At 42.5% G+C, this 128,586-nt stretch overlaps 3 protein-coding genes across 7 annotated transcripts; 1 reads left to right on the plus strand and 2 right to left on the minus strand.

The window, feature by feature from the left end:
• Positions 1–2,735: 2,735 nt before the first annotated feature.
• Positions 2,736–5,982, minus strand: ntpcr (nucleoside-triphosphatase, cancer-related). Its single transcript, XM_075483809.1, has 5 exons — positions 5,892–5,982; positions 5,418–5,580; positions 5,225–5,327; positions 4,028–4,237; positions 2,736–3,515 (listed from the first exon to the last, which is right to left on the minus strand). The coding sequence occupies exons 1-5, from the start codon at positions 5,923–5,925 to the stop codon at positions 3,438–3,440; spliced, it is 588 nt and encodes a 195-aa protein (XP_075339924.1). The 5' UTR covers positions 5,926–5,982; the 3' UTR covers positions 2,736–3,437.
• Positions 5,983–7,037: 1,055 nt separating this feature from the next.
• map10 (microtubule associated protein 10) lies at positions 7,038–9,578 on the minus strand. The gene has a single exon (XM_075483822.1). The coding sequence runs from the start codon at positions 9,513–9,515 to the stop codon at positions 7,089–7,091; it is 2,427 nt and encodes an 808-aa protein (XP_075339937.1). The 5' UTR covers positions 9,516–9,578; the 3' UTR covers positions 7,038–7,088.
• A 1,370-nt stretch (positions 9,579–10,948) lies between these two features.
• LOC142390629 (signal-induced proliferation-associated 1-like protein 2) lies at positions 10,949–87,303 on the plus strand. Of its 5 annotated transcripts, none has more exons than XM_075476219.1 (22): positions 10,950–11,241; positions 39,363–41,164; positions 44,246–44,379; positions 45,455–45,643; positions 49,809–49,983; positions 50,226–50,329; positions 51,714–51,871; positions 52,442–53,018; positions 57,844–58,118; positions 63,430–63,684; positions 68,546–68,692; positions 70,024–70,127; positions 70,291–70,379; positions 71,631–71,998; positions 74,022–74,279; positions 75,843–75,896; positions 76,973–77,111; positions 80,988–81,207; positions 82,644–82,775; positions 84,856–84,973; positions 86,104–86,182; positions 86,611–87,303. In XM_075476219.1, exons 2-22 carry the CDS (start codon positions 39,631–39,633, stop codon positions 86,755–86,757), a joined length of 5,256 nt encoding a protein of 1,751 aa, XP_075332334.1. In that variant the 5' UTR covers positions 10,950–11,241; positions 39,363–39,630; the 3' UTR covers positions 86,758–87,303. The 5 variants fall into 5 exon arrangements, with proteins under 5 accessions (XP_075332360.1, XP_075332334.1, XP_075332369.1 ...); XM_075476228.1 differs by lacking the exon at positions 10,950–11,241 and adding an exon at positions 28,939–29,030; XM_075476245.1 differs by lacking the exon at positions 82,644–82,775 and having other exon boundaries at positions 10,949–11,241.
• The last annotated feature ends 41,283 nt before the right edge of the window (positions 87,304–128,586 follow it).

Below are 128,586 nucleotides of genomic sequence, written 5' to 3' on the forward strand. Positions count from 1 at the left end.
TAGTTTCCGCAGTCTTCGGATCCCATCTGACATTAACTGCCCACCTGTCAACATAATCAGAACCACTACAGCTATTCTCATTAGCTCAGTCAGCTGTAGACTGGCGAAGAATATTTTTTCACTCCTTTGGGATGTTTGGATCCAGACGTTGGATTTACCAAACTTTAGTGAAGTCTAAGGCATCGGGTATCGGTGGCACAGTCTTATCCATCTGCTGAAGGCAATGCTGAGTGTGGAGGTGCATGTGACAAACAGTGGCTGGAATTTCACACTGTGGAATCAAGATTTCTGGCAGTTGCCATGCGATAACTTGGTTTGTTAATGAGCCGAATACAATTCTACAGCAAGGTAGCAATTTAAGCTCAATATTAGCTTTCCAGTGAGTACATTTGAGCCTGCAGTGACCGGCTGTCATACTCAGGGGGGCATGCAAAGCCTAGTGGGAAAGAATGTGAGAACTCACAAACCCCATCCACACTGAGATGTGACCTCGATTTTAGGGAAAATTGCTAAGTACTTACCACGTGCAGGCTCTGGCATTGAGAATTCTGACATCACAGATGCTAAGAAGCTTATTTAACTCCACATTTTACAAATAATCCGACGGTCATCTTAGGAATCAGACAATGAATTTGAGGTGTGGCTTTTTTCGGAAGGCTGAAGCAGGCCGTTGTGTAACAATATGTACGATTTTTATCTGCTGCGTTTGGTCTTTTTGTTGAGTGTTTCCCAGACAATATATCATAGCACCCCCTCCTCTCCACAGTTGTCAATGTGCCTCCTGGGCAGGTAGCACAAAGTGCAAAAACAGGAGATAAATTTCCTTATCCGAGCACCAGCTCCACACCTAACCCCGCCCCTCCCTCAAACCAGCAAAAGTCCTTTTGTCCTGGATATTTGGTAAGCTCCTTGCCTTTCTGTGTCCTCCATATGAGGAGGACTAAAAGGCACAGAGTCACACAGACATCTGGCCGACAAATTCCGTGCAAATGCATCTCTCGGATATGGAAATTGATTACCTTCATATTCACTCAAACTATTCTGCATGACCTTTCATGCCACACTACTCTTGCTTAGGACACATCAATACAATCAAGTCCCCAAACAACATCCCAGTTGTTCCAGCAGCACGGGGGCCGTGCATGTTCAAACTCTGCAACGCAAAGGCATCGAGCCTGATCATCACAGGTCCGGAAAGCATTAGCGTTGAATAAAGCATACGGACTTCTTTGCTGCTGGATCATATCTTGTCTTTTAATACTCATCGTGACGCGTAAAATAAGTGATTTTCAGTCTTTTTTTTTGGTCCACACACATGCAGTCCAATCAAATGAACCCTCCAAACCATTTTCTCAATAATATTTCAGTCCCTACTTATTTGACTCTATCATTTCATTTGGATTTCACCTTACATCAACTGCTGTTTTATTGTGTTTGCTTCTTGCTATTGGTTTCAACCGTGTATCCATTACCTTTAGCTGGTAAAGCAGTAGGAGCGGCTCTTCTTGCTTGCCGGTTATTGAGCTCTCTGGTGTTGCAGCTGACCTAAGTTGAGTTTCTGTACGTGTTCTGCTGCATCCGTGGAACATGTCACTGGCTGAGGACTCTTCTCTGCTGTGAATGATATGCACTTAACATGACAATATGGGCAGTATTGATGCTAATCACATCATAACACATTGGATGCATCCGTTCAGACACCCTTCACTTGGTAGAATTGGCAAGGTCTTGCTCCCCGTTACATAACCCATCTGCTACCCTGCTGCAGGGCGCTGACGATCGCCTTCCGATTCAGAGAGCCAGCTCCCTCAGCAGGACCACTTGGCTTGCCCTACCCCAGCCATCGAACCAAACCATCAATTCTAAATGTCCATTAAGTCTGTGCCTACAACAACCATCAAAGACAAAGACGTCATACTTCCATGTTAGTTCGAAAACACTCCCATTGCAATATTGACTGAGGCCATTTTACAGAGGATGCTGGTGCCAGTTGATCCAGCGGTACGTCAGCGCTGGCCACGGAACAGATGCTGGCGCAGCAGCGGGTCTGACGCAGATCGCAGCTGGCAGCTCTTTCTGCAGCCAGCCTGACAGGTCACATCAGTTACACAAGAAGGACTGAAAAACAAGCCAGAAAAGCCCTCAGTGTTTTTTCACTTTGAAATGACCTGAAGATGCTGCAAAAAAAAAACAAAAAAACAAAAAAAAACTCATCTTAGCCAGAGGGTGGTAATTAAAAACCGCAACACAACTGCCAGACCTTGGAGCTCAAGCAGAGTCTGTGAGATTGCATGTGTATCAATTCTATAATGCGTCAAATCCAAACTGTCAACAAACTCCCGAGCCTTGAATGGACCTGAGCTACTCTGGGCTCCAAACACCTACTTCTAATAGAAGTAAAAATAATGTACAAAAGCATGAATGTGCTGCCAACCAGAGCTTAACTTTTCAGTATTTGCCAACATGCCATTAATAGGTTTAAACCCTTCAGTCATCTCTGCTATCAGAATAAATCCGGAAATCGTAAAAATCCTTCATGCATTGACTCTATTTATCCTTTACGCTAATCTGACTAACATGCACATAAATGCCATTACCTCATAGGAGGGGACATGAAATCCCTGAAACTGAACTTAAGCTTCTCATGTGAGAACAACAATGATGTTGGTTATCAGAGAGAAAACAATTACGGCTTTTAAACACTAGAAACGAAAATCAAGAAGAAATGGTCACTCTTGAGTGAAAAGAACTTTAATTTTTTTTTCTTGTTCGTGCCAGAGGATGAATAAACCATGAAAGAATTGCACATTGTTGCACTATTAAATATTGATTGATTCCCAGTGAGCGAAGCCTCGGGTTTAACAAGACAAACATGTGGAAGGCTGCCGCTGCAGAGAATTACTTTTGTTTTATTTTTTTTTTAAAGAAAAAAAATCCACAGGGTCAATGCTCAGCCTACACCTTTATTTAAAAATGGCGCCATTATTCCCTGGTGAAACAAGAATAAAATCATGCACTAATAATGAGGAATGAAAGCTGGTCTCCCTCGAAGACACAGAAAAAAACCCAACGTCCTCTTTGACTTGGATACCACGGCTTATTTACACACTAGCTGAAAAATTTCCCATCTGTGTTCCATCTCACTATCAATTATTCAGCACGCAAATCCTTTTTCAGGATGTATAAGAAAGAAAAAGAAAAGGGATTGTATACATAAATACATGCATGTGGCACACTAACTCTTTTCCAGCAAGCTTTGGATGGCCCTCAGCGTACTGCACTGTAGGTCACAACCTTTTTGTTCACCATGCACAGATCCATTAAACAGTCTGTTTGTGTGAGCTGTATATGTGCTGACACATATGAAACTTGCTGTCAGCAAAAACACTCTCAGACTGCAGGGAGGTTTTCCCTCGAATGGCTCCCGAGTCCTCACGCTAGGCCGGGTGCTTTAAACATTCTTGTAGCGTTGTTAAAATGTCTTGCAGAATAGTGTTTCTGTTCTCCTTAGACACCTAAGTGGAAAGAAATGAGTGAAAAAAAAAAGAAATCAATACGGCATGTCGGTGCTGTAGTCTGAGCAAAATGTGCGTTTATGGAGATAATCGTCCAGCAGGACCTAAGCCACTGAGAACATAGTGTCCACCTCAGGATTATAAAACTCCGTGCTGTTAACACTTAGTCTTATCGTTGCTACATATTTTCCAAACACCGTTCATGCCGTCTCATAACCTTCTCTGTCCCCTGCATCGTGAGTATTTTGCATGACAATGACCATAACCGAGCCTTCTGCTGTACATTATTTTGACATTTGAGACACCCCTTTGTTGTTGAATCAGTCACGCATGATTTACAGTTAATCCTGCCATAGTTGAAGGATAAAGCAGGGTATGTCTCCCGCCCCACACCCCACCCCTTAGACCAAGTGGATAGAGTGTCCTATAGCTATTGTGGGACTTAACAGTTCCCAAAGTGACCTAAATATCTCCCTTTTTTCCCCAGTGACTGGACCAGTATTTTTACTCACAGTGAAAACCTGGACGTCTCTCCTGCTCCGCACCTCCTCAACCAGACCCAGCGGTTTACCTTTGGGGGTGGGGATGGTGCCCAGAATAGCGCAGGAAGGGCTATCCAAAGTCTTTCTCACTGCTCTGACGAATGACTGGCTGAAGAGCTCCATTTTCCCAATCTCGTCGATGACAAACACCTTCAGGCTGCCCCCGTCTGCCGAACCCACCTGGAAACCCCGAGACAAGATCGCTGCATGAATAAACATAGGTCATAATTCAGGGCTTAAAGGCACCCTCGGGGGCTTGGATTAATCGCCTTTTGGTCGTCAATCAATTGTTAATCCTCTGATTAATGACTTTGTCGATAGATTCTCAGAAAACAAAGACAAATATTCATTAAGAGTTTCGCAGAGCTAAGGGTTGTGTTTACTAATGGTTTGGGTTGTTTTTAACCAACACACAGAGGACAAGACGTTCCTAAGACATTCATTCTCAGTGATGGAAGATTCAAGATTCCATTTGTTTATCTACAGCCAACGTAGGGTTCATTAATGGCATCACGGATGCTGTCCCTCAAGTCACTGAGACAAAAATGTTGAAACAAAAAGAAAGAAAAAGCCACAAATTCTTAAATCTTTCTCACTGTTTTTACTTCAGTGACTAAACATTACTTGTGTCTGACTGCTACCCGATTCGACCGTTTGACATTTCATTTCGGTTTAATTAAAAACCACTTTGGATGTTTAGGTGCCGAAAAATGGATATGAAAGGAAACCCTTGAACAGGTGGACACGCGGTAAAAGCTCATCATGTTCATGTCTCAGGCATTTAAATCTCACTGACGATGACTGTCATTGGTTGTTAACAGTCAGTGGGGGATCTGCAGTGATTGCACACATTGAGAAGTGAGATGAAAGTGAAATATGTGCCGCCGAGGCGCAGACACCTTCCTTCACAGCGCATGTGTAGGCGTCTCTCCAGGCTCACTTTACATGCGGGATTAATCATGGTCAGTGACAGCCAGACGGCACCACGAATACTAAAAATGTCACTGTGGAATTTATGTGTTCGCAAGCTTCCAATTATTCCATCAATTCTGGGAAAATCAAACGTTTGATGATTTGTTAGTGGGGAGGATAAGGAGTCTTTTTTTTCTCTCTTGCTCACTGTGATCTATCGATGAGGGTGAGTTTAAAAGGCATGTGCGGTCTTACGTTTTGGAAGAGGGGGAGAGCCAGACTTTCAAATGAAGGCAAGTCAACCACATACTGTCCCACAGTGTACTCCCGTCTGCCATGAGACACACCAGCTCCGTCTCTGCAAGTTGAAATGAAGTGTGGGATGTCAAAAACAAAGCGATGAAAGGGAGCAGGTAGTTTGATTTAGATGGGATGGCAAGCCCTCAACCTGATTCTGGACAGGTGGTCTCTCTTTCCTGCGAGTGTGACGACATCAAAGCCGACCCTTCTGCCTCCCTCCCTGACCTCCTCTGTGTAAAACCCCTCAACTCCAACTCCTGATGACACGAGAGCTTCACAGGCTTTCTGGACCAGGGTGGTTTTACCCACGCCTGAAAGCAAAAAAACAATAAAACACTGTCAGAAAACTGCAAAACAGCATCTGTATGGAGCAAATTAGTATGGGGGGGTAATAACTTAAAAATAGAATAACTTAAAAATAAGACTAGAATGATCTAAACAGCATTAATATACTGTTACCAAGCAATGATGCGAGTTAAATTCAGTATTCGGACAAGAATTAACCTGCTAAAACAAGCTAATTTTACAACAGACAAAACATTAAGGGCAGCTGACTGGTTTTTATATATCTATAGTTACTGTCCCTTCTACAACACCGGGCACATTCGTTGTTTAAAGTTACCTGGAGGTCCTGTTAGGAAAACGTGCTTGGACATTGTAGTTTACACCCTCCAACGCGCTGCTGCAGTTCTTCCGTACACATTGAGTTGACGCATGCGCAAAGGACGGGGCATTTAAAACGTCGTCTTACAACCGAGGGCATATTTAAAGCTTTTTTTTCTTTCTTTTTTTTTAAGAATTTAATGAGTCTGCAGGAAAAAATACGAGATATTTTGAAACTGTAAAACGTTTAAATCAAACCTTTCCAACATTTCGTCAAAAAAGGTCCACATTGTGTTTTATTAACAAACTAACAGCCTGCAAAATGTGTTTCAGAGGTTAGAGACGTCGTGTTGAATTGATCCTGTGGCTGTTTTAAGTATTTTACCGGACCAACATTTACAGAGTAGATGATACAAGTGTATAGGTTAAACTTAAAGCAAGCTACAAGCAGTCAGTCCAGTCCTAACTACATATTCCTGTGTACACAATGTCAGCGCCACGCAATGCTTTAGATGAGGTTTAATGTCTAAAGAGGAGCAGCTTACTGAAGCTGGTGAATAAGCTTAGAGGTAGAATTAAACTGAGATACTGAAAATGTGTGTGCTGAAAATAAAAAACATGAAAAGCATGAGGAATTTAAAGGGAATATCCAAAAACCAGGACTTGCTTCTGACAGATCTTCTGGAGATTTTCCAGAAATCACAGCGTATGTGTTGAATTATTTACACACACAGTGAATTGATTGATTATTTTTTATCCTTTTAAAGGCTACCAACAAGAGTTATGGTTTAACACTTGGACTTAGATAGATAGATAGATAGATAGATAGATAGATAGATACTTTATTAATCCCAATTTGGGAAATTGTTTTGTTGCCGCAGCATACAGTAAAGATATGAAAACAATTAAAGTAGTAAAAACAAGCAAATAGAATAGAATAAAATAAAATAAATATAAAATAAAATAAATAAAAATAGTGGATAAACATTCGCTATGTACAATTCACAGTATTTATTTATTTTTTATTTGTAGTCCAATGAAGCCTATTAACAACTAAGTCATAAGGTTAAAAAGCGGTCATAAAATATATATATATATATATTTAAAAAGTCTTTATTCAGAAACATTGCCAGACATTTGATACAAAAATCTCCATCTGTGTCATTTGATTAAAGGAAACAGCAAAACCTTGAAGTTTGGATTCATGTATATTTCTTTACATAGTGTACCCAGGGAGTTTGTTGGCTACAAGTTCAGAGATATGCTGGTACTCCTTTCTGAAATCCAGAGATCCAAGCTCATCCTTCAGTTCCTCTCCCTCCTGAGCTTCAAATGAGGATACGGATTCTACAGATAATCCTTGAACAGCGTTGCTGTCCTCAGTGGACGCACTCCTTTGACCCCTTGATGGTGCAGAGCTCTCAGCCCGAGAGCTTTGCTCCCCTTTCTTACTTGAAGTCGTCTGTTTTCTGGAGCAGGCGGTTTGTGCGGAAGTCGGCCCGTCCTCGTCGTCATCGGAGGAAAAGCTGACGGCGACTGGTCGGATGATGTGCGTCCCCATCAGAGCCCTGAGTGGAGAGCCGGGGGCTTTGACAGGCACAGGGAGGGGGGCCGCTCTCCTCTGAATAACTTCAGATCTCGGGTTGAGGTTGTCGTAGAGGTCGGGGCGAACCGAAGACTTCCAAGTCTCGGCTCTAGAGAGCTCAGGGCTGCACGGAGGGTCAGGAGAGCAAGCGCCGCTGGACTCAAGACTGTCGAAATCGTCGGCGTAGTCCGCCTCTGCGTCTCTTCCAGCGCTGGACTCAGAAAACGAAGACTTTGAGCTGCTGCGCCTGCCGCTTTGTGAAGATTCGATTTTGTGTCCGCGCCCATCAGATTCAGACTCCGATTGATCCGATTTGCTGTGATGCTCGTTCGTGTCTTTGCTGCGGGGAACGATGTCACCATCCGCTCTGGGGATGTGAATACATTTCAAGTGCCTTTGAGAAACTTTTCCCGGACCTTCGTGTGTGCGTCTGTCTGGAGTTTTTTGTTTCAGTGTGAGTGCTCCTTGTGGCGCCGCGTCCACTGTGACGCTTTGTACAACTGTCTCGATATTTTCACTGAAGTCGGGGCTCTGATTTAACGCCGATTTTCTTTTGCCGGACTTCACAGCTTTGCGACTCGACTTCGTCTTTCCTTTACTCGCCCTCGGCTGCGTTTCATTCTGCATCGTCTCCATGCATTCCCGCCGTTTCACTCTGAGAGGAGAAATTTGCTTCAGCCTTAGGTTGAATGTTTTAGTTGTTCCATATACAAGCTTCCTCCTCTGAGATTTACTGTGGCTTTTGTTCCCATTTAAAGTCCCTTCTTGGTTGTCTTTCATTTTTACTGATGCAGGGTTAAATATGGGTGTAGAACAGTTTCTTGGGGGTTGTAAATACTTGCAATCGGCACCGGCTTGCGGTCTAGTTTTGCGCAGGGTGTGGGCTTGTGCCTGTCGTGTTGCGTTTCCTGTCGCTGCAGGTTCTGTGGAAGCAGCCCCGTTAACCCAGGCCTGAGTGGGACCAACACTCAGGGACTGGTGAGCGCCGTGGCCGCTCAACTGTGACAGTTCAGTGACAAGAGCATTTAAGAGAGGCAGCTGTCTTAAAGCTTCCCTGAGGACGTCTGAGGTCACCCCACTGGTCTCTTGCCCGCTTGACATTTTTGGAGCGTGTGCCACTTTCTGATGCACCCCTGGGGAACTTGAACCGTTACCTTCCTTTTTATCCTCCTCATCCCCAGAGCATGAATCCTCAAATGCAAAAGCTCCTGAGTTTAGATCCTCCTCTACGCTTGAGCTCCTCTCCTGTGCAGTATTGCAGTAGTAAAGATGAGGGGGACAGAATACGGTTGAGTCCTCTTCAGAATTATTTGCAGTTTGACTCTCAACATCACCCCGCTTGTTGTCATTTAACAAGATTTTGGACTCTGCTCGTCCATCGGTTTGGATGTCAAAGTCTGACTTGTCCACCGTGGGAGAATGGCCAGGAGGCAGAGACTCTGTAGATTTGTTTTTCTCCTTGACATGTTGTTGTTGTTGTTGTTGTTGTTGTTGTTGTCCTCCTGTCACACTTTCAGAGCCTCTCTTCTCTGTGATATGTGGCAGTAAACTTGCTCCCAGACACACCAGCTTATAGCTCAGGGATAATGTTCCGATTCTCTCCCCTGCGAGGTTGGATATACCAACAAGCCCCCTTTCTCTGTGAGAAGAGGGACTAGAGAATCCACGCTGGGTCACATCGTGCCTGATTCTGTCCATTGCTTTAGACATAGATATCAGAGACGAGCCAACTAATCTGGGGGTCTCCTCTGACACATCCAGCACCATGGCATAGAGAGGGGTGTTGCACAGGTCAGCATGCAGTGAGCTCAGGTCCATTTTGAAGAAACAAGACTTGCCTCTGTTAAAGGCGCATTCTCCCAGTTTGTCGTTTTCTCTCTGTTCGGGAGGGTTAACGCTGCCGCTGCTCTTCTGAGGCTGGTAAATTAGCAGCGTTGGAAAGTCTAGCAGGCGCACTCCAAGAGCCAGCTCGGTGGAAACTTGACAGCGTCTCTCGAGCCGGATATATTCCACCAAAAGCTCAAACGAAAACAAAGTCTCGGGATTATGTCCAGACATCCTAAAAGCTATCTGTCGACAAAATAGAAATAAAAAAAAAAGACTAAGCGGCTAACAAACAAGTTGACTAATCCGCAGGCTCGCTCTAAACAGCTTCACACGACTCCATGGAAACATACAGCTGTCGCGAGCGTTTTACGTCATACAACGCTTCGGGATATCTGGGAAATGTTGTCTCAGTAAGGAAGTATCTTTTAAATTAATTCATAAATGTTATCCAACTAAGCACTTTCTTCAGAAATATAAAGCTGATATTGATATTTCCTGTTCTTTTTTTAAGCTTTACCCAGAAACATCTGTTCATTATGCTCGAAGAAGTTCTGGAAAGACATTGTTGCTCTGATGTCCAACTATATCCAACCAGATTTCCTTCTTTTCTTTGAAGATTTTTTTGTTTGGTATCACAGATTTCAAGGCGAAAGATTCCTCTCCCACATACCTTATCAATCTAAAATTGTTGCTTGCTAAATTTCATATTCATAAAAGTAAAATAATTCACAGGAAACCACTTTTTGACCTCTTCGTAATAGATGTCAAATTGTATCCTGACTCAATCTCGAATTCGATTAACAAAAAGGCTATAAAAACAATAAGTATTTGGAAAGACTATAACTTATTTTTGTAACTCGCATTTACTTGCGTAATTTTTTTTCTTTCTTTCTTTTTCCTTTTTTTTCTCTCTTCTGTTCTAACAGTTTTCTATCGTTTTGTTTTTTAACTATGTTCTTTTTTCATTTTATGTCCTTTATTTCTTTCATGACTACTGTTACTGTGATTTTGTGAAGATTAATAAAGTTTATTAAAAAAAGAAAAAGAAAAAGAAAAAGAAATGTTGTCTCAGTTATTTTCAGCCATTGGCGCCGATTCAAAATCCGTTAGCCTATTGACCGTTTTCTTTATCTCTTTTTTGGAAAAAAAATGATAATATCATTCACAATTTTAAAACACAACTAATTGTACGAATCTGTTACCGGCTTAAATTGAGGGAAATGAAAACAACACTAAGCGTCTTATTAAACGAGCAAATTACACCAGCGCAACTTGGAGCAAAGTGAGGATGACAGTTCTTCTTCATACAAATACTTTGTACATATTTATTTATTTATTTTTTACATTTATTACTTTATTCTATTATTATTATATTGTTTGTTCTTATGGCACCAAACAGACCAGGCCAAATTCCTCGTGATGTAAAAATTACTTGGCAGTAAAACCCTTTCTGATTCTGATTCTGATTCTGATTCTGATTCTGATTCTTACAGTTAATTTAGGTGGTTTTAGAATATAGAATTTTCTGCATTTCACCAGTTGGTGCCACTGTAGGCCCGAGACTAAAAGAGTCTCGTGGTGACGGAAGGCATTAAAGCCGCCTTGCTTTGTTTGCATGGCAGTGTCTTCATTCGCCTTAGTCTGGAGTAAACATTAGTCTTCATTCTAATCACCCAGGAAAAGGGTAAAAAAAAAAAAAAAACTATTATGTCAGAGCAGCGGTAACTGGAGTGAGTTTTTCCAAGCGTGGGGTGGGCGGAGTCTTTCTCCTTGCGTGTTGTCATCACGGAGATAGGTGCTGGATGGATATCGCTATGGTCCGCGTTGCCTCAGTTTGGAGGCTGCGACTGAGAGAGGGGGATGTAGGAGCGACCACCGCACAGACCGCGCCGCTTTTACATCTTCAGGATAAGTAACATCGCGAACAGTCTGGGCAGGACACCGCGCGCACTTTGAGGTGAGCCCCGATTGTGTTGTTCTCGCGCTGAACCGTGAACAAAAAGAAAAGAAAAAAAGAGTAAAAAGTAAGGACGTGTAGTTGAAAGTGAGTACAGCGAAACGGGCACATCGCTGGCAACAGTGAACACAAAGGATAAAGTTGCTCCCCGGCACCGAATAGAATGTCATTTTAGCGAGAGACGTAAAGTAACAGGAGGATATAACGTTTCAGCTGTTGTCTATCTATAGCTCGTATTTATGTCTATTCATAAAGTGTGCATGAGGTATGTGTGCGTCACTTAAACTTGACTCCTGTTTGTAAAGGTCCACGACAAAGGGTGACGTTCCAATGATATTCCTACAGAATATATTATTTCTGCATATTTGAAATGTTGACTTTTAGAGATAGATGCAGAGGTGGCGGCTGGAGTGTGTGTGTGTGTGTGTGTGTGTGTGTGTGTGTGTGTGAGTGAGCTGGAGAAGTAGTCGGGCTCGAACCTTTTTTGAATGAATTCTTTTAGTGGAGTGTTTCCTTGGAAACAGAGGGGGGCGCTAAAGTCGTCACACATGTCGACTGAAAGCGAAGCCCACAGCTCAGTTCTCACAGGCCATGTTTAATTTTGCTGGGAGGCCCAGAGTGGGATGTGTTTAATTATGTAAGCAACTTTCTGTCGTGTTCGGTGTTTACTTGGATATTTTTTGTAATGATAAGAGCGTGCATGTCTGCTAAGACAAAGAGCACTTTCCCCCAACGTCATAGTTGTTTGGATTCAACCATAAATAATATCTGGCAGCCTGCTTGTACACAGCATATACAATCATGCTTCACCGCTGGCTGCTTCTGGGGCCCATTCAGCTCACACTGACTTGTGCTGTATACTCCACTGGGGGATTAAGTCAAATATTGTTTGTCTTCCAGCACCATATCCTTTGCTGTCTTCCTGTAGGAAGTTTAGCCTCCACTGTGACAAAATTCCTAATAAAAGGAAATAAAGAGGCCGTAGACACAACTAGGCGTTGCTGAGCATTAATGTAAATTTCCATTGCTTGGTTTTTTGCTGCTGCTTGGCTTTATTTCCTTTTTGGTTTCACAGCTCTCGTCTGAGCAGATCAAGCGTATGGAGTTTTCTGCTCCTGGAGCGTTAAGATCAATAAGACACCTTTATTTTTTCACAGGGTTTTATGTCTGGGAAAGATTAGTTTTTCAGTGGGGCTGCGCCGAAGAAAGTAGGCACTGGAGTGTTTTAATATGGCTGAAGCATGTCCAGGGCCTGCTATAACATTTAACTTTTTTTTTTTTTTTCCTTTTGATATTTGAAATGCTTGGCTAAACTCCAGTTACCATTGGTTTGCACATCAGAGAGCTGACCACTAACCTGAATGGGCACAAAAAGCTTAGTGATGTGTGAAGAATTTGTTATTACAGTGCAAAAAAGCGAAAAACAAGCCAATTAATCTGCTCTCTTTCCCACTTTTGAATAAATATATCTATCTGTTTTGGATGGCTTTTATTCATTAAGCTTTATGTGAAGTATTTGACCTATATGATCTCTGATTTTAAGTGTAATAGATTCCTGATTTGTTGAATCTCTGTATGAAAGTCTGGGCTTTAGTTGCAATGCAAAAGGGAATTCAGATTGAGTTAAAAATGGATGGAAGGTGGAATAAAGACAAGACTGTCCCCACTGTGGATAAAAATGATTCTGCCTCGGTACCGCGTCTCACCCGCTGCCGGCAGCAAGCTCCTAAAGGGAGACTTACTCAGCAGCCATCATAGTGATGGTGTCAAGCTAAGGCTTTCAATCTTAGCTTGAATAGAGATCTGTTGTATCGTGCCATCAGCCGGGTGCAGAGAGGGCAATGAAGAAGAAATATGTCCTCGTGTATTTCTAACAGCGTCTTCTGCATGACTTACCAGACAATGGGTAATTGAGCCGGATAGACATGTCTTTCAAAATAAAGTTATGTGCACAAAGTGTGCTCAGCCGAACAATAAGGGCACCTGTCAGGTTTGGAGGGGAAACGGCTTCCTGTGACATGTCCGCAGGCCATATCCAGTTGTTATCATTGCAGGGCTGGTTTTGGATATCTTCCTGAGTCGCAGCCCCCGTCTTTGGCTGGTGACCAAAAGAAATAAAAAAAAATAGCTGTAAATATGTTTCTGCTGCATACTAATGGCTTATAAAAGTAGTGGCTGATTTCAGTGTTTTTGTTGCACCACTTACATCATGGCACCCAGCATTGGCTGGCAGTGTGATCCTCCCCCATGTGTGTTTCTGTTCTCACGGTGCTTTTCTGCTGCTGTGCTGACTCGCCATGGTTTTTGAGAAAAACTAGAGGGAGAAAAGCTGCTCAAGGGCTTTGGTTCAAACCACAGTTTAAAAAAAAAAAAATAAACAAAATTTTTCAGGGGTGATGAATTTCTCCTTGTCGTATCACAAAGCCATGCCATGCCATGTGGCACGCCCATTTCTAACAGATCCCACATCCCACGCATGTGATGAGGATCAGGCGAACCTGGTCTGATGTGCGCCAGCTGACCGGCTGAGTGTCTGACTGGCCAAGATTCACAATAGGCCTCCCCGACCAAATCCTGTTGCTCCAAAACCAACTAACCAGCAGACAGGGGATCACATGCTGCCTGCTCCTGTTATGAGAGTCAGTGTTTCTCCTCGTCCTTTTGTCAGCCTTTGTTTTGATTGCAGTCTGGATTTATGAAAGGGTTTAAGCCCACTCATCCCTGTTAGGGAAAGCATAGATGAAGTCATTAGGGTGATGTGTTTTATGGACTTACCCCTCGTTGCACAAGGGGACTGTTTGTGATAGTTGTGTGCGCATTGCTGAAGAATGTTCATAACATGCAGAGTGTAGACAAACACTTGAAATAAGCTTCCCTATTAATTTGAGAAATAAAATTAGTGGCAGTGAGGATCTTGTAAAAGCCTCGGAACTATTTGCTTACTCAGTGCCAACAATACATCTTACCGATGGAGGGTGAAAGCAACTGTATTAGCTTTCTGAATTCTGATCCTTTGAAGAATGTCGAAACAATGTTGTGTGTCTCGGGATTATTTGTGGATTTAAACCCATGTGTGCCACTTTGCTTGTTTATTTATTAGATCTCTGCTTGCTTACCTTGAATATTTTAAATGTATTCAAGTGGATACAGTGGATTACACTGTACATTATACAGTGGAGGATGTATTTGATTGTAAAGTGTTTCCTAAGAGAAAAGTTTGCCATACTTCACATGGATTTTGGCATCTTCATGGAGTTTTCCTTTCAGAAGAGATTCTGTTGACACTATGTTAGCCAAATTAGCTAGAACAGGTGCTTCACCATCTTGTTGAACGTCTTATATCTTCTTTATTTTTTCTTCTTCTTTTTGCATCCCCTATGCTGCTCATCAAGAGTCTTGCTGTCACGTCAGGCATATGTGAGGAGGGGGGGTGTCTGTGTTATGGCTTGAGCGAGAACTGCTTGACTGCAGCATTACTTGTGTAAACACTGTCAACGTCTGATGACACAGAACCAAACTTCTGAAATGCTGTTGAGGAGGATGGATATGGGGGCCAAATGTTTTAGCCTTCTGAGGACTGAATTTGCCATCTTTGCCTGCTCAGGCACACATAGACTGTTAGAGCTGTTGAACATGCATCAGCAGCCACTCTGTTTTCTTTGTCCACTTTGGGATTAAGTCCCTAAGAAAAGCACATCTCAGCTTAAGCTATCTTTCAACCATTCGACCTACAGTAAGCATAGCATCGTCACCCAGGACTAAACACGATTAGGTTTTTTTGGAGGACTGCATCTAAGTCAGTGGTTTTGAAAACCCGAAATCCTTCTCTCTGCATGGGGTGAGATTGACCTCGATGGATATCCACATGTCACCATAATCAAGACCTCAGTCGAACCGAATGGGCAGCTGATGACGTTAGTCAGAACAGTGCTTCTCTGTATTCCTTTGGAAGGTGTTTTGAAGCCCTTTTGTTGAAGTGTACACTTTGAGTAAACAGTGACACTGAATTTTACGACGCTCCAGGCGTCACTGCTGTGTTTCTGGTCATGAAAACAAGACAGCCAGCTCAAACCAGCTTGTAAACCTCTTGTTAACCTATTGACTTGACATCATTTTCTGGGTTAAGCTCTATGCTACACACACGACATATGGAGCTCTATGTGATCTTTACTGTATGGCAGTGGTTTACAGATGTGATCCAAACAGATCAAATCAGATTTTATAGACTAAGATCTTCATATTCCAGATGCTAGACCTCATAATTATAGCCATTAGAGAAATAAACAAAATGAATAAGATACATACCATCATTTTATTTGTCGCCCTTTCACTTCCAGCTGTAGAGCAGTGTATTTACCACTTGTAAAAAGAGTGAATAGAGCAGCATCATTCTTTATCACCACGCCAATCTTTGAACAATATCCCCATAAAAATATTCGCAGAAGTGAAGCATATAGGAAAATGTGTCATGCTAAGATGAATTATGTCTGCACCCACCGTTCCCCTAGGAACTCATTAGTGTCCCTATCAGGAATGTTGGAGAAAAGGCCACCAAAAGTTGCTCACCCTCCCCACATGTTTTGTCTACTTGTCTGTCACTGGACCACAATGAAGAAAATGGGCGCTGGTCAGTCATTAACCCCGTGGCCACAGAGTCCAAGGACCAGCAGTGACCTATGGGGTTAACTCCATCTGTGTTCGCCACAGCAGGCCCACACAATTGGTATAACTGACTTCTGAGGTCGTGGCCAGCCTCCAATGGGAGATAAGAAGGGATTTGATTTAATGACGTTGTGCATACCTCCTTCCTACTGTAGCGAAAAAGAAAGGGCCCGTTTGAATAGATGGCCATGACTGAGTGTGGATAATGCAGCCAAAGTCCAGGCTGCATGCCATTACGCGTCAAACACAGGACGATAAGGGCTGATAAGAATAATGGAAGTTATTTGCATATCATCAATGCACAGATCAATGGAGATATTTCACAATTCATTGGTTTGTTTATATTTTTCTTGTCATTTTCATGGGCTTTTTGCTTCAGATACATTTCGGTGATGTTTGCCTTGAAGGCAACAATAAAGTATTTGCACGATATTCACGTCAAATAATGTGGAAGCTAAGATAGCACAAAACTCAAGCATCTGCACCCTTGACTGAGGGTAAGCCAAGGAGCAAATATCCACCGGATGAGTTACTTCAGAGCGTAAAACTACACTGACTTGTTTCTGATGGAGGATAATTGTAATTAACAACTCAAATGGAGCAGAGCCGTGACAGATGCTCATCTTTAATGTGTTTGCGTGTTTGTGTGAGTGTGAACCACTGAGGCATGGCTGCAGAGGCCTGTATCCTTCACTTAACCTCACTGGCACACTGCAGTACACTGTTGTTGAGCAGGAGGTTGTGTCAAAAATCCAGCTTAATCTAAATTAGCAGAATAAAGTGGTGGTTGGTTTCTTCTCTTTTGTAAGATGCACCGAAATAAAATACTGAAAGTATGGTGTGAGCCGGCGCTGTATTGTGAATTAAAAGGAATCGAAACGCCATCGCTTCAGGGGATGTTACACTGTAGGGTTAAAGCTGCAGTCTGCAACTCTTTTTCAAGCATAATGCCTGGAACTGTCCGGGGATTCTGAAAGTAGTACATTAAATACCCCAATACAAAAAAAAATGAGTTCTCTAGGTCCCCTATATGTCCCGCTAGGTCCCTCCAAAGCCAGCAGGTTTGTTTACAAAATTGCAGACCGGACCGGTAAAAGGTAACCAATCAGGTTTACGAGCTGGGCTCTGCTGCCTGTCAATCACCGATTGTGCACGCGCGACACAAGGGAGGCTCGTCCCCACGCTTATTTATCTAGACTATTGAACTTCATTACGGGCTTGTCTACTTACTGTGTCTTCCATGATCGCAAATGACAGGTGAGTTGATGAATGAGGAGTCGTGTACGCGCATCTGGCGTGCACGTAGACGTGCACGAGTTCTCATGTGTTTTGAAGGGGCGGGACAGGAAGTTGAATAAGGCTGCGGCTACACGAAAACGTTTTTCACTGTAAACGATACTTTTTCTTATCGTTTCGCTGTCGCGGCCACACGGAGCCGGCGTTCCCACTACCCCAAAACGATAGTTTTTGAAAACGGGTTCCAGAGTGGGAAAGTTTGAAAACGGCCTCGTTTCGTTTCCATTGTTACAGCTAAAACGTTTTTGCGTCAGTCACACGTTGACGCTGGGAGCCAATTTTAACACTTCTCTATTGTCTCACAGCGTGGCGTGACACAGTGGCGTGTGTACTGCATCGTTTCATCGTTTTCATCCGTTTTCGTCTGGACAGCAGCGCGTTTCCGTGTGGTCGCAAGAATTTTCGTACCCGTTTTCAAAAAAAACCTCGTTTCGTTTTCGTGTAGCCGCAGCCTAACTTTTTATTTTTTGGTTAAAAAATAAGCATTTCTTGCATTTTGCGACTACGGAGGTCACCGTTTTCAACTTCAAGCGTTCTGATAGATCATGTAAACTCTTAAAATGCCAAAAAGTAGGACTTTACGTATGACAACAACAAATCTTGCAGACTGCAGCTTTAAGCGGCAACAGTAGTTGTTTTGTGTGTGGTTCTAGTTTGTTCCGAGAGTGGAATTTGCAGGATTTCTCGGTGTCAACCTTTCTCACAGGAAGGAACTTTCCCCCTGAACAGCCCTTTATCAGTTGTGAGAAAGTGTCTGTTTTTGTTGGTTCCTTTCACGTTGCCAGCTCACTGACATGAGACAAATGAGAAGGTCTAGTCATGGTCTGTAGTCTGTCATTGTGTTTTTTTTTGTTTTTTTTTAAAGCACTGCTGTTATTCTTGTTTGTGTTCCCACCGGTCCATAAATCAGATGATAATGAATTTAGTTGTCCTGGGAATCTCCAGACTAGAACAAAGTTGGACAGAAACTTTTTGGTGGCGGTGTGATGATGCAATGTGTTACCCTGGTTGAGTTATGCTATGATGTTATTCTATGGGAAAAGCTTTCACAATGATTTAAATCTTGGCAAGAGTAGTTAATTTGCCCCTTTGACATCATTTACATTGACTGAGGTTTATTTTGCAGCCAATTTGAGCAAAGAAATACTGACACCTCCCTAGTGGGGCAGCCTTTGTCTTTGTGGCCATTGTAGCTGGGTTTTCATTGTGATTCTTGATTTGCATTTTGCAGATGTGAATAGGATAAGGCGAAGGAAAAGAGTGCATACTGAAAAAAACTTATTCACACTAATGTGTAAAAAGTTAATTCACTCGTTTGAGGGGGATTTTACCTTAAAATGACACAACACGGGCTATTTCTGGTCTAATCTGGCAAACAATAAACTCAGATGACTGGCCATCACTATCCAAGATGGTATGCCCCAGCTGTTCCCCAAAAAAGAGCTCTCTCCATTTTCCTTTTGTAGGTTTCCACTGCAGTTGTTGTTTTTCTTTTACTTCCTTGAGTATTGTTTATGGTAAGGTAAACAACTTCTTCTACTAAATTACCCCTACTAGCAAAGCAACCTATATTGCCACCATCTGGCAACACTTAGCAGCCTTGTTTAACTGCTTCAAACCAGTCTATGGAAACATGTATGATTTAGTTTTTTGTTTTTTTTTACTGCTTTTTGATAAGCTGTGCTCGTTCTCACAAAAACAATGGTGTCAAGGAATTATTTATTTATTTAGGTTAATGGGTTAATGAGCCAAAACAAGGAAAAGTATTAGAAAAGCCGCAACATATATTATCCATCGGCTACCCTACTCTCTCATTTACAATGGACCAACAAAAACCCCACTAACATCTGGCTTTTGTCAGCAGTAATTGGCTTTATTTATCAGCTCCAATCTGCAGTTATGCAGACATAATACTTGGGCGGACATGCTCATTTCTGCTAAGTGGACTGTGGTCTGGGCAACAAGAGTGGGCACAGCTCAATTGTTCTTTTAACACCCAGTTACACAGTTTCACACGATGACTTAGAAACCATACGTAACGCAAGAGGCACAGCCGGCCTTGTCAATCCCTCTGTGCAGCGCTGCCTTATTAAACTATTTTGTCTGAAAAATGGGGTCCTATACAGCCTGCAAGTTGTAGTTAATACCATCCCTTCCTTACAGGGATTTCACCTCGAAGTGAAATAAAAGTTAAAAGGCATAATTCCACTTCTGTGAGCACATTCACAGCGCACTCAACCACCCTGCTCCTGGCAATGGAAAAGGTGGCCATCACCACCTTGTGTGAGTGGGTTTATCCATGTCAAGAAGCACACCAGTTTTTGGTGTAAAAAGAGTAGAAATAATCAATATTTGCCACTGAAAAATCCTTATCTGTTGACTCCTTGCTCAAGGCCAGAGCCCTTTGATCTTGCGGAGCTTTACGGATTAGAAGAACTTGATACTGTGTTCGGTATCCTGAATATATACAAGTTTACCCGTGTTGTTTGGTTCAGGGAGTATCTTTGAATGACGCCAGGAGACATTATTATGTAGCTTTTTTTGCCACTCACTGAGGCACAAAAATGCCTGCACACAATTTTGCCCGTGGTCTACTGTTGTAGCAAAGATACGGGAGTCTGTGAATATTTTAGACAAGCCTGAGATACTGCAGTCGGTGTGTATGTGAAAACCCTTTTACACGAAGTAGAAGCGAAGGCTGCAGCAGAAAGGAGCTGAACTGTTCGTGGCTGGCAGTCGGCTTGGCCTTTCCCTATACTCGGGGCTGCAGCAGCAGTATGATGTGTTTAAGGAGCACTGGCCCAGCCAAGCAGAACTAATTCAAAGAGTAGTATATTCCATTTCACTTTCACATTTTTCGCCCTTTTTCTTTGCAATATGATTTCGACTAGCTATTCTTTTATGCATTGTGTAAAGGCTTTTGACTGAGTATAATGATCAGCAGTGACAGTGACCTGATTTTTTTTATTTCCCTTTCTCTTGCTTCTGTAACCTCACTGTCTGCCAGTGTGTAGGAGATCAGCTGCTCCCATCCTCCCATTCGGCAAAGTGTATTGAAAGCTGCTGTGGATGTTTGGAGGTTAGCAACGGGGGGGGGGGGACGGGGGGACGTGGGATCCAGGGCTTAAGGGGCGGTGCTGAATGCCAGCCTGTATGTGAGCTTATTGCCTTAAAAGACGAAGGACTAAAGAAAAGGAGATGACATAACGCAATCAAGCAAACAGAATCCCAACGACATATCTTTGTGTGTGTAATTCTCGCAACGCCCAGCAGCTATATTCTATGTTCATTCCGTGCTTACCTTTCCGGGGCCATATTTACTGGAAGCCTTTGAAATGTAAACAGAACTGTGGGGCCACATACAGTTCAGCATGGAGCTGCATGGGTCCAGGCCAGAACACATTGAACACACAAGTGCAGGCTACACAGCCAGGTGCTGTGTATCTGACCACAAGAGCAGCTGTATAATTACACTGCTGTCATCTCACTCACGGTAATTCAGTGTTTAGGAGAAACACCAAGGGTCAGAGGTCAAAGTAAACTGTCAACACGTTGATGAATATATTACATTGTGATGTAGGCTAGCTCTTCTTCCTCTCGAAATTTCACTCCAGTCTCTTTTTTTTTTTAAAACAATCTCCAAACATCCCAGCTTTCACCAGATTAGCATGCCTCATGCCTCATGCTTCACACGGATAGTTTGCAAACTGATCCGGCCAGTAAATCATTGCACTATTCACAACCCCATTGCTGTTTATATTAGCAGATAACATGCTCGTTTTTACTTCATCACAAATCAATCCCTCAGGTTACCTCCAGATTTTTCTGTCCCGGCTATTGCGCTAATGTTGCAAGCTGTCCTGATATTTCCAGTTGTCGTAAGGTTTTTTTTCGTCTTCTCATATTTCTCCACAAGTGCGGCTTCAAAGTACGCATCCAAAAACCGTTGGAGGGTGGGGGGGGTGTGTGTACCAGTCGAAAGCCTCCCTTTCACAATGGCGCCACCTTTGCTCCACTCTGCTTGTTATTAGGGTCACACACGAAGGTCCAATCCCTCAGGTGGTGACATTTGACATTTTCTAGGGTTGCTTAATTGTTTCCTGTTATTTAGTTTAATTTTCACTAAAAGGTCATCTGAGTCAGGGGGTCCCTGAAAAGACACCTTCCATTTTCCTCAAAGCTCTAACGGAGCGGGTTCCCTGGTTGGTCCCCACTGCTTTGTTTGTTTACCTCGGGAATGGCTGCTAAACTATTGATTGGTCCCTGTGGTATTTTTGTGATTGCTCTGCGATATCAACAAAATGTCTGTGGGTAGGTAGTTCAGAATATTGACCTTTCCAACGCTTTTCTTGTTATAAAGGCAAAAAAAAGAAGAAAAATACCTAGCCATGCGTCTGTTCCTGCCCTGGGAGTCTCATCGAGGATTGTGCTTCTCATTGATTTAGTATTGAATCATGTTCCTGGGGTTTCTTAAGGATGATGGCAATGATAGGAATTCACATATCTCGTGGCTAGACACAAACATTGTAAAGTAGACTCCAACAAAGTGTTGAAAGATTTTTTTTTTTAACTGTTATTAACGAGGCAAGTCAACTTAAGTTTCTGTTTATAGCAACAGCCTGTGGGAGTCATACATCTTGTTAAACTTTGTTGGAATTAATGTAAGCAATCGAAACAAAATCAAAGCGCGTCTTCCCTCCTCTCCACTGGGTTGATGCTGGATATTCCGCTGCCAGTTCCTGGTGTGTTTCTCCAAGTGCTGCCATCTTTGTGACATTCTGCAGAGCATGCTGCATTGTAGAGATAAGGAAATCTGTGCTTATTTGGGATGCTGTTTTAAAACCTGGCCAACGCCGTGGCAAAGGACAGACACTTTCCTGTGCCCGTTCTTCCTCTTGTGCCTGATTTCTGCTCTCTCTGCTCGGCTGAAGACTTAAGTACATTAAATAATCCAACTCCAGTGCTTTGTGAGGCATTCTGAAACGCATAAATATTGATGTCAAAGGACTTTCACTGGCGGAGGAAAAGCTGCTGTGTCTTGAATTTGAGACATACTTTTCTATGAGTGTTGCGATGTTTGCATTTCACCCCCCTCCTCTCCTCTCCCCCATTGCTTCGCCCACACCCCTCTTCCCTTCATAAGAACGTCTCATCAGATCGTTGGCCTCGATCGGTTCTAAAGGTCAAAGGGCCCTCAAATCAGGTCGGATCGGTGCACTTGGCTCTTGGTGAAAGAAATGAATTCATCTTTCCCTTTCTCCCTGGACACTTTCCTTCATTAGGCATTCATGAAGGGGGATGGTAAGATTGTGGTATAACAAGGAAAGGGCGAGAATGGGGACATGCAGAAGCAAGAATGAGCAGAAGAATTCCTACATTTTATGGTTGTTTTGTTATGCATGTGTTGGAGTGTCTTTCCTTTGTTTATGGCAGCTGACTCTTCTCTGAATCGTAAAGATCAAGGATGTGCTGGTGAGTGACAGTAGAGAGGGAGGCACATGTTAAAGCACAATACTCCCCCTGATGCTTTGGTATGTTATCAACGTTATTAAGCTGTCCAGGGAGACAAAAGCACAAAACGCTTGATTGTAACATCATGTGCGTGTGTGTGTATGTGTGTTTATGCAAAGGTGTGCGTGTGTGGGTGGGACTCAGTAGGAGGTTAGTCTTTGACACCCCTTTAGCTGCCACGCCTCCCTTAACACACCCACCACATGCCATGCCAGCTGCAGCTGTTGGGCCTCAATGCCAGAGATGTAGAAAATTCTTCACTCTGCAATTAGAGCTGCAGATTGCTGAATAGCATACATTGCGATGTCCTAAAATTGCACTTGGTCCCCTTTTCTACTCCTGAGAACACTGAGTAAATGGAAACTGATGAGCGGGAATCGTGCATAAAGTGTCCCCGTGTGCTTCTGAGTTGGCGGATTTGGTTTTGTGCAAGCAGCTCCTTGTGATGTGCCGTTACCCCGGCTAAAGAAAGTAGAGGGTGGAAAAAGGCCTCATTGATGGGGTGGTTTTTCTCATGCCTGACTGGGAATGTTCGCCTTCCATCGAGTCAAGTGGTGCATTGTGATCTCAACCAAAGAAATGCAAATATGTAGAACAGATGTACTACTTTTCTTTTTTTCCCCCCGTTTGTCGGCAGGCATAATCCCTCACTCCGGTGGAGATTGTGTTGGGTGCACTCAGGGTGCCAGACTGAAGTGTTAACAAGGGAAAAGCCATGTCACCCTGGCACATTTGATTGCAGTCCGCCTTGCAGGGCCTTTTCTCAATAAGGCTAGATGCTCAGGATAGATAAATGGAGGCTTTTGTGGCCTTTGCCAGAGGGAGAAGCACACAATGAAGGACACACACGGAGCAGGGTCTTTTCTGGGGAAAACAGCTAAAAGCAGCATTTCTGCTTCTACTTTCTCTCCTTTAGTCACCGCCTCACATAATCCTGTCTCCCAATCTTACTCACTCACTCACCAAATCTTTTCCTCCTCCGTGAGAACTGAACCTTACTGCCATAATGTTTCCATAAACGGGCTGAGGGAATGGAAACAACTCAGACCATTTGCTATTGCCTCTCTCTATCCACTCTCCCCACAATAGATGTCCCTTTAAAGGGCTGTGGATGGTCCTCTAACACACTCCCCTTAATGATGCTCAGTGTTTTTACACTGTTCTCAGCACTGCGATAGTGCATCCCAGAAAACTGGACACAGCAGCCTTAATATAGTGCTGCTGCTGCTACTTTGTCAGACATTACCAGGCCCCTTCATGAACAGGACTCCTTTGAACATGATGGAGGTCAAATTGGTCTGAGATTCAGTGTAACTGCACATCTTTCAATATGTCCAGGAGACACAGCCTCAGAATGACTTGTTATTATGCTCCTGTTCCACAGTAACTTCATGTTATTTAATGTTTGCTTGTTTTTTATTTACATTTTAGATTCTTCTTCAGGGTATTTTTAACCTTCAGTGTAGTCGTAATTTCTCAGTGCCTCTGTCTCCCCTCTATTTCTCCTTTCCTCTCCTTGTATGCTGTGTGTTTTGGTAGTTTGTTATCTTAACTGTCACATTGTGGCTGTCTGGAGCTTTACATGCGTATTTGTATGTCGGTTGTTACCTATGTCTGCAGGCCATCCTGCCAGCACTGGGCAATCTCTAGTGTGGGTGGCTGCCCCGGGAACAGATGTTTTTGATGCCACTTGTAAGGGAAAAGCTTTGAAAGTGACTCCATAAAACAGATGCCAGCTGCAGTGCAAACCAGGGCCGCCTAGTTCTCAGGAATTCTATCAGTGCGGTTCCTCTCTGAGCTCCGAAAACATGGCCTGTAGAGAATAAGAGAAGTTTTCACTTAATCAGACTGCTCCCTTGTGAGAACTAAATTAATTACAGAAAGAAGTTGGTCGAGTGGAACATACGCTCCAGATGGCCATGGCCTCCACTTTGAAAAAAAGAAATAAAATCATCTTACTTGCTGTTGTTTTTTTCTTAGGCATTTAGGTTATCGTACATGCTTCAGGCTTGTAGCTGTGGTTCACTTTCATTGCAAATACCTCTGGCGTGCGAACAGGTTGATGCATTTTTAAGGATTTAACTCGTGTTAAACTGCTTGTTTTGTAATGATGCTTCCCACTTCTCTAGCCGGCTGTGGTGCAAACATCTGGCATCCGATATGATCATCTAACGACACTGGCAACTTTACCCATTCTAGTGTTAACTATATGGTTTCCAGTGTCCGCTTTCCTTTGCGAACATCAGCAGTGCAGCACCCCTGAACTGGCAAGAGCACACTTTCTGCCAGACTTCCAATGAAAAGCAGCTCTCCAGCCAGTGATTATTCACATTCTATTTACAGGTCCTGCAATTGTCAGAACCCATAATATTCCCCCTACTGATAAAACACATAATATGTGCTGCATACAAAATAGAGCTACTGGTTTCTGACAGGTTTTTTTGTTTTTTTCTGCCAAGGGATATGACTGTCGTTTGTAGGTTGCGGTTGGGAATCCTGTCACTCTGCCTGAGGAAGTTTCTTACACACCCTAATCACATGTTTATAGGTAATGACAGACTATCAGCAAAAATGAAAAGTATGAAGAGATCAGATATCTTCAACCTGCCCGTGGCAATGCTGCAGCGAGATCTGCAGTGTGATTACAGTTACATGAATCAGGTTAGCCTCACTCGCTTGGAAAATGTGATTGCTTAATAAAAACGAGAAAATACTTTGAATATATAGATTTATGAAGATTATGCCATATTATTGTCACCTGTTGCTGTGTGATTAAGGCAAAATCATCTAGAAAAAAAAAGTCTTCTTCTTCTAATAATAATCATCATTAAAGAAACCTGCTCAGATTGCTCTAACAAGTATGAGCTCTCTGTATTTTTGTCATCATCATATGTCTCTGGTGTGCTCTTGCTTTCATCTTTATAGGCCGGGGATTTTTCTCTCCAGTATTTTGTGTGTAAGTTAGTATGCATCAAACTACCAGAAACAACAAAGTGTCTTTCTCTGAATTCACCAGATCACCACTCATTTCTCTGCTCCTCTCTCCTCTCCTTCCTTCAACTTTCCATCTTTGTTCAGAGGGGAGGTCAGCTGTCACTCAAGGCTGTCGTACGCAGAATAAGTTGCCTAGCAACCACAGAGAGGGATGCGCACAAAGCCACTGTTTACTCTCCATCCTCCTCACCTCATGTGCCCACAACCCCCTTCTCTTTCCCTCTCCTCCTCTTGTAGAGATGGAGCAGCATGGATGGTTCGGAGGCAGCACAGACTCCCGCTTGCTGGTGAATTTTAACAACGGGTTCAGAATGGACTGAGAGGAGAGGAGTGGAGGTTGGTAGGAGAGGTGACATTCAGAGATGCTGTTGTTGCCTGTTGCTTGCCAGCTGCCTTTCCTGCTTTCCTCTCTGCAGGAGGAACAGGCCAGTTGCCTTAACACACCCATTCCTTTCCACACAACTAAGAAAAACTTGTCTTACCAAAGCATGCTGTTATCAGCAGGACTAAAAATACTGGACAGCAAATGTATCACATGCCTGGCTATGGTCACACCCTCATGAAAACGAGCTCAATCTAAGTGGATACCTAAGTGGATTCTTTAGTAGCTGAGGTACTGATTGGCCCCAATTGTTGTTTTTTTGTGGTTGAGTAAAAACGATAAGATTCAGGCTACACTGTGGCGCTGTGAGGTCGTGGTTGGTACTGGACAAAACTCCAGTTCTGTGTTTGTTGTAGGCCTCGGCGAGCGGAGGCAAAACACGCTGCTTCTGGCATTGGGAAAAGATTTAACGAGCATAACATAAAGAGGAAAAAAACAAAAATCTGTTTCGTCATGCTACTTTTGATGTAAAAACAGCACGCCCTTATGTTTCAAACCGAAGCTACTGTTAGCTTAGCATGAAAATCTAGTCTGGTTCTCATGTGGTCGATGTGGTTTCTGAAAAAAAGAAAACTATAACTATTCCTTGAGACATGCAGTATATGAACGGCTAATATGCACAACACAAATCAAGCAGAAGGCTAATCTGTAAAATAAGGAAATTGTCGTTCCAGCCGGAAACTCGAATCAGTCAGTTACTGCATAGTCACAACATAACTATGCAACGAGTTTAAATTTTCTGTGTGAAATTGAGTGTTAAAATGCAGCAGTTACATCTTTTATAAGTTGCAACAGAAAGGGTCTCCTATTATAAGTCCATTGTTTCCGTTTTATTGTTCTCATATTGGTTCACACATTTCTTTTATGGCCAGGCTAAATTGCTAAAGTGGAAAAGAAAGAAAGTAGATTTCTCTCAGTCGGTCAGAAGTCTCACTGTGGCACTGGAAACACGAGCTGTGAAAGATGTTGTTTTAGCATTTGTAAATGCAGGTCGTTTTGCATGTGTATCCGTTTGCGTAATGACTAGCCTTGGTATGTAAATTACCCATCAGACCCGGTCGTCCATGTGCAAAAGAGCACCGTTTGTGGGAATGTGTGTTTCTCCGCAGGCCCTGCAGCACACATGTGTAGGCTGATGAATAGTTTGTCTGTTTGCTGGGATGCAGTGACAAGAACTCTAAGTGTTACCTCCTGGGGCTTCCCACTCTTCAAATAAAACTCTTTGCTTCCCCTCAACTCAAATCAAAGCTGAGAACCTGCCTCCAGAGGCTGGATCAAAGCCGACTGTGGCACAAAGGCCTGTGCACACCGCCATTCATTTAGCTTGATTAAAGTCTGTCATTTCCTGCTATTAACACGTTCCTGCCTCCGACCTGAAGCAGACAGAGCAAAGCAGTCATCAGGAAGTGGCTAGAATGACACTGTTTTTATGTTTTTCCAATTAAGATGCCTGAAACTTCATTATGCAAGTTTTACAAGGGGGGAAATGTTTGGTCAAATCATTAGTTGCCACACAAAGCTGCTTTTTATTTAGGCTATCGTCTGTCCAAGAATTGCCTGACTTCCTCCAGAAGTGACTGGCTTCACATAGATAAAATCACACATAGTTTATGTAACACACCCATGCATTTTATTTATTTATTTAGTTTCTTCTCTGTGGTAAAGGTAGCTTGCTCAGAGGAGCCCCAGAAGTTGCCCCAGCACTTGCATCTCATCTGCTCCTCCAAAGATTTTCATCTGTAAACACAGTCACACGCTGACAGATGGCAGCCCCCATCAACAAACAGCAACTGATCAAACTGTTGACTGACATTTTGTGTTAAAAGCTGTCAGCTTTCGTCTTCTCAAGGCTTTACTTGTAGCTTTTATCAAGAGGATGTGAGACAAGACGTCATTCATCCGAGGCTCCATGTCTTCAGCCCGGTAGTTGGACATAGACACTAAAACCCACATCTGTTTGCAGCTAATGTGGGAAGATGTGGCTTGCAGAGTTGTCAATGCATTCTTTTTCTTCCTTGCTCTTAGGACTGTCACATTTTCCTTCCATGCCTCCCTCCTTTTTTGTTCGATCTTCCGCGGAAGGTAAAATGTGTGCGTTGCGTGGCATTTGACGTACGGATAAAGGGATTATCAGATCTGGAAATAGGATGGTTCCCCTCTGTGGTCGGGTCTTTCTCTCCCTTATCTCGGTGTGTTTACGGTGGACGTGGTTGCGTGGTCCGTTTGTCAGACAGACATTTGTACCAGCCTGTAGCTCACAGGACAGGGAGGGGATAAGTGGATTCCTCTGTGTCCCGCTGCTCCAAATGTCAGGTATCGCAAGAAACTTGGAAGGTCACAGGCTTGACCTGGGTATCTTTTCCCAGGAACAATAGATTTTCCCCCCTCGTTTTTTTTCTTCTTGTCCTTCCTGTCAGCCAGAGAAGCCTTGAATGTCACGGTCTACACCCCCCCCGCGCACCAACACCAACACTCAGCATTCCCTCCTACCGCTGCAGGACAGCCACCTACTTTCCCTTACATATGCTAATGTTGCCGGCTCATTCAGCTGTTGGTGGCTTTGTCACAGGGGGAGGGTTGTGAGATTTAAGGGGCAGCTGTATGCATTTCACTAAATTGACTCTCGAATGGTTTCCAAACCTTACTTTTTTACTTATCTTATATTTCTTATATATTTCTGACCAAATGTGTTATTGCATTAAGAAAGCAGAGGAGGATTTGTGGTGCTGCTTCAGACTTCAGAGGCTTTCTGCCGCGAAATATGTTGGATTTCTCTTTCATGTGTGTGCGTTTTTGGGAGGCTTGTGCTCAACAAGTGGCGGGTGGATTTAATGCGCTGGAAGAGCATCTCTGCAGTGGGCTCATTGCCACAGCGGCTCGCAGGACTTTGTGTCTTTTGCTTTCAGCTTTTATGACTTTGATGAAAAAGGACTCTCTTAATCAGGTAAGCAGCTGCTGGTGTTGTTTTTGGCATTGGTTTTACTTGCATGGGCGTGCAAAACAAGGTTTATTGGACATAAAAACCAAAAAAAGAGGCAAAATTCACGATTTAGTCGGTGTGTTTTTAGGGGTCTTTGCTGTGTATCGCAGGAAGAATTTATGAGCGAGCATCTCGAGACAGCTCTTGTGAGATGATCATCTACATCTGTGTTTACTCCTGTCTTCCCTACAGTTAACATCCCTTTATATCCTCTGACTGACTAAAACCTTATTCTGTGTCAGCTGCGGGGCTTGCAGCTGCTGCCTACAGGTCAGAATTATCTCGCAAATGCCACATTTCTGTCAGCAACAACACAAGTGTCGAGTGTAACATACAAACTTTGCGAATGAAAAGAGGACTGCTGAACAGTGAGTGATGGTCCGTGGGACTGACGGATGCTGAGATCACTCTGCCGGTCAAAATGCATTGCTGCGGTTCCCCACGAGTGTGTGTGTGTGTGTGTGAATGTGTTTGCGTCCGTGTGTTTATTCCCAACCTTTTAAGTGTTGCACGGCTTACCTACTTCCCTGTCTTGCTGCACTGTTTCTTGCTGATAATGTGGCGACATGGACTTTTCGATCCAAACACCTCACAACTCTTCTAACAGCTTTCATTTTGCAAGATGAGCGTGCTCTTCTCACCATTTTTCTCCCCCTCTCCCTGAGAGAGAGAGAGAGAGAGAGAGAGAGAGCTCCGCCGACAGGCTGTCATTCGTTTGGAAGTAGCTGGGAAAGCAGTGGGCTGCTGGGAAGTGGCAGAGGGAGGGATGTGTGCTGATGGAAATAGGTGGTGCTTTATTCTGGAGGCCTGCTGGGCCACATCAACCCTGCACGTCCCTTTCTGTCCCACCAGCAGTGAGGGCCGTCGTGGCTCGGCCCAGTTTGGGGGGCGGGACAGATGGTCCCTTTTGGAGAAGGGCCACAGCACAGTGCTCTCTGTTCGTGGGGCTCCGCTGGAGCAGCCAAGAACAAACACGGTCTCCTTCTGTTGGGAACATTCAGGATCTTCGGTCTGAGAGATCTGAATAGGTGTGAGGGAGTGACATCTAAAACTATGCATGGTTTTTTTTTTGGCTGTGATATTCATGCTATTTGTTGCATACCATTAACTGACCCTTGTTATAGCACACAGCACAAACTGTTCGCAAGCTAATAGCATATTAACATGGTTTTAGTCCTATTAGTCAGCATTCATTAATGTAGTAACAGAAAAGAGACTCTATTTTTCTTAGCTAGTTCTCAACCTCACTTAAATCTGTATAATTCATTGCTTTGTGCCCTTACTTTTATTGCGGCTCTAGTTTTTTGTCCCCATGTGAATAAACAGGGAGAATCAGTTGTCCTGTCTATTTTGATTCTCAGATCACCCTGAAACAACTAAAGGACAATGGCAGTGTGCTGCCTGGCAGGCGCTGGGCAGATGGCCAGCTGGCAGGGCAACAGGGAAGGAGACTCCCATTTTCAGTTGAACCCAGTTGAGGTCTGCTCTCCCCTGCGCTGCACAGAGCAAGGACTAATACTGCTGTGCTGTTTCATATGAGCTTTATTCCAACCAAAGGAGAGGGACACTTTCCTTCCGGGAAATTTAGACGCATACTGTGTCCACGTGTGTACTTGACACCGCCATCAGTACTGTGGCTGTGGTTAAGCTCCCACTTGATGGATCGCTGGTCATAATTATGTTAATCTTGACATGTAAAGGTCATCCTTTCAGAGCTGCAATGCTAATTTTATTCTGTTGATGGCTGTCATCCTCATGCATTATCTGGCGCTGGAATTCGGAGACACTGGAGTCGATACACAAAGTGCAATCTATGTTTGTGCTATAAATATCGTTACTATTCACTTGAATGACTTGATGAATAAAATGTCAGCTTAGGCGCATCCAAGCGTCACATCTTTACAGAGATCTGCTGTTTAATGAGCATAGAGTATTTAAAAACACCACTTGGGGATAGTTTCAGCAGTAGAAATGTTGTGTTTGAACCCTTAACATGCATAGGTTTTGAGCATGAGTTAGTATTTCACATGCAGTCAGTTACTTTGAAAGACAGATGTGATGTTTCCAGAGGAACAGATGAAAAATACCCCCTCTCCTTTTTCTCCTCTGCACAGTCACAGTCTTTTTTTTCAGTGTCTTTAACACCATATGGTAGATGTTATGAGATCTGAATGTGTGCAAGAAATGAAAGGAATTTACCATTTTGCACTTTCTGTCGGGTAAATGCTTACTGTTCCCTGAACCAAGCGAAATGGACTCGGATTATGGACGACGCTTGTGCTTCACACTCAGCTGTGTAGCCAGCACATTCCAGATGGAGCTACAGCCAGCACAATGCAGAGCAGACTGAGGGGTGCAGGGGTGCAGGAAATCACGTTCGTGTGAGCACCTTCCATGATAAGACTACAGCTCGAAATAACCACCAGTCCAAACCGCAAAAGTCAACAGCAAAGCAAACAGCTATCTTTTGTTTAATTTTTACGCATGAGAGCATGGTTGTTGACAGATGAGGTGTGGCGAGATGATGGCTGGAGGGCTGTGACCTCAGGTTAGTGCTGCAGATATCGGGCCGTTCAACAGTTCAGAAAATATCTTTATGCCCTCTTTCACTCCAGCTGTTGTCTGCCTTGGGTTATATGGAAAACTGTTAGTTGTTTCTAAGCTACTATTGAAGAATAGACGTCTTTTTCTGTATAAAGTAACTTCCTTTTATACAAAGATGCCTCTCTTTCGTCTTCAGATGTGAAGTGTGTGTGTGTGTGTGTGTGTGTGTGTGTGTGTGTGTGTGTGTGTGGGGGGGTTCCCCTGTGTAGTTTTGCACACATCAAAATGCAGACATATCATAAAGAGACTTCTTTTGAATCTACGCTTATGCCAAAGATTAGAATTCTGCACATACTGTTGTGTTTTGTGTTTTTTTTTTTCCTCTTTTTTTTTTCTTTGATAGCAGTTTTTGGTCTTCAATTCTTTGCACCTCGGGCACCGACTGGGCATTTCTGGCAGTGCATTGTAAAGGCACGGTGCCCGGGGAATGATGAAGCTGCGAGGGTTTGTGTTTACTCTGGATGACCTCCTTTTTTTTCTTTACTTTTTTTTATCTCCACTCCTGATTGTCTCTCTGTTGTTGGGTCAACTCCAGTCTGTGTGCGATGAGATGTAAACAAAGAGCCCCTGATCATCCCTCGCTCTGAATGCACAGACCTCTCTTATCTGTTTTCAGTAATATAACTCGGCGACATCCCATGCTGCTCTTAATCTCATGGCTGCTTTGAGCTCACTACACATGTTTGTGTAAGGCTGTGCGATTGTGGAAGCTTTAGGTAAATTAGATTGTGGCAGAACAGACAATGGTGGTGACGTGGTGCTCTCCTTCCTCTGGAAAATGTTTGCTTGCAGGGACAGCACACTTACGCAGACTGCAAAGTGAGAGATGAGACAGCAGATGAGTGATTAAAAAAAAAATGGAGGCACTTTGATGGATGGTATATTTAGGAGCAGAAAGGTTATGCTCTCAGAGGCCACACAGGAGGTTTGCGACAAACAAAGAGCCCCGGTTTTAGGCTTTGATTCCCACAGTGTGCACGTGAAAAGAGTGTTGGAAGTGTTTTGCAAAGTCTTGTTCTCAGCAGTCCTAGTAAAATTGTGTTAATTGTGTGTTTTAGATTATTATTATTTTTATTTGGGGTTAATCTGTGATTTTATTAGCACCGTGATTCCTTTATAATGGCAGGCTGACTGTTGCCTTTTACAGTGTTACAAATTGCCTTTATAACAATATTGAATCGAAGCCGCTTTTTGATGAACAAGGGTCACCATTTTTTGGCACATCATGAAAATAGCTGGCACACATTCTGCTGCTGATAAAGTATTTCCTCTCCCGGAGTCTCTCCATTTTGTCACCTTGCTCAGTTTAGAGAGGCACTGCACCATCTTCTCGTCTACTTTTGTTGTTGTCCTTGTTGTAAAGCAGTTCCAGGAGCAGTTAAAAAAAAGTCCTCCCCTTCCTGTAGCTGTATCTTTTACTGCAGCTGGAGATGGTGCAGCCATTCATTTTGAATTTCAATGTCAGGATTTCTGGCCTTTGGTTTCCTCTTCTTTCAATTTCTGCTCTCCTGCATGGATGGGCCCCGACCTCCAGTTACACCCAGAGCTTTAGAGGACACACCAAATTTTCAAATTGAGTATACCAGAGCCGGGAATTACGAATGGATAATCAGCAGAAGGAAAATGTGGAATACAAGAGGGGAGCAGTGGGTGAATTTCACTCTTTGGTTCGTGACATGCGCATTCCTTTATCCTCTCTAATGGATGATGTTGTCACCAGCGAAGTATTATTTTTTAATTCTGCTGCTAATGCAACCCTGCTTAACCCAAATAAATATTTAGAATCGGTGGTTTTAAACTCTCATCCTTGTGAATAATTTCTGAGGATAACAAGGCTGGATGTATTTTGCAGTTTCCACTTATCAGGCGTGATAAGCCTGCTGGCCGGAACTCAGTTTATTGGTTTCCTTACCACCTACGGAGGGTGTGACCCTGCTTTCACACTGGCCATTAAAATCTCAGCACTGCTCCCTGCAGGCAATATCGGCACATGGGGGTATTCCTTTGGTAGTCTAAGCACAATCAGAAAGGGTGGAGTTAGATGATTGGATTCTTACCGGCTCACATACAGAGAGTTATCGCTGTGCGCAGGAAGGGGAGGGTTTGCTCTTTAATGGCGGGGCTTTAGCATCAGTGCTAATTTTAGTGTCAGCTGGTGGGAGATTCTTCCCTGTTGTGAGGCTCAATTGTGGGAGCTGCAGATGAAAGAGGAGGACGTTGAATGGCAAATTTGGTTTTCTTTGGTCTATACTTTCCTCGCCTCGGTCAGCGTGAGCAGTGGTGTTGACACACACACACTCACAAACACCCCTTTTTACAAATGTTCTTTCTGGTTATGGAGGCACTTAGGGAAGATGGAATGCCTGGTTTCCCAGGCCCCAGTAATGAACTCTGAAGGATAACATTGCCCAATTAATTGCTTCTGGGGTTTAATTGAGCAAAACTCTTTTAGCAAGGTTTGGCAAAACTCCCATATGGCATTTTTCTTCCTGCTCCACCACCCTTCTCTCCTCCTCTTCACCTCACATTCTCCTTTGCAGTAACCCAGTTAAGGTGAAGAATCGCTCCACTGAAGCAGAAACACAAGTGTTTTCATCAAACTGGAGTTGCCTGTGTCTGGTTGTAGACATGACCCCGTCCTCCTCTTGCTGCAAGTGTGATGAATTTAATATCTACTCTGCCCAAAACCACCACACAAACCCCTCCCTGTTCCCACTGCAAGGTTAGAAAAGCTGCTCACGACGGAGGATTGAAATAAGCTCCCATTGTTTTAAATCAAGTCCTTGGAGGGCTGACGCTGTGTGCAGTGCAGATCCTACTTGAGAGTGGAGTGACATGGAATGTGATTCATAGTTTTCATTGTGAGTTTATTGAGGAATCAAACGACGGGCAGTGAGGCGTAACAAGTGTGCCTTCAGGTTCGATTGCTTTCCGCTTGGATTTTTTTCCTTCCTCTCTTTTAATGATGAATACAGTGTGACACATCCAAATGTCTGACTGGCTGCAATTTCGCTACATAAAAACAGCAGAAGGCAGGTAATAAGGAACCGAAATTAATGGACTAATGAACGGAATGGGAAGGACTTGTAAATTTGCCTCACAATGGACTGCTGCCTGACTCAGTGTGTGACGATGTCCATGAGCTGGAAATGTTCTGTAATCAACTTGGCCTCTGATCCACGTTGGACCGCCATTTGGCTGCAGGAGGACAGGATGACGGCATCATGGCTTGGCCTTGGATCCCAAGGTCAAGGCATTTTGGGGATGAGGCCAGCGATGACTTCCTTACCGCAAAGAACAGAGGCGAATTAATATGACTCAATTACACAAGGCCTCATTGAAGATAATTGGCTGTAATCACAAGCCCGTGTTCACCCCAGGGCTCAGAGTGGCCCAGCAGCTTTGTCACGGCTAAACAAACACGTTTGACTTTGACATGGTGGGCAATGGGCTGGACACTGAGGAATTTCACGTTTTAGAGGAATTTGTAAGCTGCGGTTTAAAGGTAATCGTCTCATAGCTGCCCATGTGCCTCCCTGCCCCACAGGCACGCTGTGGCTTCACCTTTGATACTATAGCAAATTTCTTAAGCATGTGATGTTGTAATACTGTGTAATCATTCACAGTGATTGCACTGACAGAAACACGGAGCAAAATTGTGCCTGTGATGACTGCACATATGCAAATTTTGATATTTTCACACAAACAACCTTGACTTCTTGGTGACTCCCTGCATTTGTAACGTCCAATTAACTAAACCTACGCAGGCTCAGCTTCACCTGGTCTTGCAGCAAACGATGTTTTTGAAAGGTAACTTCAGGCCTCAGACTTGTCACTGCTACCTGAAACAGGCCTTGTTTCCAACAAATTACCCATGCAAAGGATTTGACATACCTCACAAGACTATTTTTAATAGGGCCAAGGACATGGGAGTCTGACAGTCTGTCCCTAATTTCCACAAGTGTTGTCAGCTTTGAGGCGTCTTAGCAATAGACAAAAAAGTGTTGAAGACCACATCAATGTTAAAGTATGCGCTGTTTTTTTAAAAAATTTTTTAGAACATCTTTGCATTATTACTTAGTTTCCGCACATATATATATATATGTAATCTGTATACGTTTCCAGTTTGGTTAGAAAAATGACTTCCTCTCCACAACTACAGGGTCAGTGTGCACGAGTTGTGCAAGTTACTCTGAAAGTAAGTCTTCTAATGTCAGGATTGGTGGACATCATACCTTGTGTCCTGCTGTGCAGAGATCCGCTATAACTGAAGGAAGGATATTAATCTCAGGATGGTGGACCGAATGTGCTCACTTTTCTGACAGCGTATTAATATCTGTGGGGCCTTTAATCAGGCCACAAAGTCAGGGGATTATTTTAAGACCTGGCAGAACCGCTGGGCCACTCCTCTCTGGATGAACCAAGATGAAAGACAGACTATCTGGCATCAGAGACAGAAAATGAGTTCATTACTGTAATTAGGCCTGTATGTCTCTTCCATCTCGCCTTCCCCATCTCTTCCCCCTGTACACCAGGCCATGTGTCTTAAACACCCATAATGGCATTGCATTGCTCCAGTTAGCAAAGGGCTGTTAGCAGAGCGGACCGCCCACCCTCCATCTGTTGCCTCCCTTGTGCAGACGGCCACAAAAGAAAGGACAGAAAACAGCCTCCTCCTTCAGGTCAGGCAGAAGCAGAGATTCTGCTGACCAAGTAGCTCGTGGCGCTCCCCATTGGTTGAAGGAACTGGGGGTTGGATGTGCAGTGAGACATGGCACAACTGTGTTCATTAATCATTGTCAAGGAGGAAAGTAGCTAATAGAGGAAAGGAAAATGAAACAAAGACCACCATGTTCACTGGCTTATCCTGCCCTGTCTGTGACATGATATAAAGGTCAGGTAACCCTGTTGTGACCCCATGCAGCAGCAGAAACACTGACAGACTGGACTTTATTTACATAAACAGTCCAGTCTCCTGTTTCTTTTTTTTCTTTCTTTATCTAAAAAGTTGTCCAGTGGGACTGAAACCTGAGGCAAAACTCAAATTGTACAACATATGTTTTGGAGGGACAGACTATCTGCTCTGACCATGCACTTCATTCTTTCATTGCAGATTTTCTGACAGTAAAGTGATGACATGTTGTTTCCTCCAAATGATAACGTTCGATATCAGGCTTTGATTCTTCTCGGGTTTGTCTCTGCTGATAGCCTTTACACCCCTCTATCTTTGCCAGAGGCTTGTTTTCAGACAGCTGTGAGAGGTCACACACACTGTTTTGTTGTCATGCAGTGAGATTACGGTATGTCACTTTCTTTGTTCTTTCAGTTCTCAGCCATCCGTAAAAGCCTCTGTTGGAGTGTCACCATTGACAAAGCTGCTTGTGCAGGTGGCACATTTTGTTGTCACTCGCTCAATTTGTGAACTTGGAAAGGCAGTCGAAGGTTGACATTTGGGTCAGCAGACTGCTGCAGTCTCTGCTGCTCCTTGTCATGTCTGGAGAGGAAACCTGAACTGGATCTTGGCTGACCAGAGAAATCTCAAACAAATGTCCAGCAGCAAGAATAGAAATATGAAAATGACTAGTCAGTCATTCTTTTCCAAGATTTCTTCCCCTTTTTTTTTTTTTTTTTGCAAAAGCATATTCAACAAATTGTCTTACCGTGGAGGATATGCAATGTTTGGAGATTTTGAATGACCATGTTTATAGATGTTTAAATTCAAGAGACTTCACGATTCATTGCTTTATTATGAAAATGACAAAATCAAACACTTCGTGCCCATATCAGCTACTCTGACTCTTCAAACAGGCATTATCTCTAATGATAATAAGCAGCTTTTCTGTTGCTCATTTCATTGCAGCCTGTCAAATATTCCATTATTCATTATTTGGCATTTGTGAGGGATATACATATCTCCCACGTAACTTCACCTATCTACATTATGCATTCACACAGCACAAAACATCTTGCTTTAATCTCCCATGTTGAATACAACATTACATGCATTTTCCTGCTTGTGATTGATGGAAGAGGAAGCACTGTGGATGGCGTGGCACTGCATGTAACTGAGAAGTTGTTTTAACCATTCTATTCCTACACATTTGGGTCATGCATGCTTTAACCTGTATTTCACCCATGCAGGCAGAAATTAGTACTTTATTATTAAAACGTTTCCAGCTCGCCCTGAGTGTGTTTGGTCTTGTCTGGCTTGCAGCTAATCTTGATGTGGCCCACATTTTCTTCCCAAAATAATTTATCCTCCTCCTTAACAGAGAAATGTAAACAGTTGTCTGAGAGCTGAAGCTATCATATTAAAGGCCACTGGAAGGGACTGAGGCAAAGATCGGGACGCCGGGCCCACATTCAGCTACCATGTTCACAACAAAGAAATAATTTGAAATAAAGCAGCTTGAACAAGCTTGTTATCTTTACTGAAGTCGGCTCTAGTGATTCAGTAAAATGCTATTGGTGATGAGGAGGGATTGCGGGATAACTCGTGCTGTTTTCACATGAATGCAGAACCAGAAGAACTGAGGCACACCACCAACCCCCAAGAACAAGAGAAAAGCATTTAGGTCAATGTTGAAGGCTCCCCAGTCTCCCTGTCTACTGCAGTGTGGTGTGATCTTCAATGCAGACGTCAGTGTTGGAGAAGATGAATCCAATGCAACACATTACTCTCATAATCCCACTGGACCCACAGTACAACACACATAATAGCATGGGATGAGATCGATGAGAGGAACTTGCTTGTTTTTCCAGAAGTCGCTTATGTCCCTTTTGGAGTTTTGCTGTCGGTTTTGGTATAAGTACAGTCCTTTCCACCATGGCTGATGTGCAGCGGCATCACTTATGGATCATAAAGGAAACCATGTGTGTTTGCAGCATGTTCAATCTGACATCCGAAATGCCCCAGAGGGAACAACGCTGCTTTTCATGAACAAGCAAACCACTGTTCAGTTAATAAGTAAAACTGCTTGGATCAGGCTTGTGTCAGTTCATTTACTCATTTCTCCATCATATCTGACCACGTGAGATAGGAAAAGCATCTCCTGAGGTGATGATTGTGGCGTATTCTACAGCTTCAGCTGTTAGTAAATTCTACTCATTGTTACATGTCCTTTTTCTTTTTTCTTTTTTTTTTTTATTTGTCCAAGCTAATTTGCCTTATCAATTAGTTTTTAATTTCCCAACTTCATCAGATAAAAAGGCTGAGTGGAATTGGCACTGCATATGCAAAACCATCCCTGTTGTATAATTTGCCGGCGTTGCGATGCTGCAAGCGGTTGGATCAGATATTGGTACATGTGAACATTTAACTGAACATCTGCCTCTTGTTTCTGTGATTTGCTTCATCACCATCTGCTTGGTATTGACTAGAAGAACCAACAACAATGTACATCTATCTTGTTAGAAATCTGTAATGGCACCCTCTCCTCCCAAACACACTAATTAGCAGTGTTTGGTGATATACTCTACATAGTCTAATCCCAGCATACCTCATCATGAGGCTTTACAACAAGATAACGGGGGCAAAGGAGTTCGGACCAGCAGTGTAATTATTTTTGCAGCTGAACTGAGTGCATATTACTTTTGAGACACTGAATACAAAGTGCTATTCTGATGTTTAAAATGAAGAGATCTTGCTGTGTGCTAAACATTTGCTTCCTCTTTCTTTTTTCTGTGTGATAGATCCAACTCTTCCTGCTGTCGTTCCACATTGGCGGCAGGCTGTGAGAAAAGACTCCTCTCTGCTGTGCCTCAGTGCTCCTCAGACACTTGCCCTTGACATCCAAATGCCGTGCGCTCATTGTCATGCCACCCGCCCTCAATGAGTTATGACGACGGCTGCTTCTTTGACTCAGGAAAGGCTCCTCCTCCGCTCACCAGGGAGCAAATCAAATAATGTGATGAAGACGTGTCCTGAAAGTCTGCTCTTCAAGGAATCTGCTGGCGGGATATGAGTATTTTGAGCCCTGTGACAGATAACAAATCAAACCTTGTGGGACTTGTGGGAAGCCCAGAAGAATACTCCAGAGCCATGCAGTCAGAGGAGCTGTTTAGCAGGAAACTCAAAGCCTTGAATGGAAGCATGGGCCCACCAGCCTCCAGCATGCAGGTGAAACCTGATGGTGCAGGCAAAACAAATGGTACTCCAGCCATGCCTAAAATGGGTGTCAGGGCCAGAGTGACAGAATGGCCACCGAGGAAAGATGGATGGGACGGACGGCCTTCACCAAACTACCAGAGTGTGATACCAGTGTTTCAGAACGGACAGCAGGAACATGTTGTGGAAATACTAGAACAAGGTGAAGCAGTCTGTGTGCAGGTGGACTACAATGACAAATACACACTGAGCGACCTTCTTAGCCACTCCCCTCTAAAGGGTCTCCACCCCATCCGTCAACGCAGCAACAGTGATGTCACCATAAGCGACATTGACTCTGAGGACATCATGGACCAGGGTGCTGTTAACCCAAACACTGGAGCTTCGCTGCACCGTGAATATGGTAGCACATCTTCTATCGATCGTCAGGGTCTAAGTGGGGATGGCTTCTTCACCATGCTTAGAGGCTACAGAGTGGACAACCTGGACCACCGAAGCATACCACCCATGGGTTTCCCAGAGTTGCTGCGCTGCGATGCCTCCCTCTCCCCAAGTTTGCAGACCGCAGCACAAATCGCCAGGGGTGAGATAGTCCACATTCCAGGCTACGATTACATAGATAGTTCTCTTCTCTACAGCCGGGAACGGGAGAAGTCCTTCATGAGGCGTCTCAAATCCGAGTCAACAGAACCTTCTCTCTTCAGGAAACTGCGGACCATAAAGAGCGAAAGTGACGCTTTGCGACTCTCAATAGAGGACGACCGGCGACCGCTGAGCTTCCAAAAATGCTTTTCCCACTACGATGTCCAGAGCGTGCTTTTTAACATCAGCGAAGCGGTCGCAAGCAGAGCCAACCTGAGCCAGAGGAAGAATACTACAACAGGGGCTTCGGCTGCCTCAGCCGGAATAGGGCCTGGGGTCAGTGGAGCGTTAGGAGGTGGACCCGGGGCAGGACTTGGACCTGGACCTGGACCTGGGGCTGGGGCAGATGGGGGAGCAGCAGGATGCAGTAGTGGAAATGCCCCCATGTTTGAGTCTCCTCTTGGCAGCAGGGAGGACCTGAACCCCAAGGAGAACTTAGATGTTGATGAGGGGGACGGAAAGAGTAACGGCCTAGTCCTGAGCTGTCCGCACTTTCGCAACGAGATCGGTGGTGAGGGCGAGAGGAAGATCTCCCTCTCCAGAGTCAACAGCGCCAACTACAGTAGTTTGTCAGAGAGCTGCTCTTTTGAGTCATCTCTGAGTTCACACTGTACCAACGCAGGTGTCTCTGTCCTGGAGGTGCCTCGAGAAAACCAGCCAATCCACAGGGAGAAGGTCAAACGCTACATCATTGAGCACATTGATCTTGGAGCATACTACTACCACAAATACTTCTATGGGAGAGGTAAGGAGCGCTTGTTATGAGTACTTTTGATTATTTTTTTAAGCTTACAGACTTCCAACAGTGATGATACAAAGGGATTTGACTGACTGCGTTGAGGATTATTAAACTGTCCCAGGCCAAATCCATTTCCTTGAAACAAGAGTGTTCCAAAGTTCCCAAATGAAACAGCCTCAGCTCATAGGGTCAAATATCTGGACAGCCCAGTTATTTTCTTAGGACCTTATGAAATGAGGTCCAGAACAATAGCAGGCTTGTGTTGGGTGTGAGGGTGTGAGTTACACTGTCTTAACGGAGGAGCGGCCATGTCCTCCGTGGGATATTACCCTGACCCCTGCAGAGAAACTATGATTAGTCATGTGAGAAGAGAGAGGTGAGTGAGAGGGTGTGCCGCAGCTGTTCCCCATGGGGACCACAGTGGTGTGAGGACTTCTCATATGAAGCTCTAAGGGTCAGCAGAACTACGCCAAGGTCCCAGCTTTGCTCATTAAAACACCTTCATGACTGACGCTGGAAATGCCATACTGACCCAGACCCGTCACCATCTTATACATATCTGTTTTTCCCACTGACTGTTTTGCTGCTCTCAGCAGATTGAATTTCCCTCACACAGCCCCCCCCCTCCCAAGAAAACAGCTGCTTCACCTTTTGCACTCAGATGTCTAAGCTTCTTCAAAAAGATGCTCTGTGCGGTGTGACTGAATGTACCTTTAAGCTTACTCCGATAATCATTTACATGCAGCCTCTTACGCCGCTCTTCCTAAAACGGCCGCAGCTGCTGCAGCTCTTTGTTTGTGGCAACGCAGACCGCTCTGTAATCCCCTACTTTGCTGTCAGCTTTGGCTTTGCTGCTATAGCTTTTACGGAGAGCTTTTTCGCAGCATGTGTATGTCGCCCTTGCCCTCTTTTCATGGAAGTGTTTCATGGAATAGACAAGCCTGTCATCACCTGCACTTTGCCGCAAACGTGCACTCACACAAACGTGGCCACGTGTCATCACTTTTTGGCAAGCTTTTATCAACCTGGCCTGAACATTGATCTTATTGACTGCATACGACTCTCCTCAGGCTGTCCTAATGGACGCAACATTTTCACCAGGGGATCAAAGCCTTGCTATATGCAGGTCAGGGTCACATATTATGTGCGGATGGACACCAAAATATGTAACAGAGGGTGAAGTAAAACACGTGTCTAGACTAGAATATAAAGAGAATTAAAGAGCGTCACATTTTATTAGTTTGGCCACGTGCTGTAGAGATTTTAAAGGCATCTCTGCACTGTTTAGTGTCAGGAGGACAGGGAATAGGTCTTGGCATGAGCATTGAAGTGAGTCATTTTGTAACCTTTTTCAAATTGTCAGCTGCATGTTATGTGTGAGTGCCATTGATGGGATGAAGAAATGTGTTGACAAAAAGATTTCCTCGACAGTCAACGCTGTCTCTTTCACTGTGCTGTTCCCCTTTGGATGCTTGTGGCCCCCCACACCACGCTGCCCTCCTACCACCGTTTGACCTTATGCATCACAGAGTATTTCCCCACAGTTCACTGTCCCTGACAAGTCATGCATTCTTCAGTAAACCCAGCTCTGGCTCCATGCAATTAATTTATCATTCGTGCTGATCATTGACATGTGATGCCAGTGACATGGATCAACTAATTTACAATATATGAACTTCATGGGCCGAAAGCAAAATCTAGACTCTTTGTGGGTGTCAGTGCTATAGCTCCCCGCGGAGATTTGAGTTTTGTTGTCTGTTGAGTCCAGGTCTTCCTCCGCAGCTTAAGCCTGGATTAGGGAGTGTTTGCTCAAGACACTGCAAAGCGTGTGCAAAGCTCTGCTCCTGTCCATGGTCTCCATGCGCACACACACACAAAAACACATATAAACTCCCATTTAAAATAATACACTTTATGTCAACATGAAATTACTTCTGCTTCTTATTAATGCTCACAATTTAAGGCTAAACGTCTGAAGCTCTGCTTGTCCTCATTGAAATTTTCATTTCATCACACAACGTGCGACTCCAGGAGAGACAGCACCAAAGCTACCTTACCAGAAACATGGTGAAAATGTTTCTCAGAAGATGGGACTGACAGCTGTACACACTCGCTGCTGTAGCAAATTTAGAATCGCAGATATATCTTTACATCATCTCTTTTTGTTCGTGGTGGTAACCAGAGCACCAGGAGTGCACAAGCAGAGGGAGAACATGCACACACACACACACACACACACACACACACGCGCATAACTATCTACACATAACAACAGGTTAAAACCCACAACCCGCTCTTTACTCTGATGCGAAAGCTCTAACCACTCCAGCAGACTCCCTGATCTGATAATCCCCCAAAAATTTAAAGTTAATGCCCAGCATGAGGGCACAAAGACTCTGAATCTAAACAAAACAGATGAAAGTTCATACCATGTAATTAAAATTCACCGGGTTGTTTCGAAGTTCTAATGATCTATATTGGGATCTGTGTTTGGGAGGATTTTTTTCGCCTCTACAGAAACAAGTTATACTTTGAATTAGTGTATGGTTAAAGCCACAAATCCACCTTTGAGGCTGAATTACAATAAACATGACAATGCTGCTGTAATGACACATTTTGCTAAAAGTGTTTTCAGAGGTATGAAAGTATGTCTGGAGTATTTAGGTCATAGTGAGTAAAAAATACTTTAAGCCTGCATTTTTTATTTCTTGAATTTTAAAATCCCACTCCAGTGTCCATAAACTCTCAGGTTCTAATCTGAGGGAACCACTTTTGACATCTATTATGTTGTCACACTGCTCTCAGTAATCTGTGTCGCAGCTCGACCACCGTCAATCCACAACAAGTTTTCTGCAATCAAGTAAATAATCAGATTCACCAGATAAACTGATATTGAGCTGATGTAGAGTCAGGGATTTACCAGATATTTGAACAAGTATATATGCAGGTTAGTTATGAAAGTATGTGTCTGTAGAGTAATAACTTTCACAGCTGTAACTTTTGTCTGAATCACGTCTTCCAGTTCAGTGACGTCTGATGTGATACTTAACACGTGTCTCACTCGGAACTCTCTTGCACCACCTCCAGAGCATCAAAACTATTTTGGGTTCGATGAAAACCTTGGACCTGTGGCGGTGAGCATCCGCAGGGAGAGGCTGGACGAAGGAAAGGAGAAAGACGGAATGCAGTACAACCACCGGGTCACCTTTCGAACCAGTCAGGTAACTATGGCCTGTGATTCCAGCACAAACTGCTGCGTCAGTGTGCACCACTTACTTATATTATTGGATTCATGATAGGCATGACAAAATAAAGCATCGCGACTTGTCACTCTCAAACTTTTTTTCACCAATTTGAAAAATTCAACAAGACACGTTAAGGACATTTAGCTTTAGACTCAGTCAAGCAGTACAAGTAAATCTGCCCTGAACACCATAATGTGTCCAGCGATTCTGGCCAGTCATGCCAGCACAATCAGAGTTGGTGCGATCGTCCTCACTTGCTCATTCTCTCACATGAGCATTCACATATGCACTCGCAACATGATTAATCCAAAGAATGAGATGCGCAGTCTGAGTGTCCCTGGTGTACTGAAATCTTTCCTTGATTGATGCTGGTGGGTCTCATTCACTGAATAATTCAGGTGCAACAGATGCGTCAGGCTGGGAAATGTCACTGATATCCAGCACCGTTCCCGGTTTAAAGCACCACTCCTATGATAAAAACAATGTATCTGGGTCATGGTAGCCCTGGAAGTTGCATGCAGACCGTGTTTTAGCTTGTCTTAGCTGGAGCGTCTGTTTGCGTTTGCTTCTCTCAGTTTAGCCTCGGTGCCCTCTCTACCTCTCAAACCCACTCCCTGTCCCACTCTCCCTTCCTCACTAAGTCTGTTCAGTAATCTGCTTTTCAGAAAGCCTCTCTGTCAGACGGCCATTGACCGCTGACACTCATGTGCACAGGCTGTGTGGATGGAAATGGGATTTATGGGTGTGAAAGTGTCTTTGATATTCCAAACAACACGGGTTTACAGAGTGCCGAGCTGTAAGTTTAACAGGCACATTAATGGTCTTAATAGTGCAAAAGCACTTAGTATATACTGCTCAGTTAGCTTGTGTTGATTATTCAGGATTTGACATCCTAATGTGGTCCAGAGGCAAAGTAATGGAACAATTGCCCTAAATAATAAGGCGGCATATGTGAGTGCATACCAAGACCTAATCCGAACACACTTTACAAGCAGGGCTGCATGACTCACTACAGACTGAACGAATGTTGACTATCTGTCTTTCCTGTCAGCTTACCACCCTCCGTGGAGCCATCCTTGAGGATGCCATTCCATCCACGGCAAGACACGGAACAGCCCGCGGCCTGCCGCTTAAGGAAGTGCTTGAGTATGTCATCCCTGAGCTGAATATTCAGTGTCTGAGGCTGGCCCTCAACTCTCCCAAAGTCCCAGAGCAGCTCCTCAAACTGGATGAGCAAGGGGTGAGTACATTGATGTCTTCTTGTGCTCAGGGTCTTGACAGCTACAGCAGACTTCTGCTGATGATGATTTTAACAGCATCGGACCGATCTGTGGTCAAGTGTCTGGATGCAATCACTAAGTGTTCAAGGAAAAGTGGAAGTTTGTCTTAACTTTGAAGAGCTCCAAGAAATCACTGCAGCAAAAAGTGCATCCCCAAACCCCCTGACAACATTTCATCGGATTATTGGTGTTAAACGACACTGATGATGCCGTTTAGACTGAACTGAAACATAGATATCTGGAAAACAGTTTCCCAAAATGTCTTACTATTCCTGTAAAGGAGGCACAATCATTGCTCATTCACTCCACACTGATTTAGATTGATTAGAAATAACCCATTTTTGTCATTTGCATCAGCTAGAACACTGCAGATGGATTGTCAGATAGCAGGAACCCTTAGCAGAAACTGGGCCTCGATGGGCTTCTTTGAGGAGGCATAGGACAATATCACACTTGATAAAATCAATGGAAATCCCACTCTTACTGTAGCCACTAAAAAGTCATTTTTGTCACACTTGTTCTGCTGATAGGTCAATCAGACGCTGGCTAAAGTGAATGGGTTTTAACAACTTACTTTATCTGGGAGCAGGTGTTTTAGTAGTCTTCCCAGACAGCGGAGAGTGTCATCTTGCATTATCTTCATTAGAATGGAACTGCTAATAGCGATCAAGGCTCTCCTCATTCTCAGGTGTCAGAGATTCAATGTGTGTTCTCAAGGTTTTTCATTTCTCATCTAATGAAACTGCAAGATGGCAAGTGGATTGGAATGATTAGCCAGTAGTGAATTGCTTGTTTTACGATCAGAGAATTGGCTGCTTATTAGTTTAATTACATTCGTTAGCATAAGCATATCCTTCCAGCTGACAAGGGAAAGCTCTTATAATGGAAAATGTCAGCCATGCCCCTCTTTGTATAAGATTTGATTAGACACCTAAGCAAGAGCAGTAGAGTGTCCTCTCTAAACAAAGTTTCATGCAATCAATTTGGCACACACTAAGTGTTCAAAGTAACTTCATGAAAAAAAGTTCCCTTAAGAGATTCTTTCTGCTCGATGTGAAAGAGCTGATAGATGACGTTGTTCACCTGCCACACAACTCTGCATGCCGATATTTTAATATAGCAAGACTGAAACTGACACGTACAGTGGGAGGGAAAAGAAAGCAATAAGATGATTTTTTTTTTTTAATAAGTACTTAGAGAGAAGGAGAGGCCAGGCTAAGTGGGGCTTAAAGCTCTTTTAACTCGCCCTCCTCCTTACAGACCTCAAACCAAACGTACAGCAAAGCCAGTTTTATATTCGGACATTTAACACTCCTGTTTTAATCATTAATGTTATGCTTGCCGGGCAAATGTTTGATATGTCAAGCATCCCGTTGTCCGTTATTTAACCAAGCTGGACTTGGACCACCCCTCTCATTCGTTTATGTGGTGATCCTGCTTGGCCTGTTTTTGTATAATTGAGTCGGTGATGTTCTTTCACCACGTGTAGAGAGCCTAATCTTTTCTGTGTGCGCACACACTGTTTAGTAGATGTTAGCCCTTCTTTTGTGCTTTAGTGTAGCTGTGTGCTAAAGTGCTTTTTTTTGCTGCAAACAGATAGCAGACTGAGTGAGTGAGAGTATCCTGGAGCGGGACGACAGTCATAATATCCTCATGATCAAAAAGAAAATCCCTTACAGCGGGGTTGTGGATTTTGCGGTAATGGCCCTGGATGGACCAGAGGAGAACAGAGCATATGTGGATGTATTTTAGATCGCACTGTAGATCACAATGACAGGATTGACTGTGTGCAGATGGGCCGCAAAAAGCAGGAGGCAGTTGATCTGATTCTGAGATGCGATTTTCAGGAAATTGCAAATGTTTTTTTGTTTTTGTTTTCTTGGAAACTCGTTGGTATTAGATAAGCATTTGTAGTTTACATTTAATGGCTCGAAGCCGTCTTTAATGAAAACAGTTTACCAGGTTCAAATGTAGGATGTCAGTTCCCACTTTTTCGTTTGCGATTGTTTACGATAGAAGAACTTTGGAAAACTGCTAAAGGTTAGCCTGCAGGTGTCTGCATAGGAAGCACAAATACATATCTTTGTTTTTCCCATTAAAGGGGCGAACAGCTAATCTTGCTGCAGCGCTCTGATTTATAACAAAGAAAATGTGAAAGCGGGATATCTTTGAAATTAAAAAGAAATGCTGCTTTTCTTCTTTCTTTCAATCTTGATTGAAACTGTCAAAAAAGAGAAGCCTTTTCAGGTCCATGAATCACCGCTGATGCCCACAGTGACACAGTTCAAGTCCAGAATAATAAGGTATAATTAAGCTTAAATGTGATTTGTTCCGCTAGTTCAAGAGAGTAATCTACCACCTACTGAGGCCGATATTGAGGAGAAGAAAAATTAGCAAATGGAAAATTCTGGATTAGTGACCAGGCTCTTTGCCTTTTTTGATATTGTGCCTGGTTCGTGGTCAGGTTTTAGAAATTATTTTCCATGTTTTTGCTGCATCAGGACACTGCAGTGCAGACAGATGTCACATTGGGGTTGCATGTTGGTTTAGGATATGGCTGCATCCCTGAGGTGCTTCTAAGGGTACTCCAGAGGGAATCTTTCCCTTAGTTCTCTCTCCATACATTATGTATCTAGTGCTTTTAAAATAAAAAAAAAAACGTTTAAACCTTTGCCAAGTAAGGAATTTAGTTTAGGTCGATTTTACTGAAATGTTTCTGAAACATTGACACGTGGGAAACTTTAAAAGGTCAGCAAAATTCCCTGTCAGCGCTGTAAGAGGTAGTAGAAGAATCAAGGACACATGTATGGAGAGACTATATTGCTACTCAGATATAGCTGTTTATCAGTTGCTGCTCAGCTTTATCAGAAGCAGGTGAAGACATCAAATGTGCCTATACAGAGAACTTCGCCTCAGGAGTGCTACTGATCTGTAGGTGTTATGTGTCCGGACGTGTTTGCACTTTTCAAGCAGCAACAAAGGGCAATGGAATTGTCCTGGCCATCGGCCATTCTGTTAAGCAGAGCAGGAGGTCAAGTGAGTCCATATAATTCCGTCTTAAAAAAAAATAGAAGACCACATCATTGCACATCATGCCGTTTCCATTGGTCTTGATGGTATAATAGCTTTCCATCACCACAGGAGCTTCAGAGCAGAGCAGACTGCCTGATAGAGGAGTCGCCATGACAACAGTGTCAGGAGCACACAGAGAACTGATAACCTGTAACAGGGAAAAGGACAGTTCCAATTTGTTCCAGTTTAAAGTCCATTCGTTGGCTTTTACATTCAGGGAAACCTTTTTCTTCTTGTGGATGGACACATTACCCCTGTGGTCCAGCTGTAAATATTGAGCAACAGGTTCCAATCTTTTCATGGATTTGTTCCCTACTGTGTCCCCGTCCCCCGCTTTTTTTTTTTCATCTGGTTTCAGAAAGCTGTAACACATAAAAGATTCATGTTAGTGAAGAGAGCTCTCACTATGTCCATGCAAGAAGAATCACTCCAGATGTTTTACACGGTCCTGTCTCTTCAGAGGACCAGTTCGTGTTAGACCTGTCATCTCTGTGGAGTGAAAACCTTAGAGATTTTAGCTGACTGTCTTTGTTACACAAATGGGCCTCAGATGTGCACCTCGGTTACACTGACTGAATGAACACTATTATTTGTGGGATTCTGTTCACACTGTGTTTCTTATTTGTATTTCACTGCTACAGATAGGACTTAGTTGCCAAACAAAAGTATTTCTTGAGAATGAGGTATTTTAGAAAGGATTAAAATACTATTGCTGGCAGCTTTATACAGTTTTCTGCCATTAACCGACATTATTTGGCTGTATGTCTCTAATTCACTCCCTTTTAGCTCCACAGCTGCTCTTAAGTAGCAGCTAATAGCTCGGCTTGATTTATGCTCTGCTCAGGGCTCCTGAGAGTTCATAGCACTGCTTCACAAAAGGGGATTTCAGCTCTCTCTGACGAGGGTTCTGAAGGCCTTCACATTAGCTGTGACATGATGGAAAGTAGGTGCTAGCATGCTGTGAGTGCATAATGTACAGTATGCATGAGTGTGGCGTAGGATACAGGAAATGATACTTACTCCCTGAGTGTCTGTGTATGTTCGTTGTTCCAGCTAAGTTTCCAGCACAAGGTGGGAGTGCTTTACTGCAAGGCAGGCCAAAGCACAGAAGAAGAGATGTACAACAACGAGAGTGCTGGACCTGCACTGGAAGAGTTCTTGGATCTGCTTGGTCAGAGGGTGCGCCTCAAAGGCTTCAGCAAGTACAGAGCTCAGCTGGATAACAAGAGTAAGCTGAAGCACTCCTCGCACACACCAGCCGAACATTCGCAGAGTGCAGGCCCACACGTCTCCTGCCGAGTGCAGATGCTCTGCTGTGCTTTTTATAACTTTCTGAGGGCCTGGGATGTTTTTGTTTAGCCTATATTTCCTTAATCTGGATTTCTGTTTGATTTATCCTTCAGATTACTTGATATGCTGGTCCTTTTGTAATGAAGCATGAGACCTTAACTGACCTATTCTCTGTTACAGCTGACTCCACAGGCACACACTCTCTTTACACGACCTACAAGGACTATGAGTTGATGTTTCATGTGTCCACCATGCTCCCCTACACGCCGAATAACCGACAACAGGTAAACTGCACGTTTTGTCATATTCCACCCCAACAGCAGACCACCATGTTTGCTTTTCTTTGTGGTAAGCTGCCGTCTAATGGGTGTACAAGTCCCTGAGCAGCTTCCTTTTAGGATATATCCGATCTCGACTGCTGTCAGTCCTCCCCAGAGACTCATTTTGCCACGGTAATGATCAGTTAGAAGCAAGAGCATTGCCATGGTGACGATTCCCCTTAGTAGAATTTTAATCAATGCCTCCCCAGGGGCTGGACCTGGTGTGGTATTAGATGGGCCTCTGTGTCTGTCTGTCTGTGTGAACAAGAAGACTTAAGTGGATGTGGTGGTTGATGGGTGAGCAATGACCCAATAGAGATGAAATTACAGAGGTTCAGCACGTTAATTTCTGCAGTACTTTTATGGAAGTGCTTTTTGAGCCCATGATAAAAACCTGTGGATACAACCCTGTAGAGGCATTAACTTTGAATGTACTAAAGGTGGTGAGAAGTGCTGGAGTGGAACAGGGCATGATCTACAGCTAAGCCCAATCTATCAAGTGCATCTTAAACCTGTGATTGGCAGCTTTTGTATGCAGGGGGTTCTTTCTCTGTTTTCCTCCGACTGTATTTCAGGAATGGGATAGTTTAATTTAATCCCCGGTGGTAATCTTCCAGCAGGCTCCACTCATCCCTTCATCCTTTTCAATTCACCTCTGGTCCCTCTAATCCTGCTTGTTTTTTGACTCTTTCTGACCCTCGGTACCTACCTCATTCGTGACAGAATAATGATGTTAAGTATCAGCACAGTCAAACAATACAAGCGGTATAAATTGGGTTTGGGAGAATATGTGTTCCTCGCTAAAAAGTAGGTGTATGTGTAGGTGATTATATCTCTTTCACCCCAAAAACTCTTGATCATCATCACTTGCCAGTCTCCAGATATGGAGCAAGAATCCGTGAAGTAGTAAGTGTTCAAACTAACTCAAAGGATCCCCCATATCCCTGTGTTAAGGACATACTTGAACTAATGGCACCATTGCTACACCAGATACTATAACATTTAAAGAAGTAATGATAATTTATATATGAGTCTGTTCGTGTAAAGATTTGGCTCTAGAACCTTTCCTGATCTAATATTGAACAAAGCTTTATCACAGCTGTGTTGTTAAGGTCGACATTGTTGTATCACTGCTGAGTCAGTTTGACTGTTTCTCTCACTCTTATCGACTCGGCTACAATGGTGTTTTTTTTCTCCATAAAATCCAAACGCTCTCATTCCAATCTCAATGTTGAACGAATAATGTGTATCTCTCAATCTTCTCCTATTGAACTCCCTTACTGTAGTCACCCTCTCTGTGGTGCCTTTTCTCGTGTTTGATTCTATTTCTTTTTTTTTTTTGTTGCAGTTATTAAGAAAGAGGCATATTGGCAATGACATCGTCACCATAGTATTCCAGGAGCCTGGAGCCCTTCCTTTCACTCCAAAAAGCATCCGCTCTCATTTCCAACATGTGTTTGTCATCGTCAAAGTCCACAACCCCTGCACTGATAACGTCTGCTACAGGTAAATGGAACAAGCTTGCACCTCGCCTGCAAGGGGCTGAGAAAAGAGTAGAGAAAGGAAGAGAAGCACTGTAAGGAGTCAAACTCGGGAACAAAAAAACCCCATGACGATTAAGGAGAATGTGTTCATCATTTGATGTGCTCTGCCTAAATGTCTTCATGCCAAATGACTCCACATGAACTTTTAGCTCTTATTTCGAAAGTGTAATAATAATAATAATAGCTTGCTGGATTCCTTCTGTGGTTTCTGTCATGACTTTTCAGTAATATGGAGGAATCACAAGGCTCTTTTGATCTGTTCACTGATGATACAGTTATTATCTTCAGAGACACCTTGAAATTATGACTTACAACTTTGTCCTCGGGTGTTTAAATCAAGACAACTTTTCCTAATAACATAGCATTTGTTGAACAGAGCGAGATTAGACTGAGCTCCCCCCCTCGTCTCATCAGAAATAATTTTCCCCGAAGGCCCTATAATTTCAACACTCAAATGGCTGCTTATCATGCATGGAGTTCAATACTTATCTACTTATTTCAGCTTTTTAACTGTCACTGCTATTTTTTCCAGTGTGGCTGTATCCAGATCTAAAGACGTGCCTCCATTTGGCCCCCCTATTCCCAAGTCTGTAACTTTCCCAAAGTCAGCAGTTTTCAGGGACTTCCTGCTCGCCAAGGTGATCAACGGGGAGAACGCCGCTCACAAGTCAGAGAAGTTCCGGGCCATGGCGACTCGCACGCGGCAGGAGTACCTAAAGGACCTAGCTGAGAACTTTGTGAGCACAGCGACTATAGACTCAGCCGTGAAATTCAGCTTCATTAACCTCGGAGCCAAGAAGAAGGAGAAAGTTAAACCCAGGAAGGACGCACATCTGTTCAGTGTGGGAGCCATCACCTGGAGCGTCTGTGCCCGGGACTTTGGCCAGTCGATGGACGTGGACTGCTTGCTCGGCATATCCAATGAGTTCATTGTCCTCATTGAGGAGGAGTCAAAAAATGTGGTGTTCAATTGCTCGTGTCGCGACGTCATCGGATGGACCGCAGGGATTATGAGCATTAAGATCTTCTATGAGCGCGGGGAGTGTATCATGCTGTCTGCACACGACAGCTGTGGAGAAGATATCCGGGAGATGGTGCAAAGACTAGAGGTAAGACACTTAAAGGCTCAACTGTAATCATCTCTGTCATCTTAGAGATTTTAATGACTGCTGGATTAATCTATAGAGGTATCTGACCCTTATAGCATGCTCTAATCCTTTATCTTTAGTAGAAGTCTTGAATCGTGCCATGCAGACATTTGAGAGAACAAAAGATTCAGATTACTCAGCTTTAAAACATTGGATCCCTCTCACAGAAGGAGTAACTCATTCTGCATTTGTTCTCTCTGGCTAATTGTGGGTTTCATCTTAGTTTGACAGCCAATTAAACTCTGTACCACCGGTTTGCCGTATCGTTTTGATTGATTGATTGGCAGAGGTGTAGCCCCAGTACTGACTGAGCATCAAGATTAACACGAGTACAGAGGACCTTTGGGGTCAAGGACAAAACCAAGAGATGATTTGAAGACTTTTATCAGGACACGTTGTGATGTGGGAATATACCATACATGGATAAATTTAAACTTGGCTGTGTCTTTTTGTCCATGCTGTGTTCAACTTGTTGCTTTTGGAAATGACAGGTTCTGTGGTGTTCTCTTTGCTCTGCATTGCCGTGGTTACATGATGGTTGACTCGATGGTTACGAGGCCACCAGCCTTAACATTAGGCGGTTGCAACCATGAGTAAGATAGGATATATCAGACTGCATCTCACTTAAAGTATGGAGAAGCAGTCTGTCAACAGTAAAATCTGGGTTTCACACTCATGGCTCCATGGCAAATGATGAGAAATGGCTGCCTTTACTTTCGGCGGTTTCCCCTTGGAATAATTGTGGTCTTTCTGTGGTGAAAATGTGCATATTCCAAATATTGCACTTGCCATTGTAGCTGACCACAAACCTTGATGCTTTATTTTCATCATTAGGTCAGCAAAATTGTTGCTCGTTGAACCCACGCCTATCCGGTCAAATCTGACACGCAACTCTACGCCGAGCTTCGGCTGCATCTGTTGAGCAGGCACGTCCCATTTCAGAGAGGATTGAAGAATTTCTGTTGATCGCTTTTTTTGGCTCATCTCTCAGAGTTCGCAGGGGTGTACTGAACAGTTGACCATTCCAGTGAGAGGTTGGTGAGGTTAAGCCATTGTAAGATATTGCTGCATTTTCATAAAAAAAAAAAACTAAAGCCTCAGCCATTTCCTGCGGCAGACAGTTAATTTAATGGGATGAAAGATTAGTGATGATGGGGTTTATTTATTTATTTTTGGCATCATTTTTTAACTAAAGGATATTTGGGTGCAGGTGTAGGAGGAGGCAGTTAAAACAGGACACCAACCCAGTTTTTATGGGGAGGAGTGGGAACAGACACATTTTTGGGTCTGGCAGACTAAGAATAGAGGACATTTGGCCTCAGACTATTTCATTCTTATTGAGAACTTCCTTCTCAGTCCCCCCCTTTAAAAAAAAAAAAAAAAAAAAAAAAAATGTTTTCTTAATTCTGCCTGCCTGCCTGCCTGCCTGCCTGCCTGCCTGCCTGCCTGCCTGCCTGCCTGCCTGCCTGTCTGCCTGTATGCTTTCCTGCACTTATCCTTCACAGTGCCCTTTTGGCAGCTGCATTACCAGTCTCAAACGTTCTATAAAACCCCGGCCAGCAAGTCTCTGGTGTCCATTTCCTGCTAAAAAACCTGAACAAGAATTAGATTTTAAAAAGATCTTTTGCAGTGAAGTCACAAGCTACATTAGAATTGATAAAGGTACATTTGCAGAAAGAGTTTCTTTATACTAACCACATAAAAAGAAAGGAAACAAAAATGAAGAATCCACAAGAACCTGAATCTTGACAGGACAAAGATGCCATTCAGTGTGTTTGCTCTGCTCAACACATCATAAGAAAGGACAGAAGGATATATTAGCATTTGTGATCAGCCAAAGGACTTCACTTCCTCATTTGCTATGCTAATCTCCCTTCACATTTACTTTCCACTTATCCTCTGGATCTGTGAGGAATATTTGGCGGTAGGAGCTCTGAATGAACTAGAAATAAAAGCAGACAGCGGAGCAGTGGCAGCAGTTGGCACGTTTGGGTATGAGCTGACCGTGCAGACTTTGTCCCAAAGGTGTCTGTAAATGTCCCAGAGGTTGACTCGAATCATGTTTCACTGGGAGGATTTACAGGCTGCTCGACTTGTGATGTAATGCGAACCAGAGTGAACAGATTGCCAACTGTAACATACAGAGGAGCCCAGTGTGAAAGCGCAGCAAAAAGCTTTGTGGAGACATCTCGCCCTCCAGGGTGTTGCTGAGCTGGGTGGCCACATGTTTGGCTTTTATTAGACACGTCCTGAAGTCAATATCTGCTGTATTATTATTCCTTTTTTTTTTGTGAGATAAGCAGTTTGTCATATTTGTTGAGTAAGCATCAATCGGTGAACCCAGTATTCAATATTAATCAGCTCTATTTGAGGGTTTCATGTGTCTCTACAGACAATGTTATGCTTGAGATACTCGTGCTTTATCACATTGGAAGCCGCTGTCTTAGACATTAAGACGTTAACGGATATTAGAAACACAAATATACAGCCCAGAGGAAACAAGTGGCCTCTGATCGACTGGTCCAGATAGATGCGCCTCTGGTTTTTGAAGAACAGTGGAATGACAGGGTTTTGTCATGCCTCTGAAATGTGCTTTTGCAGATGGTGTCATCCCTGCCAGAGATGAGTCTGTCAGACCTCTCAGTGAGGATCAGGGCCAGCATTAGTTAAATCTGATAATGTTTGTTTCCCTTTGGTGCCGTCATAGTCTAATGCCACCAGTGATTATAGCACCACTCTTTGGTCTGGAATGGAAACACTTTGGTCGGAAGGCCACACACACACACACACACACACACACACACACACACACACACACACACACACACACACACACACACACACACCTTTGAAATGTGTGTCCTATCAAATTCAGCCATGACAGACTACAGCTTTTTGGAGGACAGACCTGAGTACAAACATTACCCTCAAAGATTTATTCAGAATTGTTGTTTAGTTTGGCTCAATGCAGTTGTTTTCTCCTCTCGTTTTTGATAGTCAGATGAGAATCTTTGGGTTGTACGTGCTGGAAAAGGAGGTGGAGATGGCCACCTAACTTTCTTGAGTTAACTTTATAAAGTGTTGTGTGACGGTGCATCATGGCTGTCTTGGGTCTCCTCTCACACAGCGGTGTAGGGTTTCTGCTACAGTGAGAGTCTGGTGGAGTGTTGACAATCCATAGTCTGTGTTAATGTGCCACTGCAGCCAGCTGCCACTCTAAAGCAAATGGAAGCAGTCACCCTTAACTGAACCAAAAGTAATCTGATGGTTGATTACAGCTCATTGGATGCAGTGTGACCTTTTTTTTTAATTCCTTCAGTGGTTGTCACGAAATATTTGCAGGAATATGTGCACTCCTGCCCTACATTTGCTCAGCAGTATAGCCGATACATAGGCCAGGCCTTTAAATGTCATCAATATAGAATTTCTTTCCACTTGTTTTTTTTTTCAAGATTATTCCTGCCAAAGAAAGTAGGTTGCCCGAACTTTGTTTGACCTGAAATGCATTAAAGCAAAGGCTAATGCCCTGGCCACCTCTGAGCAGAGCGAGCAACTTAATATACACTCAAGTGCACGATTGAACAAGAACCAACTGTGAGTTGCATCCAAGCATGCAGCAAGACAGACTGAGACTGTCCACCAAAAATCCATGGGTGAAAGTGTTAAAGGTGGGGTAGGGGATCTTTTTCTGGAACATTTTTTTTACATATTGCTTGAAATACTCTTCACACCCCCATTGCAACCAATTAATTAAAAGTTTTGACACAAATATGAAAAGTTTTAGTGGCCTCTAGAACGCACAATCTAGGAAAAACAGTATCCAATCATTGTGAACGGACCGTTCACAATGATTGGATACTGATGCCGTCTATCAAACTGCAATCTGCTCCTCCCTCCCCCTCCTTCCCCCTGTGCGCGTACCCTGCTCCGTGAACGAATTCAGAAGCTTGGCAGGAAGCTAAACTAGAGCCAGCTTGGCTAGCACCTAGCATTATTAAACGTATAGTTATCATATACTAAATACTAAATACGGCAACGATCGATGCTTGCTGTCAGAACAGCGCTCGTGCACCTTCGTGCTCGTGCACCTTCGTGCTCGTACGCGTTCATGTACTCTAGAGGCGTGCCTTCGGGGGGAAAGTGAAGAAAAGGGTTGGGACTTTTTACCTGTGTATTTTCAAAATGCAGCTTCGCTGGACTCAAAAGCCAGGATCTCCTACCCTACCTTTAAGTCTCTATGCTGCAGTCTTAAAAAAAAAAAATTAGTGAATCCTTTTTCATACTGGATGAAATCAAAACCTGTTTATTAACTGCCAGTTGATACAGAGTATGTATTTGTGTATAAAATGCTCAAAAGCTCTTTCTAGACATGAACTCTGGCTTATAGACTGAACTCCGTGGAGACGTTGACATCTCAGCTGCCAATTAGATTCTCATTCATGCAGCATGTACCCACAGAGATATTGTAGTCCTATCCACAGAGACAGGTGTGTATTTGTGTGTAGTAGATGTTTTTTAAAACCGAATCTGTGAGGCTCTTTTGCTCAGATAGCTCTTTGATGGGCCCTCTCATTAGATGCAATTCTAAGAGGTTCTTTGAATGAGCCAAACAGACATATCTGGGCACTTGTGTCAGAGGACAAGAGTTGGTTTTGCTTAAGACGCTTCATTAGTATTTTTCCTTGTGCATGGATGCGTTTTTTATTTTTTATTTTTTTTATTTGACCTATTTTTTTGTACCTCTATTTCAGATGATAAACATATCCTTTTTTTGTTCTGATTCCAGATTGCCACCAGAGGCTGCGATACGTCAGAGATGACTTTGCGCCGGAACAGCCTCGGCCAGCTCGGTTTCCACGTCAATTTTGAGGGTATTGTGGCTGATGTCGAGCCCTTTGGCTTCGCCTGGAAGGCAGGGCTAAGACAGGGCAGCCGGCTGGTGGAGATCTGCAAGGTGGCTGTCGCCACTCTCACTCACGAGCAGATGATTGACCTCCTGCGCACATCTATCACTGTCAAAGTGGTTATAATCCAGCCTCATGAGGATGGCACTCCTCGAAGGTAAATTCTCAACAGTTCTTACTTCACCACAAACACTTCTGACTGCAACATTTCAGACAAAAGAGAAAAGCAGAGCCTCCTCAAAAAGTCATAACAGAGGAGTAGTTTATTTTTCAAATCTCTCCACCCACCAGGGGGAAACTGGCTTGACATTTGCCCTCATGTTCCGGGTGATCAGCGTAAAGAAATGCTTACGGTACATACTGCTCGTAGATGTTGTCCTCCTCTGATTTCTCTGGAGAGGAAAGTGTATTTGTGAGAGAAAGCTTCAGCTGAGCTGTACAGTCATGGACATGGACAGTCAGCGTTTCTCACTAATGATAATGAGACGAGCCTTTTGATTAATGGCTCAGACAGCTCACATTTGTAGATTGCTTTTTTCTAACCTTGTCTAACGTTCTATTCAGCAATTAGGATGGGAGTGTTTGCCTTTTTAGGGGCACACACCCATCTGGAGAAGCCATTGCTCCTGCACTAAAAAGAGAGAAGCACATTTCAAATGGTCTTTTGTGATGAGAGTAGATGAGGGTCTTTGTAAAAAAAGCTTGTTCTGAAAGCACATCTGCTTGTTTTGTCTGTGGAAGACAGACAGTGGTGTGAAATCGCATCCGCCACTCTTTTACTCTTACATTTTCGACATCTTTGTTTTGTTTGGGCTTCAGGCTGACAGATTTGTATACCAGAAAATGCCGGTTCCACTTAAAACCATGGCAGAAAAGCTTAGCAGCGTGCAGAAACAATCCTGTTTTCTATTGATGATGATGTTCTAATGAAAAATCTATGACAAAAAAAGAAAAAAGAATCACAGTACACTCTCATTCCTCATGCATATTTGTTTTCATTCTGAAACGTTTCAACTCTAAGTGTTCACCAGTGAAGAATTCTAATTAATCTGTGAGTATTTCCAATTTTTGACTAATTGCATTAATGGCGGCCTTGCTAGGTACTCTGAATGAATGCGAGCGTGTGTTTCTTCTTGTCAAAGAGTTCATATTAATCGCGTGTTCAGCCGTCAAACTTGATGCTTTCACCTGGCAACAAAGAAACAACAACCAGATGGCAGGCTAACATGCCTCATCTGTGAGTCTAACAGAACAGCCTCTGTGGCAGAACCACCGTCTTAAATCATCTTACCACAATCAGCAATGATACATGATGATACGGTCGTAATCGCAGTTCCAGGGAGGAGAAAGCAGACAAAACCAACATCATCCAAAACCAGCTCGGTGTTGTCAAATGCCTGTCCAGCTCCCTGGAAGCTGTGGTTACAGGATGAGGGATTTGGTAAAGGTAGCTGTTGACAAGCTGTCTGTGCATGTGGAAGACTTCTGGATTGGACTGATGCACATCATGAGATTGCTTTTGAAACGTGCCTGAAAGTAAGCACAGTGTAACATCAGGATTGTATTATGCTTTCTGTCTGTAATGAGTATTCGGATGCAGAAAGGATGGTGATGGTGACCCATATATTACATTTGCTGAGGCAGACACATCTGGCAGATTAAGAGGCATTATAAAGACCAAACTGATGAGTGATAAGATTTACTCATGAGAACTCCAACACTCCCATCATGGGTCCTGTGAATTTTCTGCCAAGACTCCAGCAAATCAGAAGGTGAGAGGTCAGGGGAAGAATCTCGAGTGCCCTTGAGTCATTTTTCAGCAGCGTCTTTGAGTTGCTAAAGTGGTCCAGTCAACAATAAGTGCTCCAGTTTCTCTGCTATTATCTCAAAGGAAAGGAATTCATCTGGGCCCTGAAGGCCCCAGTCAGTCCCCTGAGGCCGGAGAAACGGGGGGTTAGTCGAGCAACAATGGACAAGAGTCTCATGGCCTCCAGACAAAGTTCCCTGGCTCCGCTACTGTGACAGGGAAACGTGTTTTCATAAGCTCATGTAGGGGAAGGACTGTGCTTCCTCTTTACTGTTTTTTAATTCTCAGGATATTGTTTAGGCCCCCTAATTTAGTGATTCCTTCACTTTCATTGCAGACTGATGATGATTAAGGTTTTTGGAAGGAAAACTGGCGCTGCGTAGCGCTGTATTTTGGTCTGTATTTTAGTCTTCAGCCAAAAGAGATATGGCTCTAATATTAGACTTACCTTGTACTGTATTTATTTAAACTGCCAGGATGTGGTTTTAGCTCGGTGCCCTACCAGAGGCTTTTCCATCGTCACTCTGAAAAGCTTTAAACAAGTTCAACATGTTAGCCTCAGATCAAACTAATGAGAAAAAGATGAACCAGATTAGCTCTTTGGAACAGGAATGGGATGTACAGAACATGGCAGTGATTGTATGTTTTGGTATGTGGTCATCAGAGATGTAAGAATAAACAGAAGGATCAGCACAACATGGACTGAAACGAGTTATTATTACAAGATGCACAACTGGCAGCCATTGCATGGACAGGACTTCTCTCAGCTTGAGTGTATTCCCATTGCCCCAGTATGTTTGAAAAAAACCATTTAGTGTATTTTAGACTTTGATTTAAAAAATGCATGTGTGAAACGGTGGCCAACCTGAATTTGTATTGTGCTCAACCTGCTCCAGGACGCTGATAATGAGTCTTTACTGTGACATTCAAATAGCCACTTGCGACCCTGCTTTTGAAGTGTCATCAGACTTGTCATTACGGATTTTCCCCTGGACTGAAGTAAAGCCGGATTTCTCACTTCCCATGTCAACACCCTGCTAAAGAGAGTGCCGCTAAACCAAAATCCAGAGAACCTCACAAACCTCCCATCGCAAATTGCCCTGGTTAATTCCCACACATCCTTCGCAGAAGCAGTTTTTTCTACAGATTAATTTGCAAAGACATCGTGGTCATTGCACTTTTCAGTTGACCTTATTTAACTGTCAGTGGTCTGACTCTGGCTGCTCAGGGTTCTAACCTTTGGGGCATAGCCTCTAACTGTGGGAATGGATTAGCTTGTCTTTCAGTCACTGGCCTGTCACTGGAGTGACAGCTCTCTGACTAAGGTCCAAGGCCCCGTTGCCACATATATCTATCATTATTCATGAAGACCAATTGGTGGAAGGAGCTATTTGTTCACCCTCAACATTCTGCTAACTGTTGAAAATGAATAAAAAAAATGTTTAAATGAACAGTGATGCTAATTTTGTCTAGAAGTGGTCATTCTACTCACTTTTTCTACACGCTTCTGTTGACCACTGTGGCATATTGTAGTCCAGCAGCAGTTCTTGTTGGAATCAAGAGGGAACAGACTGTATTTTTTCTCACCAGTCTCTTTCTTCCTCCTCTCCTTATGGCTGGCTGGGTATGTCTAACACCATCTCTACCACCACTAGCCTCCAGCTTGGCTTTAAATGTTGACCAAACAGCTATTTCCTGCTGTTCCACCGTGATTTATACACCGAGAGTGAGAGCCCCCTATGCATTACAAACAATCACATTCCACTCACATCAGGTCAGCACAGAGTCTATTGCTGCTTCCAGCCAAGGTTGTAGTGGTGCTGATGTGGAATATAAAGTTCATAAGAGAAATTCATCCTGTCATTTCTTAGTCATTCGGGTGAAAAAAGCACAGCAAGAAACGGTGGCTGAGACCTTTGCTGTTGACAAGCTGTTACCCAGGCTTAGCCTTTTCAAAGAGTAATGATGTGTGGCAACCAAGCTTGACCGCACACACATGGTTAATAAAGGTAATGAGTGGATTAGCAACCCTGTTTGAAAACAATTGGCCAGCAGTCTGGAGGATTTAACACTCTTGTTAGCATCCTGAACAAAAAGTGACTGAAAGACCTAAAGTAATGGGATGAGGATTCTATCTATTGAATCATCACTCTCTGTACACAGACAGCACATTCCTTTTTCACTTGCGGGTATCTCTGATCTCTGGATGTTGTAATTACTCCCACTGATTTGACATATGAAACCAGTGATTCATGCACCATACTGTACATAAAGTCAATAAACATTGTATGTTATTGGATGTAGAGGATGCATTCCCTTTGTCATGGCTGAGGCCAGATTTGCTATGACACTGACTTGATGTGAGTCGGGCTGGAGGAGGAAATGACGGATGGTCTTCCAGTTGCATCCTATAACATCCACAGCTCCAGTGGGAGGTCAGTTGTAAACAGACCAGCCACCCGTGGCCTAGTTTGATGAAAGAGTTCCTCTGAGAGCGATTACTTGCCCCCTTCGCCACAGCCTTTGCAATCAACCAGAGCACCCTCTTCAAGGCCCACGGTGTGTACATGTATGACCACAGCAGAGTATACAGAGCTTTCCATCCTCTAGTGGATCCTGGAAAATGGACTTTGGAGGGGGAGGGCAGTGTAATCACAAGGGTCAGCCTTGAGATGGTTTTGGAGAGCTAGCAGAGTGTCCAGGCTGTTTAACCCCGACCCATCACCCTGTAACCCCTCCCCCCCAACATACTCACCATGCCTCCGCCTAGCCCCGAAGATTGATGTTGCATGAAATGCCATCACAGGTCTTGTCCTTGCGCAGATCTTCAGTGTTGTTGGCAGTAATGGGATGGAGATTGTGGGACGAAAAGCCTCCTGTATTGAGCGAATCCTGTGAGAGACCAATATCCCTTGAAATGGGAAACTGAGCTTTTCAGCTCTTATTAAAATCCTCTAAATGCTTTTTTTGTTGCTTTTCTTAGTGTCTCTCATGCGCCCGTAAGGCCTCTGTGTGCGCAATCAAATGTGTTTGGCCGTGTTTGACATTTATTGTCGCAAGCTTGCAGGCATGTGAGTTACCACAGACGCCATCATGATGTCTGCTTCAGGCTAAATGTTTGTGACAGCATCTGAGTGTTTTCCTGAAAGGATGGTACCTTAAAATGACTTTTAATTAGTTTAATTGTATAATTTTAATACCTGAAATGATTTAAATGTAAAAATGTTATATGGAATTACTGACAAGTACATCCTACCATTTTGATTGGAATTTATTAAATATTCCTTAGTGAATCATCTAATAAATTCATATTATGATGGATGGAAACTGCACTGTAAAGTATTTTCCATACTTTATATTTTTTGCATTATTAATATAAATTGTAATTTTTTTCTATTAGATATTCATGTATTCACTCTGCTTAAGTCATAAGCATTTGATACGTTGATGTTGAATAATGTAATAGATTACATCATAATGGTTTTGTCCAAGATTAATAGACTGCTTTCTTTTTTGTGCTTTTCAGAAAATGCACTCCGTATTTTGATCAGGTTAAGAGTTTGGATGAGGTTTGGGAGGCTGTCGTGATTGATACCTTCCCACGAAACTCACCGCTGAACTTTCTGACCTTTTGTTTCCCCCTCTCAATCTTCTCTGCCAGGGGCTGCTCCGAGCTTTACCGAATCCCAATGGTGGAGTACAAGGTCGACAGCGAGGGTACACCCTGTGAGTACAAGACGCCCTTCAGGAGAAACACCACCTGGCATCGGGTGCCCACGGCTGCCGGAGCGCCTCTGTCCCGAGGCTCGCCCACTCAGGGTCCCGACCGCCTGCAGTGCCAGCAGATCCTCCAACAGCACCAGGCAGCCATTCCTCGAAGCACCTCGTTTGATAGGAAACTGCCAGATGGTTCGAGGTAAGCTCCTTTTATTCTCTCTGCTGCCTTCCTCTCTTGTATGCCTCTGGCCAGAATGGTACATCCAGGCAACTCTGGAGATGAACAGCCTGAACTTTTATCAGACTATATTTCCACTAAGAAGCTTTTACCGCATAAAGTCTGTATTTACAGTTGGTTCCATAAATAAGCAGGCTCATTTAATTTGGAATTGTACCAATACATATCCAAATTAGAGTTAGAAAAAATCAATATGGATTCAAAGCGCATACTTTAATAGTAGCAGCTGTCTTCAGTTGCTGTTTGTTTGTGGGTCTCTCTGCTTTTTAGCTCTGTTTTTGGCAAGCAAAATGTCCTTCTATTGGGTTGCGATCAGGTGATTATAATCAGCCTCTTCAGATTAGTCTACTTCTTTTACCCTCTGCTGGGTTGCTTTTTGGTTTGGGGTCCATCTGTAATGTGAAGCTAATCTACGTTTCTGCTTTTGGCTGAATCAGAGCTGTCATTACAGCTTAGAATTCACCTGAATTCACCTCAATAAACTTTTGATTTGTATTTTTTGGCCTTTCTATTTCTGAGGTTTACAAGTAGTTTGCACATTGTGGTAAAATCCTCTGTATTTTACTTTTGTAAAGCCTTGTTATTAAGAGGTTCTGTCATCCACCACCATTGTCTTCTGTGGCACATCCAGATCTTTTTATGATTTGTTGATGTGGCCACTCCTAATGTTCCTACTATTCTCTCTGATGGATTTGTTCTGTTTGTGCAGCCTAAGAAAGGCCTGTTTCACTTGCACTGAGAGCTTCTTCGGCCGCAAGCTGTGGGTTCACAGCAGCAGCTTCCTGAATCAAATGCCACACTCGGAATAACCTTCAAACCACTTAACTGATGATAAAACAATGAAAGAATAGCCTCCAAGTGTCCATTAGGTAGCTTTGGAGTCAAATATCTGATTATGTTCTGGCACATGAAGCCCATATTCATTATATAACTCTATAACCCTATTTGTTTTCGTAAAACGGGTCAACGAAAATAACTCGTGTCTCTGTCCAAATGTTTTATGAACCTAACCGTGAAAGTGCAGTGGAAGTGATAAGAAGCCTTACATAGACGTGGGCGATATATATTTAGTCAATGTGATGTAACAATTTCCCGTCAAGATAGATTCAGAGACGCATTTATGAATAAGTGCATGTAAAAACTAAAAATGAGCAGAATTATGCTTTTGCGACATTTCTGGAGGTATAGCTTATTTATAAAGGTTTTTCAGAAACTTGCAGTTAAATATGACCCTCAAAAGAACCAGTCCTTTGAGATGAAGTCTTTGAACTCTCAGCTTTTCTCATTCACAGAGGAGCCACAGGAACACTTTGAGGACCTGTTATTGTGTTCAATTATTTGCATACATATAAATGGAGCATTTTAGTCAAATGAATTCATGGCCTCGCTTTCATCTTGTTGTTGATGATGCGGCCACACTCAGACTTTGTTCCAGTCCGAGGCTGTGTCTCCTTTGGACATCTCCATTGAGCCATGTAAAGCAGTGATTTGTTCATTCTAATGAAACCCCTACAGTCATGATAACCTTTCCAGTGTGTCACACCAACCCCCCCTGGTGTTCTGACTATACTGGGATAATGGCCGCCTTCTCTGTCTCATCAGAGTCTCTGGCAACGGGAGCACTCAATTCTCCCTCTCCCCTTTTTCTTATTCTGTCTTTGTATCCCTCCTACTCCCCGCTCCCTCCCTCTTCCTGCACCCTGCTGAGGAGGAGGTGATAGGGACACGGACACGGCTCAGCTCATCTCATCCAATTACTGCAGAAACAAAGAGAATGCTCTTCCCTGGACCACGATATGTAGCACCCCAGAGAGAGTGTTAGCACTAGAGGTGGATGGAGGAGTCAAGAAGGAGACAGGAGGGGTGTATTCCATAGCCACATAATCTACAAAACTAAATAAACATAAATTATACGGTTATTTGTTTGAATAGTTTGACGAATTGGTGAATAAAGAATATGTCTATTTTTTTTTTTAATTCACACTGAGAGTTAAGGGCAGCGCACACGTCAAGTGTGAACATTATTATGCGTGACTTCTTTTTTTTCTTGAAATGTTTAATTTTTCATTCTTTGTGGAAAATCCTATGTATGCAACGACTGCAGTCGGGTGCCCATGGACTTCAACCAAATGCGGAGTGTCTTTTGTGGAGAAAATTTGCCAGGTCCCGACTGCAGCTTCAGTCTTCAGTTGCTGCTTGTTTGTGGGTCTCTCTGCTTTTAGCTCTGTTTTTGGCAAGCGAAATGTCCCTTCTATTGGCTTGAGATCGGATGTATTGAAATCAGCCACTTCAGATTAGTCTACTTCCTCTACCCTCAAAAACTGCTGGGTTGCGTTTTGGTTTGGGGTCCATCTTTTATGTGAAGCTAATCAACTTTTGTGCTTTTGGATGAATGAGAGCCGTCAGTACACCTCTGAACACTTCAGAATTCACCTGACTGCCTCTGTCTCACTGCTTCTGTCTGAAGGTGTGAGACAGGCGAAGGCTATTTAGAACTATTGTGAGTAGATGAAAGAGGTGACTAATGGTATCACGAGAAATCAAATGTCTGTCTGAAGTAATGGATAAATGGTTGAACTATGCATCTCTTGCCACTCAAAATAATAGCATTATGACTGAAAGCTGAACAGACCAAACACTCATATCAGACAGGTGGTCTCACTTAAAGTTGCTCTGACAGGGTTTTTGGAATCAGGGGGGCCAGAGGTCTATAGGATACGCACAAGTTCTTATTGCTTAGATAAAGCATGATGTCATCCATTCTTATGGCTGAATCCAGACTTTGTGCCATAAAATGTACCTTCTATGCAGCCAAATGAGACCGACCCCTTATCTGTGCACCTTTAAGTGCTCGTACAGCACAAGATGAAGTATTACATTTGATTTCCCACCCACAGAACTTTTTCATGTCAAGGGAGGAAGAGAAGGAGAACAAATAACAGCGGCCTCTCCCCTCTCACGTTAAAGTGCCTTTGCCCAGCTGAGTAGAAGAAATGTAGCGATCTAGACGGCATGTTTCATGAAGTGTGCTGCGATTCATTTCTGGCAGCTCGGAGACCTAAACATAGGAAAGCTGTTAAAAAAGCCGAAAGAATTTTTCGTCTTCTGAATGGACTTTAATTTTCCTTTGGGGATAAAATAAAGAATCCTCTCTGTCTTTCCATGTATCCATATATCTATGGTAGTCTGAATTCACATGATTATTGTTAGAAGATCCGTTTCCACATTCCCAGTCTTTTGTTGTTGCTTTGTGCTCATGGCAAAGACTTGTGTTGTCACACCCAGAGACTCTTGTTTTTAGTTTTCATGTTTAGGTTATGCTTTTGTTGTCACTCCATGTTTAGTTTTTGCCATTTTAGTTTCCCTGCACTCTGTTAATTAGTTCACTCACTTCACCTGTGTTTTTTCCCTCAGCTGCACTCACTCCCCAATCACTCTCACTCCCTATTTAGTTTCCGGTCTCCCCTGTCTGTTTGTTGGTTCATTGTTTAATGCCAGTGTGTAACCCATGCCACGATTCTCGCTTCCCACGTTTTCCGAGCTAAGTATTTATTCCATGCCATGTTCTATTGTTTTGTTTTGGTTATAGCAACGTTTTTAGAATCCGGCTTTGCCGCGCCTTTTGTTTTGCACTTTGTTTTTTTGTCAATAAATCACTCTTTTTTGAGAAGTCCGCATCCGTGTCCACCTTCCCTACGCCACACCTGACATGTGTAAGATTATTATTATCTTTATCTTAAAATTGGTTGTGTCGGCTTGGGAAATCATTTTGATTCAGACCCAATTCAGCCGTGACATAACCAAAAATATAATCAAGGAACAACTAACAATGAAGGGAATTGAATATCCAACTAGAGTTAGCAGGAAACCTAACGTGAAAGCCATCCGTCCTGTGTTATTACAGTCGTATTTTTGTCTGCTAATCTAACCTACTTTGGTGTGCTGGTTAAAGGGAAGGCCTCCGGACAGCAGACACAGCCCGTATCCAGTGTTTATTTGTCAATCCAGACCATCATCCGTCTGTTTTTCCTGTCCAGGCGAAAGTAAGCAAAGATTGTTTAGGGGGGGTCAGGGCATTGGTTGCACTTTGGATAGACTGAGCTGCGATGGTGGTCAAACAAGTGGAACAAAGTACATGACCAAACTTCATTAATAGGCCGTATGTGAGTAGTTTTTGAGGAGCGCCTTCAATTTCAGAATCTCTCTCTGCCTTTATGCTACATACACACAGGGCCTCGCCATCTGGATTATATACAGCGGGTTATTACCATAACTAATCTCTTTTTCTGTTTGTCTTCGGAGAACAAGACACCTTCTCCCTCACTGACAGCTCCTAAATTTTCTGAGGGGATTATCCACGGTGCTCACATGCGAGGGACTATTTTCTGGCATGACACCAAATGACAATGTTTTTAATTTGTGGGTAATAAGTTTTCCAAGTCAACGAAAGGTCATCATCCACGGTGAAAAAATAATTTGGCCGACTCGTATAAAGTTGTTTCAGTTAATCATCTGTAATAGCGTAGTAGATTAGTGCTAAAATTATATTATAAAAAAAAAGAATCATTAACTTATCTTTTAGGTCACTAACAAGCAAATGCACAAGTGACAAGCATTAGGCAGTTTGTCTTAGAAAAAAAGTGAGGAATTGCTGCTCTACTGACTCCTAATTAAAGAATCTTTTGATTGACTGTTGGTTAAATAAAACAATAAAAAAAGCTATCAAAGATGCGAACCAGATGCTGTCTGAACAATTTAGTCCCAACTTTAGTTTTCACCACCTCTGAGCGTTTGTGTGTGTTTTGTCCTTTTGTTTTTGCAGGGCCATGCAGGACATGGAGAATCCCCAGCTCACCTCATGTAACAAGGGAGACCAGCACTACCGCAGCTCCCCCAGTAACCAGTCCTCCTCCAGTGATCCAGGGCCGTGCGGCAGCAGCAACTGGTCTCAACAGCCTGGATACGACGGGTAAAGGACCAGAAATTAGTTATTTTTAAAAAATAAATAAATAAAAAGCCTCTAAGTATTCCCTTCGGGTCAGTAATGAATGCAGCTGCAATCTGTCCCAGAACTATTTCACGGACCTTGCAATTTTACAAAATGACAGCAATTTTTCTGCATAAAATGACCAAATCATCAGTGCACTCTTGGCTAGCTGTCACGTGTTTGAAGTTGATGAGTTTTGTGTATGAAATGTTTCCCTGCATTAATATAGTTTTCCATTCAGTCATTCCAAAGCTTTGGTTTAATGGTTTTCATCAGGGGAACATGAGGGCTACCTCAAATTTAAATGGACCCTTGGTGAATTAAAACTTGTGGTTTATGGCTGTTACAAGCCAAGCACAGCATTTTTCTTTGAGATTTTACTTTGAGAAAATCTTTGTTCAGTGGGTTTGAAAATGATGAGCTCTTAAATATCACTGGAAATAATTATAAAGTATTCTTCCTTGTCCTTCAGTATCCCCTGCTGCGACTCAAGTGCCGCTTAAGAAGCCTACACTGCGATTTTGGAGAAAGCAACTGGAAAGATTTTTCTTTTTTTTTTCTTTAGTGATCACGACAGATTTAATTCTGTACAGTCCAAGAGTACTGGGCTTTGTACCATCTGTCAACATGAATTTTGCTATCACACTTTCTTTTTGGGGATCAATTTTCATTTGCTCTTTATCAGAGTCTAAAATACATCTGTTGATATGTTTGGATATATATAATGGGTTGCAGGGCAGCACAAGCTGTAGGAAAATGTGTCAGGCTGAGCAGAATCTATCAGAGACCCACGTCTGTGAATCAGTGGTTACAGACTTTGACGAGAGGCGTGGCTCCCAGCTGCTTTTTTTCCTGTCGGAGCTTTCAAAAGTGCACTGAACTCTTTAAGACCACTGAGCCCTGTCAGAGCTGCCTCAATGCAGAACAACAGTCCAGCCGTTTGATCGACTGGTGGAGTCTTTGTTAAAGATAACGAGACACCGTGGCCTCTGTTCATCTGCCGCAACCCTTATTAGCTCTTAAAGATTTAATTAAGAGCTGCATTGAAAAATTTGTTCCTTTTTTCTCTTTTGTCAAGAGCAAGAGAGAGCGCTTGGCATGTCGAGTAGAATGAAAAGAGGTTTCTTGCCTGCGTTGTCTGGCAGCCTCTTTATTCTATTATAAGCTCGAGTGATTTGACCTTAAAGGATCTCGAGCTAATTGCTGAACATCTGTGGTAGATCTATTGGAGCCTTTCTTCGACTAGAATACAGAGCTCACTCTGTAGAAAGAAAACAATTTACAGCCTATTTTCCTGTTCTTTCTTGCTTCAGATGTCCCTCCCCTATCCTCCACGAGCGGGCAGGGGACATCCAGGGAGGGGATGGAGAGATCCGCAGGGAGAGAGAGCCCACTCTGGAGAGGACCAGGTCTGCAGGTGAGTCTGACATACTTCCACTCATGCAGACATGATTTAAGTGCATGTAAAGTCTGGAAAATATAATGTATTGGAGAGCAAGTAAGCCAGGGCTTTCATGATTTATGTTGTCTGCTCACCTGCTGCCTCTCTACATTGAGTTTGTTCTCATGGTTCCTCACAGAGGCCAAATGGCACATTCCCTCCACCAAGATCCTGAACCCTCTGAAGCAGAGAGAAGGAGGAAAAGACTCACCTAACAAGCTGTCCAGGGTAAATGTCCCATCTGCTGTAATTTCACGTCACATAAGCTGTCTATGACATTTGAAGAACATTTAGATATTGCCAACTTTTTTGCAAGGGCTTCAATAATTGAAAAGTTCTGGGCTTGATGCAGCCTCTAAGAGGGCTGTGTTTGCTCTGCCCAGCTCTGCCCTGTCAGATTTGCTTTACCTCTCGTCTGTGTTGGATTTGGAAGGGAGGTTAGATTGCCCTTGTTAATGGCCTTTTCAGCAATCAGGAGCTCAATTTGGCATGCGTACGTGGGATGATCATGTTGTCACGTTCCCATCCTCAGCACGGCATCCCATCTCATCACCATTTCTGGTTGTCTCACACTTTTTTCAGGCAGATTTCACTAAGAGATGGAATATATGAAGTGATTATTCCTCTAATTTCCTCCCTTCTCAACATTATACTCTCTTATGGGTGTTATTTTTCTCAACAGTCTCCTTCTCCGGAGGCTTTCAGATATACCTAACAACTTTTTTCAGTCAGTGCTTTCAGCCATCGTTGCACTAACCCAGGCCCGTGGATGAAAAATTCAACTATTTTCCCAGCACTGTATGTCCCTGATGCACAGAGCTTGTCTTTCCAACGGTTTTTGATGTGATGGGATTAAAGTTGTAGCTATGATTTAGCAGTGTTAGAATAGCATGATAAAGAAAGTATGACAGGGCAATCCTATGTAATTCATAGTTTATTTTTTTAAGATTAAGCCTTGCTATGAATCCCCCCCCCACTGTCTTTCCAGTCAACAAACTGATTTGTAAGGCTGCTGAATCACATGTTGGAAACACTGAGGACAAGTTGAACTGAACATTTTTTTTCTGGCTGAATAGAGGAATATAGTTGTTCAAAATATTATTCCACCTCTGTAAACTGATTTAGAAACTAGATAAGATGGATTCCTCTAAATAAGTACTAGGATAAAAGAGGCTGCACACAAAGTATATGACATCCTGCATATCGTGCTTGTAATGATTCTTGTTTATTACTGTTGGATAGCTAAAAGGGTAACAGGCCTAACAAAAAAACAAGCTGTCGCCTCAGTCAGGGACAAATGCACATGGGATGCTGCCCAGTGGGTAAACCCCCTCCTCATCTGATACAGCAAGCATGTTAAAACAACCAAAAGAATTATTTGCCGTTGCCATTTAACCCCGTTTGATTTAATGTATTTCCTTCTCCTTCTCCTTCTCCTTCTCCTTCACTGCTCTTGCTCTTTCTCTCTCTGTGCATCAGACGGGTGACAAAAACTCAAGCCACTCAAGTAGCAACACTCTTTCGAGCAACGCCTCCAGCAACAGTGACGATAAGCACTTTGGTTCTGGAGACTTGATGGACCCGGAGATGCTGGGTCTCACTTACATCAAAGGGGCCTCCACCGACAGCGGCATAGACACTAATCCCTGCGTGCCCCCTGGGGCCCGGGTGTTGCTGCAAAGTCGGGTGGGGGAGCAGGGACACCCCTGGGGGTCGGAGCACCATGAGGAGTCAGAGGAGGATCATGGGAAACTTTATTTACAGCAGGGCTTCGCTTCAGCTATTATGACTAGTCATGTGACAGATGGCAGCATTGGAGACCTGAGCGAGATCTCATCCCACTCAAGGTACAGTACAGACAAAGTCTGTTCCGTTGCATTAATTTCTTTTTCCTCCTAATAACAGCCAAGATGTATTATTTCCTTTTTGTGGGACCGTATATAACAAAAACATTACCTTGAATGGAGACTTGGAAGGGACTACTGTCAGGGAGCACCAAAGCTGTTCTGATCGTCTGTTTTTTTTTTTTGGCCTTTTTGTGTGTGTGCGCGCGTCTGTGTAAATACTTTGTTCTGCTGTGGCTTAATTCCTGTTGGTTCACTGAACTGATTTGCCTGCTTTGGATATTCACACCCTTTTTCATGCTACATGGCTCGCAGCAAAATCCACTATGCTGGAATTCGTGGGTGCACATTCACACACCACCATTGCCAAGCCGTTCAATCCATAATCTGTTCTGTCGAACACACACACACACACACAGACAAAACATGTGCACAAAAGTAAGGTCTTTGCCTGTTTACTGACCTTCTCACCCAGTCTGCTCACTGTCTGCCAGCCAACCGCCCAGCTCATCCAGCTGTGCTGATGCCCGTGGGTGTAGCAGCTCTCAGGCCAAGGCAGCACGGAGGGCTGCTCTCCAAGCCCTCCTCAGCAGACTGATCCCATCTGGGAAAGAGAAAGGATGTCGGAGAGGGTTGGCCTTGCAGCCATTCACTGGCTGCCTTTATGAAATAGCATAAGTATTTTATGCCATACAGGATTATGTTACACACTCTTTTCGCATCACTGACGTGGTTGTAAGGCGTCAGATTCATCCACGTCGTCTTGCCTATGATGCTTCCCACCTTTTTATGTAATCGTCTTTGGCACCAAAGAGTCATCTGAACAAACAGCGAAGCAGCAATCACACATTTTTCAGGGTGTGGCCCAGATGGTCATGAATATGGAACCAGATTGGGTAGCACTTTCAGCTGACGCAAACTCTAAGGACTCAAGTATCGAGGAAAATGCTTTACCTTTGCTGAAGATTTTCTAGGTGATAGCGCGATAACACCAAAGCCTGACGTCTTTGTGGGCTTGTGCAGTTTATCTAATTTTGTTCAACTAACAGATGAATACTAAGCAGGCAGGAGGCATGAACCGCAAACTGTCCACCCTCATATTAATGATGAAATGAAAGAAGGAAACTACAGCAGATGTAAGATTCCGAGGAAACAGGCAGGCAGCGTTCTTTATCTGATGCTTCGCTCATTTTCACATTGGTGTCAACTGTGATCCCTTCATCCTGTATATGACTTGAACTGAGTTATCTAAAGCATTTTAAGAAAGATAACACGATTAACAATAAGGAGTTGGTCCCAAGTCTGATTCACACCAAGTAGTTTTTGTGACTTTACTGTAAAAGAACCAGTCGCAAAGTTCTTGCTGCTTTTTAAACCGTAGCTGAAATCATGAAATGAAATGAAGCATTCCTTTAACCATTTGATCATAATTTCAAGGTTCAATTGACTCTTATAGCACAATTAAAAGTGGTTACCAGCCTACATAGTGGCATGCTCCTTCTTTACTTGTCACGCTTGGAGAAGCATACATCAGCAGGGTCACAGCAGCAGATGTCTGAGAACCTGCACGGCACTGGGAGCAAGTGGTGAAAATGCCTCTATATGGGTTGAATGCACTGACCCATAAATGTGGTTTGTCATTTGATATTTGACTAAATATTGAAAGGACAAAGTTCAGCAGGGGCACGCACATGATAGACTGCAACTGAGTCATCTTCCAAAGTAGGTTAAAGGGGGAACAAGCTGGAACACACTGTATGCAGAGGAAATTATGTCATCCTGTGTAAGCCAACAGCAGTGCTCGCCATTCATGAACCATTTTGACTTAAAAAAAGAAAAACTCATCCGATGAGGTTTTTTCCATACATCTGACCTAGTTGTGTGGCTTGCAGCTGCTCACATTTTTTCATTGCCAACACATGTTTTTGTTATGATTTTAACTTCTTGATCTTGTGTTTTAATTTTCATCCATTGTTTTGCTCACCTTTGAGTTACATTATGCTTTGTTTTTTTGCTGTTTGAGCAGTGGCTCACACCACTCTGGCAGTCCCCTGGCCCGTGGTGCCAGATACTGTATATCTGCTGACTCCTCCAAGGTGTACACCATCCCTCAGACCAGCAGCTCAGAGCCAGAGCCGGGGCCAGGGCCCAGCTCGGAGGCCTGTGGACAGACACGCACACAGTCCAGTTGCAAACTCCCAGTGGGCATGAAGACGGCTGATGATGATGATGGTGATGATGATGCCCACAGCACTGAGGGACCTCCCAACATTTCAGAGTGTGGGTGAGTGTGTGTGAGAGAAGAAAGCAAGATGGAGCATGAATGAGATCATCCCCAAATGCACACAACGCCACAAAAAGCTTTACAGAATTAGTTCAGTCAGGTCCCAGCTCTCGCCATTCATGTTCTATTTAGTGCTAACTATCATGCAAAGCTAGATGACTCCCATTTTGAAATAATGCTCGTGTCAGCCCTGTAAATATTTAACATAAACATGCATCTCAAGTGTTCTGATAGCAGAAACAAGCAGCAGGTGAGAGTGGCTGCAGCAAAAGGGCTGGGAAAGTATCATAAATGAGGAAAATCGGCATTTGGTGAGGTTGTTTGTTCCAGTCTTGAGGCAGTCATCAACTGCAAAGAAAACAAAGCCAAGTTTTGTTAGCCCAACTGCTTTTAAGCCTGGGAAGGTGAGAGGACTCTGTAATAAATGACCATCACTTTTAAAAGGTTAACAGCTTGAGTTAATGCTGAAATTCTTCACTTCAGTTGCATTTTAATTGCTCCACTACAAATCCATTTCAGTGTTGCTGCGGGCCAACATTAAAAAACTCGGTGTATCTGAAAATAAATCTCAGAAGTGAGATCGTGCGGTTACTCTAGATGCCTGAGGTAATGCATCTAATTCCAGGGAAGTACTGCCATACTTCAAACTGGCCACCTGTGATTGTATCAGCCAAGATGCGTGTTAATACCAGGTGTGAACATTGCTCTTGCTGTAGAGCTGCATCCTCTCAGACGTGCTGTCTGGCCCACCCAAAGTGCATAAACTGGCCTTGATTGAAGCCGACAGCCACAAAATAAATAAGCTCAATGAAGCTGCTGACATAATACACTTGACACATGTCACATGCCGTTATTGATCGTTCCTCTGAAGTCGGGTCCCTGTGGATTGCAAGGCTGAGCCTCTAACAGATCAGCATCTCTGCTGGGAGCCAAGCAACGATCCGCACAGCTACAGACTGCTGTCACACATTCCACGGAGTAGCTGCTGGAAATGTCGCCCAGGAGGAGGAATTTATTCAGTCGTTCAGCAAAGTTGAGAAAGTGTACTCTCCTTGGATGTTATATGAGCATTGATGACTGACAGTGTCTGTCTGCTGATTAAATGGCTCACTGTAGAGAAGTGTTTTTATGTGTGTATGTGCTTGTATGAGGGCGTTAGCAAGCGAGCTCTGGGCATGTTTTGTAGGAGAGAATGTGAGATTTGGCATGGGAGAAACCTCCAGCTACGGCTCCCGAGTGATTCTATTTTGGCTGCGAAATTTTGCTGTGTGATTGATCACATGCAGCGAAGTCCTCTTCTGCCGACTTATGAAAAAGCTCGGTAATTCAGTTACCTTCCCCATTGTTTGTTTTTATATTCCTAACGTTTTATTTCATCTTGCGTAACAATGTCTCATGATAGATGTCTTAATATTACTCACAGATATTGTTCTAACATAATGAAGTTTCTCCCCCTTTCTGAAGAGGTTTCTCTTTTGCTGTAACACTGTATGGGATGCAGGATGTGTAACAATGTTTCTAACCCTGAGCTATTTTCTCTCTTGCGTCTGCTTCATGTTTCAGAGGAGCAGAGAGCTTGTTAGCCTTCCTTCTCAAAATGCTGTCTGAGCGTTCCAGGTATACTGTCAAAGTCAACCCTGTGGCCCTGATCTGACCCAGCCTGCTTCCCTACACACTGCCCCACCCCCTTTTTTTGTCTTAGACCAACACCTAATATTTTTTAATGTAGAAGGATAGAAGAAAGTTTCAGCGAAGACTAAATCTGTGTGTTAACGTACACATTCATACGAGTGAAATTAAGAGTAGTGCAGTTTCAGCATGATTCTGTGTGAGCATAGAATTCAGTTACTGTCCTCATTTCTCCTGGATTCTGCTCTCAGAATAAAGCAATTATTAGGACATTTTGCAATATCTGTGTGTGTATTTAAGGCTTGGTTGCCATGGTCCCAAAAAGCCAAAACCAGTGAAACTCTCAGCAATAGTGTCTCTCGGTAAGCATCGCAGCCAGGCTCTCCCATCATCTAGCAATCTAACGAATCTCCCTGTGGCCATCTAGCACCCTGCCAACAGTCCTCTGTGTGTAACGCTAAGGCTGCTCACTTATAGCAGAGGTCTCACAGCCACATGACTCCACCAGCCAGGTCAGTCACATCCTCTGTGCCCTCCTTCCCTAGACACGCTCAGACTCATTTAAATGTTTCCAAACAAAACCTGCTGACAACTGGTTCCAGGAATACTCGTCACCTCTTGTGGGTCCTTCTTGAATCCCTGTTGAACAGCTCTCATGTCTTCCTCTGTTGTTGTGTGGGCACTCCTTTGGTCTGTCGTAACCTCTGTCTAAAACCCTTGTTTTTATTTCAACCTGTCACTGTACTTATCTGCACTTGCAATCTCTTTGATACTTTGATGCGGGTTAAGGTTACACATTGGAATAAAACTCCCTTTCCAGCTTCTTGTCCATCCTGCTACCCCACATTCACCTGAAAAGCACGGAGCAGGGATGCTCCTGATGTCGGCATGCTAAGATGGATCCTCCACCCTGACCCTTCGTGTTATTCTGCCAATAGTCTCAAAGTAGCTGGGGCTACCTTTGAAACCAAGCTGTGATGGCCCCAAGGCCTCCCGCGCAGGACGTGGTTCGCGTGACCCTAGTGATGAGATGTACTCTTCTGTTCCCTCTGTGTCATCTACAGGCAGCTTTACTCGCAAGAAGCAGCCTGCCGGCTCCAGGCTGCTGAGCGTGACGGAAAATCACTGCAGCGACTTTCAAAAGAAGAATACCGTAAGATGATGCTGTCTGACAGCCCTCCAGGACAAGACAGGAGTCGGAAGGTGAGGTCATTGTGGTTGATTGACTGATTGGCTGATTGGTTACACACAGGTACAAAGGTGGAAGATTTTCTAATGCTGTGTGGAACACACGGATAAACTTATTAAAACTGTTGTGTGACACTTTAAAGTAACAACTGATACAGTTATTACATGACATTTTGAGAATCTCCTGCAAAAAACCCAAGGCTATTGTTTCATGCTGACTAATAGGTGTAGGACATACAGGGCCAGAACCAGAGCAGATAACCTTTAGTTGGAGTGCAAGCAAAAGCAGGAAAACATCTGCTCCCTATCAGCTGGCACTGCTGCCGAGCTCCATAACTGATAGGCCTCTTCTCTACTGACACAAGACCTCTTGTGTCCCCCATGACTGGCACAGTGTTTGCTTGATTTGATTTATAAAGGAGCCTGAGTTTACTCAGTTGAGATGTCATGGATTAAAGTGCAGGAAGTTGCAGAGTGCACTGATGTTTGATGTTCCTGGGTCCTGTAAACTCTATTAATTGTGTCTCCAGTTCCCCTTACCATCCCCCATCCATTATCTACCAGGAAGCGACCCTGGAGACGTACAAATGGGTTATTTTTGGATGCTGCTCAGTTCTAATACAAATGCACTTCGCTCCCCGAGAGAAGCCTGCAATGTCCTCTGGCACAGGCAGGCCTTGTTTCTCACATGAATCAGCTCAGTGCACTGATTTGTTTGTCTTTTGGTTGTTCTCTTGGCTTTCAGTACAATAAAATGCGCCACTTTCAACAGAACCAAGCGGCATTAGAGACTGTCTAAAACAAGAGCAGCGCACACCGTCATTTGATTCTATTTTGTGTCCCGCAGAGAAGGAAAGCTCTGTAACCCGTACAAAGGTGCCCGCCGCTGATTGTTTTACTCAGAGAGCAGCACGGTCTGTGTTGTAATCACACTCTCTGGTCTGATAATGTAGTGCATGGAAAAACAATCTAAGGGAGAGGTGCATTAGGGAGGGCACAGTGCCCGGCACTCCAAACATACGCACACGTGATCCCAAAGAACACACACTGTTCCTTTCTGGGAGCAGCTTCTCTTGGACTGCATGTTTTCAATCCCTAAAAAAAGAATGAAATTACGATAATGACAATGTTGGAAACCGTGTTGATTAATTTCCCATTCACATTGTTTAATCTTCTAAGTGATTAAACAGAGGGTACAGTAAAGGTAAATGTCCCCTGCGGCTGCCACCCGAAGCCAGTCTTTGTGTGAGTGAGCAGGTGCTCAGCAGTTTTCCTTGCCAGCCTCAGTGTCCGCTTGGACGCCCCTTTCGCAGACAGACAGGCCATTGTGTGGCTGACGTAAAGGAAAGGCAGTTCACAGCTTATTCTCCCACAACATTCCTCTTTTGAACCTCCTGTGGGAAAGAAAAAAAAGCATCTGAATAGGTGGTTGTCTAACACATCCTCCCAAGTGGCACGTCAATGGGGTCCAGTGCGGTCGCTGTCTTTGTTCGGCGTGAGTTGCGAGGAGGAAAGTCGGGGAAATCAGGAAAATTCTAGGTGGATGTGTCAGTGCTGGCACAGCTGATAAGGACGCCGCTGTTGTACAAAGGATTTCAAAGACCTAACAGCGTAAATCAGGGCGAGACTGTCGGCCGCTGAGGTGGATTTAGACACACTAGAATAACTGATAATCTTGGCGGTTTTATCAATATGATATTTTCGCAGTAGTGTTTCTCAGCAGGCTCAGTGAAGCAGTGCCAGGATGTGTTCAGAGAGCCTGCTTTGAAGCTGTGGATATAAAGAATCATTTCTGAAAAACATTAAGCACTTTGGGAAATTGGGTTCATTTGCAGTAACTCTTTTTATTGTAGCTCCAATTCTGTGCTATTTTTGCTTCACATAATAGAGCGGCAAACTCTGTTTTAAGTAGTTCTCATGAGCGAGAACCTTATGGTGTCTAATTCTGTAGTCGGGTTGGAAAGCTTGCAATAAGAGACAATCGTGTTAAGTTAAAGGAAGCAGTGCAGGCATTTCTGTTTTAAAGACAAACTTAATGTTTGTTAAATTCTCACCGTGGGATTTGTGGGGGATCTGCCTTTGAAACTGAGATGGCTGGGTGTTGGCCAGTGGGGATACCAGTCGAGTGTTGGTTACAGCTGAGAAGCCAAAGGCAGAAATTTACCCATCCACGCAGCTGCTCCGCGTATCATTTGTGGCCACTTTTGATGTCACTCCTGCTGTATTTATGTAAGCTAAATGGGAGGATGATGGATGGGATTGGTCTTTGTGGTTTTGTGTGTTTAAACAGGAGATCGTCTGTCAAAACTCTGGCCACAGTCATGAAACACAAGTATCTCTGCAGTTGGAGCCTGTGTGATTCTTCTCTGTGCACAGAGCTTATTCCTTTGTGACCATGCAAATTTTCAAGCCCCTGAAGCATTTGTAACTTTTCATTGTGACCTGTGCAGTGATTTGCTCTGGCCTGTGAAAGCAGATTCTGTGTTAAATGAACGTATTGACTGGCTGAGCTGACAACAGTAGTTTTACTACAGTACCACTATTTACATTGTTAACTGCTGTTGATGCATTTCAATGATTGAGTTGGCAGGATATCACCTCCTTTTACATCATCCATCCATGTGGCTTTACAGTACAAGCTACATTTTTCTCTATTCACACACACATTCATACACTTTTTTTATTCCATACATTGAGCGCCTGTAAAAGGCCCACGCATGAAACATGAAGCATAAAGCAAATAAGCAACCACACACAGATCAATGTGGCAGAACAAGGCCAACTATCTAATATAATCTCGATGTAGATCTCTATGCAGTGTGCTATTATTGCTATTGGGGAGGTTGACCCACTGCATTGACTCGCAGTCACAGTCAGACATGAATGCCCAGGGGCCTGTTCTCCATACATCCCATTAACGATACTGCATTGACTGATCCAGGAATGCAGATCCTGATTATCTTCATTTTGTTTGGTTCCTCTTTAAAGTATCCACATGAAATTCTTTTTACAAATCTCAAAATGAGCGACAACATAAAACTGAATAATTCTTTTTCAGCGGGAGAATCAGTACCTTTATTGCGTGTCCGCTGCATCAACAATCATATAATTTTTAACTTCTTTTCGTTCGGTCTTTAACAATTAGAGCAAGTACCAGCTAACTAAGAACATCGGAACAGTTCAAAGTGAGTTACAAAATTATTCATTAAGTGGTTGTGTCTGCTTCTCTCTCCAAGTTATTACTGACTGGGCTTCAGAGCAAGTTAATATTCTCTAACCTTTCAAACTGACCTATTAAAGAAAAGCTGGAAGAGGACTGTCTGGAACAGCCTTGATCCCGGTTAAATTCTGTTCCTCGAAAATATTCATCTGAAGGGGGGACGATGAATCTTTAGATTCATCATCTGAAATGCTCCTTTGATCATCAATAAACCAAGTAATAGGAATCAGTGGCACAGCCATGGAGGGCAGATTTCCTGAAACAACAGTGTTAAGCTTGTCTGTCTGGCGGTGTTTTTCATGGCCAGCTTGTGTCATTGCTCCTTCACTTCTTCTCTGCTGTCTGTGGCTTCTAACATTAAGCTCAGGGTTGCCACAGGGGTCTCTCTGTCACCACCTCTGTCACCACCTCCATCAGCCCTGTTCCCTGTTTTTGCCACTCTGTCAGATGCTCCAACTGTGCTCAATCATTTACATTTTCCTGAGAGCAGAGACTGTAATTGATTCCTGACTCGGCTCCCTGATGTTCTCCTACTTAACCACCAAACTGCCTGCTCATGTAAACATAGGGACGTGCGTTTGGTAGGCATTTGTAAGAACCTGAAGGTCATTCATCGTTTTTTTTTCTTTGTTACGACTGAATCTTGACATAATGCTCTTGCTCTCCCTCAGGTGTCAGCAGTGGACAATTTGTCACCAAGACGCTCCCTATACCGAACACTGTCGGACGAGAGCGTCTGTAGTAACCGTAAAGCCTCGTCTTACGCCAGCTCGCGCAGCTCCATGCTAGATCAAGCGATGCCCAACGACATCCTGTTCAGCACCACTCCACCTTACCACAGCACGCTGCCGCCGCGCATGATCCACAACCAAGGAGCATCCAACCTCCGGAGTAAGTACAGACAGTGCAAAAGAAATGCCTGCAGTGAGATACCGCATGTGCTGTACGACAGTAAACACTGAGGCGAAACTGCTTTTAAGATCACAAACATAACTTTGAACTGTCCTGTCAAAATGCCTTGTTGAGATAGAAGGCAAATGTACAGTGTCATTAGCCGCTGGATTAACATTCCTCTTTTCTGGCAGCAGATGAAAGCCTGGATACAGTTACTTGTTTCAAGAGCCACTTGTGCCCCACTGATACCATTAGCACAACTAAACACACTCCAGCTATAATACTCAATATAGCCGGCTAATTGGAAGCGGGTGAGGCTGCATGCTATTTGCAAGCTATCTGCCACTCTGTCTGCATCAAGCAGACACCTGTCAATGTTGGCGAGTCTTCCTTTCTCTACTGTTCATCCTGCTTCCTCGGTATTTATACTAGTAAATGAGAATTGTGACGTGTCCTGCCTGCATTTCCGCAAGTTTTTAAGATCTCTGACGTAAACATGCCAGTTTTTTCCACTTGGGTTGTCACATTGTCTGTCATCATACATAATGTTTCATTCGCTCATCAGTCCCTGCCTGCCTACCCTCTGTGTCCCTCCTGTCTCATTTCCATACCGTACCTCACCTGTCTCCTGCTGCTCTCGTTAGATAGAAATTGGACTTTTGGAAAGATGTTTTTCTCTCTTGCCTCTCCTGGCTGTCAACCTGATGGATTCCTGATTGTTTTAAAGGATAGTTGAGACCACATGCTTTCTCTCGTTTCCCTTTACTGAAACAGCCCAATTTGCTAAACAGTGAATCACTCAAGCTCCAAGAAGCTTGGTAAATTGAAAGGAGAATGTCAGCGTCACCTCAAACTCTCTGTCTCTTCCCTGCCTCCCCACTCATGCTTTTCTGAATGCCTCTCTGCAGAAGGGAAGCTTGTTTATTGCGTTCTGTGTCTGTCAGGGCTGAGAGGGAGGAAGGGTGGGAGGAACAGAGGGAAGGGAAAGAGATATTGATTGAAACATGAAGACATTCACTTAGACAAGTCATTTATCGCCCCTCAGACTGAGCCTCACAAGTGATTTGCGGAGAAGTTGCTTTAATGTGACTTGAGCATATCATGCTGTCACAAAGATGCAGAACTTTTCTTTTGAAAGTGTGATTGTTTGCAGCCTCTAGGAAGATTTGTGAAAGGCATCCAGATCACGGTTGGAGTTGCCTTACTGAGCCTAGCTCGATGAAGCAAGGTGTTTTTCATGTGCACGGCCGAAGTTCCATTCTTCTTAGCAGCAATGAATAGTTTAAATCAACTCCCTGCTTTTCCCCTTCTTTGCCCCTCCATTCCTCCCCAACTCCTCCTGTCTGAACACTAATGGCTGACTCAAAGATTAGCCCTAAACTAAACTCAGGCCAGGCTCAGACACTGATCTGAATGCCTGCCTGTCTCTGCAGGTGAGTTTTGGTTCTCTGACGGCTCTCTGGCGGACAGGTCCAAGTTCAGCGACCCAGGCCTCATGCCCCTCCCAGACACTGCCACGGGCCTGGACTGGTCTCACCTCGTTGATGCAGCTCGAGCCTTTGAAGGTAACCAGCTTGGCTAAAGCTGCTGGCACCTTGTGTAACCCCTACCAGTCCCCCCTCCTGGCTGCTTAGCGCGTACGTGTTTGTGTGTCCGTAATTTATAAGTGCTCACTCGCTTGCGCATGCGTAGGTTGTTGTGAGCTGTATGTATGTGTCTCCACCGCTGTGTCCTAAGTGCTGGAGGAAGTGACTTTTGGGAATCCCTCTGCTTTTTGCACCTCTGCTCTCAGCCCCTCTTGGTACCCATCAAGCACGGTTATCTTGAAAAATGAGCCATCTTCAACACAGAGATGGAGCCCATTTTCACACCATAAAACTCAAGTCAGCACTCAGGCAGAACTCTTACAGCAGTGCCTTTAACTATGAACCTGGGTTGTTATTTTCGGGTAATTTAAGATCCTCTCTAAGTCTTTTGTCTTGTCTATTAAGTCTGAATATGGTGCACTTGAAGGTGTCAATTTATCTTCTTTTATCTCCCTATGATGAGTATTTGTGAGTTTTGAGGAACATGGTGATTTAGGAAGCATTCATTTAGACTTAATACTGAAAGTCTTCTGTTTCCACAGTCTATGAGTGCATCTATGTCACTTCATGAGCGACATCATCATTTGTTCTTCTTTTCTTTCACCCAATTTAAACAACTTTTCCACCACCGTCATGCCAGTGCATTTCCCATCTACCATGGAAGCGCTAACATGCCATGCAATGTTTTTCTACTTGAACTCTATCTGAACTCGGCCACTGAGCAGACAACACAGCCAATGATCATTCATTTGTCAATTCCGAGCTTTTTCTTTGATTCATTTCCTGCTGGAAAGCCTGGAGTCCATCTTTGAGCAAGAATGGGATCAGCAGAGATGATGAAGAATCTGACTGACAGGAGCAAGGCAGTTGTCACGGTAGCCTGTGTAAACTGAAGCGTTGTTGCCGAGCAGAAAGTGGCTCCAGGCTGCCACTGTGCCATGTATGTTCAACCAGCTCTGTGTAGAGCTGTGGGAGCAGGGGGCTGGCAGAGATGTAAAGCATTCATAATCTTGATCCTAAGAGACTGCTTATTTATTTCTGTTGTGGTTTTTGGTTTGCAGCATCAACAAAAATGGACAATAATTAAAGACAAACAAACAAAAAAACACCTGTTCTCTCTTGGCTTCTAAAAGTAAAAGCAAATGGAATAAAATCATTTCAGCAACAAAAGGCTTTTAGTGCAATCTCTTAATGTTCTCATACAGTTCCATACATTTCTCTGAAATGAACGCCATGTTGCCTCATGATGTTCTCCTCACAGTCATATTTTTTTTCACTTTGTCCACTAAATCTGGACATCAGGTCATGCAAAAATGACAAGCTGCTTTTCTGTGCCCATCTTTGCCTTCTTAGAAGTCTCTAATCTGTCTGATGCAGCCATCAAATGTGAGGAAGATGTTTATTCATATGTAAATGAAGGCCTGCGCTCCCTTTCCTTCTTCGCCTGAACAGCCAGCTCTGGGCTCAACTAGCTTTTGTCTTGGAGTGGATTAGCTTTCATTTGGGGGCTAAATTAATGGAAGGGCTTGCTTAATCTTTTCTATGAATATGCAGATCCTCCTATCTTTAGTTTCAGACCAAGGGTTTGGGAAGGAATGGTTTGTAAAGAAAAGAGCATTACGCCTTAAAACTGAGCAGTCCCAAAGCGTAACATGCCAAATTTGGTTTTTCCACGCGGCTTTGACAAAGCTTAAGGGCCTGATATGGTAAAACAAGCATGACTGGTGTCTTACAGCTCGATGGGATCCAGCCCATTTATGAGCCAACAGCTGTCAGAGGAAACTCAGAGGGGTGAGGGCTCTGGAGGAACACCCAAGGGACCGGTTATATTTATAATTGTCAAGAGATGTCCTGTTACCTCCTTGTTCCTCTTTGTATTTTTATAGATCTCACATCGCTTTGCAACAACACATACACCAAAGCCATCCATTCATAAACCGTAGATGAAGCGCCCATCCTGTCGGAAACCCATACATGCGACTCTGTTGTTCGGCTCCACGTCGACAAAATCATGTCAAAGGCAGATTGTGACCTGTTGCGTAACCTGTTCTGTCTTCAGACCAACGTGTGGCGTCTTTCTGCACGATGACGGACATGCAGCGGGCCGAGGCTCTGCAGATCTCCAGAGAGCTGACCAGGCGGGTGGCGGAGGCGGAGGGAGCAGCGCTGGAAGCAGAGTAGGCTTCACTTGCAACACAAGCACCAAAACTACTGCTGAAAATGAAGATTTATTGTTGGCTAAAGCCCCCTGCTTCTAAAACTGTGAACTGTCCAGTCTTAGCTAGCAATCATTCGAGGCACAGCAGGCTTGTCAAGCTTTGGGCCTCGCTTCATGATGAAGTAGTATGCATGAAACTCATAAGAACTCAAAATAATAACTCAAGATTGAAAGATTGGGATTTTGCATTTTTAAAATTTGTTTTAGGCAAAGCAAAAGGTTAAATTAAATTAATTTCTGAAATAATATGCTTATCTGCCCTCATATCATTAAGTCAGAAGGAATATTATTAGCCAAATATGTTGCATTCAGCAAGGCTAAAACATGAATAAGCTGATCCTAAACCTGAACAGTTGGCTTTCAGTCTAAAGCAAAAAAAAAAAAACTTCTCAAAAGCAAAACAGGGTGAAATTAATATGCATAATGCTTTACATTCATAAAGCTTCCCTTGGCAAAGCAAATGTGTTTGGCATAAACAGTATTCAGATTACAATTCTGCTGCCATAATACAGGACAGGACAAGGGGGAAGAAATATATATATATATATATATATACATATATATATATGCTGTACGGAATTCCCTTACATTTGCACCGAATTGTGTGATTAACAAGCGAAATAAGATGCTGTGCTCACATTTTGCAAATGCGCTGTCAGCTGTTTTCAGACCTAGATCACTAAACATTTAGTTAGCGTGCAAGTTGGTTAAGCTAACATCTACAAACTGAAGTGGACGGGATCAAGTTTGGTAAACAACCACCAGCTGTTTCTGGCCAAGCAAATGCGGATGCTGGAGTAATTTTCTGCTTACTGATGGATGAATGTAAAAAGATTATGCCACGCTTTATGCCACATGTTCTACTTAAAAGGGAACACAAATATCTGCGTGCGATCTAGCACCTGATTGCAGTTTGTTCCCTTTGAACCATCGGCGGTCTAAATGTCAAATGCAGAATAATATCCGTGGCTCCGTCATTGTTTAGGAAAATTGCAGTAAAAGAACTGTATTTGTTTAAATCTTTGTCATGAACAAGTCTTGATCTTTTGCCTTAACCTTACCAACATTCTTTTTTGTGTTAACCAACAGTAGCGCCCCATCTACACTCACTGGCAAAGTCAACCAGCTGGAGGTGATCCTCAGGCAGCTGCAGCACGACCTCAGACAGGCAAGTTCACATATATCACTAATTTCTCAATTATGTTTTTGGCACCTCTGTGCTTTCCTTTTTCACACTAGCAAACAGTGCATGCCTGTGTCACACAGCCTGACAATGAGTAATGGGTGCCCTGGGGTCTGCGTAACACAAACTCATCCACTTAATTCGATATCCTGCTCCCCTTCCTTATTGTGTCCCAGCTCAGTGCTTCCCCACCTCCACTAATGTGCTCAAAACGGGCAGGAGAGGAAATACACTTTTAGCGAAACAGAGGAAAGGCTGCTTTGCCACTTTAGCGCCTCCCATTTACGCCACGCTGTCAAAAGACGGATGTTCTTGTAATAGCGGGGCTTTTATCAGCTTCTTCTGTATCCATTTATTTCTTTTTTTACTCATGTCCCCGTTTTGGTTGTGTGTGTGTGTTCTTTTGTGTTCAGGAGAAAGAGGATAAGGCAATGTTACAGGAGGAGGTGCAACACCTGAGACAGGACAACATGCGACTGCAGGAGGAGAGCCAGACAGCAGCAGCTCAGCTCAGGAAGTTCACAGAGTGGTTCTTTCATACCATTGACAAGAAACCCTGAAGGGAAGAGCTGCAAAAGCAGAGGAAGACTAAAGAAGAAGGTTCTCACCCCTCCTGGGCACCCACTCAACTCCCACTTAAGCCTCCCAGATGATCCACAAATACATAAACTATAAAAACAAACCATTACCATCTCCAAGAGTAATCAAGACCTTTAAAAAAAAAAAAAAAAAAACATTTTAAGGAGACTGCTAAGCAACCTTGTGTGAGAGACTTGAAAACCTGATCTGGACCTTTTGTTTTGGGTTTGTCTGAAAGTGTAGGGCTGCTTCGGATGTTAACGGTCTCTTCATCCTGGCAAACAAGGCTTTTGGGAAACCTCCTCATCTCCAGGGCTGGAGAGGAGTTGAGAAAAGCAACCCCTGGGATCCCAAGTCCCCGGGATCTTCTTACAGTAGTGGAATGTAAAGCTCATTTGCTGTAGTCAACATTTAATCTACCTACGTAAGTCACGTCAGTCTACTGTACTGTATACTCAGCTGTACTGTATCATACTGCGCACACTGTCACACAGCTGTTTCTGTGCCGGCCTTTACGGACACAGGGAGGGAGGGAGGGAGGGAGGGAGGGAGGAGGGGAGGAATGTACTGGACATAATGAAGTGGTACTTACTGTCTGCTTGCACCAAGAGGAATCCTCATGTGGCAGTCTTGTGGGGAGGGGGAATGAATGTAGCTCATCTGACACCCGTTTTCTCTCTGGATTACTGGTTCCCAAAGTCACAGAAGTTTTAAGGTTTGACGTTTTGAGATTTTGGTTTTTGTAACATTTTCCACCTTTTCCTTTCCTCCGTGTTGTAAAGTAGGGTCACACTGGCAGTAATTTTGATGTTTCAAGGTGCGTTTCCCTACACACGTTTGTCAATAGTTTCCATTCACTGTCACAGCGTCCTAGCAATAACCAAGTGGTAGTAAAATAACTGTGTTTCTAAAAAAAAAAAATGAGGGAAAAAAATAAAAAAGTTGGCACAAACGTGAAGAGTTCCTTTTAAGAAGCAGTTGTATTCGACTTGTATTTATAAAGCTGGAGGAGACTGTGCCTAAAACTGGTTGTAAATGGGTTGTTTGTCTGCTTTTAGTTCTCTTTTATAAACACATGCCTTGTCTGTGGCTCACTGATATGAAATCGTGTGTGTGAATGCGCTTGTGTGTGCGTGCGCGTGTGTGTGTCGATTAGCAAAGCAAAATGAGTTCTTATGCAGTGGTTTCTAGAGCATTAGAGCAAGAGCCAGTGAACCACACTTACAATGCCAAATGTGTTTATTTCTGTACATAACTGCCACAGAAGTGTCTTGTATTTAACACTATTATTTAAGCTTATTTAACCTAAAGTTGTTTATTTTATTAAGGGTATTTGTTTTTCTGCACTAAGGAGAGATAAAGCTCTGTGTATGTTGTAAAGTGTGTAGCTTGCCAGGGCAAAGAAACAAAGAAACAAACAAACAAACAAACAAAACAAAAACAAAGTGAAACTATATATTTAAATATGTAAATGATGATTTTGGAGATTCCAACATTTGGATGCTGCTAGATTAACAGTTTGCTGGTTTGTATGCTTTTGAAGATGTCTCTCCATTAACCGTCTCATCACCGGTGGGACGTTGGTCGCTTTTTTTTCTTTTCTTTTTTTTTCTTTTCTTTCCTTTTTTTTTTTTTAAATAAATGTAGTTGTAAAAATAAGTGCTTTTTGTCCTTTTTGAAATATCTCTTCTGCCAATTGCTTGTTAGATTGTCCATTTGTATTGATTTGGGGACTAGTTTGGTGAAAATGCTTAACACAAGAAGTCATTGCACAAACATCCATTGTATGTGTGAAATGACCGAAAGAAATATTGCACCCAGTTAAAAGTGAAATAATACTCTTGAAGCAGCAGTTTTTCCAGTTTTTTTTTTTTTACAATTGATACTCAGAATTCTGCTTAAAAAAAGGTTTTCGGGAATTAAAGTAAACCCTGTTTGAGAAATATACACTCACCGGCCACTTTATTAGGTACACCTTGCTAGTAAAAGGTTGGACCCCCTTTTGCCTTCAGAACTGCCTTCATTCTTTGTGGCATACTTTCAGCAAGGTGTTGGAAACATTCCTCAGACATTTTATGCTCCATATTGACATGATAGCATCACGCAGTTGCAGCAAAGTTGTCGGCTGCACATCTTTGATGCAAATGTCCCGTTCCACCACATCCCAAAGGTGTTCTATTGGATTGAGACCTGGTGACGGTGGAGGCCATTGGAGTACAGTGAACTCATTGTCATGTTCAAGAAACCAGTTTGAGATGATATGAGCTTTGTGACATGGTGCATCATCCTGCTGGAAGTAGCCATCAGATGATGGGTCTACTGTGGTCATAAAGGGACGGACATTGTCAGCATCAATACTCGGGTAGGCTGCGGCATTTAAGATATGCTAAATTGGTACTAAGGGGCCCAAAGTGTCCTTTGGGACAATATCCCCCACACCATTCCACCACCATCACCAGCCTGAACCGTTGATACACGGCAGGATGGATCCATGCTTTCATGTTGTTTACGCCAAACTCTGACCCTACCATCTGAACGTCGCAGCTTGAATCGAGACTCGTCAGACCAGGCAACGTTTTTCCAATCTTCTATTGTCCAATTTTGGTGAGCCTGTGCGAATTGTAGTCTCAGTTTCCTGTTCTTAGCTGACAGGAGTGGCACCCGGTGCGGTCCTCTGCTGCTGTAGCCCATCTTCTTCAAGGTTCGACGTGTTGTGCGTTCAGAGATGGTATTCTGCATTCCTTGGTTGTAAGAGTGGTTATTTCAGTTACTGTTGCCTTCCTATCATCTCGAACCAGTCTGCCCATTCTCCTCTGACCTCTCGCATCAACAAGGCATTTTCGTCCACACAACTGGATATTTTCTCTTTTTCGGACCATTTTCTGTAAATCCTAGAGATGGTCGTGTGGGAAAATCCCAGCAGATGAGCAGTTTCTGAAACACTCAGACCAACAACCATGTCACATTCAAAGTCACTTAAATCCCCTTTCTTCTCCATTCTGATGCTAGGTTTGAACTTAAGCAGGTTGTCTTGACCACCTCTACATGCCTAAAAGCATTGAGTTGCAGCCATGTGATTGGCTGATTAGCTATTTGAACAGGTGTATCTAATAAAGTGGCCAGTGAGTGTACATTCACAGTGTAAAAAATGTTTCAGTAATTTCAATATTTTATTCAAAATGCAAACATATCAAACGTTGAACGTGCAACATTTAAATTAGTTCATGAAAACTATCAGCTCCTCTTGAGTTTAATGTCAGAAACAAGATACAGCACATCCGTTTTTATTTCCACATTTTGCAAAGCATCCCAACTTTTTGGGAATGAGGTTTGTTTTATTGGGTTATCTCACAGCTTTGACTTGATCTCCTTTGCTCCTCTGAAGTCTTGTGAGGATGAAATTTGATTTTTGCCTCGCTCCTCCTCCCTCACAGCCCAGCAACAGCACCATGAAGGAAAACTCCTGCTGGGACGTTTGCAGCACCGGTGCCTGCTCTCCACGCATAGAGATAATTTTGGACGGCGCATTTTACTTCATGCAGGAGAGATCGAGGAAAACAACGTTTTCCATCAGACTTTTTTTTTTTATCCACCGTTTTGTAAACAGCAGGTGTGCTGAGACTTTCCAATTGAAACATGAAACCATAATGTGTTCAGGACTTGTTTCCCTGTGAGCTGATGGGCTTTAAATAAATGACAGATGTTGCTTTCACTGCAGGGACAGCAAAAGACTTGCTGAATAATTAATCATAAGCCTTTTTGGGTGGAGAGAAAAACAATTAAATTTGTTTGCTACTTCCTGCATAAACCTCCAACCCAGCTGCTGAAGTGTGGTCCAATCTGTCCTGCTCTCTCGGGGCTCGGGGGACTGCAATGCATTGTGGGTAGAGCTGCTGTTGTGTCTTTTTTTTTTCTTATTATTTTTTCTTATAAATTTGGTGTTTTTCTCCAATGAGTTCACCTGTGATGGAGTTGGAGCCCGTTGCTGTTTAGGTGTTTGAATTGTTTTCCTTTTTGCACCACTGCTGTGACGAGAGTTTCAAGAAGAGGGGAAAAAAAGACATGAAGCACGGAATATTTAACTAACGTCAGCCTGTAGCTCTCTTTAAGGTTGAAATGACAAAAATTACCCACTAACAATAAAAGGACATCTGCGTTAAACTTTAGGTGAATGTTTCCTGAGTATTCGTTGAACTAAAAATTAGAGTTTTTCTCAGAGGTGCATCGCACCTTTAAGACAATGTTCCCTAGGCTCTTGGATGCATTCCTAGAACATTATAGAGAAGTGGACAGGTTCAAGTGTTGAACCAGCACAATTATGTTGAATAGAGTTTTATTATTCATGAGTGATGACTATGAAGGCTACATGGAAATTCCTAGCCTTGAGAGACCCTCATTGTAAACATTGCCATAAGGTTTCAAGCTTTCATCACCATGTGAAGATTGAGGGGGAAATTAATGCAACTAAACAGAAAAGTTCTGCAAGGGTTGCCAAACGGTAATGTACCATAGACGGTTGGAACCGAAAAAAAAATCGTTATATTTGGGTCAGAAAAACTTTCCTGGTGAACCACACAACAAGGCAAGAAAAACAGAGCCCACAAAGAAGCCTGGACGGTGGTGTCTGTGTTATGCGTGTGAGGGCCAGCTCTGTGTTTGGCCAGTAGCAGCATGCAGTGATATGAGGTAGTTAATCTACATGTATGTGCGCGGCGCCAAGACAGCAGATGGGCTCTCACACTGGCTCCAAGCGAAAGTGTTGCCTGTTTCAGATGAAGGAGGAGTCCAGGGTGTGTTGTGGACTTTGACAAGCACCTAAAGAGGGGTGCCAAGTCACTTTGCATTAGGGAGCTCTGGAGAAATACTATTGGGCTGATGCTGGGAAAAGAAGAATGAAGTCGCTGCAGTAAGCTGCAGTAATAGATGCGCAGGCCCTATCCAATAATACGGTGACAAGCTGGAATTTCATTAGCCCTGCAAAATATGCTGACAAGCAGTAAAGTTAGACCAAACCCAATCGGTTGACAAAATCATTGAACCAGATGGTAAGAGCCCCCAGTTACACAAACCATATTGATCTGAAATATTTGACGGTGTCAGCGGTTAAAGGGAAAAAAAAGCTGGCATTTCTCCTCTGTTCTGGAGTGACGGTCTTCCTCCGCTACATGGATTTGTTGCTCGTCACTCATAATAGCATGTGACTGGAACGCAGTTGTCCAGCTTCCACAGTCCCACAGCAGATGCTCCCCTGCTGTGAGCTCCACCCTCGTTGGAATCATGTTCCTCAGAACGGAGTTCAGCGAGCCTTAAGCACAGCTGGCACTGCACAGGGGGGAGAGGCGAGTTTTATTGACTGGGTATACAGACCAGCCTGTGGTTTCTGAATGTCCGGTATTAAATATCAGTATCAGCCTCAGCTATCATCTTCCTCACAAACAATTGATTCGATTTAGTGTTTCTGGCATGGAAATGTAAAAACTCTGACAGTGCAGGGAATTATTCATATATTTCCTCCTATGCATTATTCATAGAACTGTAGGTGTGTAATCCTTGGCTCAATATCTTGATGCAGTTTTTATCTCTTTTTCCAGAAAGTTGCATGAACACAGTATTGACCACCTCTCAGGCGTTAAACATTGCGGTTGATGAAAAAAAGAAGGAAAACTAAAAAGGCTCGCCTTTGGTCTTGCCAGGCAGTTACCAAGTCTCAACTGTGTTGTGTGCCTGCGAGGCGAAACGGCAGGATTAGCTCTCTCACCTGGACTGTTTATCTGTGCGGCTCATCTCACCTCTTTGAAATTCCCTCTCACTCACTGGGGAGCTGCAGCTCACACACAACACAAAAGAAAGGAAAGTAGAGGGGAGGGGAGGGGAGGGGAGGGGGGGAAAAAGCAAAGATCCTCCAAACCAGCAAAGAGTCATCTCTCTCTCCCATCTGCCTCCTACGTCCCCACGGGCTGCCTCTATCTGTCAGTCAAGTCACAGGTGACCCACCCACCCCCTCCTCCTTAGCTGAACATAGTGAGGGGCGACATCTTATAAGCCTTTTTTGCCTGCCTGGTCTCAATTGAAATCAGAAAATGGGACAAAAAAAATTACTTTCCCGAAAGGTCACTGCAGGCTGACTAGCTTCAAATCTCACATCAAGCAGAGACAAAACCTGAGCAAACCTCATGTGCCGTAGGTGTGAGAGTAGAAGGAAGGCCTGTGCCTTGTCTGCTTGAGCTGTTTCACTGGCAAATTAGATAAAGAGACAGGAACAAATAGATAAGACGGGGCTGCTGAATTATCTTCATTTGCCAAGATGTCCTTGTCTGCTGTCCTTTCAGACCTGCGGCAACAGCGAGCTCTGCTATTGATTCTCAATCGGCTGCTTCCAGCACAAAGAGCTGCTGCTGAAAGAAGGTGGTCAACGTGTGGGGAAGCGGGCGGTGGTTAGATCGTAATCTCTGCTGTGAGGGTTTTTTTTCTTAATTCAAGATATCGATTATGCAAAGTTTCATTAGTCTAGCCAGGCCCGTTCGGCTGAGTAGAGGGGTTGTCTCAGAGGATCATGGGAATATTGATGTGTGGAGGGTGAATGGTAGGCGTAGGCATGGGGTGTGTAGTTCTGAATAGCTAACAACCCCCGGTGACCCATCATCAGCAGTAAAAGCTTAACTGGAGAGGCAATCGATCCTCTGTGTGTAAGGAGGACGTACAGACACACTGAAGGTCAAATGCAAAATGTGTTTGAGACTTCCTCATTGAGTGCTTTGATCTCACGAATGAGCGGTGCCAGAATGCATTCATCATAAACGGGGCTAACACACATTGCTCGGTAAAATAAAACGAACTGCATCCAAGCGCAGCTAAGAACTGACCTGTCATCGACTGCAGGCGGGGACCGATAAAAGCCTGCCTCTCGCCTGTTCTAATGAGTGGACAACTAACTGGAGCCATTTTCCAATAATATTTTGCATTTATTTAAGCCCCAAAGATCTAATTTACTGGAATCAATATGGGTCAAGCCTCAGGAAGGATTCAATTCATACACTTCACTCTCCTTGGCTGCCCCACAATCTACCTCCAGTTTTTTTCCATCCTCGAGTCTCCATACTGTATGTAGGATGTTACAAAAACAGATGTCTATACTTTAACAATGTGGAACAGATGTGAGAAGTAAGTAAATGTCACAATAGGTCAATAGGTTGCTGTAAGCCTTTATTTCTATAGTTAAGACAATTCATGCAAACAGGCCTGAAACACACAGCCATGCAAACACCGACACAGCAGCGCTTTGACCTAAATATCAGAAGATCTGCTTGTTAATGTGATAAAAATTAAGCCTGATTAACAAAAGAACAGCCTGATAGCAGGTTTAGTATTAACTATTTCTATTCAGCATGAAAACTGAATTTAAGAAAATGAAAATGTAGCTTTGCAGGTATTTTGCAATTAACTAAGAATAAACCAAAAATGACCATCTCGTGACTGGCTTACGAGTAACGTTGCAGTTTACATTCGTGTCTAACCAAACTAATAATATATTTAGCGAGTGAAGACTTTGGAGTTTTCAATACGGTATTAAACGTGTTTAAGTTTGGCTACTGAAGCTGTTTCTTATCAAAAACAGCTGAAGCTGTGACAGTAGGTTTCCTGAGATTTGCTCACATAGCTGCTCTTCAGTACAATCGATTTTACAGTTTGTTTTTTCAGAGCTTTGGATGGTCTGGCTCCTTCCTATTTCTCCAAACTATTAACTCCCTCAGAGCCCGATCGCTGCTTAAAATCCTCTGCTTGCTGTTTTAATACTCCCAAGTTTCACTAAAGGTTACTGAGCCTTTTGGGGCCCCTCAGCTGTTGCTGGAGCTTTCAGACAGGCAAGCTCAGTAGCTACTTTTAAATCTCTGCTTAAAAGGACTTCTATCATATGGCCTTTAACTTAACTGAAATATTTTTCTTCTAAAGTTTAACCCTTATCATATTCAGGCTATTAGCACCGTCACCTCACAGCAAAAATGTTCCCAGTTCGAATCTTGGCCGAAGCCTTTCTGTGCGGAGTTTGCATGTTCTCTCTGTGGCTGCTTGGGATTTCAAAGGATACCTCCTCCCAAAGTCCAAAACACATATGTTAGGTTAACTGATGGCTGTAAAATAATCACTGGGATGAGTGTGAGCTCAGCTCCTCCGCAACACTGCGGAGGAGGAGAGGGGGGTTACAGAAAATGGATGTGTGCTGTAAATGTACTTTGTAACTTTGTTTTGTTTTGATGGGGTTTGGTTTATGGAACTTTGGTCCAATTTTTGGCTATTATTTTGTCTACATTGCCTGTTATTTACAAAGTTGTCCTCAGAAATCCTGTTCCTGTCTCAGATCTCAGATTGCCATGTTACCACCTGCCTTCTGTTTCTTATTAACTCACCTGCATCCACTCATGTAATCACCCCTTCCACTATTTATGCACCTTGGTTTTCTTTGTCACTTGTCAGAGCCTCTTCACGCACACCTTCCGGCCACATGCCGTATCTGTTTAGAGTGCCAGCTTTTGTTTATTTGTGGAAGGTCCTGATCATAACAGTTGTGATAATGGGGCTCAAAGGCTCTTGTATGGACAGATACCCCCCCCCAATTGGCTGTCACTGTAGCAAAGGCATGCTTGTATTTTGACCCAATGACACTGGAAAAATCCAGGCAATTGCAACAACCTGTTGTTTTTTTTCTCCTTAGGGGATAATGAAAATTAAGTCTTCGTCAAATCAAAGCAATAATGTGTGTTGAAATATTTCAGTGTGGACCAATGCAATACATCATTGCAGCTAAAAAGAGGCACTGCCATCCATAAAATCAAAAATGAAATCAACACTAAACCCCATTCTTCTGTTATCTCACAGTTTTACGGTGAGGCTGATCAAGGACGAGTCTCCTGCTTTGCATGCCAGAATCTGACGTTTAAAATAATAAAAAAACCTCTATAAAGATTTTGATTTGTGATTTTTAATTAGTCTACTTAATATCAGGACTTTATACTCACTGGGAGCAATGCAGCAAAACACTGGATGTTTGGTATTTTCCTGAATAGTTCATTAACCGGTTCAGTAAGTACAAATTAATGTTCACTTCCTCCACTGCCAGTGAAAGCTCGGTTTATGATGCGGGAACAAACCTCCACTAGCATACTGAAATTGTAATGAGGGATCCGTTTGAGATGGATTACTCAACTAAAATTTGCCTTGAAAATGACATGCAGTCATAGTCTGTTTGATACGACTCCCATTCACTTAAGTTTGTAATCAGAACTGATAGGCTGTCTTTGCACATCCTGTGTAACTGCTGAGCTATTACACATATATTCTCTTAAGGTATATTTAATACTAAGCTCCTAACTAATCCCTTTATTATATAATAGATATGGATGAAGCAACGATGCCAGACAGCTTTTGTATTTAATTCGCTTAAGGCCATAAATCTGCACAATAAGGTAAAGTGTGAGGAATTATCCCGTTCAAAGCTCACATCAGGGAGTCACATGTTGAGCCTGGCACTCTGACCCAAGCTATTATTTGGCATTGATTGCTAATGCAGTTAATGATATACAACATAATGACAGTGAAAGCCTTGGCATGACAAAGTGATGTCAAGAAGGACGACCTTTAATTTGAAGAAAACAAGCTGCTCCAATCATCAGATGTGCTGTTGTGTGTTATTTACTCATATACAACGTATGCGTCTGTGTTCCCCTGGTGCCATGCAACTGTTGACCGATGGTCAGCATACCCTCTGTTCAATGTATGATATAAAAAAAAAGAATGCAAAACTACAATACTCATCCAGCCACTGTATTTCTGTCTTAGCAATCCTCTTTTGTTCCATAGTGTAAATCCCTTTATAAAATGTCTCTATGCAAGATTTTTCTTTTTCTTTTATTTTTTTTTGGTTTCTCCAATCAAGACTTTGAATTTTTCAAAAATGTGTGAATATTGCTTATATTCATACAATCCCATAAACAATTTGTAGACAGTTGAGTCAGTTTGGAGAATAGGGGAAGAATTCTGTTGGGGGAGCTAAACTAGCAGCTGCTCAGGCCAGGGACACCAGAGGGGCAAATATTCTCCATTCTAAACAACATAAAAATTTCAGAAGCAAATTTGCTTGAGACAGCTCAGCCAAAGTGTCATCTCTCTCCACCAAACAGTGTTCCATGTTGCTGGTCATTATAGCATTCGCGACGGCGGTGCATGCGCGGTGCAGGTGGGCCTCACAGTTCTGCTGGTCTAATTCCAAAACGCCAACTAGGAGACTATAAAAACGAGTTAAAAGGTACAGTTTCCATCTTTTGAATGTATGCAAACATTACATCCAGCAGCGAGGGACAAAAAAAAAGAACTTTCTAGAATAGCTGTAAATGGTTTGTGGTTTCAACTGTTTCAGATGGCAAATATTTGATCTTCTGTTAGCTTAGTTCCTCTGTCAGGATTCCCCAACTCAACAATCTAAGAGTGTAAGCAGAAGTAAGACCCGGACTACTCATAAGTAGTTCATACAATCCCACTCAATGCACCCTACAAAATAAATACATAGATAGACAAATAAATAAATAAATACCCTTTTAAGAAGCTAACAGACTTGAACTCGTTAATAAAGACATGTACTGGAGAATCGATCCTGATGTTTTTAGTGATCCAGTGATTTTTTTAAACATGCCACGAGCAGGAGACTGACACGTTTGGCTTGTGATAAAATGTTTTCAACACATATCCAAGGTTGTGATGTTGTTCAATAGTCTATACTGGGACATCACGTCACAGCCAATCTTGAAACTGTTACAAAACATGAATCTAATACACATGTTTCCACCGACACCATGCACTAGAAAGTTGTTGATGAAAGATAAATTTGATATCTTTAATATCTTGACATGTGCAGGCGGTAGCACATGTTGAGCAACTTCAGGATTGATGACGCAGCCCAACACACTGGGCACTGGCTGCTTCAGATCACCACGTGGTCCTGGAGGCACATCACATTTATTCTGTATTTTCCTGTTTTACTTCCACTGTACTCAGTAAGCAAGTCAAACTTGATGGTTAGGATAAGTAGAACAGTAATTTATCACTTGCAGATGTTAAAAAAGAAAAAAAACAGTGATGGTAAGCATATTCTAACTATCAGCATGTTGGTGTTGTCACTGTGAGCGGGAATATTCCACTTGCAAGGCAGCTGGATTCTTAGATTCAGGAGCTGAAGATCATGGGAAAATGCACTCTGCAAACTCAAAGCTCTGCGTTTGTGACTGTGGCAAGTTTGGCTCCAGAAACTGTGAAGTGAAAGGCAGTGATGGGGCGGATGGTGACCTGTAATTCTTTTATTCTGCAAGCCTACTTTCAAACAGTTTCCAACAAGAGTTTTGTATATCGGTCTGTGTCACAAACCAACTCATGCAACAGGTTAACAGGTCACATGACAACAGCAGCGGGTAGAAGTTGCATTTGCTGCTTTATTCTCCTCTTAGTTCAGAAGAATCAACACAGCATGTGCAGACAAGGCAGATAAATTATCTTTGGTCACTTGATAACTTGCCTGTACTGTTTAGTGACTGCTGTGTTGGTCCTTGTTGTTTCTTTACAAGGCAAAGAAACAACAAAACATCAAAGGTTGTGTTTTTTATGAAGATTTTATTTGAGTTTTGATTAAGTTTTGAAGCAGAGGAAGCTTCTTAGAGGATCCAAGGTTCAAGAGAAAAATTAAACCGAGAGGAGGACTTTTGTGCGCTCCCTTTCTCCCTTAATGTTCGACTTATCAACAAAGCCAGGTACCAGCCTTCCTTCCTTCCACTGTGTTCCTCTGAGGAAAACCAGCCGGAATATTCTCCAGCTGTAAATTATTTACTTGTAGATAGAAAACTTTTTTTTTCTGCTCTGGTTGCACCTGCTTTCCTCTAGTTACTGCGGTTACTGTAATTGTGCCCTTTCTCATGCAGGCTCTAATCATCAGCCTCAATCAACACGCCATGTGACAAAGTCAATGGGCTGGGGAAGGGAGAAAGAGTGACATTAAATGCATGTGCAGGCCTTGTGGCAGCTTGTGTGTCTGCGAGCAGCTGGAGTAGCTCAAACCACAGCAACATCTGCAAGGAGTGTGGTCAGGTTTCTGTCACACCACCCACAGTGAAGAGTTGATGGAGTCACTGAGGGCCAGACATAACAGCCAAGGTGGGCTACAAAACCAAAATTATATTAATAACAGTACTTGAGTCAATCTTGTCCAGATTTAACTGAAGCGTACATTGTTGGATTGTGAGTCTTGGTGTTTTATGCCATGCTGGTGTGTTTTGTTGAATGCATGACACATCCCCCTCTTGACTGCTGCAAACAATGCAGTGACATCAATGGGCCTTTTTCAGAATAATGTACTCAGGTCAAATGTGTTCATTAACACAAACTTATACCATGGTCTGGGTGAATACTCGATTCTGATTGCTGGAGGGTGTATGTTAAAAAGTGATAATGGACACCTGGGAAAGACATTCCGTTCAAATTGCCTGATGAAATATTAAAATAGCACTCAAGTAATAATTCAATTACTTGTAAAGCTTTGTTTGTTTTGGTATTTTTGGTTGCATTATATTGTAATTTCTATGCACACAAAGTGCTACAAATAGCACTTAAATTCCTTGTTAAGTGAGAAGGAGCAGGAGTTAACGAGAGTACTAAACAAAAGGCGACGTCTCCTCCCATCACACTTCACTCCAAGACGCTCTGGCACTCTGAAGACTGTGAGCATTATATAGAGATGAGACCAGACTTTAAGTCTGGCTGTTGATGGGAGCAAACATCCGCCCTACTCCTCCTATGCGTCACACCAAACACACAACACATAGGATCTAAATGAACCACCATCTGGCGCTTCAGCAGACCCGGGAGTCTGCCCCGCATGGGCATCACACTAAAACAAGTTCCCCAGTGGCTTCACCACCAAAATACAAATTCACACTGACAGTGTGGGTTTGGCTTAATATTTTTTTTGGCATCCAGGGCAAGTTAGATTAAATAATTCAATATTGTCATTGAGTAAAATTACGTATCAAAATGTTTGTGCAGGAAGTGAAATATCTGTGTTGTAGTCAGGAGTGTCTCTAATCAGGAGCCTGTGTTTGTCCATGTGTCAGCATTGTGTTAACATATTTATGGCACTATAAATACTAATTTCTTCCACTGTGCTGTATAAAAAAGGGCAGGTAACAGCAATGTGTGCTTTTGCTGTAATAAAAAGCTGAAATGCATTTCTCTGTGTGCACAAAGGCAACGTGATGAGAGAGCACGATATGGGCGCCTGGAAGTTTGCACACACAATAGCTCTAATTCAGCACACAAAGGCAGCGCATTGTGTAGGGGAGATGTGAGCGATAGCAAAAATGAATAGCAACTGAAAGGTGTGAATGGCATCTCTCATTAAAAGCAAACATGCTGAGAGGCAAATAATCTTCAGATCCAGACTACTCGTGCTTATTTTAGTTGGACTTTCACATTGATTCCATGTCAAAGAGAGCTGTCAGCTGCAGAATTACTGCAGTGGGATTTATTTAATTTTTTTATGTCCAGGACTTTTTGTCTTCCTATCCTACTGCCAGGGCGCAAACAAACTCTTTTCTCCAAAGTGAGGACTGTTCTAACCCCCTGAGCTCAACTGATGCTGAGTTACCACGGCGACAGAGGCATGAAACGTGCCAAGTCGCCAGTCTGTGCAGTACGAGTGGCCATTCTGTCTGAATCCTTTGTCTTTTGTCCGTACAGAGACGCTAACAGCTCCATACAAATCAATACATCCTGATGAACATGATCATGTTGCAAATTCCTAAACAATTCCAAAACATCCCTCACACCTTGTTAGGTCTTTCAGAGATTCTTATTTCTACAAAGGTGAAAGGTCATCAGCAAAAAAACTTGTGGTTTGGTGCAATATCTATCTATCTATCTATCTATCTATCTATCTATCTATCTATCTATCTATCTATCTATCTATCTATGTCATCGTACTGACTAACATAAGTCTCTTTTTGTTCACTTTCTGTTGCCCGGGTGTGTGTCTGTTTTCCCTCTCAAACCACCAGCACAGCAGTGACTTTAATGAACTGCTTATTGTCTTTGTGTAAGAGCCTGCTGCTGATTAAATGCGGTCATGGTTACATGAGTCGTCTTGACTTCTCGGTCCTTGCCAGCTGCTTTGCACTGAGTCTCAGCCCTTTCGCACAGACCTATTAGCAAATTCTTCAGTGGGCTTAATGTCACTTCTGAGCTGTGGGTGTAGACATGATTCTTCATTTTTAGGAATTTCTCCAAATACTTCAGTGGGCTATACAGCCTTGGATAATCCTGGTTTAATTTTGGTTGGCTGATTAACATTAGGCCATATCTCGGTGTCTATTTAAGGGGAGTTTTTTCATGGGAGCTTTGCTACATTTTAAGCAAGATGAAGGTAAAAGAATTAGCCTTCTGCATTACAGTGTAACTGATCTGATTTCAAGAGAAACTTTCTCTGTGTTGCTCAAATCTCTTAGGTCAACGCAAATAGAGTGATCCAAGAGCAGTGCTGACATTTTTTCTTAATTGATTTGAACATTTTAATTCTCTATGATGAAGTGAAAATAAATAGTAAGTTACCTAACATTGGTTTGGCCACAGGAATACAAATCAGAATCAAGGGCATGAATCTGTTGATGTCAGTACAGCTGATTCAATCTCTAATTAAACTCTATTTTACCCAGTGATAGTTTGGCATTATTGGAAGGGGCTGTCCTCCTAAAAAGAACCAAGTGGATTTGTTCATATTGACAATAAATACCTATAATAACGCTCAAATTAGACATCAAGTTCTCAACTGCATGTGACGTGTCAAACTGGCTTCTGTTGAGGAGACGGTGAGGTAAACGGTTCAAAGAATGTATTTTAACCCTAACCGAAGGACGTTTTCATCATAACCCAACCAAAAAGTGACACAGTGACACAAGAATGTGTTTCAGCCCTAACCATGATTGTTTTCTACCAATAACCAAGTAGCTTTGATTAAAACATCTGATAGATTCTAAAAGGGAGGGGGGGCATGCCAGAAAACATTTGACAGGCTAAACAGTTGCTGTTAGTAGCTGTACCATTGAAACATGAGAGCAACATTGATCTTCTCCTCTCCTTTCACACACATGGCTGAGACCAATGAGTTGACATAATCCCATAGTTGCAGTAACATGATATAATGAGGTTAGAAATAGCGGGCAGGAGGCCCGTTCAGAACTCCTTCAGAATTATTGCTAAGTCTGCGGCACCAGGCCAACTGAATGAGGCCAGAAGAAAGAGGGTAACTCGTGAAGACATTTGTAGAGAGCAGTTGATGTTCTATTGTGATCAGGCATCACAGACACTTCTCCTCCCCAGCCAATTCGCAGAAAGAGCCTGACAGAGACGGCAGATATGGACGCGTTCGTGAATGAAAGGTGGATGACTTTGCTCTCTCTCTGTCTTACTATTTCTTTATCTGTATGTCTCTGTTTCTCTTCTGGCTCCTCACTCTGCACAGCAAAGCACAAACTCAGCTGACGACTGCATAAACACAATGACCTCCGGCCTTGTCTGTTCTCCAACCAATAATAGAAAGAGTAGAAGGAGGGTAATGTGTGGAGCACTTAAACTGCATCATCTGTCTTTGATGTTACGTTCCTTGCTAGTCTTCTTTTTTTTACCAGGGGCCCCTGATTAATCAGCATCCTACTACTACTGCTCATTATAGTATATTCTTTAATAGAGTGTATATACAAGAGAGACTCATAGCCATAGTGATGTCATCCATTGATTTATGGATTTAGCTCTCAAGTTTCATGGTTTATCTATCGCTATCTTGGAATTTTGCAGGCAGAGGTGGATCTAATGACATATAGATATAAATCATAACATATAAAATCAAAAGTATGTTGCATATAAACACCTGCCAAAGTTCATCCCACCAGCTGTGTTTACAGAGGTCTCAGATGACTCCAGCTGCATAAACCAAATGCAGATATCAGAAAAAGGGAGTTACAACTTATTAAAATGGTAAAAGTTTAAGATACTGTGGATCTTGCTATACTGAGGTGCAGACTGAACAGTGCAAGGGTGTCAGACCAAACTGTCTGTTGATTTGAAAGTCAGACGGATCGCATGCAGGTAGAATGTATCGGTTCTGGCCTTTTTTGCATATCTGAGGGTGCCTGAAAGATCGTCAAAATGTTTCAAATGCAAATGTCAGCTACAGCAAGCATTCACAATTTCTATTACTTTAAACATGTTATAAATGATGACTAAACAAAACTGATGATAATCTCATGTGAAAAATCAGAGTTTGAATTTTTTATTTGAATTCCTTGTTTTGGTTTTTGTTTGATTCTTTTTTCTTGTTTGGGTTCTTAATGTTTTGAGTTATTGGTTTTGAATTAGGACTTGTTCTCTGTTTTTAGTCTGTTCTTGATTTTGCCTTCTGGTTTACAGCCCATCTCATGGTTTGCCTTTGTGGTTGTTCTTGCCTTTGTTTGTGCTCTTAGTTTTGTCTCGTCTGTTGATCCCTTGTCCTTTTTTGTTTTCAGTTTAGTTTGTGGATTTCCGGCTCTGCAGCGCCTTTTGTTGATGTGTTGTCTAATAAACCTCCAGTCAAGTTTCCATCAACCTCCAGTCTGCTGTTTTGCATTTGTGTCCTCATCTCTCTACCACCACCAAACCATAACACAAAGCTCCTATCCCTCCATGTTTTCCCACTTTACTTGGCTCTGTGGCAGTCTGTCTCTTAGCATAAATCCCTTGAAACTGGAAATAGTGGATTTCCCTGATGACTCGCATACCAAAAAAAAAGGTGAAAAGAAAAAAAGATTGAGATTAGCTTTGTGCTACAGAAGAAAACGCCTTTTTTTATAGCCAAGAATAGGGTCACTGCACTTATATTGTTGTCTGAGCTAGATGGCCATGTTGCATACATACATGTATCCTCACAATGCACACATATGCAAGAAACTACCGCAGAGTAGTGAGGTTCATTACTAATTCAAAATCTCTTACTCACTGGTGCTCGCTATACGCTTTAGTAGTTGGATGGTTGGCCTGGTCTGCCTGCAGACTCAGTAACTGACATGTTGTTATCCATAAGGCTATTCTTGGTCGGTTTCCATCACATATAGGATTTTACATTTTTCAAAAAAGTACGGGAAGTTATTTTTCCTTCTTGCTATGTGCTCCCAGAGCCTGTACTGAGGAAAAAAGAGTTTAGGCATGCAGCTCTCTTTCTGCTGCAGACCAGTTGCAAAAGAAAGTGACTAAAAAAATCTGCATTATATCATTAGACTTTGAGGAAGACACAGGCACATATTGCCATCTGTAGGATAAAGTTAAATATAGGGCCATTATGTGGTTGTGTGCATCACATTCTTGCTTACACATTTATTTTTTCTATGTAATGAGTGTGTAATGAGTTTGCGTATAACCTGTTTTAAGCTCTTTCCAAATGAGTCTTTTTCTGGTTAAAAAAAAATATTTTGGTCTTTCTGACACGGGTGTTAAACTAAGATCTATTCACATGGGGCCAAAGAAAAATGGATTATAACCTTCTAAACTAATTTAAATCTCAAATCTAATAGCAGTTTGAGCAAACCCTCTACATAGCATATGTTGCTTCTTTTTTTTTACCAGACAGTTAGATAAGGACAGAGCATTTGTGTTGATGCACAGAATTAGTAAATGTAGTCTACTTTGATGGGATGTCAAGCTGAGCGAGGCATTGCTGAAAGTAGAGAGAACTGGCCGTGGTCTAGACACTGATGGTGGATGAGCTGAGATAAGAGGCAAGGACTTCCGATGAGGCCCACAGGGCATCAGATGGAAGTGGAGATGGCGAGGAGGTGGGTTGAGCAAAAGTCGATGTAGAGGGAGAATGACAAAGCAGAAGAGGGATTTATGAATAAGGAAGATACTGATTGGCTCAAGAAAACTGCAGGCTAGAAGATCATTGGGTCATAGCAATGACATCAAATTATGAATGAGGTGAATTTGACTGCGTGGGAAAGCGGAAGGGACAAAAGTAAAGGATCAAATCCCCAAAGTCACGAAATAAGGCAGTTCCTCACTGAACTCTTGCCAAAGCTACATTTATTCACTCATTATTTATCACTGTCATTATTTTCTCAACAAAAGGACATCATGTTGTTGTAGGTTGTTGCGTGCATGGGGGCTGACAATGTATTCTTCCACTCATCAGTTCTGGCCAAAAATTCTGTCGGTCTAGTTCCAAAATTCTGACAACAAGACAGTAAAAATGAGTGACAATCCTGGACAAATACAAACACACTAAATCTTTGTAAAAGTAATCCCAAGCAGTATGCTATCCAATAAGACTGACAAAACTCCTGATGGACTCAGCTGATCAACAGCAGGATACCTTCGATAGCTGCTGCGTATCCATTGTCGAGGACAAGATGGATATTCTTCAGTTGAGAAAAACTGTCTGACGCAGAGGGGCGATAGAAATATTCGCCATTAGCTCAAACCACGATCAGATTTTTGAGATTTGATGTGAAGAAAAAAGAAAAATGTCAAAGAAAAGCTAACAGCTTCTCACACTTCATAGCCACTGAAAGCAACTGATCACCTCAGACAATCTTTACACTGGCTGGGTAAGTATACAGATGTATATATACAGTATCTGCGTCGGTGAAATCCAAGTTCACGGTCAAAAATGAGCCGTGCTCTGGGTAAAGGCAGGTGCATTCTCAGCTTTATCTGGGATTGAAAATGACCAATTCTCGTCCCTCTGCTACCATGAGTGATCCCCTACTGTAATAGGAGGGGTCTGCACGCTTCAGAAAAGGGGACTATTACAGTGATCAGAGGTTTTTTTTAATTCCCAGATACTTCTGAGCATGTGGCCACCTTCATCCTGTGCTGCCAGGGGATTTCACTTGCCCTGATATTGATGTTTTCACCCAGTGTTGAAAGTGGCAAGTAATATTATTATTCAACAGAAGACAAAAATTAACCCTTTGTGACTGACTATATAAAATAACATTGTATCAAATGTGTGTAAAATAAACACTTTCATTCGGTATGATTTTCTGGACAATAATGGGAGAGAAACCAGGTCTGAAAAAACTGCATGCGCAGCATGATGAATCCAAAAAATAGATACCGGTAGAGTCTTGGGGACTTTCCAAGATTATGTCATCTAACCTAGGTAGCACATCCCAGAACTCACTGGAAAGTTATGATAACATACGTTTGTCCCCATTAAGTAGTCTCCTATCAGGTTTTGGTCCTCATTGTGATATGCCTTGTAACAATAACAAGCTTGCCGTTGCAGCTGATAATGTGTGTCACAGTCATATCAAAGTTCAAACCAAAAATGTACAATTGTGTAACTTTTATCTGGGGTTTTTTTCTGCTTTGTCAGATATGAAAACACAAATGGCAGAGGAGGCCCACAGGTACAGTGGATTCACCTTTATGTCACTTCTTATTTAAAAGGCAAAGAAAGACACAAAAAAAAGCAAAAAAATATTAGAGAGTGTGAGAATGGAGAATTGTAAAAAGCACTCAAAGTAGGATGCCCTGTCCTGGATGGTACATTCCTGCATGGTGCACTCACCTTTATGTCACTTCCTATTTAGGTCAGTAAGGTTCCGACGTATCAGCATAACAGGTCACTAACCTTGAACAAATGGATATCTCCTGATTCATGTAGCTGTAGGTTGGTGGATGTACGTGAGTCTGCTGACAGTTTGTACTTACAGAGAGGAGACAAAAGGTGTGGCTCAAAATTTCTGCTGGAGCCCTGTAATTAGTGCTCCCACTCTATGAACACACATGCTTCATTAAAATAAATGAGAGGGCTGTGTTTTTTTAACACATAAGCCCAAAAATCAGTTTGAAGAATAACAATGACCCCCAACACAGAACTATATTTGTCTAACTACCCCCAGCTTGACAGGAAAATTGAGAATTTAATGACCGCTGAAATGCAGTTTGTTAGGATTTACTTTGACTTTGCTTTAAGTTAAATCTCTATTGGCATTGGTTTAAAAGGTAAGGTTGTTGCACCGCATGATGCATGTGCTAGGTGTCTAGAAGTGGCTACATCTGTGTAATGACCCAGATGGTACATCTGCTCCAAAGCTAAAGGTGGCAGAACATGGGGTCACTTTAGAGAGTGATGAACTCTATCGACACACCAAATAATTTTTAAAACAGTGCTGTTTTCCCCAGTAGCAGAATGATATCCACACTGACAGTGGGTGAAGGCTTGTTGTGGGCAATGACACCAAAATGCTCCCTTAACTTCAGGGTTTGTTTGGGAATGGTCAGTCATTTGTTGGTTATATAACATGCTTCGGGCTAATGTCTGTTTTTTGGCAGCCTTAAAATCCTGGGATGCCTTTTGAGATGTTTTTTTGTTATTTTTAAATCTCAGCTGTGGATGATAGGCACTATACCCTCTTGGTGGATTTTTTTTAATAACAGCTAAGTGGATGTAGACTTATTAGAACAAAATGTCCTTAAGTTTGGTCTGGACATACTGAAATCAGTCTGTCACATAATTGTTCCAGCACATAAGTAGAATGTCCAGGATGTCTAGCTCTCGAACCTCCAAGGTTTTCATTTTAGGTCTTGTGTGATATACAGTATCTTAATATTCTGAATGATCTCTACTTCGTGCCATCAGGCAAAAATGAGTTTGATATTACATACCTGCGATGTAATGACTATTTCTTTTATTTGTTTTGTTTTAAACGACAATGGTGACCTTGATATGTATACTAGTCAGTACAATGGACAGCTATTCTAAAATCATTTGCCCATGCATGCATGGGTTCAGGGTATTTCTGCATATCGGCATATTAACAGCTCATCTCAAGAATTAGATTTTTTTCTTGTCAATGAAGTAAGGTAATAGCCGGTCAGCTTTTTTAAGTCAATCATCAGGCACAACATTTTCCATAGTCAGTGCACTTATTTTCACTTCCCTCTATCTCTCAGGATTCCTGTCTTTCCTTCTCTCAGCTGTGAATAGCTAGGGTCTATTCAGAGGTCACAATTCAAGTCATTTCACATGAATGCTGCCTGACAAAAAACAACAACCTGGGATACAATCACAGATTGTAAAATTATGTTTCACACAGTTTTTGTTAGTGAGGCTGGGTTGCAACAAAACTAAAGTCCAATGGTCCAATCACATTACATTAGGACCCAATCCCTCCCCTTAGCCCTACCATTTGGTGGCAAGCCACCCAAATGGCTCCCAGTACCCCCCAGTTGAAGAATGAGATGACTACTTGCCGATCCCTTAAAGAAAACAGGCAGATTGCCTCTGTAAACGGTGGGGCAGGGCAAAGTGACAGGGCTAAGAGAAGGAATTGTGATTGGTCCAAAGTAACTCTTTGTTTTAAGAGCCTTTTTTCCTCCCATATGTCAGGGTAGCTTCTCGCCCAGAACAAGAAAAACAGAGCTCAAATAACCACATTTGTCTTCAGTTCCTGCAGTGTGACATAAAAATGGGCCCCCTTCCTGCAATAATTATAAGAATTATTAAATATATCCTTCAGTCAAAAGGCGCCAGTGACAAGCAAATGTACTGTAAGTGGAGGTAGAAATAGATTTCAAAAGCATCTCTGGAATACTAAGCAGATTTGTATGTATGTATGTATATAGATAGATTATAGATATAGCTTAGGTATTGTATGTTGTAATTAAACGATGCAATTAGTTTCATTAGGTTTTATTTCATTTTTGTGTTCTATCATGTATGTATCTATTCGTACATTTATACATTTGTAAATTTACAAATTAAATGTACATTCGTCTAATATAATACAAAAAGGATTTAATTTTCCACAGAAGAACCTTTGGGAAGGCGGTGATAAACAATGTTTTAGTTGTCATATTCAGTCATAATAGATTATTTAGAAAATTAATTAAAATGGTGTCCATTGAAATGGCTGACATACATTACAGTTCCTCGGTGTGTAATGTAATGCTAAACAATTCATTAATGGAATATTTCACCCCTAGTAATGTTTTCTCAACAGTTCGGTGGTTTGTACTACTTTTGCATTCTCCGTGACTGATCGTGTCCATGTAAACTTAAAGATTTATTGCCATCTTTTCAACCTAAAACTGAGAATTAGCTTCCCTAAAAAGAATCATCTCCAGATCTACATTTAATAGGGTTAGAAAATGAGTTTTTCCTTAATCCAATTTTGGGAGGAAGTTGGCAGGCAGAGGGAAAGACTGTTATTTCTCATGCACTCGCATCAAAATGCCTGCTGTCCACCCACACAAATATGGCAGGTATTATCGGGCCGTCAGTCAGTAGGTGCAAGGGCACACTCAGAGTAAAATGAATGCAGGTTATAGACTTATGTATGCATGTAGGTCAGAAAAACTTGAGCAACAGAATGCCATTGGATTACAGAGTCCTCCATGTGGACCCATCTCAGAGAGGGTGTAACTGAGTCTTATAAGAAAGCTAATCCCTCACAAGGACAGATTTAGCTGCCACGGCTCATCAAGCTTTCATCTGAGTCCAGTGCTGCTGTCATAGAGCATGCTGCCCTCCCTAACAGAGGTATGTTAAGAGCAAACAGCTACACACCTACTCTGCATCAGCACTGAGCTGAGGGTGTTGTTCCAGGAGATAGACGATCAATTGATCAATGGGCTGCGATTTCACAGGGGTTTCCTTTATTGCAGAGCGTCAAAGAGCATCAGAAAAATTTGGTGCAGGTCAGCATCCTAACTCAGGGACTGTCAAATGCCAGTGGGGTGTGTTGGAGATCAGAAGCACCCTCGAAGCTATGATCAGTTATCCTCTGCCCAAACCCCTTTAACCCCTCTCTGGTGCCTGTTGGGCCGTCTGCGGACGCCCTGCACACCACACGCAATTACCCTTTAAGCTCTTCCCGAGCACAATTAGGTTTGCTCCTTAGCGGAGCAACATGTGGTATAGCAATAATGTATGGAATGGTCATTGACGACTTGTGTGTGTATGTGTATAAAGGGGGTTGGGGTGTTGAGTTAGTAACACGACCCTTTATCCTGTGTACCAGTTAAAAAGACCACACTGTGATCAAAGTCTCTTTGAAGATCCTATGAAGGTTGAATGGTCACTCCAAAGTAAATTTAAATTTAAAAAGAGAAATATCAGTTGGTGGCTTTTTGGCCATGTTGGCAGCACGGTGTCAATGATAGCAATCTTTGTTTGTTTATAAAAAAAATCCTTTGGATCCCTACTGGCCCAGTGTTAACAGCCCACATTGGTTGGTGTACATTGATATTGAACTGACATGGCCCCAAAATAGACAGTCTCTATTGCCCATCTCTTCAGTGCCCACCTGGGTTAACAAATGAGTGAACGGAGGTGGGCTTCCTGTGGGAGTCCTAGCTGGATCACACATGAGAAATTAGCTCATGGGTTTAAAAAGGGCTACACAAATGGGGCCCATTTGAGTTTAACAAATAAATGAGGAAGCACATGTGGGGCCCAGCTACCTTCCTGACGAAAATTTACACCAAACAGCAATTAGCAATTAGTATGGAGCAGCTGAAGTCTATTTTTTGAGCCATTTACAACCTGTATAGGTCCCAAATAAATGTGTCGGCAAGGTGCTGATAACCGAGAGGCAAAAAATCTGCCAAACACAAATTTGGAATGTTATTGTATGCATTTCTTTTTTGTGTGTGTTTGTTCTTTTTCTGCAGCCCAGAATAAAAGCATTTTCCAATAATTTAACTCCTGAGAGGATTTTGTTCTATTTATAAGGAATACTGTTAACAGGTTTTATCTCCTGAAAATATATGGAAGCAGAGTCTTTGAGTTAAATTACCTGTCTTGTTTACTCTCAATTCAGATTTACTTTGCTGTTGTAGAAGTTCAAAACACCAATTGCCTGCTATTGGCTATTTGGTGTTGGCTTACTCATGTTTGTGCTTCGTTTGATTGACTTACTGATTCCCAACACCAACATTTGCTCTCACTTTTTGATCTTTAAAGCATATGTGATGATGGTGTTTCTGCCCAGTTTTAACAAACCACAATTTATCATAACTGGCATACATATTGACATTAGCTCTACAAATTAGACTCAAGCTATAAGGAAACATCTTCTTTCTTCCCAAATAAAAATGATGTATAAAATCCCAAATGGTTCAATGTTGCTTAAAGCGAGGAGTGTGTGAGTGAGATTGAGAGGTAAAGAGGGCTTGCTTGTGGCCTCTCCACATGCATTTCCTTTGAAAGCAACATGCACAGCTTGGTGCCATCAATTGTCAAAGATGGTGAAGTGATTAATTTCTGTGTTAGGTCATGGGCTGATTGGACAAGCCTTTGGGGAGAGTTGGATTGATTGGATGGTTCGTGTTTCTGTGGAGCTGCAGCAGTCGTGATGGAAGAATTGGGGAGGGTGTGTGTCTCTCTCTCTACTGCTCTCTCCCCTGAGATCATCTGCAAATTAATACAAATCAGAGCCCTCCTCTTTGCCCAGGCCTCGTCACTCACCTTCCCCCCAGGTAGGATAAAGGAGAGAGGACGCAGGAGCAGGTGCAGCCAAGTGCAGAGCAATCTGAAGAGAAATTATTGGAATATCAGTGAGTGAGTCCTTTGGTGCTTTAGAGACAACGCGTGTGTGTGCATGTGGGAGAGAGATCAGAGGAGGACCAAAAAAAAAAAAAAGCCCTGGAAAAACATAATGTTCCAGTTCTGACACCTGTGTTAATAAAGAGCTACACTAGTTTGTCAGCTGAAGAGCAGGGCAGATGTTTGAATGTTCCAATATCCAGCTGTCATTTCAATCAAACCTAATTCACATACTCTCAAATACGCAACAATCTGGTGCACACCTCGTTAAATAAACAGAAATCAAAAATACAAAAACGGCAGGTCAAACATAAACAGTGCGCATGACAAATCCGATTTCTTATGTGAGCTAAGAGGATGAATTCAAGCTTACTCACTGTTTGTGCTGGTTGTTATTTCAGGCGACACAAAGAGGGCAGCAACAACAAAACAGCCATGGTCACAGAGGGACCCCTTCTGGTCTGATGCCCAGCACTGTCTGCTCTAGTCTGTGAGCAATGTACCCATTGCTCCCAGTCAGTGATGCCTTATGCAGTGACAGTATTCCCTGGCTCTGTAACAAGAACTTGAAACTACGTCACTATCTTTAAGAACTGCTTTTTTTGGGGTTTACAATATTCTATCTTTATGTTTATTTGTAAATTATGTATACATATATCTATATATATCTTTACATACCTAAAATGATATTTAGTGTACAAAGTTGTTTGCAGTTAACAGTGCAAATGCAGCTCAAAGCTTGCACTCCAAAAGAAAAAGACACTAAATAAAGATAATTTAGAAATCAGCGGTTTCTTGGTGTTATTCTACTGCCAGTATATATGGTGACGACTATATTTGCAGTCTATTACTTCTAATTGTTTAACATCCAGTGAACTGATATCTGACACTTCGGCCTCCCCACCGTGAGTATTAAGATTTACAAAATGATTTAAGTCGTTCTTTGAAATCAATCTTTATTGATTAAAGTCTTCCTTTTTTCTCCCTAGTTGGTGATCATGAATGCACAGCTAAAATGTCATTTTAGTGGGCAGAGCTGTATTGATCATTCTATTATATGATATAATTCATACCCACTTTGAGATTCTCCTCTTTTCATGAACAAGAGCTGCGTTGCAGTCAACATCAGGAGTCCATTTCGTCATTGTGTCTATGATGAATGTGACATTATGTTTTATTAAGTGTTTGGTATTAATCCTCAGGGGACACTTATGATTGACAAAACCCTTCTCTTGCGCTGCATGTCATCATGGAGTTAAATGGGAGGCTTTAGCCCACATCCAGCACAGCACTTTGAGAGCAACCTTGGACACCTTTCCTTCATGCTGCCCACATCCAGAGTTTAGCAGCCTATTGTCAGATTGTCAAAGCTGATCTAAGTCCAGTGATGTTCTCTCTGATGATGCCAACTGTCACTGGTTGAACAGTAAAAGAGCCACAGCTTAGAGCTTCACTGAATTAAGCTGTTGTGCAGAGACCATCTACTAAGAATAGAACATATGAGCAGAAGGTTAAAATGAGCTTCTAGCAGTAATAACAGCACTGTGATGTGAGCATCATTGTCCCAGCTAATAGGACTGCATGTGCCCTACGGGTCAATGATGGGCTGACAGTGGACAACCAGCCTCCTGCTGGCATTTCGACCTAATTTGTTGCCAAATGTCATGAGGTCAGGTTAAAGGGAAAATGATTCACCAGCCTTTGGCAAATCATGTGAAGCTTATGTAGTCAGCAAGAAATAACACTCATGGGGGATGTAGTTGTCTACAAGTCTCTGCCTGCACCTTTATGGCCTAATTATTAGCTCATATGGCGAGTAATATACACAATTCATTCGTTTGTCATTCTAACTAGTGATTTATGATGATTTAATCGGTAATACCATATACACAAGATGCTACATGGAGAAGAGTTTTTGCTGGACATTTATACTGCTGCGAGTATCAGATTTAGCTGTGTTGTATATTGAATCAACTGACAAGACTACCTGAAACATGACTCAGCAAGTATAGAGTAAAAAAGAAAATCGGGCCAGTTGATCAACATATGTGACCCAAACCATAGTGTAAAACTAGATAATGGATTAAAGTTAAAGTTACTGCAGCACTGAGATCTCCTTTAGTTGGTACTAAAGACGTATGAAGGACTTCTAACACAAACTTAAGAATAGATTTATGAAGAGCTGATGACCCACTTGTCATGTAGCCCACATTCTCCCCATTAGTTATCCACTGTATGGAGTTGGTGGACGAATTTTAAAGGGCCCCAGGGCTCACAGTCAGCCCATCAGTTGCACATGTGGAGCTCATGTAGACATGTTGGCCATTTTTACTGAACTGTTCTTCCGATGGGCATTCACTTCTGTCATTCATAGCACTTAAATGCAATCAGTGTATCAACGACCGGAGCTCATTAGCTTCATAAGACTTGATTAAATCCGTCCTTGTGGAGTGTAACAGCGTTTACTCACTTGATAATGGTTCTTATATGTAGGTCATTCCGTGTCCAGTTGTTTTTGTGCAGTTTGGTGAAAGCGCTGTCTCACTGGAAAATGCAGCAGCAAGAGGACTCAGGGCTACAAGTGGGTCGCCAAGGGACGCTTTCAGCTCTCACGTTCCTCCCCTCCTCTCTTCTCCTTGTTCATCATCCACACCCGAGTGCTTCCTTATGGTTTGGCCTTTAGTGAAATGGTCCATTGTGCATCAGTCTATGAGCTTACAAGCCATATCTGCCCCCCCCCCCCCCCCAGCCCTGTCCACATTGGAGCAACAGTGCACTGACCAGCGGCTTTTTAATTCAACACAAAAAATCTTTTAAAAGCAGCTTTGTGTTTAGATTTTTATTCCTCTGGATGCTTTAAGGCAAAAGAAAAAAAATGTTCTGTCTTGTCTGGCCACAGTTACTTCTATCTGAGCAAATGAAAACTGGCTCCAAATCCTCCCTCGAGGCTATTATCCCCACAAAACCTGCATGTCCGCAGGGTAAAACACCACGCAGTCCCCCTTTTCCCACTTCACCACTAATCACCGCTAAATCAGATGCCTTCAGCAATTTCACAGAGCAATAGTGTCGCCATTTTTAAACCCGGAGGCAAATCACCAAATGGAAAAAAGAGCAGCAGGTTTCTTTTTGCAAAATTGGAGCACCATATGTTTCTAAAAGGGTTTTTGATAATGGTTTTCCCAGCTAGTTTTCTACAGAGAAAGAGAGGGAGTAGCCTTAATTTTGGACAGCAGGCTGGCTTGGGGTGTTTTAACCCCCACCCCCACTGTCTTACTTCCGCAGAAAAAGCTTATATGTGCAAGCTTCTTCCTAGCATTAGTTCCATACCTAACGTAGTGAAGTGAGAGTGCAATCGATAATCTCATCTTACTCTGAGACAAACAGCAGTTCTGCAACAAACAAGGCATGGGATTTGTGTCAAGAAGCAGTGTCAAGAAAAGCCCCATGCAGCTTAAGCAACACTGAGTTGATATGCTGATGTGGTCTGACAGTCGTGTCAGAGGGGACCTGCTGTCACTCTGAAAGTCTGGGCCAGCTTTCTGGGCAACCAATAAATACAGGAAGACAGAAGAGCTTGGATCATGCTCTGATCCTGATTTATTTTTATTTTTTTAAAGAAACAAAAAAGCTAAACACTGGAATTCTGTGTCCAAATCAGCTTCTAAGAATGCCTTATTATGCTTTTATGCAAGACAGCAAAATCAATATCAAATAGAAAAAAATACTATACCAAATTTGAATGTCATGTGCTGCCTTGAGATTTTGCAGTAAATACTTAGATATTGTTTGTTATCAGTGGAATTCTATAATGAAGTAAAAACACAACAGACACTGGCTGGATCTGGAGGGGGTAAAGGTCAGAGATGGAAACGTCAGTCATTTCCAGACAATTGTCACACTGGAGAGCGCTGGCTTAAGCTGAGGACAAGAGAGCCTCAAGGATCCCCTCTCCACAGATGGGGGCTTATTTGCCTGGTAGAGACAATAAGGCCAGCTTTAATCCTCCATCTGCTTTTCATCATCACCGTCCCATCAGCAAGAACCTAGTCTACACCCAAGCCCTTAAGAGCTGGTACCTACAGTTGCAAGAAAAACGCCGACTGAGCATGATGGAACTAAATTATGTCTGTCAGACGTTTTTCCTTTTCATTGCTCTAAGCCACTTTCCGGTTTTCTCCCCCTGCACCTGCTTCCTCTCCGGTTCGCTCCCTCAACACTGTCTCTCTCCATTTTCTTTTACTCTCTTCACTTTCAGGGAGAACTGAGCCACAGGCGCCTTGAAGCTAATGTCTGCACATATCGCACACATAACATCTTTCCAGTTCATTTCTCCAGTAGATGCCGTTCACTTCAGTGAGATCAACAGCAGGAAGACATGAAGTTATGTGGCTGAACCAGCTGTGATCTGTTGTCTCATAGCTAACAGAGCAGAAACACACAGATGGGTCTAAATAGAAGATGCAAGCCTATCCTGCCATGATGCTCTAAAGCCCGCACGCTCTTCCTGATGGCAGTCTTAAGGCATCAGGATCCTGGCGGATGAAGTGCTTGTTGGGTTGTCACACGGCATCTGCATCAGTTTGTAAATGTTCAACACCAACAATTTGAAATCCACACTTACTTCATACAGTTAGCAGTTGTGTGCTGTGTGGGTGGTAGATACAATGAAATACTTTTGCCCTAATCTCATACTTTCCAAATTCACATGAATGTCAGGTTTCATACGTCAAAGTCTGTGCCAAAAAATGTATGCAACTGCGCATGTGCTGGAAAACATTTAACAATAACAATAAATATTAAAAAAATGAGAAGTTATCATGGAACAGATGAATAATGAACAAAGAAGTAACTGATTCATTATTATTCGCAAAGGACTTACTATCAAGCCAGATGTTATTCGAAAGTAATGAGTAGATCAGAAATTATGATAATTAAGAATAAACAAGTAAGGTGAACAAATGAGTAATAAGTTGATAATTATTGTTGTCCTTATAGGCCTTTTCTTAATATATCTTAAAGGAGGCCTGCATCTTGGAAAATGAGGAGTAACTAAAGATCAGACTGGGTGATCAATCTTCTTTATATTCACATGTAGTTCTGGACTGACTCTGAACCAGCGTTGGGAGCTGTGGTGTGTTACCGCTGTATGGTTGACCTGCAGCAGGGAGCCGCGACTCGTCTAACTGATCTCAATCAAGCAGGTACAGCTATCATACAGAGAAGTCTTTCTCTCTCCAGTCTCCGGCTGCTGAAGAAAAAAAGGAATCTCTCTTGAGTTTTTCATTATATAATGTGTAACCAAGTTCAGTTGAGTCATGTTTGATGCATGTTTGTTTGTTATTTTCTTTTTCCAGGTTTTTCCCTGTTGTGTCCCCTCTTCTGTCTCCTGATGGGTCCCCCAATAACTCTTCCCCCTCCAACTCCTTTAAAACATTCAAAACTCCTGACAATCAGTCAGAGATTTCGGATGTTTTCTCAAGCCTAAGAAATTATGACTTTGTAGCGTTCACAGACATGCGACCACCAGTTGAACAGCCGACTTCCCTCAGATTGGTCTACAAGGTGAAAGTCTGGCTTAGAATCTTGGTGGAAGTAGTAACATTTCAGTAACTACCCAGTACTATGAACCACTGCATTTGAAGGGTACAAAAAAATGTAAATCAACAGTGACGTAATTGTCACGATCTGCATCTTGTGTTTTTGTCACGTCTGTGTTTTGTGTTGTATTCTTGCCATTTACTCACTTTCCTCAGTCTGTCTTCTTTCCGGTCGTCAGCTTCACCTGTGTTCATTGTCATCAGCTGCACTCACTCACCAATCACCCTCCATAATATTTAGTCTCCCGGTTTGTTCATGCTCATTGTCAGATCCTCACCGTCATTCATGTTGTATCTTTTTTTTTTTTTGTATCTGGTTTGTCCTTGCTGCTGTTTTCATGTCAGGTGTTACGAGGTTTTGTCAGTTTTTTTCATAGTCTTAGTTCGGTTTTTTGTCTGTTCTTAGGTTTTTTTTTTTTGTTTTGGCAGTTTAGGTTTTAGTATTCCGGCTTTGCTGCATTTTTTGTAATAGTTTCTTTGAATAAATCAAGTTTTTCAGTTATAATCTGCATTCAGGTCCTCTCTCATCACCTCCATGCCACACCTTCTTATAGTAAGGCGGGTAAAAAAAAGCTCACATCTAAGATATGAAGATATGTGTGCTTCAAACCTGCATTCTAGCTAAGAGCCAGCACATAACTTGCTTTATGTTTTATTACAGACATTACTGTTATTCCATAACAGTAGAGCAAAGATCAGAAAATGCACCTCATTTTTTACTTGGAGCTAGTAACTGGTTTTGCTACCAACTGTAACTTATATCTATTTAAAATAAACTTACATTCAAGGGGTCTGTATCAATGATTCCCTTCTTTATCAAGTAATAAAAAAAAAAAATCACCCTTTGAATTGGTTCAGTCCAACCCATTTAGCTTAACGGTAATCATTGACTGAAAATAGAACAAGGGAAAAGTTCCAGAGTATGTTGCATGAAGCTGCTTGGCCCGCTGCCAAAGGTTAAGCTGAAAGTCAAATTGTGCTGTTAATCAAATGCATTAGTTAACTTTGCTAGCTCAGCCACCCAACGTTAGCTGCCCAGTTGAACTGCGTTTAGATGGGGAGGTGGTACGTTTGTGAGGAAACTGAATCAGACAGCTGTGTGAAGTGTGACGTGGTTCCCGACTGGGCTGCCCACTGACACACAACTGACCTTTTCCACTTTTTTTTTTCTTTTACGACACATTAGTTTTCAATTTGTTTTGAATCCCTTTCTTTTTTTAAATATTTTCCAAGTGTGTTCATCCACGTTTAAACATAACCAGGTAACCATGCCTATGCTCATCTATTTTATATTATCTAAATTGTGTATTTTGTGGGGCACAAAAACAGTAACTAACTTTTAAGTATCATTCAGTCACTGATTTATGAACTATTTATGACTTTTCAGCAGAAGATCTGTCAGGACACGCCCAAGACATTCAAGAATTCAACAGTTATCAATTCATAGCTGTTTTCTTCTTCTCTTCTTTATAAATCAGCTTGTCATGATCTTATCATTAGCTCTATAACATGATTAATTAATTACTCAGATTGATGGTTGAGTGGCAGTTTGTCCCTCATTTGTCCCTTAATAACTATTCATTTTTGTATTATTACTGTAAATTGTATTCATCTTTTATTTATGTAAAAGTACAACACATATACTCCATCTTAAGTAGCATTTATTCATTGAAATGAAAAAGTACAGTATAGTCAAGATAATTCACTCAAGCATCCAAAGTATTTTATACAGGAAAGTAACCTCTGCGGTTGTTATTGTACTAAACTATGAGATCATGATTGCAAATTAATGTGTATTTAAGCAGCAGCTCTGTTGTAGCTGGTTGATGTGGAGCTCCTTGTAAACCAATTTATGTAAAACTGCAACTAATGGATTAATCTGCTGATTATTCCTAAATTAACGGATAAATTGTTTGGTGTGTAAAATCTGAGAAATTGTGAACACTGTCCGTCCCAATTACCCACAGACTTAAATGAGCCCTTCACACAACTTGATTAATAAGATAATTAAAATAATCACAAGAAAGCAACAAATGTTCACATCTGACAGGCTGGAAACATGACAGGTTCCTCATTTCTCAATGAAAAACAATTCAGACGTATACTTTGCATAAAGTAGAGTTGATTTAAAGCATTCTTTCCTATTTGTTACATTAGGTTGCTTTCATGTTGATTTACGTCAGCCATCTTGTCATGTATGATTTGATCTTTGCCTCATCCTATTTTAATTCAAAGACCAACAGTTATCAGCAAGTCTAATCACTGGGCTGAGGCCAAACCACATTCCGTCAAAATCTAAATGAAAACTACATGTCACATTTGATGTTTTTAAAAAAAAAGATTGACACGCTTTCATTGTGTCTCGATAGAAAGTTTCCAGTTTTAGAATTGTGTGGAAAGTCAGCGTCTTGATTGGATTAAATTGGTGCTGAACTGGTTTTGCCGGTAGCCTTCCAACGTCACTGATGAATTTGAATGCTGCACATTTACTTCCTGATGTTACAATCAGACTAATCTTGGTTTGGATGGATACCACAGAGCAGGAAAGAAGTCATGGTGAGTGTGCGTGTACTGAAAATAAAGAGACCATCTGTTGAAATTTTCTGCCTGTCTCGAACAGACATGACATTTGCTGGTTCATTTAAGCTGTCAGTCACTTTAATTTGTCTTTTAACCATTAAAATGTTTGTTAGTTACTGTTGTGAGAGTATTTGACAGATTTTAATGTGCTTTAGTCAGTAAGATTAAGAACATAAGTGAACCATGTGTTTTTAAGAAATTGCTCTGGCTATTGTGCATAGATTTAAAGACATACCGGAGAATTATTTGTATGTGGAAGCTTCAAGTCCACACAATGCACATCACTACTGGAGGGGGAAATAACACACTGCCTTGCTGGACAAAAACAGATACAGATTATATTGCATGACCTGTCAACTGAAGTGGACAACCCATGTATCATACCTGCCCCAGGGAAAGTGTGCTGAAACAATTGCAGTTGCCACCAGTGGTACATTGACCTTCAGTAGTGTTAACAGGTCAGAGGGTGTACAGCTCCTGCCTCAGGACTAATCTATTGAGGCTTAACGGACTGAGAGAGGAGGCGGAAAACACATACTAAGCATTCATGTCAATCAAATGAATTCCCTTTTTACCATTTTTAGCTGATTTCAGCACCCAATATTGCACAAACTCACTATTCATTTTAAGACTCATTTCAATCTTAATTCAGTAAACTCCAGACTGCACACTCACCAGAATGACAAACTCCCAGAAGAGAAGGAAAATGATTCACTCGGATAGAAAATCATAAGCCCTGGTTTGTGTAGTCCTGTTCCTCCAGTAGAAGAATCTTTTTCCTTTTGTTCCATCCAGCGTTCTGTCCGGGGGCATCAGGCTCACTCTCTCAGAGCTCTGCAGGAACATAGGTTAAGGGGTCGACGCATTAGTTGCTGTTATTCTCTGAGTGCACAACACAGAAGGAGCATGAAGCCGAGCAGAATACTGGTCACTTTAAAAGGCACTTTTTGTGGAGGGCATTTGTCTCACTGTAACAAATTTAACGCTACTTAACTGTATGGAACACAAGAGTTTAAGGGCTGGAAAGCAAATATGAAGAAATCCTTCCCATTTCTGTGAATTCACACACTGACTAGTCTCTTAATGCTGTGTTGCTCATTACCGCCAAATTATCTGTTGTGTTATTTCGGAAAGTGCCAGAATTTTGTGGCATTTAACAGTGAAATCTGCGACAGCTATGGGGATTTTATTTTGTTTCCTTCATCATGGTCAATTCACACACTTTATTATTACTGCTGGGTGTGAAAAAATATAGTTGAATTATAACCATCAGTTTGATTAGAGAATTATTACAAAAATGTTCTACTTGTAATATCATTTAATGCCTCATTTAAATGTGGATTGAGCATATTTCCAATTTGCTCCAAAAAATATCAGCAGTATATCTCTGAGAATCCCTTTTGGCAAGAAGGAAGAATCATCAAGTACGTAATAAATATCTAGTTTGATTACTGGCACAACCATTTGGCCTCCAGATAGAAAAAAAAATATTACATTTGCCATGCGCTAGTAGCCTGTGCAATCAGCATAGCCCTGGCCCCACTTGATGAAATTCATTCCGAAAAGGCCACCTCTTCACATTTGTAAAAGTCACCTTCCATTATCTTCCACTTCTGAGAGTCGGGTGTTCTTGGAGCTTTGTAATATTATCTTTCACAAGTGTGGCAGGACCAGCGTGACATTTGTAAACAGTCACTTTGCTTTCGTTTTCCCTCAAAGCAATGTCTTCAAGTCCAATCGGATGCAGATCTCCTCTAGTCTCCTGATGTCTGGAGCAGCACCCACCAAGACTTTCCAAGAGAAGCCTCCCGGAGTTGCACTCATCTCTCTGGCTGAAAGCCACAGTGTTACCACTTTGGTGTTTCACAGAAGAGCGCCCCCCCCACCCCCTCTGTCTCTCTTCAAATCGCGTGTCTCTTGCTGCTGTGCCAAACGTGACTGGGTTTAGTTGGAAAGCACTATGGAGAGTAATGTGAATGGTGTGTGTTTGATCCTGACTAAAGTGGGTGGGTGAAATGTAATGCTAATGTGTAACTGGCACACAGAAGAAGAGTGTGTAACATGGTGGTATAAAAGACAAGTAGATATTCATTTCAGCATTCCAGAAAATCTGCAATCTAATGAGGTTTAATGGTCAAGAGGTAATTTATCTTCTGTTTTATTATTTTCTGCAATTCATTTACTGTATTCAAGCTGAAGCTGTTTCTGTGGACATGTTGCTATTATTTCCATTTACTACATGATAGATTTTTTTTTTTTTATGGCTGTTCTCATGTTTTCTCACAAGCTAACTATAGACATAAAGGATCACACCGTTGAAAGCGCGGCCTTTCCAAACCAGAAAGATGTAAATTACTCTGGGAATTAGCTGCAAATTAAAGATATTTTACAGGCCAGTTTTTCCAATGATGCCTCACTAGTAAGGGGTTGGACCCTCTTCGACCTTCAGAACTGCCTGAATCCTTCTTGGCATTCATTCATCAAGGTGCCGGTAACTGTCCTCAAACTATGATAACATGACACAGTTACTACTGATTAAAGCAGTCTTCCCAAATTATAACCAAGGGCTTATTAACTTAGCATAGCTCAGAAATGAAAAGAACAGACATCAAAAGTTGGTCTTGAAAACACTTTTCAGGACTGATTGGTTGAATCTCACTTGTGACTTTGATGGACAAATGCTTCATCCGATCACCTGTAAAAGTACCCTTGGGCTACTTGTATTTTAAATGGTTTCTGCAGAGAACGAGCTACAATGTTCTGTTGAACAAACCATCTGACGCCACCAGTAACACCCTGAACAAACACAAAGCAGGATAGACACATGCCTTCAATGCCTAGGTTCAACAAGTGTTTATTTGAGTCAACTTTCAAATGGCTCAGATCATTGCTATTCAACATCTACGGTACAAAAAAATCTGGGGATCTAGCGACGGCTCTGTGTTTAGCTGAAATCAATATTAGATGCGTTAAAAACAGGCATGATTCTGTCTTGGAAATCGCTGTATGGGCTCAGGAAATCTTCCAGAAATCATTGTCTGTGAACAAAGCTCAGAAATGCTTGGACCAAAGCTCATTTAGAATGGACTAAGGCAAATTGGAACTCTGTGGTCAGACTAAATAAAATTTTTAATCAATTTTGGAAATCATAGATATTGTGTCCTCCACACTAAAGAGGAGAGGGACCATCTGGCTTGTTAGCGCTCAGTTCAAAGGCCTGCATCTCTAATGGTGTGGGGGTGCAACAGTGCCTATGGAACTGGCAACTTGCACATCTGGAAAGGCGCCATCAACACAGAGAGGTATATACAGTTTTTAGAGCAATATGTGTACTCCCCATTAGATAACACAGTTTTCAGAGAAGGCTTTTTTGCAAACATATTTGATATGAATACAGTTTTTTTTTCAACCACAACAGGAAACAAAGTCAGCATAAAGGGTGTCATTTGAATGAGCTCTTTCACAGCTCTTTCCTCAAAGAACTGAAGTCCCATAGCAACAAAAGAGAGTGAGATGACACAACACTATTTAGACCCAAACACTCTCCACCAAGTCTACTCACTAAAATATAATTGCCAGAATCTCTTGTACTTTAGTGGTAATGTTGTGTGTGGTCATGTTAAAGGGACTGTAGCTGCCAAACTGCATCCAGTGGGACAGCTGCTTGGAGAGGAAGTGGAGTTGTGCTTCTGGCAAAAACTCTGCTGGCAGAAGTTAATGTAGCACGAAGAATCTAAGAGACGCTCTGTGAGCCGTCATTCATTTTCATTGTCGCTGAGTAGGATTGCCAACGGAGATATCCATCAGTCTGTGGATACTCATACTGAAGCTGTCATGTGCCACCGTGCTGGAGTGAGCTGTGACAGACAAAGATGGATGACTCATCCTGACGCTGGGAATTTCCTTAACAGGAAAATAATTAGCAGAATGCAGTCCAAACAAATGTCCTTCTTGGCTGGAGCTTTCTTGACCGAATTACAGGGGGGAAGCTTTCTAGTTTGATGCTGCAGATAAAAAATGATTCTGTCACTGAATATGCCGCCTTCATGCAGGTCCACCAGCTACAGAAGTAGGTCATGGTGTGGTAGTGAAACATTTCAGCCAATCACTGGCTTGCAAAAAGAATCGAGGTGCTCTCACTGGAGCCCTATCTTTGATGGAGCAGCGTCAGGTGTCTGTTCAAAAGAGTTATAAATAGCACAGCTCCCCGAGCTGCAGATCTGCCCCCTTCTCAGTGTCATTAAGCCCAATTGGAGAGTTCATTTCTTATACAGTAACAATCAACTGCATCTGTGATGGATGGAAGTGGACAACAAGACTATGTTTGAAAAGAAGTGGCAGTGAAAAAGAAGTCTTCTTGAAGTACACATTAAATCTTACCTTACAGGTGCTGCCAAACCTCAGATATTCTGTTCTCATCACACCATGAACAGAGACAAAAGATATAAAATTGGAAAATTTTCAATTAATATAATTTGCTCAGTATGCATAGCATCAATGTCACAAGAGATCGAGATCACAGTCTTATTTTTGAATTAGTCAATGAGCTATTTTGTCGCAAATATTACACACGCCAGCAGCAGGCTGCTGAAAGGAGAGCACCTATCAAAAAGAAGAAGAACAACAATGCGTCAATTTCCTTTTTACTCATGGGGCTTCCTTTTTTCTAGCTCCTCAGCGTTACCAGCCAGAAGGTTATTTTTCACCTCGCCACCTCACCTGTCCTGCATTCTGCTCAGTGACAGATAAACCCAGTGGGTTTGCTCCAAGTCTTGTGCCTGCAGATGGCACGGCTGTGCTGACGGGGGAGTCTAGTGTGCCGGAGGCAGTTCAGGGCTGTGTGGAAGAGAGGGGAGTAATAGTAACACTATCCGGACTGTGAAAAGCCTGAGAGAAATGTGGGGAATGGATGAGCCAGTGCCATGGCAACAAAAACAAAAGGAGGGCAGTGCAACTGTTCAAGCTCTTCTGCTGGATTTCCCTGATCACCTGTCACACGATGTTCAACAGGACTAACATATCAATGCTGGTTTGGTTGATTTGTAAATAATAATCACACATTTGCCAAAAAGAAATAATTAGACACAATTCTTTTCATATTTCAGAAACATATCAGAAACTGTTTCCACCGGATGCAAAATGATTAAGACTCTACATGTTTGTGAGCTCCCTTTTAGAGAGAAGGCAAAGGTGAAAAAAACACTATCAGAGCACAAATAAAGAATGAATGGAATGTCCATATTTCAGACAGAGGTGGAGTTCAGTTGTACCGCTCCCACTGTGTCCACGACCTCTGGGGCACATGGAAGAAGGATTCCAATGGGAGTTTTCAAAGGGCTCCTGAAGTTAATTTCCTACACTGCAGGAGGAATGGCTGCATTTGGAAACCTCCTGGGCAGACGCCTCAAAGTGACCCCATAGCTTCGCAGCAGATCAGCTGCAGAGGAGGATCTTGCTGCTCTCTCTGCCAGCTGTTTATTATGAATCTGACAGCTGTATATTAATAAACTGTAGATATCCACTCTCTGTGCTGTTATGTGTTTACTTTTTTCTTGTTTTACCCTGGAAACTCTGTAGACTTACATTGTCCCTGACTGGACAAGCTCAGTTAGGTGTGAGAACAAATTATAGCTTCTTTTTTTTTTTTTTTCATACCACTGCAGCTAGGAGACACAGAGGTCAACATGAAATTATTAATGTTTTTGCTATTATGTGCTCCGTAAAAGTTTGGGTTCTCAGATAAATGAACCGCCATAATAAAATTACGCAATTTGAATTTAAAGTTTCCCAAAAGATTAAACAAGACATACAAACTCCTGTACAGGGAGGGTTGATGAGTTGGCTTGATTTGCAGCCACAGTACCAAGACACCTTGCCACTTTAATCACCTGATAGACAGATGACATGTCTCTGCTCTCCCTGCTGACTGAAATGTGTCAGACTACAACTATTTTAACAGGTCGGACTAACAGTCGGTGTGTCATGTATTACAGAGCCCTGTGGCAATTTACACAGGTCTGACAAACAAACCCACCTGGTGTGCAGCATAGACATTTTCTTTTATAACATTATTGGTATACAATTTATAGCTTACAAATTCATTATTTATTCCAAAGACAAATAACTAATGGCTTATTTCATAGTGAAGGTAAACTCATTTACACCCACTGAATTGTCGCTCAAACAACTCAAGTGCTTATTCATATCATAACTGTCCTTTTCCTGGCGCCCTGGCGCAGTATTGAAGATGTATCAACCCTGAAGCTCTGTGATGAATATTGATGTTCCCATTAAAGTTTATCTTTTGTCCTGCAGCTGTGAGTCGACTTCTCAAGGCTTACCACTTACATTTCATTTGGATAATTGATGCAATGTGATTTGTTTGAGAGATGTCTGTAGCTGTAACTCCCAATACTTAGCTGCCTAATGTGAGTCATAATAAATGAGGACACAAGGAGTTCCAGGGAAAGAGCAAAACATTTCACAACTACTTTATGTTGTTGCGCTGCATATTCCAAGAAGCATCAATGCTCAGATGTATGTCACAGCCTGAATCTTTTGTAGCTACAAGCTGCATCCTCTCTTAGAGGAATGCTCTCACTGCTATCTGTTTTATCTGTCGCTCTTTATTTCTTCCTCTCTCTCTTTTTCACCCCGCTTCCCTTTTAAATTCCAAGTGACACCGGTGTCCTTGGGCTGCTCTTCGTCATCTTGTTGCATCAGTGCTCTAAAGAACGGGAAAGTTTAAGGGGACCCATATAGCTGCTCTTGACACATTTATTAAGATGTTGCAAGCCTCGAGGCCAATTCACTATAAATAGTGCATTGAGCTCTTGTCAAATACACTGAATTGTGTGTGTTTTCAAATCCTGATAAGGACTTTAAACTGAGTACGTATCAACAAAACTGAGTGCCTGACAGATCCAGACTATTTTTAGGGTTAAGAGTTCATTTTATGGTTAGCTTCAGAATTAGGAATGGGCAACAGTTGGGGTTACGGTTAAGGTTAGGCATCCATTGGTGGTGGTAAAGGTTAGGGTAAGGGGCCGAGGAATGCAATATGTCAATCGGGTACTCCCACAGGGGATGTAGAAATGTGTGCTCACGTGTGGTATAAGTTAAAAACAGACTCACCATCCTATAGTATATGCCCATAATTATGTTTTTTATCCCCAAAACTAAAAAGTCAAATAGGGTGATTATAGATTACCCAAATATTTTTCACTAACACTGGAATGCTGTAAATATCAAGACTTCTAAAGCTTAGAGGTCAGATTAGCATGACACATACGGTGACCCCTTTCAGCTGGAATGAATGTTGAGTCAAATGTCAAAACAGAATCATCACAGTAATCTTTGAGAAAAGACCACATTTTAACTAAATTAATACCAGGTCACAAGGTTCAGCGGGGAATGTGTTTGTGTGTTTTGGAAGACATATGCCAGTGTTTCATAGGATAAGTGAAAAATAATTCCCCCACAGTGATGATGTGTTGTTTTTTTCAACAGCAGAGATTTGTATCCAGCTGTCAGTGATGGGGTGCGCTTCTCAATAAAACTTACAATTCTTTCTTTTAAAAACGTGAAAAAATGTAACTACCAGTTCCAATACGCACAAAAAGTAAATATATTATTATCAAATACAATAATTAAATGCCTTCTCTGGAGAGTTTGCAAGGGAGGGAGCTGTTACACAAAGCTGTATAGGAGCATGATGTAATGCCAAAGAACAAAAAAAACAAGTAAAGCAATCATGCACACACACGTTTTTCTGTGCATGCATTTTCTTTTGGCATATAACCATTGACCACTGAGTTATGGTTATTTCCAAGATGTCTCAGGCGAAACACAGCTTTTCAGAGTTTTAGTATTTGGAACTAACAATCGTCGAGATGTCAAGTCAAGGGTTCAATTACAAGCAGAACTGAAAATGTAATACCATTATTTCTTAAACTGAAACATTTGCTGTTTTATTTTGTCCATCTAAAAACCTAAGTGCACCGCACCGAGTTGCAAATGCAACAGCGCACATTATCACTAATACAATCTATGGCTGCAGTGTTTGGCAATCACTGGATCATTTATACATCTTGCAGAAAAAAGCATCTTTATTTATTAGGAATCAGCTCAATGTTTGTTGACCTTTAACCTCTGTGCCTGCGCCAGCTCATAGAAGAAAAATAAAAATGTTTTCCCCTCTGTAGAACAGACCTGATATTTTAAAGTTGTTGGGGTTTTTTTTCTTTATCGTACTCTTATGCTGAAAGCGGCTTTGATCAGTGCAGAAAGAGTGAACCAAAAGGGTTGCTGGTGGTAGAATTAATCCAAAATGAACAAATAGATGTGAAAGTCCTATTAAACTGAAGGTACCACCAGAGTCCGCTCAAAATGCTTTGGATTTGTTACTATGACTTAAAGCTGACGATTTACACTGAACAACTTAAGGCATTATTCAAACATTCACTGCTGCAGCTTAAAACAGTATTGTGGGATGTTTCTAAACCTTCAGCTAACACGATCAATTGCAGGACTGACCAGCATTTAAAAAAAGTTAACTTCACACATATATTTCACCATTTCTTGTGTTCTTTGTTCTCTGTGGGTGCAGGCTTTTCAGGGCAAACAGACAGACAGATAGGGGCTGAGAAACTCGCCCTGGGACTCAAGCTCTCTGAGTCTCATTAGGCCAAACTGGCAGCTCAATTTGAAAAGAAAGAGGGCCACGTACCCAGCCTCCCATGGCAGAAACCTCGCTCACAGGAACTCTCATTACTCCACTTTCCTGCCCCTCCATCCTCCAGCCATTCCTGTAAAGACAGCCAGTTCCATCCATCACAACTATTGATCCTATCTCCCTCCGGTGTGGTATATGTCTGTTTTTGAGACTAAGTGGGAGGGTTGGCAGAGATGGCTAGATTTTTTTAGACTTCCAGTGACAGCACCGTCTCCATGGGATGTACAAGGTGAACCGGAGGGCTGGGCCTCTTGGAGGATACATTCCACCATGGATCTAAATG

This window comes from Odontesthes bonariensis, chromosome 2 (assembly GCF_027942865.1).
Source record: "Odontesthes bonariensis isolate fOdoBon6 chromosome 2, fOdoBon6.hap1, whole genome shotgun sequence".
Taxonomy (NCBI): domain Eukaryota; kingdom Metazoa; phylum Chordata; class Actinopteri; order Atheriniformes; family Atherinopsidae; genus Odontesthes; species Odontesthes bonariensis.

Coding starts and splice junctions, on each gene's coding strand:
- ntpcr (XM_075483809.1), bottom strand. CDS start 5,925: ATGTCCAAGCACGTTTTCCTAACAGGACCTCCAG. Junction 5,328..5,417: donor GACCACCTGTCCAGAATCAG/GTTGAGGGCTTG, acceptor TTCAACTTGCAG/AGACGGAGCTGGTGTGTCTC. Junction 3,516..4,027: donor GAGACGTCCAGGTTTTCACT/GTGAGTAAAAAT, acceptor CTTTCCACTTAG/GTGTCTAAGGAGAACAGAAA.
- map10 (XM_075483822.1), bottom strand. CDS start 9,515: ATGTCTGGACATAATCCCGAGACTTTGTTTTCGTTTGAGCTTTTGGTG.
- LOC142390629 (XM_075476219.1), top strand. CDS start 39,631: ATGAGTATTTTGAGCCCTGTGACAGATAACAAATCAAACCTTGTGGGA. Junction 51,872..52,441: donor ACTGATAACGTCTGCTACAG/GTAAATGGAACA, acceptor TATTTTTTCCAG/TGTGGCTGTATCCAGATCTA. Junction 68,693..70,023: donor CAACAGCCTGGATACGACGG/GTAAAGGACCAG, acceptor TTCTTGCTTCAG/ATGTCCCTCCCCTATCCTCC.